We start from the raw sequence: 144,179 nt of genomic DNA, 5'->3' as shown, positions 1-144,179 counted from the left end.
ATATGATGATTTGCTGCTCAAGAAAATTTGATTATTATCAATGTTGATAACAATTGTGCTGATTTTTGAGGAAACTGTCATACATTTGATTTTCAAGGATTCTTTGATGAATATAATGTTCAAAAGAACAGCATTTACTTGAAATAAAATCTTTTGTAACATTATAAATGAATGTACTGTCACTTTTGATTAATTTAATGCATTTTTGCAGAATAAAATAAAAATCTTTTTAATGGTAGTGTAAATCAAGTGCAATCGATGACATTTTTTTTGACTCATTATTTGATTGGTCTGCCAAAAATTAATACATATTTTTGCAAATAATTCGATAAATGACATGAAATATGCACAATTATTTTAAGATTGTGTTTCCCTCTAGACTCCACTCATGGAATTAAACATGCACATCATGGAATAATGTGAAACATTAAATGAGGTCATGAGACAACAATGTAGCAAATTATTACTTGAAATCTTTAGCAAGTCTGCTACTATATGCTCACTTACAGTACTTCAAATTCTTTCTTTACGGAATTTTGTGGAGTAAAGAACATTATGATACATAATATCTGATATTTTAACAGTTTAAGCACATATTACATGCAAGTAAACTTGCATTTAATTTTATTTTAAAGTAAACACATGATTAAACACATGATCTTAGTTGAAGGGTTCCATCAGGCACTTCATATATAGAACCTTTTCCATCATGGGATCTCTTTATGAATTTAGTTTTAACTACTTTATCACTAGAAAACATTGAAATAAACAATTAAACATGAAATATTAAGACATTTTTCCTTATATAGACCCTTTTGGGCATAAAGAGTTCTTTAAAAGGGAGTCAAGAACATTAGAGTTCTATACAGAACTCCAATGAACCATTTTTCCCTCTCATCATCACTCTCTCTGTACCTTCTCCACGTCTCAGCTCGTCTCCTCCAGCTTCCTGTTCTGCTCAAAACTGAAGAGACTGAAGTTCACATGCTCTCCTACAGGGAGAAAAGACACTTAGTAGACACAAACAACTAATGACTGAATGTTCCGGTACTTCAGGATGGGATTAATTTGAACTGGAAATATACTGAAGCCATTAGGAGACATTCACACTGATCATGAGTGTGTTTAACAGCTCGAGTGATGCTGATCCAAATCATCTTAATCACACGCTCTTCTCCATCAGGACCTGTTTATATATTTTGATGTCGGAGGATTATAAGGAATGCGAATCCTCAGATGGATCGAGGCTGCGTGTTCAATTTAATGAGGTACAGCGGAGGATTAAAGAAGACCTGTGTGTTTTTTGGATCTGTCTGCATGAATCAATGCATGTTCCAGTTATAATAAGAGTAACTGCTGCTCTTTTAGTGGCTAGAAAGAAAATCTGCGTATGAATTACACTGGACCAAAAGATCTGATGTGTGTGTGAGTGTGTGTGTGTGTGTTTGTATTGTACCAACTTATCCGTATTTTGGTAACAAATTATTACCCAGAAGTGAGCTAAATCTGCTTTAGTGATATCATCATTTGTAAAACCAAAAGTAAATTAAATGAACGCATGTAATAATTTAATACTGTAACGATTAAACTTTTTTTTGTCCTTGTCCTTGTTTGTAAAAACATTGTAAAAAATAAAGCAAATTTAGTTTTAATTGCAAAAATGTAGAACACACTGCAATAAAGGCACAATATGTAAGATTTCGGGATTAAAATATCCACTAGAACAATGTTATATATTTTGTTTGTAACATTATAAATGAATTTACTATCACTTTTGATTAATTTAATGCATTTTTGCAGAATAAAATAAAAACCTTTTTAATGGTAGTGTAAATCAAGTGCAATCGATGAAATTCTGCCAAAAATGAATACATATTTTTGCAAATAATTCGATAAATGACATGAAATATGCACAATTATTTTAAGATTGTTTTTCCCTCTAGACTCCACGCATGGAATTAAACAAGCACATAATGGAATAATGTGAAACTTTTAATGAGGAACATGATTTCCCATCCCGATTCTTTTCCACCGGCTGTGAGGTGAAAAGGACAACTCCCAAGATTCTGCACTCAATCTTGGCATCATCAAGCTACGCCTTTGTTTTGAATAGGCGACCTCTAGAGGCGAAACTTTACATATTGTGCCTTAAACTGACACTTTCAGGACTTTTTCAGCTGAAGAACAAAATCCATCCTGCTTTAAAGAGCTCGAGCATTTAAAGTGGCAGACGATAAAACTGCGGTGCGTGCTTAAAACAAACATAGCGATATGGTGCATTGGTGTGGATGCTTATAGTTATCTTTATAGTTATAATTCTTGGTGTGAACGGGCCTTTAGGGTTATGTTACAGAATTAACTAGCTGTATAGAAACATCAGACGTCTCTAAATGTCCTTGTTTAGATAGATACTGTAAGTAAACCTCTGTGTTTACCACCCTCAGTCAGAAAAATGGATGATAAATGCTTTTTTACTGAGCTCAAACAGCGCTCTTACTCTCCATGAAGGTCTGATAGAGGAGCCGGCCGCTGATCTTCTCCTCCTCCTGCTCTTCCAGGGCTCTCGGCTCCCGACGCTCCTGCTCTTCCCTCCTCGGTCCCATCAGAAGAGAGGAGCGTCTCCTCCTGCACCTCCAGACCTCCAGCAAACCCCACAGACGCCTCACCAAACATCGGAGTACAGCGTCGCCTGCAGACTACAGACGACAAACAGATTCATTAGGGCTTTTCTGATGTTGGGAATGAGACTAAAGAGTTGTGAGACATTTATTTCTAACAGCTTCAAAGAAATAAAGTTTTGACTTCAGTTTAGGCTATAAAGCAGTTCTACAGAAGACAAGAGTGTCATTATTCAGCTCAATTTAGTATTGATTCAGTTCAGTTCAATGTTGATTCAGTTTAGTTCAATAACAACGCAAAGTTGCATCACCGCAAAGTTTATTTATTATGTAACTAATTTAATTCAGTTGAAAAGCACCTCTAAAGAAGACAATATTGTCATTATTCAGATCAATTCAGTTCAATGTTGATTCCACTTTAGACATTCTTCTAACTATAAGTAACTTTGCATGTCCATGTGAAGCAACTCATTAGAGTATTAGTAAACGGTTAGGTCAGGGTTGGTAGAATAAGTTGACATGTATTTGCAAAGTTACTTCTAGTTAGTAGAATGTCTAGAGTGGAGTATCCAAATAAAGTGTTACCTAGTTAAATAAGAGTATCAATGCTGCAAAGTTTATCAATTATGAAACCAATTTGATTTAGCTAAAGCAGCTCTACAGAAGACAATGGTGTTATTATTCAGTTCAGTGAGCTACAATAATTCACATTCACAGCAAACACTTGCGTAAAATTCCCTGTCCGGCCCGCAGCACTCATGGAGGAGTTTCAGATGCTGAACAGAAAAGCTGAATTAAAAAAAAAGAAGAAACTCATGCGTCCCAGCGAGAGTCTCTGGAGATGCTGCTCAGGTGCAATTACCTGCCGCACGGCCGGCGCGGCGTCCTCAATGTGTCAAAACTGATCTATCATCAGCTCACGGCCACTCCGACCTGAATGACACCCAACAGATCACCTTCAAAGTTTCTCCACACAGAAATCCAGCACTGACGCCATTACAGACCATGTGCTGAACTGAGATGGACAGCTGTAAATCTGCTCTTTAACTCTCTGTGATCTGGTCAAAAGATGAACCATATCATATTTGACACATAAAGGCCGCTAAATGATCTGATAAACGAGTCACACAATCTCCTACAGTCCTTCTGTTGTCTGACTGATAGTTTAGGCTGTTTTATCAAGTTAAAGTATAATTGTACAGACGTCCTCCTTCAGCTCGTGTCTTTCTGCTGTGAAATCTGCACTGATTTTTATCAAGTAAACATCAGAATAACTGATATTGTTAGTAATATTTCAAGATGAACACTTACTGGACTGAAGCAGCTTATTTGAATAAAAATCATGAGTATCAAATATGATCCTCAGGCTTTTGAGGAAGGTTTATTTGTTCATCTCTCAATCACCATTATATTGCATTATATGTTTTAAAACTACAGAGCTTTGATCATAAAACTAAGCATTTAAATATCATCTTACTAAAACATTATTGCCAGATATTTGATATTTTATTGATGCATTTTATGTTAGTATCTACCATACTGTTATAAGATCTCACTGATTTACATTACAAGCATGAGAATTTCATCACATAAATATCAGCATCTGCACTAAATTGCATATTTTTGCTCAGTTTGAGCCTCTGAATAAAAATGAGATGTTTTCCCCTCCATTTTCTCACAATGTGAGCCATAAAAGCCTTATTTATCACATATGATACAAAACATAAAACACATATGCAATTTTTTTTTAGATCAAAACATTCAATTTTTTCAGACCATCAGGCTTTACAGGGTTCAGGATTATAGTTGAACCTAAGCAGTGAATGTCCTCTAGGACTCCTGGAGGAAACACAGATCCAGTCTTAAAATACTGGCACCTTTGCATTCTTTTAAATAATGCAACATTTCTTCCAGAACACTGCTGAAGTTGCAGCAGAACATCGATCCACACATGGGTCATTCTCCAGCTGCAGTGAGCCGTCACTTACTTTTAGAAAGTAAAGTCCATTTGCAATGCACACAATCCTCTAGAAAACCATCTGTGTTTCAGAACACCTGTAACTTACAGTACTATAAATGATCTTATAATTAACATTTCAATGTCATTTCTCTAAGTCTCTTAGAGCATGAAAATATGCATGTCAATAATCTACGTAATACTAAATCAGTAGATCCAATTAAAAAGCTGGGCAAGCAGCTAAAAAGATAGAAATTATTAAATATATCGGTAACACTTTACATAAAGGTCCATTAGGTAGTTTCAGTGACTAACATTAACTAATGAGCAATTTATTTGTTACAGTATTTATTAATCTTTTTTAACTGTTCACCATTGGTTTCATGTCAGCTCAGGTCCATCAAATAATATTAACATATTCAGCATTTTATTTTAATAATGTATTAGTAAATGTTGAAATTAACATTAACTAAGACAAATAAATGCTTTAGAAGTATTGTTTATTGTTAGTTCATGTAAACTAATGTTATCAAAATGTAACAATAACAATACGGGCAGGATCAAGGCTGATATTTTTGTAATATTGCTGCCAAACCGAAAAACAACACAAAAACATATGGAATTCTTGGAGAATTAATGGTTTAAATTGATGCATGATTTCATTAATTAAAATGACGAAACATTTTTTTTCTTAAATGTTGATCACTGGTGAAATTTGAGGAGGTTGAGAAACTCAAAGAAAAGCACTAAAGATGTTTTCATTTCAACTGCGTCCTTGGGGAAATGCTGCAATATATGAAAAAATATAAGGGTTATGATATTTATGGCCATGACTGTTTTTTTTTCTCTATTATATCAGATCTCATATTTTAGTACCGTGACAGACAGTGTTTTCGGGTAATCTTCTTTCGTTGGTTGTATAAATAAAAATATTTTATAAACACATTCTATATGCAGGTCTTAGTTGTCAATAATAAAAGCTGAATGTGCAACTCCATGAGCAACACACAGCATTCAGGTCTAGATCAGAGAGTTATTAAGTTACATTATTACTTTTTAAAAAAAAACTCATACTGTACTGTTATATGTATTATTTATTTACAAATTTATTTACTAATTTATTTTATTTATTTAAACATTTGTTTTATTTTAATGTCATTTAATGTAATTTTTATGTATGTACTTACTTTAATGATGTTTTAGTTTTAGTTTTTTTTAGTTTTAATTTAACCAGAATGTTAATGTTTTTACTTTATTCAAACATCTATATTTCTTTATTTTGATGTATATTTGATTTATTTAATCATTAGTTGAATTATTTTAAAAAATGAATTATTTACTTTAATAATATTTTAAGTATTTTAATTGTAAGTATTTTTATTTAAGTGATTTTAAATCTAATTTTTATTTGTTTACTTTATTCAAATGTGCATTTATTTATTTGAATATATTTTAAAAAATACTCAGTTTAATTATTTGAATATAATTTTTATTTATTTAATAATTTGATTATTTGAATCTAATTTTTATATATATTATTTTATTCAGATTTTTATTTAATTGTTTATTTTAATATTTTTTTTATTTATGCAATTATTAGTTGACTTATTTTAACCTAATGTTTAAGTATTTACTTTAATCAAAAAATTATTTATTTTTTATTTTAATCTAAATTCTTAAATAAATTTCTTTAATCATTTGTTTATTATTTTTATGGATTTAATTTAAAATAAATAAATAGAATTTTGAATAATCTCATTAGCTTACTTAAAATGTTTTGCATTTACATTATTCAAATTTTATTTAATTATTTTATTGTCATTTTATTTAATTATTTTATTTCATAATTTATTTTTTATTTTCATAATTTATTTATTTAAAAAAAATTATAGTAAAGTATAATAAAGTGTTTTTAAATGCGTTATTTTCCTCTAAACTTTACCATGGACCCTTAGCACACTTTTTGCAGCCCCAGTTTGAAAAACCCTGGTCTTGATAGCAAACATCTTTCCCACAGTGGAGCGAAACTGATATCCAGCACAAACACTGGACATACACTGAGCCGAAATATAAATCACATGCATTAGAAATGCACAACAACAATGATGCAACTGCCTGCCAACACAGACGCTGATGCTGCATCTGCATCATGTTCACACGCCGTTTCCAGTGACTGTCACATCAGATTTACTGACAGCCGTCAGTCACCGTCCATCTTTAATTGTTCATAAAACAGCACAATCGCCCTCCCAGGAGAACGAGCCGAAACAGGAGTCACTATGTGTGGCTCTGCTGTCCTGTTTTCCCAATTATCTTTCAGCTTGAGTTTCTGGCAGATGGAGGAGAGACGATGCATATTTCCCTGTGGTTTTGCGGGGGGGATCCGTGTGATGATGTTCACACACGTTATAGGAAGCTCTAATAGTCAGAGAAGTTGTATGTTTATGTATCTGTCTGTGACGGAATAAATCTTGTCAGATGGATCGGGTATTCATGAAAGCCTGAAAGTGTGCCGGTGCATTTCGGATGCACACAAACACTGCAGGACAATGTGCTCGGAATGAATACTACGAAACACAAACCTACTGAAATACACAACTAAAGTTGGAGAGTTTCTGACATAATGGAAACCAAACTCAAGATCATGTGGATTTCGTCCCATGATTCCCATCATACCTGATTCCCATAAGGCCTTTGGGAGCTCGCTGACTCCAGCGGGTGGAGATGTTTAGCTCTTCACCATCTGCTGTGCCGTTCGTCTCTGTCTGTTGTGTTTCTCAATGATGTCAGTGATCTTTTCCACTGCAGCTTCACATTCATTCAGTCTCATCTGACGAGAAGCATGCACTGCTCTCTCACGGGCCTCTGCGGTTCATCACACACACATTCATACGGTATCTCACAGAAGTGTGTACACCCCTCACATTTTTGTAAATATTTTATTATATCTTTCCATGTGACAACACTGAAGAAATGACACTTTGCTTCAATGTAAAGTAGTGAGTGTACAGCTTGTGTAACAGTGTACATTTGCTGTCCCCTCAAAATAACTCGACACACAGCCATTAATGTCTAAACCGCTGGCCACAAAAATGAGTACACCCCTAAGTAATACTGTATTTATATTTTTTATCTATCTATCTATCTATCTATCTATCTATATATATATATATATATATATATATATATATATAATTTTTTTTTTTCTTGAGAAGCAAATCATCATCTTAGAATGATTTCTGAAGGATCATGTGACACTGAAGACTGGAGTAATGATGCTGAAAATTCAGCTTTGATCACAGGAATAAATTACAGTTTAGCTATTTTAAATTGTAATAATATTTCAAAGTTCCCTTTCGAGGGAACTCGCGCTGCGTCGCCATGGCAACGCTTTGGCGGATCTCCAAAGCATTGCCATGGCAACGCAGCGTCTCGTTCCCCTCTCAGGGAACCATGGTTACATGCGTAACCTGAGACGTTCCCTGAGAGGGAACTCGCGCCATGGCAACGCTTTGGGGATCCGCCAAAGCATTGCCATGGTGATGCAGCGTCTCGTTCCCCTCTCAGGGAACCATGGTTACATGCGTAACCTGAGACGTTTTTCTGTATTTTTGATCAAATAAATGCAGACTTCTTTTAAAAACATTTTAAAAATCTTAACAAATCTTAAATTCTTTAAAAATGATTCCACACTTTTGACCAGTAGTGTATATATAAAAAACCAACAAGAAACATTATTATCCATAAATCTGAACTTGCACCGGTTAAAGTTTGTAGTTTTGAGTTCATGTATATGATCATGCACTCTTAAAAGATGATGTAATATACTTTTAGCAGATTTACACAATTTACTCAAATTGTAATTAATTTTCTTCTGGGACAGATACTGATAACTAATCTTGCATATTTTTATCCGATCAAATGCTCTCTCAAATGAAAATGTGCCTTCATTTACATTGTAAATACCATTAAGGAGGTCTATGATTCATCTGTTTCTGTCACATCCATTCTGTCACTTTTTTCATCTGCTATATTTACATTAATTTTCATCATCCACAATATTTACATATTTACGACAATCAGTGGGGAAAATAGTGGCAGTACACATGAATCACACCAGTATATGCAGGATTAAATACTGTATATCTAAATGTGTGTGTGTGAGAGTGTGTGTGTGAGAGAGAGTGTATGTATATCTAAATGTGTGAGAGTGTTCTTGTATACATGAGGACACAAATGTATACAATAACATGGGTATTACAATGTAAACATGGTTTAGGAAGACACTTTCTGTGTCCTCGTAAACCAAATGGCTTAAAAACATACCAAACTGTGTTTATTTGAAATTCAAAACATGCAGAATGTTTTCTGTGATGGGTAGGTTTAGGGTTAGGGGTAGTGTAAGGGGAGAGAATGTACAGTTTGTACAGTATAAAAACCATTACGCCTATGGAGAGTCGCCTTAAACCACATATACAGGTATGTGTAAGTGTACCTCTCTCCTCTCAACACTGACATCTGTCTGACTTCATTTTCTCGTGTAGGAAACACTGGAGTGTGTCTGCGTGACCCAGTTCTCTCAGTAACTCCTGCAGCTCTGCAGCGTGGCATCCGTCCTCTTCCACTCTGACCGCACCAAACTGAGCCTCTTCCCTGAGAGACAGAGAGGAAGAACGCAAGGAAAGCATATGAAAATATTAGGAAAATATTAATGTTCTGGGTTCTGTAACGAATGTAGCGGTTCGTACAGTTATTAATTAATTTATGGATGAAATATGAATATAATAATTCATAAGGTTATGAATAAATTATGATTCATATATCAACCCAACGGGGAATTAAACATATATTGTGAATCAATTACAACGAATTATAATCAATTACATATATGATTAGTTCTGGTTTAATAATTATCTAGAGAAACTGTTCGTTTGTCCAGCAAACTAAGTCCCTCACAGAATATTATAAACAGAGTTATTTTCTGGCCATGAAAATAACTAAAGCATAAAGCGATCGAAAAACGTTAAAGTGACTTGGTTTTCAGCTGAAAGAACAAACAGAACAATCGAGCATGAATAACGTTTTACTATATGCAAACTACGAATACAGAGGTTATACATCTAAATATACAAGAAAATACACACCTATGTACAAGAATAGAAGTAGAGAAGGAAAGAGAGAAGGCAAGTAGCAAACTCACAACCAGTCCTAAGCCAGCACGGAAATCAGTTTCATCATCTAAGATTGAGAAACGGCAGTATACTTGCATTGGTTGCGTGTGTCGAATTTCAGGTTAGCGCTGGTGCAGTTCGTTGGCTTCCTCCGTTCAGCGGGAAGGTTTGAACTGAGGACGAGAGTGAGTTTCGCTGGAAGATGGCGATCCCGAAGCTGAGCGCGGTGGCAGCGCGTGGTCACCGGAGAGGTCCGGGAAAAACGTGCACGAGATGCTCGTGAGACAATCGGGAGAGAGCACACAAGAAATTGTGCGTCTTTGCTTTTATGACAGATAAGCCGACACACCTCCTTGAGGTGGGGTAGCCAATAACATGGGTGCAAAGTTGGCGGGAAAGCTTTCCCTTTGTTTTTGTCTTGCAAACTCATTTGCATGATTTACAAGGTTGGATTAGTGTTCATTTTCCTTCGAAGTACTATTAAAAATAGTACAATGCATTTGTCAGCAGTGTGACATACATTATGGAATAAATCAGATGAACAGCTTTCAAAAGAATCTAGACTTGACATATAAACGAAACATGTAGAAGAAGTTATGGTTTACAGACAAAATTACATTAATAGGAATGAAACTAGAATGGCTACAGTCATTTAAACTCTAAAATCTAAACACTAGGAAGCATATATGCACTTAAAATATAGCGGGTACACTTTGGCACAGTCATATCTTGAGAATAACTGTACATACCATCTCTAGGCATGTTTGTATATGTGTGTGTGTCTGTGTGTGTGTGTGGGGTGTGTGTGTGGAATTTGTCTGGTCAGTCTCTGGCGCTGAGTTTCTTGCCCACAACCGGGGGTTGATCCTTTGATGTTCCAAAAGCTAGGAAATTGGGTCCACTGTCTTACCTCGCCCAGGCCACAAAGATGTCAAATGGGCTCATCTTTGCAGACTGGTCGGAGCCGACTTAGTGATTAACGAACACAGTTCATCAGGTTAAAAGCATTCTGAAAACTCCAAAGTTTATTGATTGTCCTGATACATGTGCATATGCTACAGACCCCCCTTCGGCCAACAAAGTCCCTGTGCGGACTTCGTTGGACGGTAACCAAGTTCGATGGCACATGGATCCGGATGGTCACGCAGCAGGTGGTTCCTACTCGTCCTTGAGGAGGGGCAGATAGGCACCTGTCCATGGACTCTTGCATCCCTTTGATCCCTTGGGATAGGATGAAGGCCAGACCCAGGGCGAGTGCATACTTGATTGCCATGGAGAAGCAACGGACTGTGTTGGCAGCGGTCCAAGCGTGGGCTCTAGGTGAGCTGGTCAGGACAGGCAGTCGTGAAAGTGCTTGGCGGGCTGCATCGATGGGAGTACTGTCACTTAGCTGGGACCCCCCTTTGTCAATCCTCAGTTCCAGTCCTGGATCTAAGGTGTGATGGTGATTCCTGGAGGAGGATGGGATTTCCAGTTCTGACTGGTCCTCTTTGCTTGAGAGACAGTACACTGCCAGATGGCTGCGGTGAAGGATGGAACCCAGGGGTACCTGGATCCACTTACTTGGATTGGGCAGGCTGACACGAGTGGCGGTGTTGTGCTGATGGTAGGTTAGGGTGGCAGCATGAGTGGGGGTGTGGACGAGCAGTGTCCCGATGACTTGGGTGCGAAGCTTGGCCTTGGCAGGGCAGCGTGTGTTGCTGGTCATGGGCTGCAACCGGCCCCTTCCTTCAGTGTGGTTTCTGAGGAAGAGCTGGTTAGGGGAGAAGTACGGAAAGTCTTTGGTGAAACTACGCCTGCAAAAGTGGGGAGCCAGGCACAGCCGTGGGTTGCTGTTGTGGTAGGCTACCACATCTGAGGTGTGTTTCTCGGCAGGGGTGTTACATTGCCACCACCTGACATTGACCATGTCTTTGGGTCTGCCAGTAGCAAAGTCCAGCACAGTTTGTGTGGGATACTGAGGAATCCTATTCATAGCCACTCTGTCCATAGAGAAGCTAACTTCTCGCAGCAGGTCTGTCAACAAAGCTATAACCAGCTGATTCTGGGCAAAGTCATTCTGGAGGACTGTAAACAGTTGCTTCCTTGAGTTAGCCGTTTGGATCAGCAGGAAACTGTGAGTATAGAGAACCACCACAATACCTTTCCGGGATTTGCAGGTGGTTTGCAGGGTTTGGCTCTGTGTTGCGAGTTGTTCTCTCAGCTGTAGGCGGAGCTTGTTGCGATGCTGATGGGTGGAGTAGGCTGTGATGAGACTCGAGTCTCCTGGTTGGTACAGGTGCAGTGGCACCTGCCGTGCCATCAGTAGTTCCGTGGGGAACACCTGAGTTGACTCCTGTATGGTGTCTGTGATGGCCATGAGCATCAGAGGAGGTTTTACAGTCCAGTCTTTCTGGTCGACTGACCGTGGAAACGTGACTCCTCTGCGTTGCAGTGGAGCTCTGTGCTTTGGGTTTACAGTTTGGACTTGACAGCAAACCTGACATTCTCTGACATACTCTGCCACATCTTCCTGCATGCTGGGCCAGTACGCCACTTGTTTCAAAGTCTCATAAATAGTTCTGGTGCCCTGGTGTTTGGCACATGGTGTGTCGTGGGTGTATATCCGTTCACCCCCCTTTTGGCCCTGTGGCAGTACAAGCTTTGGGGCTGTGAGGACATCAGGGACATACATTAGAAAGTTTACTCCCACACGTAGCATGTGGTTGGTCTTATGTAGTCGTTTGTGGCCAGGGGCCGTCGTGGGACCAGATGCCGTGAACGGGAGGTTGGAGGGGTATGAGTGGTGGTGCAAAACATTTCGCCTGGAAGTGTTGGCAAGTTTGGTTGTTAGTGGCAGTGGCAGTAAGGCGGGAAATGTTGCAGGAACAGTCCGCTGGCCGCGGGTTGTTGTTGCCACACTAAGGGTGGGTGAATGGGGTGGGTGTGACCATAGCTTGTTATGCAGGGTGCCAGTCTTGGCAAGGGCATTAGTTTGGTCGTTCACGCCTTTGCCACACAATGGTTGCTTTAAGCGTCTTTTCACCTTTTCCCCGTAAGTGATCGTGTCGTGTGTTTGGGTGATGTCATCACGTGTTTGGAACATGTGTTGATGTTTCACCGGCATGTTGTGTTTAGTTTTGGAACCAGTCTGTTTCCAGCTCGGAAGATGGCATGTGAAACCACGGCTGGCATAGTGTGAGTCTGTGCACATGAGTTCTCTGATGTTATGGACAGAGGAGACTTGAAGGATTATGAGGGTAGCTGCTGCTTCACCATACTGACATGACTGGGGACCCCATCTGCTGTTCTTTCGGTGGCAGGGTTGGTTGTTTAACCATCGTACCCCTGCACTTGCCTGTAGGATGCCCTCATGGATGTCGAATTGTCCATCGACGTAGGCTGTGGGTATTCTTTGGCACGCATTCTCTTTGAGGTACCTGTGACAGGTTGGTTGCTGTTGTTGGGGTACCTTTATCTTAAGTGTCAACGCTGGTGTGCTGTTATAGCAGTTTTGGCAGGCAGCTGAATCTCCGCTCCGTGCAGACTTGTGCTTTCTGGCACGACGTGGCAGTGGCACTTGCTGGTTTGACATCCTGAAGTCAATGGTGGGTTGCCACTTGTTGTCTGGTTTGACAATGGACCAGATGGGGACTGAATAGGTGCTGTTGCATGGGCAGATAACACCTTTTCCTTCTGTTGAATGAACAAACTCCTGCACTGGGTCATGTGGGGCGATGTGACCTTCGTACTGCCTGATGAAGGTGGGAGGAGCATTTGGGTGCGTGTTGCACTATGCACTGTGTGAAGTTTAGTGAGACCACAGCATAAAAAGTCTTTGTCAAATGTCACTTTGAATTTGTTCAAGACGTTTCTGAGTCTTTGACAGTCTGCGTCATTCTTTAGGGCACTTGCATCTTTCTGGATCTGTTGGCCTTTAGGCTCAAACCTTGGGAATGGCTCTGTTGTTGTGGTGTTAGCTGTCAGGTTGGCTGTCAGAGGTGCAGCGCTTTTTGAGTTTCACAGGCAGGCTGGTCAGAGACTGTGGGTACTGCAAGGTGTTTGTCCTCCATCAGCTCCGTTCTGCGCACCTGTTTGTGGGTACCAGTTTGATGGGAGTGATGGAGATGCTCTTGAAGGATGCCGTGAAACTTGTGTTGCTTAAGCTTCCTTCTGGGACCATGGCAGCTGGTATTAAGTTAATGACTGTTAACCTGAGTTTAAAGTCATAGAGGCCGTGGTCCACTATCCAGTTCTAGATGGTAGGCTTTGGGAATGCTGATGTCTGTGACCATGCATTCGTTGAGCCAACTGTGACTACGTAGGGTGACACTTCAGTTAGCAGTGTGGCTTTTAGAGTGAGTCCAAGTTCCACGCCTTCAGGTGAAAGTGTGAAGGATGCCCAGCATGTGGCTTAGGGTTTGACCACATTGCCTGTTGAGCCAAACAGCACCCCCTTTGGTGTAAGGTGGTACTACAGTTTCCTGTGTGTGGAGCCAAACAGCACCCCCTTTGGTGTAAGGTGGTACTACAGTTTCCTGTATGTTGATCCAAATAGCACCCCCTTTGGTGTAAGGTGGTACTACAGGTTCCTGTATGTTGATCAGGATGCAGACCTCTTGGGTGGTCTGGCCTGACAGGAAGTTGGCAGTGTTGACAGGAACAACAGGAAGCTGTACAGTCATTGGGGCCCACAACAACTCATTTGCACGGTCCGTGTGAGCATTAGAGTGCATCAGGAGGTCTGGAAGGACCAGGAAGTGATGGGTTGAATGCCGGTGGTTCCATTTGAAGTTCAAAACACAGATGTACTTGACAGTCATCATGGTTGGCAGACGAAAGTCTAGTGGAAAGTGTGTTTGCTTGTTGACAAATGGGAGGTCCGGTGTCCCTTCACTGAGAGCACTTAACAGCGTGTGGCTGAAGGCTGAGTTGTCTGCCCACAGTGTGAGAATAATATCTGTTGTAGTTACATCATTCAGCTGTGAGTCTGTCGTGGCCTTGGAGCAGAGGGAGTTACAGTCTATGGTGAGTTGAAGTACGCCGGGTAGCGAACTTGAACTGTGCTCTGAGACGGGGTTCCCGCGGTTAGCTGGGAGATTTCCTGCGACCTCTGTGACCTGACCGTCTGGCTCAGGTGGTCTGGGTGACTGGGAAGGCAGAAGTTCACACACTTGAGCCCAGATTTTCAGCGGTCTGGCATTCAATAAGGGCTCAAAACAGTCTAGCAGGTCTTTGTGGGTGAAACAGAGAAACGTGTCCATTTGCGCTACGCACACAGGAGGTACCAGGCTCACTCGACCAATGGTGTGGTGCGTGGGAGCTGTGTGTTCAAGATGGACCTCATTTGGACTGTGCGACTGCACATTCAGCTCACATCTTTGTGACTTGAGAGTCTGATTTTGGCTTTCAGCTTCATTTCTCAGTCTTTCAACAAAGGTAAGGACAGGTTTCTGGGCAGTGATCAGAGACTGTGTAACTGGTTTGATTTTCTACAGTCTTTTCAGGAGCAGTGTTCTGCTTGGAGTGAGCTTCATCGACCAAGTTTTGCAGCTGCTGAGTAGACATACTGCATGAGCAGGCCAAGGCTGCCAGATGATCACTCACCGCAGGGTGCAGTTCTGGGAGAAGCAGAGTTTTGAAGATGAAATCTTCCTCCATTGCTGGCTGACCACGTGCTCTGAAGTAGGCCATTTGCAGTCGGCTGTAGCAAGTGTATGGGTTTTTCAGTCTGCCCCGTTTTAGGTCCATGGCAGCAGGGAGCCCTTGATCTGATGCAGGGTCAGAAAGCTTTTGGATCAGAGCCTGTCGCAGGTGCTGGCAGTTGGATGTGACAGCTGCTGGCAAAGTTTCCTGGCCGCTGGACGTTTTGGGCAGTGGACTTTTAACCCCATTTGGAATTAGGGCTTCTTGACTGGTTAGGGGAAACTCTGTGATGTGTGTTTCCCCTCCCATGCCACTTTTCAGTTCTCTGTAACCAGTGTCAAGTTCATTCACATAGTCTCTTTGTTGTTTCGGAGCCATAACTCCTTTCTGGGCCTGTTTGAGATGATTTTCACAGGTCAGGGCTTTAGTGTGTCTGTCTTTCGGCTTAGTCTCTGCTTTGGCTAGGGGAGCTTCGCTGTGTTGTAGTTTTTCAGTCAGTTCTCTACGCTCCACCTCCAGGTGGAGCTCTGCAAGGGCTTTTTGAAGTCTTTGCAGCTCCTCCTGTAGCTCGGGTTTGGATTCATCCGCTGTCCAACGCTGGTCCTGGGTCTCGACGAGTCGCTGATCGTGGTGACGATGAATCTGGGCCTGATTCCGCCGGGCATCCTCCGCCTGGAGCTTGAGGTTGTGGGCGATGGCTCGGATGACTTTCGCCCATTCTTTGTAGCTCGGCGTCGGATCGTGGGCCATCAGTCGTTTCAGGTTGTCGTCCAGCTGCTCGTTGCTTGGGTGCTGGGGATCCACAGCGTCGTTGGGCAGGAACGTGCTGGTCAGGGAGCCCAACCAGGTCTTGAGTCGGTCCCCGTGGGTGCTGGGGCTGGCTGCTCTGAACACGTTAGCTTGCTGTTGGCGAGAGAAAGACAGCACAAACAGAACCAATGCAAGCACGCGCAGAACTAACGACTTATAATAATGCATGATTATATAATTCTTTGGTTTGGTTCCAGTTAACTGGTGCAGACAGTTAGTGGAATGTAGGCTAGACACTTAATTGTCAATAGCCAAAAGGACCACGCGGGTCAATTTGTGTGGGTGAGTGCCGGATTTAAACAAAGAATTTGACAGGCGGTGGCCCTAAGAGTCCTTTGATGACTCTCGCTGCTCGGTCGTCTATCTATTCCTCAGTTTTCCGTGATGGCTCTCACAGGCTCTGCTTTTACATGAACTGAAAGAAACAAACACAGTGGAAAAGCAAAACAGAACAGAATAGAACAGGATGCAATTAAATGAGAAATAGAGCAGTAGACAAATAGATAGGAATAAAAATAGAATAGCAATAAACTAAAACAGAAGGGCTAGAGGGGAGAAGTGAAACTTAAACTTCCTATTCCAGCTGGGTTTATGACAGTGTCAGGCGAGTGCACTGTTGTGTCATAAAACCTAGAGGGATGGTATGGCTCAAGAGTATAAGGGTTGGCCCGCACCTGAATAATCAAAGAATATGTAATATTCTGTGGCTTTCAATTAGGTGAAGTGACTGTATGTCACTAATTTAGGCCTGGGTGAATTGTGGGTGCTCAGACAAGAACTCAATGGCAGGCAACCTTTCCTCGACGTTCAAACACTCCACTGCGGTGTCCGTGGTCACCTGTCCCCTTTGTAACACGGTGCAACCTCTCAAACAGGGAACATCAGCACAATTGCGCACTTCGGCAAGGTATTTGCGCCAACGGCCCGAGTGACCAGTCAAAATTGAGTTTTCCCTGAACCCAGAGTCTGTCCCCTTTACGGGCAGTTACTCCAAACGGGCGGTTCTGTCGTGCAGAAGCCTGAGCAGGGAAATTAAACAAAATTGCCGTTTGTTGTCACTTTGGGTCTCGTTGCCTCCCTGTACCTGATACACAACTCGCCGATGTCCTTGCGTGTTGCCCGTGATACGAGGTCAGAATGTCCACGATTCACACACGGTTAGTGTAAGACACGCTAGGCTAGGCAGTTCCACTCACTGGAACTCACTGGAGCAACCGTCAGCTCACCACCAGGCGGCAAAGGGCCTTATCTGCAAATACACAAGTGGTCACACAAACACAGCTTAATTGTAAATTTAAATCTCAGTTTAACTCTTGTTTAAACCAAATTTAAATAATTAAGTGTGTATGCCAAAAGAAAATGAGCCTACAATGACAGTCGGAATGAACTAGTTAAACTAGAACTGAAATGAGCAGAGGGGGTAAAACAAAAACAAAATAGTTCAGATGCACTTGATTCAAATTTGCATTAAACGAGTGCGCCGAATAGCAGAATGGGAAAAGAGAAAGTAACGAGGATAATTCAGATGCATTTGATTCAAATTTGAATGAAATCTTTTTCAGTCAAATTTAAATGAGTGCATAGAATAACCGAACGGGAAAAAGAAAGGAGAAAGCCTTCCCTATTTGTAAGTTTCCTTGACGAGAGTTGCTTCTTTTATGAGCAAAATGCCAACTGATTGACACTACTTAATTTTAAAATTCAATTAAATGTTATTTAATTAAATTTAAAATAAGTGTATGAAATAAGGGAGGCTTGGGTGTGCGTGAATGTTATTACTTAGGCAATAACACACAGGACACAGGGCTAAGAGTGAATAAAATAAAACATTAAGTAATAAAAGGGAATGAATTTCCAAAGTAAAACTAAAGAAGTAACTTGAGAGAAAGAGAGAGAAAAGACAAAAAGGGAATAGATGAAATAAAACAAAGTAGAATAAAAATAAAATAAATAAAATAAAATAAAATAGAGTAGATCTGTGAATACAGGAAAAGAATGCAAGGAAAAGAGAATTGACTTATCTGGCAGTGTCCACCAGGGGGCGCACTCTCAGAAAGTGACTTCTCTTGTTGGAAGGGAAAGTTAATTTAAATTAAAAATTTAAACGTGTTTAAACTAAATTTAAATCAGTAAAACCCATTCCAATAACGATTGGAAAGCATAACCACCAAAAGCAAATTACTTTTACAACTCCCCGCAGTATAGAGAAGCAAAGATAATTTGGATATAATTTCAGTTCAAAGTATGGAGCGGCTTTAACTCAGAACGTCCACGCGGTGGCGTCAATGAGTCCACACAACCAATAAGTAGGGAGGGGTGGCACACCTGAGCAGACTGCCCTCTGGCGTCTGGTCAGAGTTACTGCATCCCCTTTCTTTAATTCGTGATATAAAAACCAACGCGCTTGTGGGGGTTCTGGCCCTTACGCTGTTTTAACTGCACGATCACGATTACAACTAATAAATATATATGTACCGTTTTACTCACGGGTACACAACTCTGGGAATCAGTCCCTTTGGTGCAACTTTAATGCACGCGAATACGTAACTTTTGCGGGATTGCTTCGCCGCTGTTACTAATCAACATTGGATCAGGATGCTGATATAGCTCCAAACTCTCACACATCAATCGTTAAAGCAGATGACTGCTCTCCGATTAGATTTGTAAGGGGGGTCACGTGTTTGGTTAGCTAGGCCGAACGACGTAACCCAGGAGCAAACCGGCTATTGTGAATTTTTGGACGACCAAACGATTCAGATTTAATAGCGGGTAAATATAAAGGCCTTTCAAGAGATTTAGTGGGAATCTTGCCGCACGATCTCAAAACACGCTGAATACGACTCAACTCGTTTATTCAAGCGGAAATTAATATTAGCTGTATTGCAGAAAATTTGTCGCCTTTTCGCATACAAGTCTGAATATTAATGGACTGCAGTTTATTTCACGGTTTAACGACTGACTACTGTGTAGACACAATAGCAGCTTGTTAACGTTCCTTCAAAGTGAAAATGCGTACATCTCACTGATCAAAGCGCGCATACACATTACATCATACAAAACTATTCTACATTGCTCTTTCACCGAAAACCAAGTTTAAAACGTTGCTCGCGAATCCTCCACCAAATAATATATGTAACGAATGTAGCGGTTCGTACAGTTATTAATCAATTTATGGATGAAATATGAATATAATAATTCATAAGGTTATGAATAAATTATGATTCATATATCAACCCAACGGGGAATTAAACATATATTGTGAATCAATTACAACGAATTATAATCAATTACATATATGATTAGTTCTGGTTTAATAATTATCTAGAGAAACTGTTCGTTTGTCCAGCAAACTAAGTCCCTCACAGAATATTATAAACAGAGTTATTTTCTGGCCATGAAAATAACTAAAGCATAAAGCGATCGAAAAACGTTAAAGTGACTTGGGTTTTCAGCTGAAAGAACAAACAGAACAATCGAGCATGAATAACGTTTTAATATATGCAAACTACGAATACAGAGGTTATACATCTAAATATACAAGAAAATACACACCTATGTACAAGAATAGAAGTAGAGAAGGAAAGAGAGAAGGCAAGTAGCAAACTCACAACCAGTCCTAAGCCAGCACGGAAATCAGTTTCATCATCTAAGATTGAGAAACGGCAGTATACTTGCATTGGTTGCGTGTGTCGAATTTCAGGTTAGCGCTGGTGCAGTTCGTTGGCTTCCTCCGTTCAGCGGGAAGGTTTGAACTGAGGACGAGAGTGAGTTTCGCTGGAAGATGGCGATCCCGAAGCTGAGCGCGGTGGCAGCGCGTGGTCACCGGAGAGGTCCGGGAAAAACGTGCACGAGATGCTCGTGAGACAATCGGGAGAGAGCACACAAGAAATTGTGCGTCTTTGCTTTTATGACAGATAAGCCGACACACCTCCTTGAGGTGGGGTAGCCAATAACATGGGTGCAAAGTTGGCGGGAAAGCTTTCCCTTTGTTTTTGTCTTGCAAACTCATTTGCATGATTTACAAGGTTGGATTAGTGTTCATTTTCCTTCGAAGTACTATTAAAAATAGTACAATGCATTTGTCAGCAGTGTGACATACATTATGGAATAAATCAGATGAACAGCTTTCAAAAGAATCTAGACTTGACATATAAACGAAACATGTAGAAGAAGTTATGGTTTACAGACAAAATTACATTAATAGGAATGAAACTAGAATGGCTACAGTCATTTAAACTCTAAAATCTAAACACTAGGAAGCATATATGCACTTAAAATATAGCGGGTACACTTTGGCACAGTCATATCTTGAGAATAACTGTACATACCATCTCTAGGCATGTTTGTATATGTGTGTGTGTCTGTGTGTGTGTGTGGGGTGTGTGTGTGGAATTTGTCTGGTCAGTCTCTGGGCTGAGTTTCTTGCCCACAACCGGGGGTTGATCCTTTGATGTTCCAAAAGCTAGGAAATTGGGTCCACTGTCTTACCTCGCCCAGGCCACAAAGATGTCAAATGGGCTCATCTTTGCAGACTGGTCGGAGCCGGCTTAGTGATTAACGAACACAGTTCATCAGGTTAAAAGCATTCTGAAAACTCCAAAAAGTTTATTGATTGTCCTGATACATGTGCATATGCTACAGTTCGATACAGCATTTTGATTACCATATTTTCATTTGAGCATTTGACAGATGCTTTTATCTAAAGTGACTTATATTGCATTAAAAGAAAACATTTGATCAGTTCATGCATCCTCTGGGAATCGAACCCATGGCCTTGACACAGTGTTATTTTAGTATAATTGATACTATAGTTTTTATTAATATTTTGAATTAGATTCTATTTTGTTTTTATTTTAATTTGGGTTAAAGTTTTAGTAACTTTGCTGTGTTTTTACTAGGGATGCACAATATATTGGCCACCATATCGGTATCGTCCAATATATGTTCATTTAGTTATCAAATAAGAAAATTTGACCGACACTTCAGATGTGCACTGTTCACAAAGATGGATTTGAATTGCTTGAAATATGATTGGAATCACTTCAAAAAGGAAAATACAGTTAAGTACAACATGTGAAGCACAAGTCTGTCATATAGGCTACATAAAATTATAATAAGAACATTATAATTGTGTGCTTGTGACATGGCTTTTAATGGTGAGACTTTTGTTTTGGTAATCAGGCTCTCAAAAATTATATAAATTTTTTTATTTAGATTTATCAGCCAATATATTGGTTATTGGCTTTCAAATATAAAGAACTATCGGTTATCAGTATCAGCCAAAATTTTAATATCGGTGCATCCCTAGTTTTTACTATTTATTATTATAATAATTATTATCATTATTATTATTATTGTCTATATAGTATTATTAAGTATATAATATATAATAATATATAACTATCTGATACATTTATATCAGATCTATATATACAGCTAATATTCATTTTACTTCAAATAATGAAACATTTTTATGTTTTTAGGTTTAATTCATTTAGTTTTAGTTATTTTAGTGCGTCAAATTAAACTAAAAAACAAAAACATTGTCTTGGCAATTTTTTAAAATATATATTTAAATAATAAAAACGTTTTTTAATATTTTATTTTCGTTAATATTCATTTTATTTCAAAGTAATGAAAATTTATTTTTTTGTTTTTAGTTTTAATTGATAATAACCCTGCATTGACACTGCTAACGCATGTCATGACACCACAGACGCTGCTGAAAGAAAGAATTTAACTCGGATTGAACCCGGAACATTCCTTTAAGGGCCTTCAATTCCGTTCGATTTAGTTCTCCACTTCACTGGAGAAAACAACAGAAGGTTCTGGATCACGACACACGGAACAAAAGCTTTTAAACTTGAATGTGACACACAGAACAGCTTCTTACCGATCATGTGATTTCCGTATTCTGACTCTGATCCCTCTGATGTGGGAAAATTGTGGCTGTACAAATAGATCATATCAAATTCCCAGGATAAAGCTAAACAGAAACCCACTGTAGCTGAGCAGAATACTCTCATCGGCCACAATGAGAGCCCGCCGCTTCTTCTCAAGGATTTCTCGCAGTTTCTGCTGATTGTGTCTCATTAATACACACACCTGAGACATGTCTGACCGCCAAAACTGAATATATGTATTTTGCTTTTAAAATTGAACAGTGTGCCATGTGCATGCTATTATAATGTTTTCTGGACATGTACCATGGTACTAATATGTTTTGGACATGTAGTATGATAGGCCAAGGCCGCAGTACTTCAAATACTGTAGCTCATATTATGAGGTCATTACAGTAATGAGAACTTCAGCTTTGTTACTGAAGTGGCTTCATTATTTCACTGACTATTTGTACTTAAATAACAGTTTCAATCATTTTTCATGGCTGTTATAATTAATTCTAACCATAAGAGCTTTGAGTCTTTTGTTCTTGCAATCCATTCCATTCTCTGGCTCCTGATTGGCTGATTAGTCTGACATAATACAGGGAGTGATGATTCATGTGGAGAATGTGAAGTGGTTCCCACCTTCCTCTCTGTGCGAACCTTTCCTTTTCTCTTCTCAGGGTCTCAATGTCTCGATGGAGTTAAGAGTTAGTGACCATTACAGCACTGAGTTTCCTCAAAGTCCCTTTAAGACAAGTAATTTCACTCGTCGGTCATCTTTGAAACACCTCTCGGGCATGCAAGTGCAGCTCCTATCTCTTTGAATGGGGAAACATCAAATTCTCCAAAGCTGTTTGCCAAGCTTTCGATTAAATTTCATATTTGAAATCACCAATGAAATCTGACACCAACTGTCTCATAAATGTTTTTTTCCAAACGCTCAAATCATGACAAAAAAAAATGTATTTTTCAGGCTGGATCAAACTAATGCGCATGCGCAGACCTAAATGCGCGTCTCTTGTGCCTCATTTCGGAGGTGCACGTCTGACTGTTTCTATAGAAAAAGGTGCTTCTAACGGCCGCTGCAGTGACGCGATGACTTTACCAGTCGGCGATTGGCTCTTATTTAGATGGCGGGACTTATTCCGCCATATTGCGCGTTGCACTTTCTCCAATTCAAAACAATACGAGTGACGCGTGTTATTCTATAGTCTTTGGTTTCCTGTTAACCTGATGGATGATGTTAAGGAGAGCTGTGCTGATCAGATGCACCATTTTCACTGATCACAAAACATAGCAACCACAAAGAACGCCCTAGCAATACCCTAGAAACCACACAGAACACCCTAGACACCCTAGCAACCACACATAACACACTACCGACCACACAGAACACCTTAGCAACATCCTAACGATGACACAGAGCACTCTAGCAACACAACAATAACCACACAGAACACCTTAGCAACACCCTAGCAATGACACAGAGCACTCTAGCAACACTCTAGCAACAACACAGAACACCTTTGCAACACACTAGCATCCATAGGCCTTCAGAACATTCGACAAACAACTACACATACAGCCTAACGACACCCTAGCCACACATAACACCCTAGCAATCCCACATAACACACTACCGACCACACAGAACACCTTAGCAACACCCTAGCGATGACACAGATCACTATAGCAACACAATAGTAACCACACAGAGCACCCTAGCAACACCCTAGCATCCACACATAACACACTACCGACCACACAAAACACCTTAGCAACACCCCGGCGATGACACAGATCACTATAGCAACACAATAGTAACCACACAGAGCACCCTAGCAACACCCTAGCAACCACACATAACACACTACCGACCACACAAAACACCTTAGCAACATCCTAACGATGACACAGAGCACTCTAGCAACACAACAGTAACCACACAGAACACCTTAGCAACACCCTAGCAATGACACAGAGCACTCTAGCAACACTCTAGCAACAACACAGAACACCTTTGCAACACACTAGCATCCATAGGCCTTCAGAACATTCGACAAACAACTACACATACACCCTAACGACACCCTAGCCACACATAACACCCTAGCAATCACACATAACACACTACCGCCCACACAGAACACCTTAGCAACACCCTAGCGATGACACAGAGCACACTAGCAACACAACAGTAACTACACAGAGCACCCTAGCAACCACACATAACACACTACCAACCACCCAGAACACCTTAGCAACACCCTAGTGATGACACTGAGCACTCTAGCAATACTCTAGCAACAACACAGAACACCTCTGCAACACACTAGCATCCATAGGCCGTCAGAACATTCGACAAACTACACATACACCCTAACAACACCCTAGCCACACATAACACCCTAGCAACACCCTGGCAACCACACATAACACACTACCGACCACCCAGAACACCTTAGCAACACCCTAGCGATGACACAGAGCACACTAGCAACACAACAGTAACCAAACAGATCACTCTAGCAACACCCCAGCAACCACACATGACACACTACCAACCACCCAGAACACCTTAGCAACACCCTAGCAATGACACAAAGCACTCTAGCAATACTCTGGCAACAACACAGAACACCTTTGCAACACACTAGCATCCATAGGCCGTCAGAACATTCAACAAACAACTACACATACACCCTAACATCACCCTAGCCACACAGAACACCCTAGCAACACCCTGGCAACCACACAGAATACCTTAGCAACACTCTAGCATCCATACAGAATACTCTAGCAACAAACAGCAACCACACATACACCCTATAGTAACACCCTGGCCACACAGAACATCGTAGTAACACCCTGGCAACCACACGGAACGTCTTAGCAACACCCTAGCAACCACACTATTTACAGTGAATTCAGAGGCATATAAACATGAAAAGAAAGTAATCTGCACCAGAAGGGAGCATGGCATCGCAACGTGCCGCAATCAATGTCTGTCTACATGTCTGTTACATTGCTATATGTTTATAGATCAGACAACATAATTGATTCTGGTTTTGTTGCATTGCTTCCAGTGTACGTCACATTGCTGTGGGAAATGCCTAACCTAATGCAGACTTTGATGTCTGGCAGCTTCAGGAGAAGGTTCAACTCAACACGTCATGTTACATCTGATTTGAACGTTTTTCAGTAGAGAATACAGACTAACCTGTTTATAATGCGACCCTGACAGAAATCTGAGGAGGATTTATAAAATTTTGAATAAGCTGGAATCAAGCTCTTCTGATCATCAGACCATCAACATGCCCAAACATCATTATGCTTCTTCACTGACTATGAAAGGTAAGGTCGAACAGTCTTGGCGGAGGCGGCGGTGGCACAGAAGCCCATGAGTCTGTAAACAACTTCCACAGCAGAAGCACATGGGCTTCCCGGCCTCTGGTAAGTCCAAGGGATTTAGCACTTTGGTTTCTGACTGGAAAACATTCACATTATCATGTCTCTCTCTGCACGCCAGTTGGCAAGCACAATCCAGATCACATTAAGGCTATCAGGAGATCAGTAATCTGCTCACATTGTTACTCGGCCACCTGCGGGAACACGCAGCGTTCTGCTCGGATGGATGCAATGCTGCAGAAACTTTACTGCTCGACACAAAACTCTTTGATATTCAAACAAGCACGCAGTGGCTGGAAACAGCCGTCACACTGATGTATGTGATGATATGCAGGAGAAGAAGAAAAGTACACCTGAAAATGCAAATCAACACAAGTGTCATCATATACTTACTCTCATGTCATTCCGACTGTTTTATAATGAGCTTTCCACACAAGTGGATGGTGATTTATACAGCTTCAAAAGACCAAGTGATTGTGATATGAGGGTCAGTAAATGATGACAGAATCTTTGGTAACTCTATAAAATAGGGTTTAATTTCTTAACATATAGTAGTTAACTACATTAGTTAACATGAACTAACAATGAAAAACACTGAAAAAATCAATGTTAATCTCAACATTTATTAATGCATTTTTAAAATGCAAAGTTAACATTTGTTAATGCACTGTGAACTAACATGGAAAAACAATGAACAATTAGAAAGTTTTATTAAATGCTTTAGAAGTATTTTTCATTGTTAGTTCATGTTAACTAATGCATTAACTAATGTTAACAAATTAGATCTTATTGTAAAGTCTTACCCTTACAAAAAGGTTTCATTTGTTAATACAAGTTAAAGGGGTCCTCGATTATGATGTGTAATGTTGCTGTTTGAGCATAAACAACATCTGGAAAGTTACAACGCTCAAAGTTCAATGCAAAGGGAGATGTTTGCATTGAGAGTTTCTTTTACAGAAAGAAAAAGCTTTTTAAGGACTACAACAAACAGCTAGTAGGGACTACAATGAGCTTCTTCCCAGGTTAATGACATCAAGAGCACCTAACAAATGGAGTGAGGCCATGTTGGGCTGCTTTAGAGAAGAGGAAGAGTTGTTGTAGTAGAGTGTTGTTGTCATGCCGTCATTTCACAAACGAGGGTCAATTCAACACTGGATTTGCACAAAAGATGAACATGACGGCACATGCTAGTGGATGAGTTGGATCAACTCCACAGCAACTACATACATTTATCCACTAATCATTCAGAAACGTCCAGTTTCATTCTAAAAGTTGTAACTTCTTCCTGAGTCTCTCCATCAGTGTCGACTCCGGTTTGAACAATGTAAGGCTGAACACCGTTACTGACAATCCTCATTTTGGCTGCGTGAGATTCTCCAGCTTTGTTGTTGTTGAGCTGTTAAAGCTCCACCCTCTTCTGGAAAGGGGGCGGGAGCAGCAGCTCATTTGCATTTAAAGGGAAACACACAAAAACGTTTTTTTTTTTTTTTTTGCTCACACCTAAAATAGAGGCAAATTTGACAAGCTATAATAAATGTTAAATGGGACACCAGAGACTTATTACATCTTGTAAAAGGGGTATTATAGGTCCCCCTTTAACTACATTAGTTAAAATTAACTAACAATGAATAATACTTCTAAAGCAATGTTAATTTCAACATTTACTTACACATTATTAAAACATTTATTAAAACAAAGGTTATATCTGTTAATATTATTTAATGCACCTGAGCAGTTGTATTTTTATTAACCAATATTAACAACGATTAATACATACTGTAACAACTGTATTGCACATTGTTCTTTAATGTTAATTATTGCATTAACTAATGGGACCTTATTGTAAAGTGTTATCGAATTTTTGCTATTCATGATTAAACTCTGCATGGACGGCCTCCTAAAATGAATTTTCTGAGGGATCAATACTGATTCTTTCTGTTCGTTAACTAGTCCGTGGGACAGACTGACAGTACTAACATTTCATAAGCCGGACTCCATACTGCCGTCTGTCACACACAGAAACAATGACACATGCTGATGCATCTGCTGCAAACCACTGACAGCAATTACAGCGTGCGCTTGGATGCACCGTCCCAATTTACAACATCTCAATTTAACCAATTCATCCAGTCCATGTCAAATCAGCTTGCAAACATTTCAGCAAAATAAGCCCAGTCTGCAATGAATGATAACCTGTTGCTTTCTAACAATCGGCAAGTGCTACTTCTCACTGTCCCATGAGAGCCGCAAGACAATTTATAAGCGCAAAATAGTGTCCTTTTCCAACAACAGCCCAGCATCTTCAGAGGAGAGGAGGTGTTTCTGGAATAAATCAGACACCTGTAATCAATAAAGCCTTCAGACGGGTGGCACAGGAGGAAAAGAGCACAGACAGACGCTCGTTAAGAGCTATCTAATTAAATTTGCGTCCAGGAGGAACTGAGGCTTTAGAGAATTCCAGAGAGTCGAATTTAAGGGGAAAACAGAGGAACCTGATGTAATAAATGACACATTTAAATGGATTATATTCAAGAAATGAAAAAGAAACTTTCTATAACTGAAATTAATGATCAGTCTTTTACTAGTTAGTAGGAAAATGAGGTGTGTTCAGGCGCATTGTTGGTGTGTTGCTATTTTGAGGCAACTGAAATAGACTGTGCCATTGATCAACAAAAACCTGCTCTAAAGTCAATGGCACAGTATTTGTTTTGTTATTGATTGCATTATTGCATATGCATCATGATTATCTTTGATCGGTCGTGTTCTGCTAATGAAAAATGAGTGCAATTAACTAATAAACATCTCAATAATAAACATAACTGACCAGGGTTAGTTAACGGAAAAAAAGAAAATTGAATTTATCTTGGCATAGTTGAATAACAAGAGTTCAGTACATGGAAATGAAATACAGTGAGTCTCAAACTCCATTGTTTCCTCCTTCTTATGTAAATCTCATTTGTTTAAAAGACCTCAGAAGAACAGGCGAATCTCAACATAACACCGACTGTTACGTAACAGTCGGATCATTAATATGTACGACCCCAACATTTGCATATGCCAGCTCATGTTCAAGGCATTACACAAGGGCAGCCAGTATTAACGTCTGGATCTGTGCACAGCTGAATCATCAGACTAGGCAAGCAAGCAAGAACAATAGCGAAAAATGGCAGATGGAGCAATAATAACTGACATGATCCATGATAACATGATATTTTTAGTGATATTTGTAAATTGTCTTTCTAAATGTTTTGTTAGCATGTTGCTAATGTACTGTTAAATGTGGTTAAAGTTACCATCGTTTCTTACTGTATTCACAGAGACAAGAGCTGTCACTATTTTCATTTTTAAACACTTGCAGTCTGTATAATTCACAAACACAACTTCATTCTTTATAAATCTCTCCAACAGTGTGTAATGTTAGCTTTAGCCACGGAGCACTATCAAACTCATTCAGAATCAAATGTAAAAATCCAAATAAATACTATACTCACATAATCCGACGCATTCAGTATGCATAACGAAGATCCATTTTGAGGGTTATATTAGCTGTGTAAACTTTGTTTATGCACTGTTTAAGGCAAGCGCGAGCTCCGGGGGCGGAGAGCGCAAGCATTTAAAGGGGCCGCAGCCTGAATCGGCGCATTTCTAATTATGCCCCAAAATAGGCAGTTAAAAAAATTAATAAAAAAAAATCTATGGGGTATTTTGAGCTGAAACTTCACAGACACATTCAGGGGACACCTTAGACTTATATTACATCTTGTAAAAAAACGTTCGATGGCACCTTTAAAAAAAAGTTGCTCAAAAAAAGAAAAGAAAAAAACAACACTTCCTTTATTTCAGCTTGATGTTCTAAAATAACTAAAACTGAAATAAAAATGAATTTAAACTTAACTATTTTAATTAAAAAATAAATATAAAATAATATAAAAAAACAAATTCAAAATGTAATAACTAAAATAGTATCTAGTATGATACTGAAGTATCACTGGTTCTGGCTCTGATATTTAGTAATTATTCTGTACATCAATACATTTTTTAAATGGGCAAGAGACTAAAGCGAATCTACGGAAGAGGATTAGGGCCAAGCAATAATAAAAAAATAAAATCATCTTGAGATTAAAGTTGTTAAATTTCGAGAAAAAAGTCGAGATATAATGTTGAGAATAAAGTCATTAAATTATGAGAAAAAAGCCGTTAAATTACGAGAACAAATTCATTAAATTACGAATTTATTCTCATAATTTAATGACTTTATTCTCAACATTTTATCTCGACTTTTTTCTCGAAATTTAACGAGTTTTTTCTCGAAATTTAACAACTTTAATCTCATGATGGTTTTATTTTTTTATTATTGCTTGGCCCTAATCCTCTTCCGTACGAATCACTCTTGCATCACGGTTTAATCAACATGCACTGTTAACTCATAATGCCTGACAGGAGTGATTTCAACAGTGACTCCGTATGATTCAAAAATGATTTGAGCCACTGATGTTTATGAGCACTCCTGTTTTTCACATGGAGCCTGTTCATTCAATGCATTCTGGTGAGGAGGATACTCTGCAGTAGCCAATCGCAAAAACCTCCAAACAAAGCCATTAAATGCACACGACTACAGTACCTCCATGTTTAATGATGAACAGCTTGTGTTATATGACTGCAGCTCTACAGTCATTCGTTTTAGCTGCTGTCCTCCACATGCCAGACATTTGTGCTTTATTGTCAGATCAGTGGCTGTATGGCATGTTGAGAGCGAGGCTGAAGTGGTGAGTGTTCGTAAACATGACGGAAAGCGTCAGTCATCATGGGTAAACGGAGTAAAATGTGGCGAACTGCACAACTCAAGTTGCCAGCAAGGTACTTACAAGGTAAAATAATCCTGTTAATCTGAATTCATGATTCTAGACAGAGAAATAAACACATCTGATGGCAGTCAATGAATCTGAAGCAGCAAATCGTCATATTAGAATGATTTCTGAAGGATCATGTGACACTGAAGACTGGAGTAATGATGCTGAAAATTCAGCTTTGATCACAGGAATAAATTACAGTTTACTATATATTCACATAGAAAACAGCTGTTTTAAATTTGAATAATATTTCACAATTTTTACTGTAGTTTTGATCAAATAAATGCAGCCTTGGTGAGCAGAAGAGACTTCTTTCAAAAACATGGAAATCCCTTTTTAATAAAGCACAAACACATTATAATCCAGTTCATTTTTTGTTACTAATGTCTAAAAATGGATGTTGCTGTTCTTAAAAATCAATGAAAATTAAACTCTTCCCACCCACTGAGAACAGGATTTATTTTGCATGATAAATTTGTGAACCAATCAAGAGCTCTGTGATTAACAGTCAATCAGAATTAACGACAAACTGTGATTCACTGGATTATGGATAATATTCTTATTGTGCTGGAATGAGAAACTCATTATTCGGAAACTCAGAATAGTTTGAATTAAATATATTTATTTAGCTGGATGATTTAGGGTTTTCTGGAATATGTTTTCTGAAACTCAACACTTACCTTTATCTGCAAGTGCAGATCTGTGTTCGGTGTTTAGACTCATTCATGGTGTGAAGACTTTTTCTTTGTCCAGAATCCTGTTTTTTCTTAGTCTTCCTCAGAGAGACATTGTTCATCACGTCCATCCAAAGCGTTTCTGCATCTGGTCTCCATGACATAAGAGGGTGTTCCATAGATACGAGATAAGAGAGAGAAAACACACACAGAGAACACAAAACTGCTTCTGACCCAAAGACAGAAGTGTGTACTAATACACTAATGTACTAATAAAGCTTTTTTGGCCTCGATGGTTCCATGAAGAACCTTTAACATCCATGGAATCTTTCAATTGCCCAAACGGTTCTTTATAGTGGAAAATTAACTGGATTCAAATGTTTTTTTAAGAACTGATCACTGAAAGGTTCTTCTTTAGGGAACCAAAAATGGTTGTTCTGTAGCATCAATGCAAAAGCTTGTGGAACCTTTATTTTTAAGAGTGTATGTAGTTTATTAGAGGGAAAAAGTCAAACCAAAGTTTGCACTTGAATTTCATCATTTATTACTGAAGGGTTTGGGATTATCAATATTTGTTTGACAGCAAGAACATCAACAGAAGTTGATCAGGGAACATGTCTGATGTTAACATGTACCTGACTGGCTTTAAACTTTTTACTTTGAACAACAAAAGAGAAGTAGACGAAATCCTAACGTAAGTGAGCGTTATTTCAGAGTGTTTTGCTGAGGTTAAATCACAAACATCTCCAGCTCTTCATGTAACCACTAAATTAGGAAGTCCATAAATAACAAAGTTGAAAGCAGAAGAGCTCGGAGGTGTTTTTCTCGGGGCGTCTTCAGATGAAACGTCGTCCGCATTTACAGTTGAACTCTCATCCACTGTGATGAGAGAAAAAGAGACAACAGACCTTCATCACTTTGGCTATTTGGTTGCATAAACAAACACTCAAATGTTCGCATGCAGCAGAAATAAAGAAATCAAACACACACCACCTGGCAGGCTGGACGATTTTCCGCTGACTTCTGCACTTTCTGATTTGTGCGTCCGTAAAACATGAGCAGCCCGTCCTGAAGTCAGTCCTGTTTTTAGAAGATCTAAAGCGGAGAAACACACACATGAAAAGGATACCAAATGTGCTCTAGAACAAGCATCACATGTCTGAAAGTGTGTAATGTAACTCAAAAATAATTTTTTGAAGCTGTAAATCAAAGAATGGAGTACATTTAAAAAGAAAATACAGTAACGCTTTACTTAAAGCCTGTATGTATAATACATTATAAAAGGTATTAATAATGTATGTTACAGTGCAAATTTTTAATTGGAACCGAATTTAAAATGCATTTTATTCCTTGTCACATCTGAAATTGGTTGTTTGTCATGTGTTTTAATACATTATACTTTCTAAAGGTGTGACAATAAATATACAGTAAAACCAAAATGTATTCAGATACCTTGAACATTTCATTCATTAATACAGTTTATTCACTATAGTTTAAAAAAAGGGTAATGCAATATGACAATAACTCAGAGTTAAACCGTCTTAATTATCTCAGATAACCAGCAAAACATGGTCAGGTCAAAGTGTCTGAATCATTTTTGGTCCCAAATTTGATCAATTTTACTGGTAGTCCAGAATTTTTGGGTATAATATGTCATAGTTTACTTTATTTTGCTATCCTGACTTACACTTATCCAAACTATAGCCTCCTGCACCCACTAGTAAAAATATATCAAAAATATCAAAAATGTCTGAATAATTGTTGGTTTGACTGTACATAAGTATTATAATGTATTATAACTGTGGTTATAGTTATTCATGACATCATACAATGCATTATAAGAAGGCATAATTAATGCATTAAAAAACTTTTATAATGCATTATACTATATAAAGGCTTTAAGTGTTTTTAAGTATTTCCAAAAATACTATTTCAGTCTTTCTACTTCAAAATTTCATGCTTAATTCAATGTGTTACTTGCCATTTTCTTTACAGTTGTTTGTGAAATTTACTAGCAATTTCTGAGTGAAAACTGTTTCAAAGTAAATCCTACACTAGATTTTTTTCCAGTGTTAGTGAAGGACATTCCTGAATCATGAACTGATCAAATGTTTAAATGTTTAAAAACCTTGTATAAAAGCATCTGAGAAGTCATGACTGTAAATGTGTGATTGACTCACTGTCCATGAGCGAGCGCATGATTTGCGCGTTGGCTGCGGCGCTGCTGTGCCACTGGTTGAGCAGGACGGAATGAACCCCGCTGAGAGTCAACAGATACGCCGACCCGACCGGACCGTCTAAAGTCTGCCTGGACCGTCTGAAGAGAGTGAAGGAGTGCAAGAGATAGAAAGATTATGAATTAGAATCATAAAGTCAAAAGATGCAGATAAATCTGGATCAGAAGTGTTTTTATCATCCTGCCTTACAGCAGTTCTCAAGGCTCGACAATAAGGACTGCCCGATGGCCCGGGACAGTGTGAACGATGCTCGGGACAGTTGACGGCCAGTGCTGTAGGGTTGTGCGTTATATATCATCTATATCTTTGTTTTATTTTACTTTTCTTTTCTTTTTTTATTGTGGGGACAGTGAAATTTTTGACAGGGCAAGTAAAATTTTGAACTGGCCCGACAGGACCAGCAGAAAAAATCCTTAGCGTTGAGCCCTGGTTCTGCAATATTTTAAGCACATTAACATACTGTACAGTGTGACATGTACGTAAAAGTTTGAGAACATTTAAAATATGGGATTTTTTTTCATTTAAACGGAAAACAAATTTGCATCAGCTCTAAGAAATATTTCAGATTCTGCACTATTTCTAGGCATTCTCTTCTGTCATTCTACACTTAATTGAATTGATATTGTATTGATATCTTAGACTGCATGACATCATCTGAATGTGCCTTACTTTGGCTTTAAGTGAACTGATGCCACTGAAGTAAATCAAATCAGAATTGGCGTTTTGTGTCTTTAGCTTCATGCCTATTATCTCTGAGCTCATCTATATGCTAATGTGCTTCTATCAGTTAACAAAAAGAAACCCTTTGCAGACATATGCGTTAGTCATGTCTCTTGCCATCTGAAAACATTCATCTGTCCCTGAATGATGCCCGGATGCACATATGATTAATCCCTGTCAGGGTCATTATACTAAAACTAACACCATAAAAGATTTGTTACTCAAAATAAAATAAACATTAACTAAAGTAAAATAAAACATATATTTTAGTATTTCACATTTTCATTTAATTTAATTGATTGACCAAAATAACAAATTAAAAGTGAAATAAAAACTATATAGATGAAAAATAAAAAATAAATACTAAAAATGACAACACAAAACACGATTTCTAAAACTAAAAATATAAAAAATAAAAACGAATTTAAAATATGTTCTATATAAACATTTAAAAAAAAAAAAAAAAAAAAAAAAAAAAAAAAATTGTAATCACTAGAATTTAAATTAAAGCAGAAAATATGAAGATAAAAATTCTGCTACCTATATGGACATATTAAAATATATATATATATATATATTAAAACTTAAAAATTTTAATAAAAACGGAAAATATAAAAATAAAAACAACATTAAAATGAATAAAACTTTGACTAAAATTAAAATGAAAAAGGAATATATAAATTCAAAATATTCATAAAAACTATAAACTATAAAAAACAGCTTTAAAAAATGAAAAATGTACGTAACAAAATACTGTTTTCCATTGAAACAGTTCAAGTTCACGTTTATAAAGCACATTTAAAAACAACGTGTGTTTTACCAAAGTGCTGTACAATTTTACACAAGAGATAAAAGATAATAAAACTAATACATAAGATAAAATATAAAGCATGCAAGATAGACCATAAACCACTCAAAATGCCTTATATAATTCAGGCGACATCATAAGCTAAAGAAAATAAATGAGTCTTTAGGCTAGATTTAGAAGTGTCCAATGTGGGTGAAGACCTCACGCCAACTGGAAGTGCATTCCACAACCTAGGAGCCGCAACTGTAAAAGCTCGGTCATCATTAGTCTTTAAGCGGGACCGAGGAACCGAGAGAAGGAATTTATTGCATGAGCGGAGGAGATCTTGGAGCAGAGTAAGAATGAAGAAGATGGGAAATGTACTGTGGTGCTAACCAATGTAAAGCTTTATACACGTACAGCAGAACCTTCAAGTCAACTCTGTATCTGACTGGTAACCAATGTAAGGTGGAGAGAACAGGAGTGATGTGTTCTCTCTTCCTAGCTCTCGTCAGAAGTCTAGCTGCCACATTCTGAACCAATTGCAAACGGTTTGTGGAGGATTGAGGTAGACCTATATATAGTGAATTGCAGTAGTCAAGCTGGGATGTAACAAGTGCATGGATCACTACTTCTAGGCCTTTCATTGAAAGGAACTGTTTTAATTTGGCAATGGACCGGAGATGAAAGAAGCTTCCTTTGACAACGGAATTTATCTGCTTATCGAATAATAAGTCAGAATCAAAGATAACGCCAAGGTTCTTAACTCTATTTTGCAATGTTAAAGACAGGGAACTCAACTGGTTTTCCATATTAGTGACACACAAAGGTGATCCAAAAGCAATGGCCTCAGTTTTGTCCCCATTTAACTTTAGGAAGTTTTCAGACAGCCACATTTTAACTTCCTCTAGACAGGAGATAACATTTGAAATGGAATTTCCATTGCTGGACTTGACAGGAAGATAAAATTGTGTATCGTCAGCATAACAGTGATAAGATCAGTGGAAGCATAAGAGGAAGCATGTATAAAGAGAAGAGCAGAGGACTCAGAATGGAGCCTTGCGGAACATCACATGTAATCAGTGTTGAAGATGAGTTATGTTTGCCAATATTAACTGAAAAAGTGCGGCCTTTGAGATTTAACGCAACTCCCTGAATACCAACCACTCTCTCCAGACGATGTAATAACATGGTATGATCTATTGTATCAAATGCTGTGCTGTAATAGCAGTAATATACCGTAAACAGCAATATACTGTAAAAACAATGCATTCTGGGTAATATTATTTGTCATTTTCGAGAAAGTATACTTCCCCAAAAATGATAAATAATATTACCTAGAATGCATTGTTTTATGGTATATTACTGTTTCAATGGAAAACGGTATTTTAGTGTGTAAATTTGTTTTACTGTGTGATTTGTTTTTTTACAGCTATTTTTTTAGAGTGTATTAGTGTCTCAATGATCTAATGCTGATCTCTATTGATAACACCATTTGAAATGACAAATTGTCATTACATTAGAAAAGGCAAAAGAGAATCGTTTTAAACTGGTGGTCTTAATTACTCTCAAGAGATCAATAAAGTACTAATCAATAAATCAAACAGAATAAACCTCTTTCCTCAAGAGTCTGTTTTAAAGGCAAAAATCCATGAGATGCCTCCTGGTGATCTGTAAATGACTGTACAGTATAAATTCTGTAATGTTGTTTGTACTGTATGTTTCACCTCTTCTGAACGCTGACTCTGGTCTGACCGCAGTCAAAAAGAAAGACCATCTGACATCCTGCGGAAAATCCAACACAGAGAAAACAAAGTTATAAGAGCATTAGAGTGTGACAAATCAACAGCAGCTGTGGTTTAACAGTAATAGCAGGGAGTCTGAAATCCAGCGTAAGCTGTGTTATACTCAGAATACTGACATCAACAAAAACTGAACAACGGCTCTTATGCTTTCTTCTAGAAACATTCATTTGTGTATAATGAAGAAAACAGTTTGATTATTGAGTTCTGCGGCCGTCTGTTGTGTACTGAGTGGATTAAAGCGGCGGGTGAATCCGTTCCCTACGGAGTCCTGCTGTTCGTCCCGGTGATCTGTGCGATCTGGACTCAGAAAGCGGCCTGTATAAACACTTTCATAGAGCTCTGAGGTGTCTCAAAGTTACAATTGTTGATTTATCATGTGTAGAAACTCATTCTAATCGCAGTTCATCTACGGATATCTACTATATTATCATCCACACAACATCGTTCAATAACAATATCGCTGCAGTTTTGTTGTCAGTCCTTTTAAATGCTTAAGCTATTTAAAGCAGGATGGATTCTGATTGGCCGTCAGTTTTTATCATTCATCAGATGGAAAAAAATTGCTCTGAAAGTGATTCCAGTGATATCTTTCCCGTCATTATCATTATAGTTGAAGTGTGGCGCTGCTATTCTTTTATATTTAGAATGATTTTTAGAACAATATCTTTATCGTTATTGTTAAACCCAAAGTATAGCTCACTTTTTACACACACGTGAGAACGTGAATTTCATCATCAGAAGCGTACATGCGTACTGTACGTGCACCACCGGATTTTTGTAACCTAGCGTACTTGTGTACACAGGTCGCACATGCACATCTAATTTTTTTGCAGTAATTAGTTTATCCAAAAAGTGGCAACCGTACCCTGTGGGCGACGATGGAGACTTACAGTGGTATGCGAAAAGTTGGGAACCCCTTGCAGAATCTGTGAAAATGTGAATAATTTTAACAAAACAAGAGAGATCATACAAAATGCATGTTATTTTTTGTTTAGTACTTTCCTGAGTAAGATATTTTACATAAAAGATGTTTACATATAATCCACAAGACAAAAAAGTAGCTGAATTTATTAAAATATCTCCGTTCAAAAGTTTGGGAACCCTTGATTCTCAATACTGTGTGTGGTTACCTGATGATCCACGGCTGTTTGTTTGTTTTGTGATGGTTGTTCATGAGTCTCTTGTTTGTCCTGAGCAGTTAAACTGAGCTCTGTTCTTCAGAAAAATCCTCCAGGTCTTGCAGATTCTTCAGTTTTCAAGGATTTTTTGCATATTTGAACCCTTTCCAGCAGTGGCTGTAGGATTTTGAGATTCATCTTATCACACTGAGGACAATTGAGGGACTCAAACTCAACTATTAAAAAAGGTTCAAACATTCACTGATGCTCCAGAAGGAAACATGACGCATTAAGAGTCGGGGGGTGAAAACTTTTGAACAGGATGAAGTAGTCCAAATTTTTCTTATTTTGTTGATTTTATTTTTTTTTTTCATTTAGTACTGCCCATCAGAAGCAACAGAAGATACTTGCATGTTTCCCAGAAGACAAATTAAGTACAATTTACCTTGATCTTCAAATTCTAAAAGTTTTCACCCCCCGACTCTTAATGCATCGTGTTTCCTTCTGGAGCATCAGTGAATGTTTGAACCTTTTTTAATAGTTGTGTTTGAGTCCCTCAATTATCCTCAGTGTGAAAAGATGGATCTCAAAATCATTCAGTCACTGCTGGAAAGGGTTCAAATATGCAAAAAATCCTCGAAAACTGAAGAATCTGCAGGACCTGGAGATTTTTTCTAAAGAACAGAGCTCAGTTTAACTGCTCAGGACAAACAAGAGACTCATGAACAACCATCACAAAACACAAAAACAGTCGTGGATCATCAGGTAACCACACACAGTATTGAGAATCAATGGTTCCCAAACTTTTGAACTGAGATATTTTAATAAATTCAGCTACTTTTTTGTATTGTGGATTATATGTAAGCATCTTTTATGTAAAATATCTTACTCAGGACAGTACTAAACAAAAAATAACATGCATTTTGCATGATCTCTCTTGTTTTGTTAAAATTATTCACATTTTCACAGATTCTGCAAGGGGTTCCCAAACTTTCGCATACCACTGTACATAGATGAGTGGTTAGAAAGTAACCTCATTTGTACAACTCTAGCATGAAAGAATACAAAGATGTTTACATGGGTTGTAACTCATGGAGAGAGATGCCTCAAAACTGTGCATGCATCTAACGCCTGTGTACGCGAAAAGTATACTTTGCAAGGATGTATGTTCAACTGTGCACGTACACTAGTGTGTGCATAAAAAATGAAGTATACCTAGGGCTTTATAGTTATCGTCACTGGTCTGAACACGCCTTAAGGATAAAAAATAATTTCTTACTCACAATTTCTAGTAGATAGAATATTTTAGAGCTTGGCAAAACTAGACAAATATGTACTCTTTATAAAAATGCTCATGGTGTTTTTAATAATTTCCATGCCTTTTCCAGGTGTAAAAAACACATTATTAAAATGAGTATTATAGTGTATTACAGTATTATACTGTTCCTCACATGAAGCATAGAAAAACAGTGTAACTAGAACAGACCAGATTTTAAAGTGACACTCTATGAACATTCAGAGTATAAGATTCAGTCACTTATTATGATCAGTTTCACTTTAGATGCTTAAAGGGATTGTTCACCCAAAAATGAAAATTATCCCATGATTTACTCACCCTCAAGCCATCCTAGGTGTATATGACTATCTTTCAGACGAACAAAATCAAACATATTTAAAAAAAAAATTTCAACACCCTGTCTCCCACTAACTTTCTTTGTCTGCTACACTTGGCACTATAAAAAGTGTGTGCTCACTTAATTCATTAACCAAATATGTGTTTCAGAAGCACTCATTATAACAGCCTGCTAACTGAAAAACACTCAGTGAGAGTGCAATTGATGTCAAGTCACTTGCATTGCATTGAGGGATATGGTATTGCATTCAGTGTGCTCTGGTTTATACGACAAACAATCCACATATGATTCACAGTATACATACTGTATATTGCAGAATAGAAAGAGTAGTATGTTAGTATGCTAAAATGACTATGATGTGTATGAGCTGAAAGGGTCAAAAGACACTTTTCCACCATTGGGCCAAACCGTTCTTGTTGCTTAACCATTCCCTTCCGGGCGAATGGATGGATGGGTGAGTGAGTGGGTGAATGGGTGGATAGGGCTGTGTATTCCCTAGCTGCTTATAAGATTATTGTCAGACATAACTACTTACTTTTATTAGGTTTTTCATTTTGGATATATATTTAGACATTTAGACAAGACTATTTTATCATGGCTTATTCGTGTCACAGATCCCTGTCTTCCTGAACTCCAATTCCCAAGATCCTCCTGTTCTCCACACCTGCACTCACTTCCCTCGTCAGCTCCTCATCATCCCTATTGTCAGCACTCCCTTATATTGCACTCACTCCCTTCACTCCTCGTCCGTTCTCTGTTGTGTTAAGTGTATGTTTGGTTTCTCCTCGCCTGTGTTCATTAAAGTATACTATTATTGTGGAAATCCGTATCTGCCTCATCTCTGCACCACCTACACGTAACAGAAGAACGGACCCAAAAAAACGACCGGATTTCCACAAAGGAAAGATGGAGACTTTCCCTGGCTTCCTGGCTCGTGCTCCTCCTATGCCTCTCATCCATCTGTCGGCCGGCGATCGCCTCATCGGGCTCCTGCAGGTTGGTCGTTTGCTGGAGAGGTATGTGGAGGAGTTCGTTGAGCTCGCTTATGTGTCTGACTGGCCTGAAGCAGTTTTGATCTCCCTGTTTCTGGATGGACTAGATGATGACACCATCCGTTTTAGTGATCCCGATTATCGTTTCTCCTTAAGCGAAACCATAAATTCCATTTTGTGGTTAAATGATTCCAAATTTATCGTTGATTGGGTTCAGGATGGGTGTCTGTCTCTAGTCCATCCAGAGACACGGTTGGCCGGGCCAGTCAGTCAACCTCCGGCTTCCTCCGCATACCCCTCCAACGAACTCCCTGCCTGCCCCATGCTGGACCCACATTCCTCTACTGGGCCCAGTAAGCGGAGGAGGAGGAAGAAAGCGGCTCCAGTCTCTCCAGAGCCCGTTCCAGTGTTTCCAGAGCCCGCTCCAGTGTCTCCAGAGCCCGCTCCAGTGTCTCCAGAGCCCGCTCCAGTATCTCCAGAGCCCGCTCCAGTATCTCCAGAGCCCGCTCCAGTATCTCCAGAGCCTGCTCCAACCCTGTGCGAGCCACCAAGTGAGGTGGCCTGGCTTATAGACTTTTGGACAGAGCCAAGTTCTCCAGTCTCCGCCGAGCCAAGCTCTCCAGTCTCCGCCGAGCCCAGCTCTCCAGTCTCCGCCGAGCCCAGCTCTCCAGTCTCCGCCGAGCAAGCCGCTCCCGTCTCCGCCGAGCAAGCCGCTCCAGTCTCCGCCGAGCAAGCCGCTCCAGTCTCCGTCGAGCAAGCCGCTCCAGTCTCCGCCGAGCCCTCAGCTCCAGCCGCCGCCGCCGAGCCCTCAGCTCCAGCCGCCGCCGCCGAGCCCTCAGCTCCAGCCGCCGCCGCCGAGCCCTCAGCTCCAGCCGCCGCCGAGCCCTCAGCTCCAATATCCACCGCCGAACCAGCCGCTCCATGCGCCGCCAAACCAGCTCCATGCTCCTCCACCCACATATTGACTTTATTCCTTAGACTCCTCAATATGATCATAAACCTCTCCAAGTATTTTTTGGGGGGGGCCAAGTACCCGTGGGTGGGGGACATGTGGGCGCCACACATGTGGGTGGGCCTCCGCCGTGGCAGCCCTCTGCACCTGACCCGCCGTGGCCTGCCAAGGCCCCTGACCCGCCGTGGCCTGCCAAGGCCCCTGACCTGCCATGGCTCATGGATCCGCCCTGGAGACCTCCACTCCAGTCCACTCCGCTCCCTGCACCGGCATGAGGTCTCCAGGGCGCCCACCCCCCCTCCCCGGTGTTCCATCTACGGCGTGAGGTCACGCCTACCGGGAGGGGGAGGTACTGTCACAGATCCCTGTCTTCCTGAACTCCAATTCCCAAGATCCTCCTGTTCTCCACACCTGCACTCACTTCCCTCGTCAGCTCCTCATCATCCCTCATCACCTGCACCTGGACTCTATTGTCAGCACTCCCTTATATTGCACTCACTCCCTTCACTCCTCGTCCGTTCTCTGTTGTGTTAAGTGTATGTTTGGTTTCTCCTCGCCTGTGTTCATTAAAGTATACTATTATTGTGGAAATCCGTATCTGCCTCATCTCTGCACCACCTACACGTAACAATTCGTAGATTGCAATTTGTACCCCAAAAAACTGCTCTGTATTTTTGTATTTTACATTAATTTCCTATGGTGGTCATAATGACGTCAACAAGTTTTTGTGTTTATATAGCAAGTGTCACAAGAGTCACTAAGTTTCCTACCATTCCCATTAGATTTCTAAAATGACGGAAGGCCACCAGAGGGTTGAAGGTTGTTCTGTGCTAAATCCTGAACCAAAACTGACAGCGATTGTGTTTTTGAGTACCGGACAGGGTTATTATCGTTAACCGAAACTAAAACCATAAAAAATGTCATTACTTGCACTAAAGTTAAAATGAAAACAAATAATATAAATAAATTCTACTTCAAAATATTAACAAACACTGTAATAGAATATCAATGATACCGGACAGGTTGAGGGTGGCCATCTTGGCTGGTGGAAAGCAGGAGAAGAAGCTCTTCATGCCAGAGTAGATGAAAGCGCTACAGGACATCAGCAGCTGCTCGAGATCTGCAAGACTGAGGGAGCAACGGCATTTTCACACATTAATACTCAAGATAAAAGTCAGATTCTAAAAATATGCGTTTCATGGGCTGAACGCTTCACTGCCAGCTAAATCAGGTGTGTGCGGGAGAGTTCAGACCTGCGCTGGCGCTCCTCGCCGATCAACCCTTCCCACAGAGGTGTAAATTGCGATGCGTACGTGTCGAGGGTCTTTCTCATGCTTTCTGCTGGGCTGCTCCAATCTCAATAAACCAGGGGAGATTAAAGGGTTAGTTCGCCATAAAATTCAACTCATTTACTCACCCGCACTCCAATCCAAACCTCTATGACTTTCTTCCGTGGAGCACAGAGATTTTGTGAACAAACTTTGTGAAAAAGCTACTTTTTTCCATACAATAAAATCAAAATCAAAAATGAATGATGTTTGAGAGCTTTGAAAAAGCCATTTTCAGAAACATGTTTATGCAAATTAATGGGCCAGTTGCATAAACACAACCATTGTTAAAACTGTCTTAAAACTATATAAAAACATCGTACTTTTCACTCTCAAATCTAAGTTTTGTTGAAGCGGAGATAAAAGGGTTATGACTAGTTTGATAGTTACACTAGTTTGAAGGTTATGACTGGTATGACAGTTTGAAATTAGATGAGTAAAAGAGTTTATGCAACAGGCCCCTGAAGAGCAGAAATTAAAGTCAACATGATTCTATTTACCTTCTTAATAGACTATCCTTCAAAAATTTGGAATTTGACAGATTTTTTAAATGTCTTTTTTGCTGCATTTATTTGATCAAAAATTGTGAAATATTATTAGAATTTAAAACAGCTGTTTTTATGTGAATATATAGTAAACTGTAATTTATTCCTGTGATAAAAGCTGAATTTTCAGCATCATTACTCCAGTCTTCAGTGTCACATGATCCTTCAGAAATCATTCTAAGATGCTGATTTGCTGCTCAAGAAACATTTCTGATACTGTGCTGCTTTTGCAGAAATGTGATATTTTTTTCCCCCTCAGGATTCTTTGATGAACAGAAAGTTCAAAAGAACATAATTTATTTGAAACAGAATCTTTTGTAACATTATAAATGTCTTTACTGTCACTTTTGATCAATTTAATGCACCCTTGATGAATAAAACTATTAAAATCATAGGTTTCATTGTGAACGATTCATCAATGCATCTTTTGTCTTGATAAAAGTGTAAAGCTTTTTCATTAAACACCCGCTTTCACTCAGAAATGTGTCACATTACACAAGTAAAATGTTTCATGATGGCTTCAAATTGCTTTTTGAAACCAATTCCACTCACCAGCTTGGTTTCCATCCTCCTCCTCCTGGGCATCAACTACATCTTTGAGCGTGTGTTAAGAATATATTTCAATAAACTATTTTACAATAAAAAAGCTGAAACTAGATCCAGCGGGGGAATGATCGCTCTGACATTTCACACACATCACAGACGCTTGCGAGATGGAAAATGAAGGTAGTTTAAAGTGAAGGATACATCTGAGCTTGTGTGTGTCCACTGGGATGGTGTGCGGCGGCAGGACACGATTGACCGGCACCTGCAGAAGAAAGCTCTGTACGTCCTTAAAGGTCACTTTACTTTATGTCAACTTAGGAGAAGGAACTGAAGAAGAGCAACGAGAACGAAGGGCAGCGTTCTCATTATATAATTGACCGAGAGAGAAGGGAAGGATGGAGAAACGAAACATCTAAATGTGAAGGCCGCTAAAGCAATATTGCATCTCTATCAGCGGCCGCCAGACTCATTTAGGAGACTCACCACTTTGATGCCTCGGCTTTGATCGCCTCTTCCCTTGACTCCTCTGCCACCTTTGGCCTCCTTTTTATTGTCACTTTCAACTGTCACCAACGAGAAAGATTATTAAAACAGGAAATGAGTGTCTGACTGGCGCATGCAGTGTGTAACAGTGTGGAAAACAAGTGTGGTGCCAAACTTCAGCTCTTAGAGCAACTCGCAAAGGCCAGTGACATTTAATATCAACGACCGTGTACTTCAATAATGTGAATTTAATGCAACAGAGACATTCATCTGCCTCCAGCAAAAGTCACATAAACAGATTACACTGAATAAACACAATCGCATTAAAATGTGACTTTCTTTCATCCTAATAATTATTGTCGGGAAACTCAGACTTGTAAACAGTTTACTCAAAATGATTCAAATAATAACAGGGTGCATGTCAATCTTATTGCTTGATTGTTTTAATCAGTGCGTGTTAAAGTGAACATGCAATCAGAAAATGAGAAAACCAGATCTAAATGTACCTAGAGATTTGCTTGAAAACTTTTGAAACAAATTATAGCAGCAAAATCATCAGCGACATCCTGTACTGTATTAAACACGACCCAAAGAATGAAATTCAGCAAACGAGTTATTTAATTCTTTAAAAACTTTTGAGCAGTAGGTGGCATTTTTGAACAACATGCTGTAAGATCTTTTTATGAGGCAGCACAACTGTGTTTTTAATTTTATGACCAGTAGGTGTCGCTGTCGCGAGGATGCAATAATCAGGCTGGTGATAATGTGAACAATTTTCATCAATGGAGCAAATATGTGAGTGAATATTCAATGAATAAGGCAAGAAATCTGAAGGAAAAAAAATTATAGTTTCTAAACCAAAGCTGCCTAGACTACAGTGACAGATGATGAATGAAAAGATAAAAAATAAACAATAACTGGCGCCTGATGATGGTGAATATAATGCACATATCAGTTAAAACTTGTTGTAAGCACATACAAGGACAAGAAACACACTGTGCTTGTGCCAGTTATAAATAATGAGGAAAATAAACTTTGCTATCAGCACACAAGTAAGTTTAGTATAATGTATAGTGTAATGTATTCAGTGTATTATGCACAATATGGTGTAAAATAACAAATAGCTCCTTTAGTAAGCACCGCTTGGCTCTATGTCTTCCTGAAATAATGCTAAAATATGAATGTTCAAATTATGCTAATGACTGTCCCACATGATAATGTGTCTGTTCACTTTCTTCTGAGCATGAACACACTAAAGTGTATATGGACCAATATTATACACTCTGAAATATGACCGCATCAGCACAGACAGAAAAAAACGCAACTGCAATCATTTGCATATGGCATTTTAGTGCTGAGGTCCAAAGAAGTGTGAAACAATTATTCAAAGAAAAAGATAAATGCTAAAGGTCGAAGTTAAAAGCCCTATGAAATATTACAATCCTCTTCGCTATTCAAATTATACGTACTGTATTAAAATTTTCAGAGTGTGAAACGGGGGAAACGATGACACTCTTTTGAGGTTAGTGGCCAAAAATATCTAGAACAATATGAATAAAAAATATAAACACAAATGGCAGAGACCGAGCATCATATTCAAGCGAACAGAGGACATGAGCTGTTCTGTTTCAGTGCCACCGGACTTTCACGACACTGTAACCGTAAGTGCAATTTAAGACCCATAAATGAACTGGAGTAAAATCACCTTGCCCAAAGGCACCGAGCTGGAACAGCCGTCACTTGGGTATAAAATCCGACCTTGTTTGTCTCGGCCCATTTCTCAACCCACGAGGCTCCTGCTGCCCCATATATGAGGACCTACTTGTAGACCATGGCCTAATTATTACGTTTGTGTGGTTATTTTCAGCCTGACTTCCGGTTTGGACATTGTAAATGTGAGAGATGCGTGATAAGCGCGTGGCGATATTGTCAGCTGAAGAGCTCTGAAAGGGTCTGTGATGTTCTGAGTGTGTTGTTTGCCTGTCAGACAGTAATGAAGAAGATAAATGTGTCCCATGAGGCCCATCGGTCACGTTGAGCCGAACAGTCTCATGCCCTGAATGTTGCTGTTATAGTTCTTTGCTACAGTCCCTTTTCACTATTCAAACGCTGCAGGATCTTTTCTCTTCTTGAACATGTTTGAAGTCTCAATGTGTTTGAATCAGCCAGGTCAAAAAGTTTAATCTGGATCAGAAATATAATTTCATATTTTGCTATCCAGGATGAGGTAATCCATCCTGTCCTGTACACAATTGTACTGGTTTTTCAAAGCAACATTAGATTGAATCACCCTGATTCAGATACAAACTTTTCCAGATGACTAAATCTGGATTTCCAGTGCTCTAAATGGGAAAATCACAGTATCATGAAGAACAGGTAGAATAGTCAGCGTTTGATCATTTTAAGAGATTTGAAGTGATATAAAATGATATGTCCCTCATATTTTCCTTCAATTTCCCTCATCTAACCCACATCAAATAAGCACAAATATACATTAAAAAGAGATGCAATTGTTAGAAACTACTTTTAAACTACTTTGTTCATCTCTGATGATTGTGTCATTGTAATTAATATAAAGTTATGACAGCCTCTGAGGGATAATTTTATGTGGACAAAATCTTTTTTTCCCTTTAATTTACTGAAAGGCTATACTTCTGCTTTATCACTGTAACAGTTAAACAAATCAAGTGCATAATAAATATACATGTACATATACTGTACACTACATGATACAAAGGTTGATATTCAGCTGATTATGAAGTTGTCCATGTTCATCTGACTTTAGCAGGGATGCAAACAGGTAAAGGGGAAAAAGGTGAGAACATTGCACAGGGCGGGGCACAGATTTTTTATTTTTAAAGTTATTTGCTTTACATGCTCATTTGTAGTTATTTTTGATTACCCTATATGTCCAAAACGGTAATTTTTCATGAAAAAAATTAACATATTGTTGCAACATTTTACCAAAATTAACAAAATCTCATGTTATAAAAGACGAAGTGCTATGCAGGATATTTAAGACAATATCGGCTGATTAGACAGCAATACTGTTTGCCACATCTCAGACCTCAAATACATAAAATATTACCCATTATAGACATAGTCATTTTAAAGTAAAGGAAACACTGTACAGTACTTACTGAAACAACCAATTCTTTATTTACCCTTGAAAGTTCACAAGTAATCCCATTGGTGACCTATTTTTATCTCAAAAAGGTGAGTTCTCACTGAAAGGTGAGGAGTTTGCATCTATGCTTTAGTGTGTAATGTTGCTGTTTGAGCATGAAAAAGGTTTCAGGAGGAGGAAATTCTCTATATAGTTATACTGATATTAGGGGTGTGACGAGACGGGTATCTCACGAGACGAGACGAGACTCGAGATTGAGTTCACGAGACGAGACGAGACAAGATTTTTACACACTATTTTTAAGAAATCCTCAATGGCGAAATACATGACTAGAAAAAATATTCTGCAGGTGTATTTGAAATGTTTTAACTAATCATCTCGTAATGAATGTCATTTCAGTTCTACTTTCTTAGTGTGAATTATCATATGCAGTAAAAGACAACAATACTCAAGTACTGTAAAAGGTTTTGCCACAAACTCAACTGACTGACTTCTCTTCTGTATTTCAGTCTCTTCAGATCTTACTGTACATGATTTATGAGCTTCTACAACCTTTGACCTCCTAACTGAACTCCTTTCCACAAACTGATCATAGAAATGAAAACAGTATAAATAAAAATGTTAACACTTTACAATAAGGTCTCATTTATTAACATTAATGTATTAACCAACATCAACTAATAATGAGCAATATATTTGCTACAGTATTTATTAATCTTTGTTTATGTTAGTTAATAAAAATAGTCATTCATTGTTAGTTCATGATAGTTCACAGTGCATTAACTAATGTTAACAAATGAAACCTTATTGTTTGTGCTTAATAAGATTAAGAGAAACTGTTATTTGTTTTTATGGTAACACTTTACAATAAGTGCAGCCATAATCGCACTCTCTCAATATTCAAAAGTGCAAATAAGACCAATTTTTTCTTTGATACAGAGCTAAGAGATGGTTACAACTACACTGCCCAGCCTAAAATAGCTTTAATATTGAGAGATATTTGCATTCATCAGGGAGCCGCTTTCAAAATGCGGGTATTGAAATCGCGTTTGAATGCGCGCACGCGTTTACTTTCACTTTTAGCGATCGCGCGTAACTCTGTAAATATGGAGCGGCGGCGACCGTTATCCAACTGAATTAAATGTTTTTTATTTAAATACAAAGCAAAACGACAGTGGAGGCGTAATGTAAACGTAGAGGTGGCATATTCTTTCCCAATCATCCTAACACTCTGTCATGGCAACAACATCACGAGACTACTTGTCGCCTCAACGAGAAATCTCGTCACATATTAGTCTCGCGAGATCTCGTGCCACAAGATCTCGTCACACCCCTAACTGATATAGTTATTCTCTATATCAGTGTCACTGTTTCTGAACTCCCTGAAAAGCCTCCACTGTAGTCTTGAGTTTTCTTCTTGAAACGAACACGTCACAATATTCCTCAATTAAATAATTCCCGCCCAAGGCGGGGCCTGGTTGAGTTAGTAGTGTGTTGAAACTGGCGGTTATGTTAAGAGACGGGACATTTCCCAAACACGCTCAAAGCGCTTGACCAATCATAACACACTGCTCTAGCCAACCAATCAGAGCACACTGTGCTTTTCAGAAGGAGGGGCTTCATAGAAACCGGAACTAAACAGAGCATTACTGACAGACTGGGAAGAGAGGAGCGGCAACAATGGAGAATATGATGAAAATAATGAACATTCAAGCATGAAAACATTCTAGCAGAACCCAAAAACAACATCAAGACTTTGTGAAAGGGCATAATAGATCCTCTTTAACTACCAACATCATCCATTAACCACAAACAAACACAAGCTCAACACTACAGCTACTGATTTATTGATTTTAGCATTGCAAACAAACTTAGCTTTATCAAATGTTTAGTTTTTAAAGTGTGTTCGAGTCTGTTGCTGTGATGTTTCATCTAACGCAGAGGCATTTAGAAATTGATAAGCATGTCTGAAAGTGTACTTCTGTGTACTTAAACTTTGGTTTGCCAGTTAGAGAGAAAAACAAACAGTTTTTCCGTTACATCTCACAGCCCTAAACCTTCCTTTTCCCTTAATCCAGTAAGCGGCATATGGAAATGTCAGCCCTCGACGGGTAAGAGCACTCAGGAAAGCCTTCAAGTGTCGGGGTGTTTAGTTTTTAATTTGTCGATTTACACGCAGAAGCCAAGCACGAGTTCAAAATGAATAAATTAATTACACAAATAAAAATTTAAAACATGTCCCAAATGCAATGGCACATTTGAATTTTAAAGAGATTACAAGGTCGTAAATCCTGACAGAGCATTTCCTATTAGAAAAGTCCTATTAGCATGTGGTTTTTATTAGGGGTAAAACTGATTAAAACTCCGACAGAAATACCTCTGGATGTATTTCGATTTCCTTCTGGCTCTCGTCACCCAGAGCAGCTTCATCATTACTTCCTCATCTTTACTGCATTCAGGGACTTACAAACTTCCTAAAACTGTTCAGCAGACAGCGATGTGCAGAAGTGAACTGTATAAACTGAGACAGGAGAATATGAAGACGCTCCGGTGAGGATGCTGAAATCTCTCTGGTGATACTAGGAAAAAGCAGCATGTTTGACGGTGCAAACTAAACACTTATTCACTCGATTCCCTGGAACATCTGAAGGTCAGTTCAGGATGTTTACTTCTGATTGTTCTGTAGTTGTACACTATTGTATTCAGAAACACCCCACAGATGAGATGTTTGTATTTCATGATGGACTGTATTCCCAGCAAGCAGTACAACAAACACACTATTCTAGCAAAACGTTTGACAAAAAGAAGACTGTACGGTTTGAAAGGCAAAAACTTAATGAAAAATGAAGACAAAAAGAGTCATTCTGCGTCACTTTGTGAATGTGATAAACTACATGTGTGGTACCTCTGCTTCACACGCTTTTATGCATTTACTAATTAGAGCAAGCAAGATTTAATCAAAATAAATGTCAAATATATTCTGATTAACTGCATCCTGACATGAATATAGAGTTTTATTGCAGAATGTTTGATTGATTTTTCGCTGCATGATTTGTCATTAACAGGCCTAGATGGAATCTGTGGATTCCAGTAACATTATTACAATTTAAAATAGCTGATTTTTATGTAAATATATATAGTAAAATGTAATTTATTCCTGTGATCAAATCATCATTACTCCAGGCTTCGGTGTCACATGATCCTTCAGAAATCATTCTAATATGCTGATTTGCGGCTCAAGGAACCTTTCTGATTATTATCAATGTTGAAAACAGTTGTGCTGCTTCATATTTCTGTGGAAACATCAGAAGAGATGGATGGTGTATAGTACAAACTCACCAGCATCATCCGTCTGTAGACGTGCATGAAGAACCTGCAGAGAGAAGTCTCGAGATACGGAGCTGATGCCGTCCGCCTGTAGGACACTCAACGCTTCTAATGGAAACTCCAACAACATCCGGTCAGCGAGAATCACCACAGACTCACCAGGATCTGGAGAACACACATACTGATGTTCAGCATTTTTTATTTTAAAGAGGACCCATTTTGCCCTTTTTCAAAGCCTTGATGCTTGAATGTTCATTATTTTCCTCATATTCTCCATTGTTGCAGCTCCTCTCTTTCCAGTCTGTCAGTAACGCTCTGTTTAGTTCCTGTCTCTATGAAGCCCCTCCTTCTGAAAAGCACAGTGTGCTCTGATTGGTCAGCAATTCGAGTGTGTTTGGGAAATGTCCCGCCTCTTACTATAACCGCCAGTTTCAACACACTACTAACTAACTCAACCAGGCCCCGCCCCTTTATTCTGCGTATGAATTATTTAAATGAGGAATATTGTGACGTGTTCGTTTCCGGAAGAAAACTCAAGACTACAATGGAGGCGTTTCAGGGAGTTCAGAAACAGTGACACTGATATAGAGAATAACTCCTGCTGGAGGGATTTTGGAAACATTTTTCAAGCTCAAACAGCAACATTACACACTAAAGACAGATGAACATGGAGAAAAGCAGAATAGCTCCTCTTTAAATAAAATTCTATAAATTATGCATAAGATGATGGTTAAGTTTGCTTCTGTGTGTTGAGCTTTACATTAGCATGTGTGGATTTTTCTCTTGGTGTATATTTTCCAGCAGACATGTTAAAGATGGGCTTGATCTCAGATGTGGGCCTGGAAATCTGATCAATATTTCAGCCCTTAAAGCATATCAAATGTCATGTTTGATCTCCATATCAAACATCTTCTTATGTGCACATATCAATACAACTCATGCCGATACGCTCTCTTGAAAAGCAGGGAAACATTTTCCAACAGCGTTAGTAACTGCAGCTAAATATATGGGAGAAAAGCTAGAAGTGAGAGATGAATGTAAAATCCAGCTCCTTTACAAAACAAAAGTTTGTTGTCTTTAATGTTTTTGAAAGGAGTCTCTTCTGCTCACCAAAGCTGCATTTACTTGATAAAAAATACAGTAAAAATTGTGAAATATTATTATGATTTAAAACAGTTGTTTTCTATGTGAATATATAGTAAACAGTAATTTATTCCTGTGATCAAAGCTGAATTTTCAGCATCACTACTCCAGTCTTCAGTGTCACATGATCCTTCAGAAATCATTCTAATATGCTGATTTGCTGCTCAAGAAACATTTATGATTATTATCAATGCTGAAAGCAGTTAATACACCATTTGTTTTGTACTAATCTCCATTCTAGTCATGTTTTGTCTGTCCAGGGTGTTTGTAGGGTGGCCGTACCTGGCAGAGGTTTATCAGTAGTTTTCTCTTCCTTGTCTTTGGCCCGGGCTGATGTGACAGTGGAAATGGACGGAGAACGAACACTGTGATAAGACAGAAGAGGAAATGAGAGATAGATGAGAGCATCATAGTTCACACAGGATGTTAAAAATGGTGCAACAGAAATGAACAGAATGCCCATTTACAGGTGCAATAACTCTTTACCAACATAAACACTCGTCAAAAATGATTTTCCCTCCCCCAGATTCATGAGATTATGTTTGCGTGTTCTGGTACCTAAAGCATGAAAAGTCAAACTGTGAGAGAACAGGATGCAGGTAGTTCTCCATTTCCTCAAGCAGTGCTTTGAAATGATCGTTCAGCTTTCTATCTTTCCCTTCCTTTATAAAGGGAGTAAAAGAGAACGTTTTGAAGTATTGTTTTTTTCATATTGAAAGATGCCTTTCATATTTTATTTCCTCATTAAAGCATGTGCTGCTAACTGTCTTACATGCGTGCGGTGTGTGTGTGCGTTCAGATGTTTGAACTCTTGCAGGTGTTTGTGGAGCTGCAGTAGAGATGATCGTTGAACGGAGGCCTTGACTACTTTAGAGCAGATCAGACCACCTACAGAAACACAGACACACAATCAAACTTACAAAAACACTGTAATAAAACTTAAAACCAATATATATATATATATATATATATATATATATATATATATATATATATAAAAATATATCGCGATTAATCGTTTGACAGCCCTAAAATATATATATATATATATATATATATATATATATACAGTACAGTCCAAAAGTTTGGAACCACTAAGATTTTTAATGTTTTTAAAAGAAGTTTCGTCTGCTCACCAAGGCTACATTTATTTAATTAAAAATACAGTAAAAACAGTAATATTGTGAAATAATATTTTCTATTTGAATATATTTCACAAAGTAATTTATTCCTGTGATGCAAAGCTGAATTTTCAGCATCATTACTCCAGTCTTCAGTGTCACATGATCCTTCAGAAATCATTCTAATATGCTGATCTGCTGCTCAAGAAACATTTAATGTGTACAATTGTACAAAATATTTGTGTACAGGATTATTTGATGAATAGAAAGTTCAAAAGAACAGTGTTTATCTGATCTTTTGTAACATTATAAATGTCTTTACTGCCACTTTTGATTGATTTAATGCATCCTTGCTGAATAAAAGTATTCATTTCTTTAATTTCTTTTCAAAAAAATAAAAATAAAAATTCTTACTGACCCCAAACTTTTGAACGGTAGTGTATAATGCTACAGAAGCTTTGTATTTCAGATAAATGCTGTTCTTTTGTACACAACTGTTTTCAACATTGAAAATAATCATAAATGTTTATTGAGCAGCAAATCAGCATATTAGAATGATTTCTGAAGGATCATGTGACACTGAAGACTGGAGTAACGATGCTGAAAATTCAGCTTTGCATCACAGGAATAAATTACTTTGTCAAATATATTTAAATAGTACACAGTTATTTTAAATTGTAATAATATTTCACAATATTACTGTTTTTTACTGTATTTTTAATTAAATAAATGTAGCCTTGGTGAGCAGACGAAACTTCTTTTAAAAACATTAAAAATCTTAGTGGTTCCAAACTTTTGGACTGTACTGTATATATTTTAGGGCCGTCAAACGATTAATCGCGATTAATCACATACAAAATAAAAGTTTGCCTAATATATGTGTGAGTACTGTATGTAATTATTATGTATATATAAATACAAACACATTCATGTATATAATTGAGAAATATTTACAAGAATATGTATTTATTTATATTTTAATATAATTTATATTATATATAAATAAAAACATTTTGTACATAAATAACATTTCTCTTAAATATATACATTAATTCATGTTTATTTATATATACATAATAATTACACACAGTACTCACAAATATATTAGGCAAACTCAAACTTTTATTTTGTATGTGATTAATCGTTTGACAGTCCTAATATATATACACACACACACACACACACACACACACACACACACACACACACACACACACACACACACACACACACACACACACACTACCATTCAAAAGTTTGGGGTCAGAAGATTTTTTTAAGAAATTAATACTTTTATTTAGCAAGGATGCATTAAACTGACCAAAAGTGACAGTACATTTATAATGTCAAAAGTTTTCTATTTCAAATAAATGCTGTTCTTTTGAACTTTCCATGCATCAGAGAATCCTAAAAAACATGAAGCATGAACTGTTTTTAACATCGGTAATAATCAGAAATGTTTCTTGTTATAGTGTAATTATAAAAATAAGTACTGAGTAATATTATTTAACAACATGAATTTACTATATAACTAGGCTTAAAGTTCAGATTAGTGTCAATTGCTTGTAATTCTGCATAATTTACTGTTATTACTATAGTAAGTACATGTATGATGTGTAACGGGGACACTGTAAAATAAAGTATTACCGTATTATTATTACTATTATTACTTTGGGGAGAAATGTGACCTGGACCTGTTTTCATGAGATAGGGTTAGAAAAAAAAGGAGATTAAAAGTAAAGGTGAGTCGGTTACCTGTCACACTCTTTCCTTTCTGAGTCTCTGCAGCTTTAACCTTCTCATAGAACCCGCCGTACAACACAGAACTACACAATAACAGAACAGACACCAGTTACACACAGCAGCGACTCCTCTGTGTGTGTGTGAGTGAGTGAGAGAGAGAGAGAGAGAGAGAGAGAGAGAGAGAGAGAGAGAGAGAGTGTACATGTTTTTCTATCCCGGTGGGGACTTCAACCTGAATGCGCACAGACGCATGGGGAAACATGTTTATAAATCATACAGAATGAGTTGTTTTGAAAATGTAAAAATGCAGAAAGGTTTCTGTTATGGGTAGGTTTAGGAGTAGGGTTAGTGTAAGGGGATAGAATGTACAGTTTGTACAGTATAAAACTATTACGTCTATGGAGAGTCCCTACAAGGATAGTAAACCAGACGTGTGTGTGTGTGTGTGTGTGTGTGTGTGGCACAGATGGAGCTGACAGAATGAGATTTAGTGGTAAAGAATAAAGGAGTAATCAAGAACAGAGCAGTGTGAAATGCAACAGAATAAAAAAGAATAGAATAAAATACAATACAACAGAGCAGATGAGAAAAGAATAAAGTATAGTATAGTACAGTATAGTATAGTATAGTATAGTATAGTATAATATAGTATAGTATAGAACAGCATGTAGAGCATTGTGCTAGCAATGGTAAGGTAATGAGTTTGATTCCCAGGGAATGGATGAACTAGAATGCAACGTGACACTATTGTCTTCTATAGAGCTGCTTTATTTTTCATATTTGATGAAGTCTGCATCATTGATTGAAGCTTCTTTGAAACAATTTGTAAAGCATTTGTCAAAAGCATAAAAAAATAATTTCCATAATAGAATAGAATCCCTCCCACCTGTCCTCTGAGTGCTGGAGTAGCAGGATCTTGAAGTTGGGTGGCATTTCTCCCAGAATTCTCAGGTGGTTTGGGTTTATGGTCAAGTGGCTGAAGGCCTGGAAGTGTGAGGAGACACATGACGCATGAATCCTGGTCCTGTCTAGACGCTGGAGTCCCTCAAGAGCTGCTCTATTTAAAGCAAAACTAAAACTGCTGCACATCAGTGGCTCATGAACCATTCCATCTAAACTCAAACCATTCTTTTTCTCACTTCATCTCTGTTCTAGTCGGAACGTTTCTCAGGATGAATCGCTTGTGATTGAATGAGTTTCATCACTTGTAAGTAAAGTCATCAGCTAAAAGAATGTAAATGAATATGAGCAGGACTATGAAGGAGCAAAATACTAGACTTTTAAGCATGAGTAAATATTGCAGAACATTAAATAAATAATAATAAATTAGCTTCTCTTTTTAATTAAACTTAGTCAACTTTTATTAATGCAAAACCACCAAAATGAGAGTTTCTTCCATGTTTAATTCTTTTAAATCTTTGATATTTTGCTCAGACATGTTTTCGCATGGTCTGGTCAAGAATGATCACAATTTTAACAGTAAAAGTCATTTTCCTTACAATATATAGTGAAAAAAATGTAATAGATGTAATGGGAAATTTAAAGGATTAGTTCACTTCAGAATTAAAATTTCCTGATAATTTATTCACCCCCATGTCATCCAAGATGTTCATGTCTTTCTTTCTTCAGTCGAAAAGAAATGAAGGTTTTTGAGGAAAACATTCCAGGATTTTTCTCCATATAGTGGACTTCACTGGGGTTCAACGGGTTGAAGGTCCAAATGTCAGTTTCAGTGCAGCTTCAAAGAGCTCTACATGATCCCAGACGAGGAATAAGAGTCTTATCTAGAGAAACTAGATAAAAATTTTAATTTATATACTTTTTAACCACAAATGCTCATCTTGACTGTTCTGTGATGCGGCATGCATTACTTAATCATGTTGGAAAGGTCATGCGTGAGGTAGGTGGAAGTACTGTGGTAGGGTGAAAAACTCCATCTGATTTTCAACTTCAAAATTGTCCAACATCGTTGTTTTACCTTTTTTTTGTGAAGGCGGTTTGACTTAGTCTTTGCACGTTCAGTTTGTAAACACCTACTGCGGTACTTCTGCCTACATCACGCGTGACCTTTCTAGTGCAAGATGAGCATTTGTGGTTAAAAAGTATATAATTTTAATTTTTTTTGGAAATGGCCGATCGTTTTGCTATATATAAGACCCTTATTTCTCGTCTGGGATCATGTAGAGTCCTCTGAGGCTGCATTGAAACTGCAATTGTCAACCTGTTGAACCCTACTGAAGTCCACTATATGGGGAAAAATCCTGGAATGTTTTTCTCAAAAACCTTAATTTCTTTTCGACTGATAAAAGAAAGACATAAACATCTTCGATGACATGGGGGTGAGTAAATTATCAGGAAATTTGAATTCTGGCAACCACAGCTGCTGTTTATTTCATTGCAATCTTTACTACATAGCCAAAAATGACATGCATATGCACAAAATGACATGCATACTATGCTCACAGACCTGTTCTCATGCATAGGAATAGAAAGTGAAGGGAACATCTACTGTGACTGGCGGAATACGGTCTAAGGGGGTTTGCATTGCACTATCATTATCAGGCTGTCAGCGTAGTACCTTAGAGACACGGTCGAGCTCACGACTCACTGCTGTCAGCGCGCCGTTGGGTCTGTGACCCTGTGAAGACAGCAGCTTCTCCCGCAGGTTTACCAGCGCACACACCTGAGACTCACTGACGCCAGAGCAGATCGCGTGCAGGACGGAGCACATCTCAGCACAGCACACGCCGCTCTGAGATCAGACCACAGCACATAAACATATGAACATCTCATGTATACATGCAGGTCACACAAAGACTAAAGCACTCACAGTCCACCCACAAATGAAAGTACAAACTGCAGCTCTGAAGTCATGTCAACCTTTTCACGTCAAGTTGTTTGTGTAGGTTACAATTTATATTTAATGCACATATCTAAGCAGATGGCCAGGTTTACATTTTACAAGTTGTATCCTGTATATAATTGTTAACTTATATAGTTAACTAATGTTAACCAATGGAACATTGTAAAATGTCAGCCTTTTTGACATTATATGGAAAAGAGCAGCTTGAACATTCTGCTAAAAATCTGATTTCGGTCTCACTTTAGTTTAGGGTTCAATTCTCACTATTAGCTATGACTTTTGCCTCAATAAATTCCTAATTACTGGTTATTAATAGTTAGTAAGGTAGTTGTTAAGTTTAGGTATTGGATTAAGGGATGAAGAACATGGTCATGCAGAATAAGGCATTAATACGTCCTTTATAACTACTAATAAACAGCCAATATCCTAGTAATATGCATGCTAATAAGCAACTAGTTAATAGTGAGAATTGGACCCTAAACTAAAGTGTTACCCTGATTTCTTGTGTTTGAAGATAGAAAGTCACACAAGTTTGACTGCCATGAGATTGAATAAATGATGACAAAACTTCATTATTAACAGTCGAACGCAGACACCTGCAGCAGGGCGAGGTACTGTCCGCTGGAGCCGAGGTCAAACTGGCCGTGACACTCCATCAGATCTGAGCAGACGCGAGGAAGCAGATGAGGAAGGTCGTGCTGAAGACTCAGACTCACAGACTGACAGAGAGTTTCACAGGCCTGAGCGAACAGCCGCTGCGCTGCCCTCCGCTCGCTCTGACAACACACACATTCACATGCACATTCACATATGAGACACACAGAAAAGATGCTTGCAGATAGTTTTCACTTCTTCTTTACAGACAGAACTGCTGAAAAATATCCTCAGATGTGACAAATCCTCTTTTTCTGGATATCCTCAAAGCAACAAGTGGTTCATAAATAGACCGAAGAATATGTTTTTGGTTTCTAAAAATGCAAAAAGTTGCATAAAATAGCTGAAAAACATTAGCTTAAGGGATTTTCGCTCTGTAGTCATCATCATCATTAACTTAAGTACACTGAATCTATGCTAGTTAATGTGTAGAAAGTATATGGTCTGCCCTCATTAAGATAAATGTGTGTGTGAATGTGTGTGTGTGCGCATGTACCTGTAGCTCCGCACTTTTGCCTGCATATCGTTTCTTCTCAGTTTCAGTAATCTTCACTTGTTCGTATTCATTATCGTCCTCATTTTCCTCTCTCTCGGTCCTGTCCTCGTCCTGGTGGCACAACGCTCATATTGAGTCCATGTGAATCAATGGCAGTCTGGAGAAAAGTGTCTTCAAGAGGGTGAATTACTGGTGCCGAGGCAAATTAGACCCAAACGCAGAATCTAATGATGCTTAATAGAGTTTAAACAGGTGGAAAAAAAAAGAAAATCTATACTATGACTTAAATGCTTATTTCTTTCCAAACCATCTTAACCACACTATGTAAGTACATAATGATGCTTCTGGGTCTGAGACTGTCATTTTCAAAGTATTTTTTTATCATTATGACAAATAACTGACAAGGTTCCCATCAATGTTCCATGACTGTTTCTTGACCTTTCTAGTGATTTGTGATTATTGCTTGGAAAGCTAGGAAGAGACAGGATATTTTTAAATATATCTCTGCTTGTGTTCACCTGAAAGAAAATAGTCATATACTCCTTGGATGGCTTGAGGGTGAGTAAATTATGGGATAATATTCACTTTTGGACATATGCATTTCTTGCTTATAAAATATTCCAGAGTAGTAAAGAAAAAAAATTAATTTCCATGACATTTAAAAGGCCATTGTAAAGCAGTCGGTGTGTCTGTACTGTACCGTGATGGGTTCGTCCCACAGTATGGACGGGTACAATGGGTCTCTCTGCTGGGCTAATATTCTCAGGCACCTTCCCAGCATGCCGAGGGAACGAGCCCTAGTCTCCACACTGTCCAGCGAGAGGGAATTGACAGCTGTGAGATGTGTCAAAACCACCTGAGCCAGAGAACGTCCCACACCAGACCAGTCCTAAGACAGACAGACACACAGACACACACACAGACACACACACACACACATTAGGCTCTACGTCACACTGATGCTGATACTACAATCAACACAGAAGAGGACATCTGGGTGAATCTCACATAAACTGTCACTTCTGGGTCACAATTTATCCAATAATTAAAAAAAAAAAAAAAAAAAAAAAAACATTGACAAATTGATTACATAAAGTATATGAAGCAGGTTTTAGGGTCACTATGATAAAGATTTTTTATTTTGTTTGCATTATGTAAAAAAAGTGGAAATTGTAAAGTACATTTGTAAGGCTACATCAAGGTATAATGTTGTACTGAATTCAATTTAAGCAGCCGCTGTCTGGAGTAAGGCTGTTTTTGAGTCAGTGCAAGAGTTTAAGGCCTGATATAGAAATATCGTTTAATTAAAAAATTCAATCGAGATGTGAGCGAGTGAGAGTTACTTGACTGATAGATTAAACATCTCCTCTGTGTCTGACCGACTGCTTAATCAACTGGAGACACACACACACAGTCTGCAGAGACGTGAGAAACAGCAAACACAAACATGCTTTTCTTTCTGCTAAATATATACAAACTCAAAGCTAACCCACTATTGGTGGTTTTAAGGATCCAACAATTCATGTTTAATTTCATCTTAATAATGCCAATTACCCAAATACTTCAGCCTAATGTTGTACTAGATGCACTTTTTAGTAAATATATTTGTATGCTTTTCATTGTGTGACAAAAAGGTGTAGTACAGCTATACATGTTACAGTGGTGTATGCAATATAAGCTTGTTTGTCCACAGTTGTAAAGCAGAAAAAAGTGCACAACATTATTGTTTTAAATTCATGTTTCAGAACAACTTCCCCTCCCTCTTGCTGTGACATCTCTTCTCTTCTCTGATGACGAGGGCGGGGCAACCTGTCACTCACATGAGATCCAACAATAGCAAACCACAACCATCCAATAAATTCCCCACAGACAAAATCAAGCCCCGCCCTACATTTGTTCTTGTCCCAGAAGCTGTTTCACTCAGATATATGGCACAATATGGAAGAAAAGATGAGCGCAACTTCTGTTTCACACTGACTTTAAGAACACACTTACTGTACAGTTCTTTCAATATGTTACTCTCATGTACTTTTTCAGTAGGGCCTAAATCTTATATTAAGATCCTGTTACATTTACTGTTATAAAAATATAATTTTTTTTTGCATAAATTGTATTATGCACAAAAATGCATGTTTTTATCTAAATTATTTTACTCATTTGTCTCTTGCACTCCATCTGTTTGACATTCATGCACACGTGTTTTGAAGTTATAGCTATAGTTTCGTTCAGTTATATCCAGCTAAGGCAAACTTTTAGGAAATGGAAATATGCACATAATTATAATATAAGTTAAGCACTGAGGAATGAATCTCTTGATTGCATTAAACAGTAAATCACTCTATCAACACCTGACGTGGTAAAGGTCTCAAATTTAAACTAGTGTGAGTTCGTTTGTTTGCCATGCCATTGTGGCAATTTTGTGGTTTTTGGTTGAACTTTGTGAGAAATTTCTTCCAAAGTGTTAACAGGGTTAAACTCAGCAAAAGAACATGTTGGTGGTTATTTTCTTAATATTAAAACTTCTTTGTCATCCTGGAATGACCGATTCGGTCATTGAACAACGGCTATGAACAATCTGGTCAAAATGTGTGAGAGTTGGAAACACTGATCGTGATCCCAGTGGATGTTCAGTTGATCAGTTGGTTTCTCACCCTCTCATGATCGGTGAGATCAGAGCTGCTCCTGATGAAGTCCTCCACCACCCTCTCGACTGAGCACTTCCTGTCCCTGTCTATGGACTTCCTCTTCTGCTCGGCACATTGGATGTCCAGCATGAACAGGGCCAGATCGGCAAGAGCCAGTCTCAGACGCACACACACACGCATCGCAGGGAGGTTACACCAACCGGACTGGAGGAAACACACACAAGAACATCTACTACCACACAGCACACTGAGGGAGACTTTAAAACTGTTACTATAATATATCTGGATTTCTTTAACATGAACATTTATTTAAATAAAGCATGAAATAAAAATAGACTCTCGTAGTTCATGTTTCTGGGCTTATCGTGAATGATTCATCTGTGACATTATTAATAGCATCTTTCAAGTCAATTAAAATTTATTTGTATAGCACTCTTCACAATACACCGTTTTAAAGCAACTTTTTATAATATCGTTAAAGCTGGATGATAATATTACATTTTGCAACAATATAAACAATCAAGCAGTTGAGATTTGCTATACGGTATAGTATGGAAGCTTGTTTCCGCCATGAAATAAAAACTAAGGTAATTGCTATTTTTTGCTATTTTGCTATTTTTATCTCACAATTCTAACTTTTTTTTAAGTTATAAAGTTGGAATTGCATGATATAAAGTCAGAATTGTGAGATATAAACTTGCAATTGCAGGTTATAATGTCCAATTGTGAAGGAAAAAGACTGACTTTTTTTTTTCAGAATTACAAGTTTATATCTCACAATTCTGACTTTATAACATGCAATTGCAAGTTTAAATTCTGAGAAAAAAAAATCAGAATTGTGAGGTAAAAATGCCCCCAGGAATACTTTCAGAACCCACTGTTGGTAAACACAATCCGCCGTGCCATCTGCAGATGCCAACTAAAGCTCTATCATGCAAAAAGGAAGCCATATGTGAACATGGTCCAAAAGCGCTGTCGTGTCCTGTGGGCCAAGGCTCATTTGAAATGGACTGTTTCAAAATGGAAAAGTGTACTATGGTCAGACGAGTCCAAATTTGACATTCTGGTTGGAAATCACAGACGCCGTGTCCTCCGGGCTAAAGAGGAGGGAGACCTTCCAGCATGTTATCAGCGTTCAGTTCTCTGAAAGCCAGCATCTCTGATGGTATGGGGGTGCATAAGTGCATACGGTATGGGCGGCTTGCATGATTTGGAAGTCACTATGAATGCTGAAAGGTATTTAAAGTTTTCCAGACGACATCTATTTCAGGGAAGGCCTTGTGTATTTCAGCAGGACAATGCAAAACCACATACTGCAGCTATTACAATAGTATGACTTCGTCGTAGAAGAGTCCGGGTGCTGAATTGACCTGCCTGCAGTCCAGATCTTTCATCTATAGAGAACATTTGGCTACGGTGGCCCAGTAGTGCACAACACAACGAAATTAAAAAAGCAAACATAAATTCACAACACAACGAAATCGAGCCACAACACAACGGAATAAAGCCACAACACAACGGAAATGCTCCCGACCACTAGGGGGCTCTCAGAGCTCGTTAATATTAGTATTCCTTGCCAATGTTCTATAAAGTCGACAGTCTTACAAAGATATCAATACCATGATTAGTTTTAAGTATGTAAACATTGTATATCGACATGAAATATTAGTTCAAAATCATTTGAGTGCACAATAGCTTCATATTCATACCTGTGAATGATTTGACGCGCTACCACTGATGAAGGGAACGTCTGACAATTCTACCAAGTGGTTAAAACGTATAATTGGTATTCATTACAATGACTTTGTTTAACATTTAAAAACAGACATGTTCAAATTCCAAAGCTTGTTACTTCCTGTTGGTAAGACTGACAAGCTTTGTAATTTGAACATGTCTGTTTTTAAATGTTAAAAGTAATTTTAATGAATACAAATTATACGTTTTAACCACTTGGTGGAATTGTCAGATGTTCCCTTCATCATTCGCCGTGGTAGCGCGTCAAATCATTCACAGGTATAAATATGAAGCTATTGTGCACTCAAGTGATTTGAATTAATATTTCATGTCGATATACAGTGGTTATATACTGTTGAAACTAATCGTGGTATTCATATCACTGCCGACTCTATAAAACATTGGCAAGGAATACTAACAATACCGAGCTCTGAAAGCCCCCTAGTGGTCGGGAGCATTTCCGTTGTGTTGTGGCTTTATTTCGTTGTGTTGTGGCTCGATTTCGTGTGTTGTGAACTTATGTTTGCTTTTTTAATTTTGTTGTGTTGTGCACTACTGTTCCACCGTATTTGGCACATCATTAAACGAAAAATATGTCAAAGATGACCACGAACTCTTCAGCAGCTGGAAACCTATATCAGGCAAGAATGGGACCAAATTCCAACACCAAAACTCCAGAAACTCGTTACCTCGATGCCCAGACGTCTTCAAACTATTTTGAAAAGAAGAGGAGATGCTACACCATGGTAAACATGCCCCCGTCCCAACTATTTTGAAACCTGTAGCAGGCATCAAATTTGAAATGCTCATTTTGTGCAAAAAATTGTAAAATTTCTCATTTGAAACATGTTATTAGATTTTGATGAACATTAAAAACACAAACAAATATTTACTTTTGGAAAAACTTAAAGTAATGAATCATTCAAATAGAGAACATGCTTACACTACCTGAAATGTCTAAGCAATTGAAGTAATTTGTTTTCGACCTTAATTTGTGAATGTGTACAAGCATGGAAACCAAAGTCAGTAAAAGTGCAACTGATTTGTTACCCACAAACACTCGCAGGGTTTTTCCAGTGCAATCCTGCTGTAAATCTGGGTCTCGCTGGACGAGTCATGAATTATTCATCAGGGTCAGAGACTGAGGATACGGAGGAGTGAAAACAGGAAATGACCCGACAACAAGGTCTTACAAGAATGACCTGTTCACAAATGAGTCATGTGACCACCGTCAGAACGACCTTCCTGTGTCTGAACCGAAAAACACTTTAGTTCTTTTGTTCATTTACTTCTTCAATTTCATCTCTCCAAAATATTCAGGACAGTGATGAAGGTCAGTGAAGGTTTGCGTACCAAATAATGTCAAATATTTTTATTAATCTGCTTCATGTTGAGATGTATTCAACTGTGGTATAATTAGTATAATTAGTATTCGCTTTTGCTGTGATAGTGAATTGGAACTGAGAATTGATTCTGCAGCTTTCTATATTTCACTTGAACAATGTTGTTTCAAGTAAAATATAAAAAGAGATCTTCCTGATGAAGCGTGACAGGTGTTTTTACAGTACAGAAAATAAAGTGAAACAATGTATTTTTTTCAAGAGATCATCAAATCTGAGATTAATTTCCTATTCTCAAAACCACTGGCAGGTTTTGTCTCATGCATCACTGAAACATATTTCTTTAAGGGCTGCTCATATCTTTCTCTTCTCTTTCTATGGAAAACCAAACATTCTTTCTGTAATATATTTCAGTGAACAACGTCTCCAGAGTCGTCTCTGTTCAATTTATTGTCTTTTGGGGCGGCAGCACCATCTGCTGTAGGTGGAGGCTCAATCTAATGGAAGAATAAACTTCAATCTGACTCAGGTAACAAAGCCAAAGCAGGTGTTAAATCAGGTGCAAACAATATGTTTTCTGATTTATGCAGGATCCGACAGACGGATCCACAACAAATGCCTGCAAGCAAACAGCATTTCAGTTTGCATTTGCGATTTAAAGGGACAGTCCAGCTAAAAAGTGATAATTCTGTCATCATCTACTCGCCCTTGTGTGTTAGTAATTAATTGATCAATAATTAATTGATTATATATATATATATATATATATATATATATATATATATATATATATATATATATATATATATATATATATATATATATACACACACACACACACGCACACACATATTTTAGAGCCCTATGAAATACATTTTATTTGTTCTCAAATTCCATTTTATTTTCCCAAAATTCTGTGTTTTTCTTTTTAAATGTTAATTTTTCTGGATTGCATTTGAATGGTTTATTAGATTTTAATAATTAAAAAGCATTTCTAATCAATTGAATTCATAAAACTTTAACAACTTAATAATTTATTGATTATTTTTTACAGTATGAGCCCTATGAAATGTTTTATTTTTCAGAAAGTCTGTGTTGTGTTTTAATTTTTTTGATTTAACACCAATTTATTATCAAAAACGATGTTATTAAATAAAGGCATACAAATTGACAATTTATTTAATCTTTTAAAATGTAATAAAAAAATATTTTTTGCAAACAAAATGCTACACAACAGAGGTTTACTGTTGAAATACTGTGTGATTATTCCTTAAAGTTCAATAATTTATAATTATTATTATTATTACAACTTTGAGAGGTAAATTCTACTGTACAATAGTAATATATTTCCGTCACAATTTCTTCAAGTTAAACCAAACTTTGGCTTTCATCATATGGAACAAGAGCAGCTTGAAAATTCTTCAAAATATCTTCTGTTCAAAAGTCCTACAGGTTTGGAAGGTGAATAAATGACGACAGTATTTGAACTATTCTGTTAAATCAAAAGGAACAAGAGTCTAACTAGTTTAGCAATTCAGATATCCCCATTTGGTCAATGTGTTCATTGCCCTCTTTTCATAAATATGAGCACCCAGAGAGCTTTGTAATAAGATAATCCATTTGAGAAAATGAAAATCCATAATGCAGTGTGAGGCTAAATGAATTAGCGTGGTGTTCAGATGAGTCGGTGTGCTGTTTGGCACGCTAAGCCCAACAGGGGGCCAAGAAAACTATCGGCGAGCTTAACAAACACAGAACCAAATCACATTTCCCCGTGTGCTAATCGCGTTTGTTCCCCTTGAAAGAAAGCTCATGTGTTGTGTCCTTTAGATTCAACATTACCGCACGTGGAGGAAAGGTAATCGACAAACAAATGTGATTATCAAAGGTGTGGAGGTGTGAAGGTCTGGAAACTTGAATTCATATGCCAAGTCTAACACCTGCTTATCAAGGAAGAGGATGAAATGTGTCACCAGGATAAAGATGAATGAAGCTAATTATTACTAGTGTAAACTAAACCAATACATTATAGAACTACTGTCTGCCCTAATGAAGGTGAACGTGTCATTTAGGTCCTGCTAGTATAAATTCTGCAGATTTATACCCATCTATACAGAACTGATCATCAAACATCTCGTACCTCATGAGGTGGAAGAACATTCAGGACATTAGTGACGACTTTCTCTTGAATAGACACAGCCTTCTTCATAAGGGCGAATGCATGCAGAAGGTGGCGCTGTTTCTCTTCTGCACTCAAAGCATTAACAGCCAGGATCCTTGATGAAGAAGACAAAGACAAAGACCTTTTATTAATTGAGAGACGTGGAATTAAATGGTGCATGAACTTTTTGTTGGTTTAAAAATGCATTTGTCACACTCCAGGATTACTGAAGTACAGAAAGCTAAAAGGACATGTATATGAATATGAGCCATATATCACCCCAAAATGATATATATATATATATATATATATATATGTGTGTGTATGTATAAATTGATTAGGCCAGACAGTAGTTCTACATTTATTCTATATTTATAGTTCTATATTTATTTGAAATAGAATCATTTGTTACATTATAACTTTATCACTTTTGATCAATTTAATGTGTCTATGCAGAATAAATGTATTAATTTCTTTCAAAAAACAAAAGTTCATTTGACACCAAACTATATATACCAAGAATATGTTCTACTTGGTAGAAGACATTTTTGTTTTGAGACATTATTTTATATCACCCTCAAATTCTCATTACTATTGCAAAACTATATTATATTTAACTAAACGTGACTTGGACATGAGGAATGGTGAGCAGTTAAAACACCTAATATAAACACCTTCCCCAATCCACTAGCAGTGAAGCGTCTGTGTTTGCGTGCTGATTACGTGTTGTACCTCAGCGTTTTGCCGTGTTCTAGTGTGGCCTCTGCGGCGTGTGTGCTGTATCCCAGCTGCAGCAGTTCGGAGGCAGTGTGTTTGAGTGTGTCACACACTGAGCTCAACATCTCCACCTCCGGATCACTCAGACAGCACAGCGGAGTGGCAGGACTCAGTAAGCGCTGGCGTAAAACGGCTCCCCTTCACGTGCACATACAGTGTTACTGTAATTCAGCTCTGATTATGAAATATTGACCATCATATGTAAGTAAATCCATAAATGCACCTGGTCTCCAGTGACGCGATGAAGAAGCGGAGGACTGAAGCTCGGTTCTGTCTCTGCTCTAGAACTGCTCTGATGGTTCTGCAGGCCTGTTCAGTGATAACACACATCTGCAGAACACACAGCATATTTTTTGACATTATATTTTGCTCTTAATATCCCTAATAAGAATAATATCTTATGAATATCCTTAATATCTTAATAAGAATATTGAGTGCAAAAGGTGTTTAGTGCAAAAACAAATATTTTGGATTTACATAAACGTAACTTCTAGTAAAAAAAAACATAAAAAAAAATATATATTTTAGAAATGCATAGAAATGTTCAACAAATGCACTTTTATTTTAATTTGACATATTGAGCCTAGAATTAAAGCAGCTGGAAAATAATATAATAAGAAAAATATATAGTTCTACTGTTCAAAAGTCTGGAAGATATTTTTATGTTTTTGAAAGAAGTCTCTTCTGCTTACAAGGTTGCATTTATTTGATCATAAATACAGTAAAAACAGTAATATTGTGAAATATTATTACAATTTAAAATGGCTGTTTTATTTAGTGTGTGTGTATACACGTACATTAAGATGCAAAAAAAATAGAAATTAATAATATATTAAACAAGGATGCATTAAATTGATCAAAAGTGACAGTAAAGACATTTATAATGTTACAAAAGATTTGATTTCAAATAAATGAAATACATTACATTTATTTTATTTTATTCTACATTACTGCCATCAGTTCAGCAGCTGTCAATCATTCTGCACCTGATGATGCGCGTCCTGTCCTTCCTGTCCCACAACAGCTGTCAGCAGCGTCTGAACGAGCAGGTAGCAGAACTCCTCATCTCCTCCGATCTCCTGAGCTCGCTGACACAGATCAAGAGCCTCACCGTATCTCTGCTCCTGATTGGCCAGAACAGCCAGGAGGTGTAAACTCTTAGCCAATGACGTCTGATCATCAAGTTCCTGAAACACACATAACAATGAGATGTGCATCATTTAAAGTTCCTCCAAGTTCCACAAAGATCTAGAAAGAAGAGCTTTACAAAATCTGAATCAACTGAATATGTTCAGTAGCACATATATGGGACAACTGTTTTCAACATTGATGATAATATAAATCAGAAATGTTTCTTGAGCAGCAAATCAGCATATTAGAATGATTTATGAAGGATCATGTGACACTGAAGACTGGAGTAATGATGCTGAAAATTCATCTTTGATCACAGGAATAATTTACAGTTTACAATATATTCACATAGAAAACAGCTGTTTTAAATTGTAAAAATATTTCACAATTTTTACTGTATTTTTGCTCAAATAAATGCAGCCTTGGTGAGCAGAAGAGACTTTTTTCTACTTACAGACCCCAAACTTTTGAACAGAAGTGGTCTCAATTTATGTAATGATTTTACTTTAAATCTAGTGCAGTATTTGTTATTTCAAAGTGTTAATCAATTGTTCTTAAGTCAGAAATACAAAAATATAATTGCTCCAGGAATAACTTGCCTATAATTACACAAGAAGTCTTATATTTTAGTACTCACTGATTATTGGCAGATGTTTTAAGCCACTATGTCCAGCCATTTTTGCAGTTTATTAACAAAACATGAGACTTCTCATACAACAATCATTCAACATTTTCAGTCATTTGACTAAAGCTGAATTTCAAAGCTGAGTTCGTTCATGCTTTTCTTCATGACATGTCAGAAGGAAAACACTGATACATCATGTGTGTTTGTCTGCTTACCTCGGCTATCTGGTGTGCGTGATTCAGCAGGACTTTAGCAGGCTGAAACAGGTTCATACTGAGACACACGTCGGCCTTTGACAACCAACCACTGGTCATTGTCCTTCCACACAGATCACCTTCAGTGAACGGCGTCTGACAGGGTTTAGTGTGTTAGTTTGAATAGTGTAATAGTTTTAAATAGTTACATCAGAACACTCTCAAACTGTGCTGTGAGAAACTGACCTCGTCCATCACAACGCTCTGAGTCATGACGGCTCTGTGGCTCCTGAAATCAAATAAAGTTGCATTAAACACTATGAAGCACCTGATATTGACTTGATTAGAGATTCAAGCGGTTCATCTGAGAATCATACCACATCTGTTCATCCTCAGGAACGCGTGTGAAGCTCAGAAGCTGTTCGCAGTATGGAGATAAAGACTCAAATCCCAGATCATGACAGTTCCTGATGATTCTGAGAGATGAGAGGACGTTCTGTCATATCTAGCTGTGAAATCTAATGTAATGTGACTGAAACTGTGCTCACGGTGATACCTGAGGCGGTAGAGGTCAGACTGACTCCTGCTGTGCATGAGGTCATGAGCGATGACCTCTGCCAGGTGGAGAGGGGCAAAGATCAGTGGGGTCAACGAGACTGATTCCAGCTCTCTCACCAACAGATCCAAATAAAACAGAGTTTGGCTCTGAAATAACACGATTAAACACATTAAACACCATCATGATGTGCAATTTTAATTCACAGATACTTACACTAATGTTCAAAATGATTTTTTTTTTTAAAGAAAAGACACATTAACTTGATTAAAATTGGCATTTATAATGTAACGTTCTATTGCAAGATTCTATTTCAAACAAATGCTGTTCTTTTGAACTTTCTATTCATTAAAGAATACTGAAAAATAAAATGTATCACAGTTTCCACAAAAATCCGAAGCAGCACAACTGTTTTCAACATTGATAATGATCAGAAGTGTTTCTTGAGCAGCAAATCAGCATATTAGAATGATTTCTGAAGGATCATGTGACACTGAAGACTGGAGTAATGATGCTGAAAATTCAGCTTTGATCACAGGAATAAATTACATTTTACAATATATTCACATATAAACATTTTAATTTGTAATATTTCACAATTTTTACTGTATTTTTGATCAAATAAATGCAGCCTTGGTGAGCAGAAGAGACTTCTTTCAAAAACACTTAAAAAATATTGTAGTTATATATATATATATATATATATATATAGATAGATTTGCTAACTTGTCATGACAATAATGTCAATTTAATGCAACTCTTAATATTTTCAAAAGTAGGGCTGGCCAATAAAGACGACCTGATGGATGGTGTTTATAACTTGACATATAAACCCATGACAGTTTTCTAATAATCTCTTTTCTCTTTTATTCATGTGATGTTTTTGTTCAATGAGATAATTCTCTTCCGATCAACGAGGAAGATGCTTTATGTCACAGATATCTCGGGTCTCACTCTAAAGATCAATACTTCCACTTCCTCCTCATACACCTCAGAAATAAGCACATGATCAATCAGAAACGTTCCCGCTGATTATCTGTCACATGTGAAACCCTGTTCAAATGAGAGATGACGTCGACCTCTAGTGGAGATCCACTGACCTGCGCGCTGAGGGCCGTGCCGTTGATGCTGTACGGGCTGACGTCAGAACGAAATGCCTGTCGAACCTCTTCAGGACACTCAAACTGAGCCCACTGCTCCGGGCTGATAGGAAGAGACACAACAGTAGACGGCTGGAAAAATATTAAGTGTATATAATAGAGAAACAGCACTGTTTGTACACTTACTCATTCAGAAAGGACACCTTAAATTGATCAAAAGGCACAGTAAAGACATGTATAATGTTACAAAAGATATCTATTTTCTATCTCACCGACCCCAAACTTTTGAAAAGTAGTGTACACTGTATACTTAAAAACTACTAGAAAAAATAGCATGTGAAACAGACTGCATTATATACCACTAACCACTGGAAACAAATGATCTCATTACACGGTTTCATTCAGCGAGTCAGTTATCATCTTAGAAACATAAAATTTTTATATGCATTTTAATCAATTTTCGTGTAAAAATGACTTTTGGCAGTTTGATTGAGAGAGTTCAGTTCCAGTTCATTCATTACACTGCAAATGGAAGGTCAAGTCAAGCACACTGCATTGTGGGATATTCAGTGCAGTGCGATACAGCAGTAATGTAGTGGGTCATGGTAGTATCCTATAAAAAATACAGTCTAATAACTGTTTTATTTTATTGTCTAATAAGTAAATATTTTACTATAAAATTATTTTACTATTTATATTGTGTCAACATAGGGCACAACATGTGTTAAATTAAATCATGTGTTTAAATGTTGATTGTATTTTCCTGGGCAATAACAGGAAATTTTCAACTGCTTCTTTGTAGTCGAAACTTTAAAGTTTGCATCTATATAGACATTGACTTTCAAAAATAAAAAGTGTAAAAAGTGAAAAGAACAACAGTAAAAAGTGTGACATCTAGCCCCAGTCGCCCCACATAGTACGCTGCCCTAGAAAGACAAAATGCAGTTTTACGCAGAGCATGAAAATAAAATCAAATGAATTATAATGGAAGAAAAAATTCTACAGATGATTTATGTTTAATGGAGAGTCAAATGCTTTTATCTAGCTAACAGGGAATGTTCTCAGAATGTTCTGGCAAGGTTCTCTCAAAGTTACATTAACATCAATAGAACATTAATAGAACGATTGTTTAAAGTTATCAGGTCTTTAATAAAATTCTCAAAACAAAAAAACCTTTATACATCGTTCATGGAACATTTTTAAATGTTACTACTTGTTCCAGAACATTTTTAGAACATTCAAATATAACATTCCCATAACGTTTGAAAAATGGAATGTTCCCTTAACGTTTGCATAACCAATAAAAAACGTTTTTAAAACAATTAAAAAACTGTATGTTCATCTAACGTTCAGAAACAATGTTTTCATTAATTGGAACATTAGTAAAATGTTCTTAGAAGAAGTTTTTGGATATCTAGTTAGCCTCACCTGTTTAGACTCGTCGGATCTCTCTTTGTCTTTTCTGGAGCTGGTGGATCGCACGGCTTGATCAGCGGCTGACTGATTCATCACTTCCTGTGCGGTTTCCATAGACACCTGAATTCAACAACGACACACTTGAAAACCCAATACAAGTGTCCCGCTCTGAGATGTTATGGAAGTGAAGTGCTGACCTTCCAGATGTGCAGCGTGAAGCTGAGTGCGGTGAGCAGATGCTGCAGGTGTTTGTGGGACGATCGCTCCTCTGTGAGAGCCAGCAGTGTGTGCGCTCGCATCAGACGCTCCAGACGCCCGACCGCCCGCACCTCACACAGACGCACTCCAGATGCCACGCTCTCCTCTAATAGGACAGGGGTGCGATGTTGACATGTGATCACATGTGATCGATTTGTACAGAACACAAGATAATCACACATGATGAAGACTGACCAGCTGTGAACAGCAGGACGTCTGCGGCCCACTCGACCTGGAGACGGACGTCAGTCACAGGAAAGTGTGTGACAAATAGCCACTCGCCAAACTCCAGCAGGACGTCAACCTTCTGCCACTGAGCACCAGAAGACTGAGGAAACACACAGAAGATCTGTCAGTAAGCGCTTATTAACTAAATAACTGTCAAGAAAGCATGTTTCACCCAAAAAAAATCCAAAGTAATTTTTTTTTTTAAATTCATAGAGGAAAGTAAGCTTCTGTTTTAGCCAATATGATCTTTTACATGGTGACATTATTTTAAAAATAAATTAAGCTCATCTTCTATGAAATTCTCATTACTGTACAGGAAAAAAAGATGAATAATGGTGCTAGCAAGTTAGCAACGCCAAGGTCATGAGTTCGATTCTCAGAGAAAGCAAGGAAAATGTAGGCTAAATGTTTACCTTGAACACAATGTAAGCCACTTTGAATAAATAGAATAAATAATGTCTCTGATAAAAGATTAGTTTAACTTGATGTACTAAAATAAATAAAACTGAAATAAAAATAAAAAAAATACTATATTTACATTTAAAAAAAAAAAAAAAAAGCTAATAAAAAAGTCAAAAGCATACAGCAAAATTACAAAAAAAAAAATTAAATGTACTTTTTTATATAATATTTTTCCTCCCTACATGGGAATTTGGAAAAATGGGAAATTACATTTGTGAAGAACCACTGTAAGTTCAGATCACAGTACCATTTTCATACTAAATTTAATTGTAATCATTTTTAAAATATTTAATATTGACTGTGTCCAGAAATGGCAATTCTCATTTTCTATGATGATTTTTAAGTGTCGGATAATTAATTACACTAGCATGCAAAGTATGGACACACCTGACTGAATTTGTGCTTCTCTTTTGATCAAAATGCTTGAAAAATACCAATAATTAGACATTTTACATGGTGGCATTACTTTTTTTCGACAGTATACTTTGCCCCAAATTTTCATCATAATTAATATAATTAAGATTGTAAATGACTATCAATTGTAAGTATGGATCACAATAGTATTATTGTATCCAGAAATAGTAATTTGAGGGAAATGTGCTTAATTGTCATGAAAATAATTCCAAAGGGCAAATAATATATTTTAGAGAGTTTTGGTGTAAAATATGAGCCACACTTTTCTTCATGAGATTCAAACATTACTGACCACTAATGAAAACATGCAGAAACGTGCAAGACCAGCAGGTGTCACCACAAACCATCACACATGCACAGAGATGCACACACAGTCACTGCGCTTTGATCTTTAATAAAGTGATCAGCCTCAATAAAGAGTTGTGGTTCAGACTGACGCGTTTTCTGATGCTTTTACCTTTAGTGCCGTGATGGCGTTCTGATAGTAGGTCAGTCGTTGCCTTTTGTCTTTGGCACAGAGAGCTGCACGCCGCCACATGTGAGAGCAGACGATCTCGCCCTCGTCACTGAACCGCTGCATGTCCAGCTGAACGGACTCTCCCAACCGGGCCTTGACCAGAACACGCTGCTTAAACAGAACCCTGTGCACACACACACACACACAGAGCTTCAGACCAGAGAAGACCGAATGATTTTCAAGTGGCTGATAATTAATTTAGTGTAACTGAGAATCACACTAAAAGGCAAAAAATGGGACACATTTGAAGAATTAAAGTTTCTCAATCTTAAAACAAGAACTAAATTCATGAGATTCACTCATTGTTGACCACAAATGAAAACATGCAGTACATGTGTAAGACCAGCAGGTGTCGCCAAAACCTCACAGACAAACAAAAGAATCATTAGTGCATGGTAAAATAACCTTAACTTGCCTGAGCCTCTTCACTTAATGCTGCTTAATCTGTTCCCAATATAAGAGTTTGTCTAAATGTGCATTTGCAATCATACATTAAATGAGTTTCTTTACATGTAAATAACATTGTTTCCTTGTGAACACATTTTCCTATTCTAGATAATGTTTGAAACTTAGTATTTCTCATGCTCCTCACTTGTTGTATTCCACATTGCATAAAAGTGTCTGCTAAATTAATGAATGTAAATGCATCACAGTGGTGTAAAGATGCTGTTCAACAGAGACCAGCCAGATGGCGCCATTTACTGATAAACGCAGTAGTTGAGAACTGATAACCAATTATATGGTTATCTGTAGTAGTTCACATACACACACACAAACAAACAAACAAACAAACATACCAAGAGCAGAAATCATCACAGCTCTGTTCTGCATCATTTTGCATCCAGTGACCCGTGAAACACTGCAAGTTAAAAAGGGCAGATGTGCAGATATTGCAGCTGTGTGTGTTGGAGGGAAGGACTCACAGGCGGTGTGCGGTGTGTGGCGTCTCTCTGACGGCCTCGTCCAGCAGCTGTAGGCCTTTCCTCCAGTCACCACTGTCTGCATGAATATGGAGCAGAGCATTGTACATGGACACCCACACCTTCAGGTCATCATCACGTCTGCCTGCGTCTGCTGACAGAGAGAGGAGGCTGACGGGTGTGGACGGTTCTCGGAACATGCCAAAACCATCTCTTTTAAACTAAAGTCTCACAGTCAGTTGAATTTATAAAATATAATTCCATGAAAAAAAATTATATAAGCAAAAAAATCCGTTTTTAACATTATTTAAAAGCAGGATTATTTACACACAATTTCCTTTCAGGAAAGTGGATTTTTCGAAGTCTGCTCAAAATCTAAAAGTGCAAAAGCGAAAGATAAATACAAAACATTCACTGATTTACTGCTCAGCATTTATTTGTTTTCACTATTTTTATTCACCGTCCAGCTTTTTCCAGTTCATTTTAATACTCTTTAAGGTGTGAACCAATGATTTTCTAAAAGTACAAATATCTCTTTATGAACTCACAAAAACCCATGTAAAATAATTTACATGGACATTTAGTGAAGAGACAGAAACCTCTTAGGTTTCATTTAAAAAAATATACCTTAATTATTGTTTCGAAGATCAATCAATTTCTTGTGTGTTTATTTGTTTCCAGTTTGGATGACATGAATGGTATTAAACCATTACAGAATTTTCAGTTTTGGGAGAATGATCCCTTTTAAAAGACATTTGAATCCAGCTCCTGCGGGCCATCTGCAGTGCAGCTTTAAACCAGCAGGTGGCCATAGTGTTTTAGCATCAGCATTGGTGGTTCAGTGGTAGAATTCTCGCCTGCCACGCGGGGGCCAGTCGCGAATAGCTGTAATGAATTGCCAGCCAATCAAATTGAAGCATTTCAACTGCTGGTCTAAGAGCGTAAATGAGGTCACGGCCAATCAGGTTTTTTCTCACATTTTTTTGCTTTTTACTTGGACCTGGGTTCGAATCCCACTCATGCAAATCTAGACCATTATTATTTCACACAGCTTTGAACAAAATTATACAATTCAACAATGCAGTACATTTGCAAAGTGTTTTAAATGTATTTTTTCTCTATTGGATCACAGACAATGTGCTGAATAAATTATTAATATTAAAATACCTACAGTGAAATAGTAAATGCTTATACACGTCTTTAAGATTTATGCATTTAAATTAATAGTAAAATTCCATGAAATTGAATTGAATAATCCTTATTTTTTATTGAATAACTGATAAAGAATTATTCAATTAAAATATGTAAGGATTATTCAATTCAATTTCATGGAATTTTACTATTAATTGAAATCTTTAAAAAAATAAAAGAAATTTGAGTATTAAAAACATTAATTGTTATTAATATCAAGTTGTTTTTGCAATGTAAATAAGAAACATTTAAACTTAACTCAGTAATATTCATGTATTGACACACAGCACTCATCACAGTGATTTTCAATTGTTTTATTAAATGCTCTAAGCACTTTCTAAGAATAGTAAATATTAATACAAAATAATAATATAGAAAGAATAATATAGACAGAACTCTGACAATATATACATAATGCAATCTCACACTGAATAATAAAATCCAAACATAAATACTAATGTTAAATATTACTTTGAGGCAAAATATCAGGAAATATCATTCATTTCTTTTCTTCTGTCACCCATCTCTGTTTTTCCACCCTCCACAATTCTCTCAATGGTCTCATGAGTCAGGGGTGTAGTCAGAGCAGGTGCTGCTGGGTTTACAACTGCAGGTTTCATTGTTATCCCTGGTACACTGGTCGTTTCACGACCCTCTGTCAAGAAGTAGACAGAGGGTTGCTGTCTCTCAAAGAGTTTCTCTGGAGTTGTGTTTAATGAAGAACTGGAGTTTGGCCAGGTGTTTGACATACTTTGAAATGCGCAGTCTTGTGGTCAGATGGAGCATGCTGTTGGGATCAATTCAGGAGTTGTGGACCATTGCTACATATTCCTGATCCACAAGCTTAAAGGGTTAGTTCACCCCAAAATAAAAATTGTGTCATTAATTACTCGTTCCAAACCTGTGAGACCTTAGTTCATCTTTGAAACAGAAATTAAGATATTTTTGACAAACTGCAGAAAGTTAGTAAAGACTAGAGGTGTGTCCGAAGCCGAATACCTTATTATTACAAACAGCTGCGTTCTATCTCTGTGCGTCTCTCAGAAACAAACCAGCTCACTGTTAAGAATAGCCCAATAATCAATATACTATTATATTATATAGCCTATTTATACACATTTTCTAAAAGGCTTAGACATTTGCTCTTTTATCCGTTGTTTAGTGAAGTGACTCATTTAATGGTAAAGAATAACACTTTTGCCAAATGAAAATGTGTGCCTTTCATTCAGGCGTGTTTGACAATTATGATCACTAAACCTAAATCTGGAAGCACTGTCAATACGAGGCTATTGGCTCCGACAGTTAGAGGATATTTAAATAGGCTAAATGCTATAATCAGGAAAATATCTGTTATACAAGGCATATTTGTTCAGTGGTAAAACAGACAGGTTGTAAAACCACAGACATAACTCTACTCAATTAACTGTACAAACGTCCGTGTAAAGCGCTGCCCACTTCCAGTTTTATCCAAATACAGATACAAATAATTTTGAGATTGTTACAGTGGTTCAACCTTTGTTTTATGAAGTGACAAGAATACTTTGTGCACAAAAAAACAAAATAAATAACGTCAGAGACTGACAGAGACGAGATTGTTGAGTAAAGTCATTATTTTTGTTGTTGTTTTTATTTGTGCACAAAAAGTATTCTCGTCAATTCACAAAATTAAGGTTGAACCACTGCAGTCACGTGGACTATTTAAAGATGTCTTTACTACCTCTCTGGGCCTTGAAAGTGGTCATTGTGTTGCTGTCTATAGAGGGGTCAGAAAGCTCTCATATTTCATCAAAAATTATGAAAATTAATTTGTGTTCTGAAGATGAATGAAGGTCTTACAGGTTTGGAACGATATGAGGGTGAATAATTAATGACAGAAATTTAATTTTTGTGTGAACTAACCCTTTAAGCATGTCCTTCTTCCCATGGTGTTTATTAAGAAAGTTGTCAATGGCCTCCTTCATTGTAGATATCCAGTGTTTGTGGTCCAGCACAAACACCCTGCCACCAATCTTCACAGGTCCAGTACGGCTGCTCACAGGTGAGGCCAGCATGGGCAGATGTGGTGTTTATGTAGTTCCTACACAGAGAAAAAAGGATTTAATTGATTTCTGCATTCTGAAAATTTGTAACAGCATTTGCATGTCTGTCAAAAGCTTACCTGGCTCTGACTGAGGCTCCACGTGGGCATCATGAGATGAGGACAGCGAGAGCTCAGGAAGTGTATCAGTGATTTCTGCAAAAAGTTCAACTAAGTTCATTTAGTTTTATGTATATGAGTATGCAAAATTATTTCCATTAAAATTTATTCAGCTTATTATTTTTATTAATTAATAGATATTAGATATTATTTTTATTAATTTTATTAATTAATCTTTATATATTATATATTATTATTCTTTTACATGTTATATATATATATATTTATATTTATATATATATATATATTTATATTTATATATATATATATATATATTCTCTGATTCTCCGACCTAGACATTACACCAACTATGACCAAATGGATAAGTCCGTTTGACCTTTTCTTATTAGACCAAATCATAAGTTTAAGAGGATATAAGTTTCCTGTATATATATAAATATATATATATATATATATATGTTGCTCTTATTTTGCTCTTCACTTCTGCTTCTTCTCCTGCTTCTTCTCTTCTACCTCTCCTTTTATTCTGCAAATATCTTACTTCTTTTGTTCTTCTTTCTCTAAACTCTGATCTTTACAATATTCATCTCATTGCATGAGTATAATAAGGAACAATGGAATTTTGTAAATGATGTTGTTCATCTGTCAAGATTTTACCTTGCTCTGACTGAAACTCTGAATGGGCACCATGAAATAAGTAGAAAGAAGGTACAGGTAGCATGCCAGAGAGGTCCCTTATGGAACACAACCTTGACTTTTCCAGGGAAAAACATGACATTTTTGTGCATGTTGACCTGCAAGACAGAAAAAGCAATATTTGCATGTTATATATATTATGTCTGTATGCACATACATACATATATGTACATTTCATTCTAAAAGGTATTCATAATGTACATTATAATGCATTATATCTTTTCATGAATAATTGTAACTAAAGTTAAAATGCATTAATATTCACATAATCTTTGTTACATCTCAAATTGGTTCTTGTAATGCATTATACTTTCTAAAGGTTATAATGTAGGCTATTATAACAATTATTCAAGAGACCATAAAATGCATTATAAGGTGCATTACAAGGCATAATTAATGCATTACAAATACATTTATAATGCATTATACATAAATGCACAAACACATATAATATATATATATATATATATATATATATATATATATATATATATATATATATACACACTACCGTTCAAAAGTTTGGGATCGGTAAGATTTTTAATGTCTTTAAAAGAAGTTTCGTCTGCTCACCAAGTCTGCATTTATTTAATTAAAAATAAAATAAAAAACGTAATATTGTGAAATATTATTACAATTTAAAATAATTGTTTTCTATTTGAATATATTTTACAAAGTAATTTATTCCTGTGATGTCAAAGCTGAATTTTCAGCATCATTACTCCAGTCTTCAGTGTCACATGATCCTCCAGAAATCATTCTAATATGCTGATTTACTGCTCAAGAAACATTTAATGTGTACAATTGTACAAAATATATTTCTTTGATGAATATAGTTCAAACGAACAACGTTTATTTGAAATATAATCTTTTGTTACATTTTAAATGTCTTTACTGTCACTTTTAATTGATTTAATGTATCCTTGCTGAAAAAAATATTAATTTCTTTAAATTCTTCTCAAAAAAATAAAAATAAAAATTCTTACTGACCCCAAACTTTTGAACGGTAGTGTATAATGTTACAAAAGCTTTGTATTTCAGATAAATGCTGTTCTTTTGAACTTTCTATTCATCAAGGAATCCTGAAAAAAAGTACACAACTGTTTTTAACATTGAAAATAATAATAAATGTTTCTTGAGCAGCAAATCATCATATTAGATTGATTTCTGAAGGATCATGTGACACTGAAGACTGGAGTAATGATGCTGAAAATTCAGCTTTGATCACAGGAATAAATTACATTTTAAAATATATTCCTATATAATAGGAATAAAGATAGCGTTACGTAGCAACCACGGAGGGAAAAAAAACACAATATACATGTAAACACAGAAAAACAACACAAAAACGAAAATTAATGCTATGTTCATTCATAATTTAGCGTTAAAATCATTCTACGATGATGAAAGAAAAGCCGGCAGGGTAACGTTTTGTTTCCTCATAGGACGATTTCAGCATTAATAGTAAAAGCTGAGGTAAAATAAAGTGACTTACCTTTGTTAGATGAGTTGAGAATGTGTTGAATAAAAACGAACGCTTATGTATGTTTTCACTCTTCCAGTCGGGATGAAAAAGGCGACTTCAAATTTCCCGGGGTGCCAAAACACGGAAGAGCGCCACGAGAGCGTTGTGGCCGAAAGAATATTGCATCCGTAGTGGTTTAGCACTACCATAGAGAATGAATGGGAAACGGTTTAGGGCCGTTTAGCTAAACAATTCTCGGCCCGGGTTCGATTCCCGGCCAATGCAGATACACATTTTCATTTTTACATAAAAACAAAAATGAACAAAAAGTTACTCTGAAAGCTAAAATGCCACAATGTCTGGAAATTGTGACAAAAACAAAACCTTACCAGATGGGACAAATCAATATTGAAACAATACACCTTCACACTAAAGTATTTAAAGCTTCTGGAACTCTATACTAAAACAGTATAATATGGTAAAATTTTATGTTTAATATAGTTAATAATGTATATAATATACTATATTATAAAATAATGTAGTTATTTGTGACATTATGATTATTTGTACCACAGTTTGTACCACATTTCTCTCAGTAACATATTATAAGCACAAATAGACTGCTTATATGTCACAGAAATACAGCAAAATAACTCTCACTTGTGGTATCTGGTGTTTCCATCACTGGTCCAGATGCTCTTTTACTTTTGTCCTGTACACACAAATCGGAAAGATATAGTTGGAATAACTTTCAGAATGATTTTTTCCAGCTGATAAACGATAAAAACATTGACAGCCAATCAGAATCCCTGTTTTAACTAGCTCAAGTGGCAAACGACAAAGCTTCAGCGCTTATAGTAAACAGAACAATATCATTTGCTGGTGATAGTACAGTTGGATGATAATACAGTTATTGTTCTTGGTGTGAACTGGCCTTTACAGGGGTTTGTTTGCTGTAGGTGTGCGCCATGGCCTTCAGGATGAGCTCCAGTGGTTCTCTGAGCTGTCGTCTGTCCGGTCTCGTGTCCAGGAGAGGCAGACAGGCGTTCCAGTAGTGACCCGCTGCGGTCACACACAGACACCAGCTGCTCGCCTGCTCTGCAAAACTACAACAAACACAAATCAGAGAGAGTTAGAAAGTCAGTAACAATTCAAGAGTTGAATCCGGTGGCGTTACTGACCTGACGCTGGACTGAAGCGTGCGCAGACCCTCCATATATCTGATGTGATGACCTCTGGCCTCATGGATCAAACTCTGACCTCTAACACATGCAGCGCTGCTCAACATCTCCTGCACTGAACGCACACTGAACCTAAACACACACACATGTTGGGTTTCCATGCTTTATCGAGAATTTCCACAGACATAATGATTTTTATTCTGTACAAACTGTATAGTCTCTCCCCTAAATCACAGAAAACTTTATGCATTTTTACCATTTCAAAAACATCACTTAGTATGATTTATAAGCTGTCCCCAAAAAATGGTCCCCAACCCTAACATCAATTATTAATCAAACTGTATGCAATAAAGTTGATATATAGATGTGGTGCATTAATAAAAGTGATGTACTGTACATATACTGTAAGACTGGCACTCACAGGGCATAAGTGTCCGTATTCACCCTGTGTACTGCATACTGCTCCAGCTGCAGTGCATTATGGGTGCAGGTCACGACAAGGTTGTGGTCATGGGCCTGATGAGCAAACAGAGCGAGCTGCGTCCACACATACAGCTCCAGCACAGGGTCGGTCCACTGACAGCCCGCCGCCATCTGCACCAGCTTCAGGACAGAAACAAACACGCACAAATCTGTATTACTAATATATACTGAGCAATTTAAATATCCTTAATTTATATATTATTGATTAAAGCCTTCTCAATAAACAAAGTGCATTATTTGTGGCAACTGAATTGCAAAAATAGTTTACTTGGACACTCCCCCCAAACTCACACAATTGGTTGAGTCTTGCAGGGTCCAAATTCACCTACTTATAGACCCCTTAAAAGTTTGTAAACATTGCAACGTTTCCTGGTGGGCGGGGCTTAGCTGGAGGCAAAAAGAGACGCTGGACTCAATGTTGACAAGCATAAGCTAGCATGTTTTAGGAGGGATTTATTAAACATAGATGCAGAAGAAGGTTCAGAACTGTCCGAATATGTACAGTCACTGACTCTGCGGGACCGTGACAGCTATTTTTGTAAATTAACTTAAGTTTTGGATATTTCCTAGACAACATATGAATTACTTTCGGGTGGTTCGGGGAATTTTGTAAAGGCTTATTGTCTAATGTAACCTAACGCTGGGCCAACTATGATTATGGCTAGCAATGTGGATTATTTTAAGAGCCCATTCAAAGGATGGCACACACATCTATCGCTGTATGTTTGTTTAACATTTAAGCTAGCTAGTGTGCTGAAAGTTGGCGACTTTTCACCTATAAAACAGAAACTTGCTGATTTGTACTAGATAAAACCAACACACCATTACATATGCATCGATTATTTTACCTGATATGAAGTGTGCACTGCAAACACAAGCATTATTTATGATCGTCTCCGTCCAGTCTGTACGCCGTATTGCTTTCAACCACAATTATCTTTTTGATTTCTGTGAAGGAATGTCTGCCGGGATCTGGTAAAACTTTAGTTTTGAACCAAAAGTCCTGTTCCTTCTATTCTGGCAGCCAAAAACACAACAAGATAACATTTTAAAGTCAAAACCTAAAACTTTTAGCGTGCCCGCTATTCGTTCTTATTTATGTTTTGCCTCCAGCTAGAGCGGTGACGTCACAGTGACGTAGGCGATTAAGGGGTCTATACTAGTATGCACTCTTTTTGTGAAGAAGTACATACTTAAAAGTGTGTAGCAGAAGAGTAGGCAAGCTTTGGGACAAACTAAAACTACTACATCATAATTACATATTTAGCAGACTCTCCTCATGTTTTTGCATAATGATGCATTTAGAAGTTAATGGCCAAATGTGTCTTTCTAAAAGCTCACAATGTTGTAGCAGATAAAATAAAAATATATTTTTATCAGGTTAGATATGAATTATTAATCAGTCTTTCTTTCTTTTCTTTTCTTAAGGCCATGCCAGCTTCTATGGCTATATTCATGGCGAGAGAGGTTTAGTTTAAAAAACTAAATAAGAAGTTTAAGATTGGCAGTGGATTCAGGCAAGATGGACACTTTGGAGAATTTTCTCCTGAAAGTAAAAATGTATGTGTTAGTCTTGAGTTATTAATCACTCAAACCCATTTATCTGATTTTAATAAATATAGGCACTGTATTTCAACATACTAGGATTTGCGACACACTAATTCTAATTTCGATTAGGACGTATCGTATAATATGCGAATTGGGACGCAGCATCAGCGTTGCTGTGATGAGCTGATCCATGTTTTGTTCAGAGAAATCAATTTAAAAGCATCCATGTCTAAAATAAACAGAGAAATTAAAGTGTAAATGTTTGGCTACAAATAGAAAGGTAAATATAGAATAAAAGTTGGCTGCAAGAAATTAATAATTTATTATAATCCCACCTTGATGCAGTTTGAGTTTATCAGAACAATGGACCTATGGTTCACTTACAGTATAGTTTTCTCTGCACATGAAACTCTATTTTAACAGGTTGTGACAATCAGCAGGTCTCACCACAGACAGGCTGGGAACGGTAAACTCCATCAGTCTGGAGTTCCTGTTACACTGAAGCATCTCGACTGCGACCAGCACACAGGACACGGCCGTCACTGCCTCGTTTTTACTCTGGCAGACACAAAATGAAGAAGTTATGGGCTTGAGATAAGATATTAAACCTATAAAGCCTACTGTATCATATTTGATACAATCATTTCTAAGGACTCTAAATCATTCGCTGAACTTTTACTTGATTATCCGTACATTTTTTTTTTTTTTAGAAAAATCTTGTTCAAATGTGAGTCTCAAATATGATCCATGTGACATTACAAGCATCTATTTCATCTTACTTTTTGTGATATTTATATAGACAAAACATTATTATTTTTGCTCAGTTTGGGCCTCTGAATAAAACTGAGCTGTTTTCCCTCCATATTCTCACTATATGGTACTATATGAATCATAAAAGCCTGATGTATCAAATATGATACTCAACTAAAAACACATATGCAAATTATTTTTTAGATTTTCTTTTATAATTTTCTAAAGGTTCAATTAGAAAAAAAAAAAAAAAATTCAATTATTATTGTCAGGCTAAAAGGGAGAGTTCACCCTAAAATGAAAATGAAATCATCATTTACTCACCCTGGTGTTGTTCTAATGCCGTATGTGTCTTTCTTTCTTTTTCTGATCAAAAATGGAGAATTTTTTAAAAATGTCCCGCTCACGCTTGTCTGTATAATGGCAGTGAATAGTGACAAGCATCAAGCTTTTTAAAAAATATGCAAAAGTATCACAGATAGTGATGTAACGATACACAAAAATGATGGTTCGGTACATATCTCGGTTTTGAAGTCATGGTTCGGTACAGCAGGGTGAGAAAACAAAAAAAAAATTTCTCTTTTTTTATTAAACAATGTTTTACTGAACAAACTGTGTCTCTGTCTTTAAATTTATTCAATTATAATTAAAAATTTCTTAAGGATAAAAAATATCTATCTCTGCTAATGCTATTAGGATTTATTAACAACCGAGCCCAAATTATTAAATTCAGTTGCTATTTATTTTTAGATAATCATCAACACTCAAATAATAATAAAAATGTATGTATTATAAACATGTAAATTACACATAAGGAAGTTTTTGCATTAACTTCTGTTTCTCCAGTTCGTTGTTGAAATATAATCATTTACACAGTGGCTGTCATAACTTGGTTTCATGACGGATGGATTTATTTAGGCCTTACATTAACTAACAGGTTAAGTAAGTTTAATTAATATATAGGCTAATAGTGCATATTTAGCAAAACACTTAATTTCTCTAGTGAACTAACAAGCTGTTGACACTGAATAGCATTTCTGAGGTAAATGTTACTATGTGACATATTGTTTACAAACTGTTTTACTGACATCTTTCCACTGATTTCCACAAGAGATATACGTTTCAGTAAGTTGTACTGTATCTATCTATCTATCAACATACCTTCATGTTCATTCATGTTTATTCTGTAGCAGTGATGAAGAGATGATCGCGCTCCGCGCTGCCGTTTGAACTGAGGCGCCTATACAGCGATCTGTCACGCCACATCAAAAAGCGCCAAAACGGCATTTATTGTTTGAATTTCGTGATAAAATGGACAGAATTTGAAAGATGTTTCTTATCTAAAGTAACAAAACTCAGAGCTTATTATTACTATATTATTGCGATGCTGGTAAAAAGCAAGCATGCCACACGACACGAGTCCTGAAAAGTGAAGCCAAAGCGTCTCGATCGCCCCCAGGTGGCTGGATGCAGTATAGGTCATAAATCCCACCCTCTCCATGAATTCCAGTGGGACGTGAGACAAACAAACTAAACAATTAAAGGTGCAATATGTGAGATTTTTTCAGTAAAATATCCAAAAACCACTAGGGCAGTGTTATATATTTTGTTCACTTGAATACTAACAAAATCCCAAATGTTTGCAACTATTTGTAAATCGTGAGAAAATTGCAATTTTAACCAAGGCTCCGGGACGTGTGAGGAGTCGCCTGTCAATTGCGTCATACCCGCGTTACCCTCGGTTTCCGGTTTTATTTTGTAGAAACCATGGAAACACCAAAGACGCTTTAATATTTACATGTTTTAATAGACAAAGGAACAACTGTTTGGTTATATTTATAGACAGAAAACTAATTATTATTATATAGCTCAACACGTTTAGTCTTATTGTTTAAATCTAATTTTCTTGATTTTTTTTGCGAGTACCATGCTTTACCATGCCTCAGAGAAAACATTTTGTGAAGTAGCTAACATAGCATAATCAGATGCAGCTTTATTTTTAGTAACAGTAATACATAATTTTCTCCATCATACAATATGTTTTAAAATTAATTACATGCAATTTATCAACACAAGCATCGGTTACATCGATCTATCGATCGATCTATCTTACTGCAGTGTGAAACAGTGTCTCACAGCAGCCGCCGAGCGAACGCACAGAGTAACGTTATAACATTTTCAACACACTCAAATGTATCTAATATGATAAACAGAGCTGCGTTACCTCATACTCATGACCGGAAAAGTGGAAGCAGCACCGGCGACTGTGTCATAATAAAAGTCCCATTGCTCGTGAGGCGTGTTTTGTGCAATTGCTCCAGCGGCCTCGTTCAGCTCCCACAACACTCGGTCCTGCTCTGCTTCATACTACAGTAACGTTAATATTCGCATCCATGAACATGATTTCTTCCCGAGTCCTATCTCAATTCTTTTCCACCGGCCGTTGAGGTGAAGACAACATGTCCCAAGTCTCCGTGCTCAAATTTGGCGTCATCAAGCTACGCCTACGATAGGGTTTGGTGAAAAACAAACCAAAATTTACTTAATTTATTTAACGAAAATCCTGCCCTTGGCCATTGATCTTGTGTGCTCGACTGTGCGTTCATGAGACTCTATTAGCTCTGCAGTTGACTCCGACTCACCCAGATAATCACACGAGTTGTGAGGAATCATGATTAATAAAAACATGAAATACAACACCTAGTAAACCCCAAAACAAAAAGTATCCGTGTACTTTCTTCACAGAGTTAAATATCTCTGGACAGGAACTCCATTTGTCCAATGATAGGCAGAATGACAGATGTGAAAGCGATACTTCTTGTTGCGACAAACACAACGGATATATTCACCTCGGAGTAGAAAGTGTTGTTTTCATGTCACGTTTTTATTCATCTTGATTAATAAAGCGCATTAGAACAACACCAAGATGAGTAAATAATGACTTAATTTTCATTTTAGGGTGAACTATCCCTTTAATCCCCCACAGCCAAACTTTTGATTATTGGCATCAGCTTATTCTAGTCAAAAAAGACCATTTGCCATTTGTTTTTTGATGTCACCTCATCATTGATGTCCAGTTTCTGTCCAATCTGCTGGTGAAGCAGCTGTTTAACGGAGACCCACGTGCTCAAGAGCTGCTTCCTCACCGTGACCGGCACCGGCTCAGCGTTTCCATTGGACAGTTTCAGCGCAAAGTCACAAACCTACACAACACACACAGTCAGGTATCAGCAGAAGGCAGATGTCCAAACCTCCCCTCACTTTCACCCACACATCCACAAACTTTCTGCTCTTAAACTTGACAGCTTTACATATAAATCTCGTATAAAATAAAAAAGTTTGTTTGAGCCAGCATGCTGCTTGACGCGTGTTAGAAATTGATAAAAACGTAAGCGAGATTAGCTTCTCATGTCGAGTTTGAAAAGAGCAGTGTTAGGAAAAGTAGTTAGTGAATAATTTCCCTATACTAAAAAGGCTTTCATGTGGAATTACCGCTGATATGTGCAGAGGAGGGCCTGTAAATCTGCACAAAAGACAGCAAAAGGAAATTTAATTAGAGGGATCGTGAAGAAGGGAAGCAGCAGAGGTGTGTATTTAGTGGCTGAATCAGACTGTGAATCTATTTCAGAAAGATTTTTATGGGCCTCTTTTCAATAAATGTATTCACTTGGATCAGAACCATACTCTTCTGCTTCTGTTTTAAATTCAGGGCCTGCCTTCAACTTTCCAAGGCCCTTGTCAGAGAGTATATTCACAGAGCCTATTTATGGTCTGAGATCAATGCTTCGCACAGGGGCAGTTTCCCAGGTGAGCTCCAGTGTGCATGTAGATAAGAGTGACTTACTTGTTAAATGCTGCTTGGTGTTTCCAGCCTCAAGTGGACTAAAAACAGCTGCTCACCTCTAAAGCTTTCTTAATGTCCTGCATGGCAGCAGCGTCCAGCTGAGGGCCGTGGGTCAAGCCTGATTTCTCCACGCTTTTTCCTCGCAATTTCTTTGTCTTTTCAGCTGGCAGCTGAACGTCTCCCTTCTCTGCGTCCTGTGATTCTTGATCGGCATGTATAGACGTCCCACACCACGGCTGGATGAGTCCCTGAGCAACAGCGTCACAAAGCATGACCAGAAGAACCACCTCCCTGAAATAAAGCACAGACACAATCAATATTATTTAAAAAATAATATATAAAATAATGATGTAATTATATAACAATTAAATAAAATTACAAAATAAAAGAATTATATAATAATGAAATTAAATTATAAAATAAAATAAATACAAAATTACATAATTACAGAATGATAAAAATAATATATAAAATAATGATGCAATTATATAATAATGAAATAAAATTACAAAATAAAATAAAAGAATTATAAAATAATGAAATTAAATTATAAAATAAAATAATAAATACAAAATTACATAATTACAAAATGATCAAAATAATATATAAAATAATGATGTAATTATATAATAATGAATTAAAATTACAAAATAAAATAAAAGAATTATAATAATGAGATAAAATTATAAAATAAAATAATAAATAAAAATTACATAATTACGGAATGATAAAAATAATATATAAAATAATGATGTAATTATAGAATAATGAAATAAAATTATTAAAGATATATCAAATTATGCAATTACAGAATAAATAAAAAAATAAAATGAAAAGACACAACTCTCTTTAGCAAGAAATGATTGAGTACTAGTGAGGACTGATGTAACAAACACAACTAATAAAGTTACACAAAATAAATAAATAAATAAATAAAATAAAACAAAACAATACACATGATTTGAAGAATCATTCATGTCTGGAGCTCAGGTTGACACACTGAACTTTAATACTTAGGGGCTGTTTACACACGACACTGTTTTCAACTAAAAACTGAAAGTCTTTATGCGTTTTGGCCGTTCATTTATACTGTATGACAATGGCGTTTTTGAAAACGATACCGTTATTGTCACCGTGTAAACTACAAAAATGCAAATTTGTGTTATATGTTCAGTCTATAGAAGTCTAGTGTTTCTTTACAAAGTGACATTGCCATCTACTGGCCTGGCAGCAGAATACAGTGTTTTTAGTCATTTTCACAGATCTGTGTGATATTGTTTTGACAATGTTGTCGTCTGTATGCGAAAAACGCAAAGGAAAAACGTTTCCGTTTTTAGTACATCGTTGTCGCGTAAACGTACCCTTAGTACTAGAGGTTTCGGCACATCAATATCAGCACTAGTTAGAATTGATGTATCAAACATCACTAATAAAGTAACACAAGCCCATGCCTTACCCAGCATGCCCTGTCTGTCTGAGTAGTTCTAGCAAACGGCTGAATGTGGGCAGGAGAAGCCGATGCGCTCTGGTGGCCAGCAGCCAGCTGTTGTAGTTCCACAGATATACGGCTGCATTAGCCACCAACCACGCCTCACACAGCTCCGCCCCAATCTCCGCCCCTCGCAGGAAGTTACTTGTGGCATAAGCTGATAAATCCTTAATCCAATCACTGAGGAAAGACCAAAAAAAGGCAAAGACAACCAATTATGCTGCTGTAACCAATTACAGCAGTTATGTCGCAGCAGTTCTAAATCAAGACATGAGAATTTTAAGTCATTACTTTTATAATGACTTACTATTATATATAGATCATGATTATGCATATACTTATATCGCACTTATATTGCTCTAAAATAATTCATTTATATAGATTCACATTATGCTGACACACCTACCAACAACTTCATAGTTTATAACATTTTTAACATTTTACTATTGTATTCTGCACTTTTATGATGCCTTTATGTTAACACAATGATCATATGGCAATTTGCACATACCATAAGATGTATTTAAATTCTATGTTGCAGCTTCTGGTTAGTTGCTAACTGAATTACACTGACTCTGTACACAATAAAGCCGAATCTAATTTCATCTAATCTCATTTGGATGGCCGGTATATATTAGAGCAGCATGTGTAATAGTTTGCGCTCACATGAATGCCGCTGTGTTCTTGATGCTGCTGAATATGTGATCAGCGGGTCTGTTCGTGATGCACAGGGTGTCTGTGAGCTTTCTTTATCTAGCTGTGAGTCGCAAGCTTATTGTTTCATGTGGCTTATAATTTGAGAAAGTCATTTAATGCATGCTGGGATGTGGAATAGAACAGCTCTCTGTGATTATCTTGTCTGTTCAGGTCCACATCAGCAGCAGGAGCTTAATATAACATGCTTAACATCCAATCAGTTTTTGAGATGAGAGTATGTCAAGGATGTGTGTAAAGGAGTCAGAGTTATTAATATCAGTGATACTAAAATAAGAGTGCTTTTGTTCACCTGTACAGGGTCCAGTGGGCATCATCCTCAGGTGGGCGTGTCCGTCTTTCATCAGGTGCTACAGCGGAGCCATTCAGTTCCACCCCCTCAGAGCGGAGTTTAAGGATGGTTACCTAGACAACACAATACTGTGCTTTATGGGATCCCAAATTTGCTGAGAACTTGTTTGCTTCATATTTTTTTGTTATGCACCTATAACAACAAATATTTCTGGTGTATTTAATCAACCCTATAAATCCTATTGTATCAGATTCATTACGCATATTTCTAAGGCATATTTTCTTAATGCTAAACATGATCAAAACTTTGCTGATAAATCTGTCGCACACAATCTACTACAGTCCTTCTGTCGTCTGATTGATAGTTTAGACTGTTTTATCAAGTAAAAGTCTTTTAGTACAATTGTACAAATGTCCTCCTTCAGCTCGTGTCTTTCTGCTGTGAAATCTTCACTGATTTTTATCAAGTAAACATAATAACTTTGATATTGTTAGTAATATTTCAACTGGACTGAAGCAACTTCGGTTTACTTAATTATCCAGATATAATTTTTAGAAAAATCATTAGTATCATTGTCATTGTATCTTTAGAGACTCGTGAATCAGTGAGGATGTGGTTCAGTTCTGTCTGTAAATCCTCTTCCAGTTCACGAGGGTCTGCAGTCAGCGTCGTCTGTGCAGACGGGGCTGACGGGAGCCAACGGCCCACACGGTTAACACAGGATGACTGAGGATCAAAGCCTCGCAAGTCCACGAGGAACTCACATCCTTTCACTTCCCCCGGATGGCACACTCAACAAATTAAAAGGACGCCTTTTGAAAAATCAACCCCTTCAAAAACAGAGGAAACATATTCGCCGAGAACAAAGTGATGCGCTATCAAAGAGAAGTTGCTCCGACAGGCCTCTGCTTTTGTCAAGGTCATCACTTCTTTGTCTCACACCGAATTCAGTGTGCCAAATCTGTACGTGCAGTTCAAAGGAAACGTGTCTCTGAAGACATAATTACACAGATGATCCTGGAGGTCTAATGCAGTCATTAAAAGAACTTCACATTATTGAGTGAGACATCTTCATTTTCTTGATTTCTTAAAATGTGTGAAGGAGTATTTCACCCAAAATTACAATTATATTATTATTTACTGACTTACAAACCCATATGCTGTGGAACAAGGAGGATAATTTATTCATTTTCATGCATATCATTTTCATATGACATTTACAAAAACACAATTTACAAATTCTTCTTTTGAGCTCCAGAGAACAAAGGAAGTGAGGGTGAATAAATGATGACAGAATGTTAGATGAGCATTTTCTTTAAAAACATATAATAATAATAATATAATATTATATATGCATTATAATAATGGAATCCATATTATTACTTCCGAAGCAGATATAATCATGATAATTTATGTATAAATGTATAATATATTATAATGAATGATGTATAATTGACAGAGGATTTCTTCCCCACAAACCATTTAAGCCTCTGTTGTTCCTCGCGTGGTGGTCAAATAACCAAAAATGAGTTTATTTCAATTAAATGAATGTAGTATATTTTAGTTTAATAATGTTTTTTATTTAATATTTTGTATTTTACTGCAAAAATTATATTTATATGCAGTAGTTATAATCCATTTATTCACTTTTAGAGCATGGACCTGAAAATGAAATGTCCAACTTAAACTGTGGTAAATCTTGAATCTTTGAAACACAGATTGAAGTTTGGTCTCTTTTTAAAGAAGACGGATTATTTGGCAGATTATTGCTCAAGTTAAAAAACTTAAAAAAATAAAAATAAAAAGTCTAAAAAAAAGTGATAGAAGTTTATTATTAAGAAAAATGCACAAAAATACTATACTAATTTTATATGAAATGTATATTTTCCAAAACATGTTTTACTCTAAAACTGTGAGAAAATCAAAGCCAGAAATCTATACAAGTTGTGTTACAAATTTAAAGGTGCCCTAGAATTAAATACTGAATTTACCTTGGCATAGTTGAATAACAAGAGTTCAGTACATGGAAAAGACATACACTGAGTTTCAAACTCCATTGTTTCCTCCTTCTTATATAAATCTCATTTGTTTAAAAGACCTCTGAAGAACAAGCGAATCTCAACATAACACTGACTGTTACGTAACAGTCGGGATCATTAATATGTACGCCCCCAATATTTGCATATGCCAGCTCATGTTCAAGCCATTAGACAAGGGCAGCCAGTATTAATGTCTGGATCTGTGCACAGCTGAATCATCAGACTAGGTAAGCAAGCAAGAACAATAGCGAAAAATGGCAGATGGAGCAATAATAACTGACATGATCCATGATATCATGATATTTTTAGTGATATTTGTAAATTGTCTTTCTAAATGTTTTGTTAGCATGTTGCTAAAGTACTGTTAAATGTGGTTAAAGTTACCATCGTTTCTTACTGTATTCATGGAGACAAGAGCCGTCGCTATTTTCCTTTTTTAAACACTTGCAGTCTGTATAATTCATAAACACAACTTCATTCTTTATAAATCTCTCCAACAGTGTGTAATGTTAGCTTTAGCCACAGAGCACTATCAAACTCATTCAGAATCAAATGTAAACATCCAAATAAATACTATACTTATGCGATTAGACATGCTGCATGACGAACACTTTGTACAGATCCATTTGAGGGTTATATTAGCTGTGTGAACTTTGTTTATGCTGTTCAAGGCAAGCGCGAGCTCCGGGGGCGGGGGAGTACGAGAATTAAAGGGGCCGCAGCCTATATATCGGTGCATAGTTAATATAGAAAATAGACAGTTAAAAAAATTAATTTAAAAAAATCTAAGGGGTATTTTGAGCTGAAACTTCACAGACACATTCAGTGGACAACTTAGACATATATTACATCTTTTAAAAAGACGTTCTAGGGCACCTTTAAAGTTGATATCTCAAAAAATAAGCTTTCAGTCAGATTTTGTTTCGCAGAAAAAGCGCAGTTCCAAACGCTTCCACTAGATGAGATTCGTCTTGCATTCTTTTCCAGGCCACGAACAATACAAGTGTGACTATGTCTTTCAGGACCATGTAATCTTTTCGAATCATGTCTATGATTTTTTGTTGTGTTCACATAGCAAGTGCCAAAACCTTTACCAAGTTTTGTACCATTCCAATGAAGTAAAAAAAAAACGTAAAATTTTTCAGTCAAAAATGACCGAACAGCAGCAGAGAGTTCAGTGCAAACCTGATTCTAAAGATTTCATTAGCATTTGATAGTGTTTAGGGTCCTGAATTTTATCACTGATTGGCTGTTGGGGTGTTGGGTTTGCGCTTAACTGGTTTGGAATCAAACATAATTTACAATATGCATTATGAGGGAAGAGTTTAGTAAGAAAGCAGCAGTTTGTACCTCAGCGTTGATGAAACGGACCTCAGCTAACAGACGCAGCAGCTCTCTCTGCGTGAGCTCGTCAGTCTGGTTTCTCAGCTCTGGACTCACTCTGTTCTTGTGTTTACCTACAATGATTGATTCAATCATTAGAACTCACATGCTAATGTTATAAACCTTCAGATTAGAAATGTGGTTCTCACACAAGCCTGTGAAAATGCATACAAACCGAATTGTACTGTCACTATTCAGAATTATGACAGATTGGGATCAGTTTGCTTCTGACATGATTCCCTAATTGAAACATCCTGATCTTCCCACTGGTGATTACGACGCCTTGGTCTCGTTTCGTCATGCCTTCAATTCTGACATGATTTGAATGCAGCATCAGGATCTTATTCACTAGCAGCTCGATTCATTTATGTAAATAAACAACACTGTTTATCTTTCTATTTCTCAGAATCAATGAAGATTAACTCATCGGTCACTTCGGCGCGATGATGAAATAGATGACTCTCAGAAGACTCAAAGCTTTAGTTTAGGCTTGTGAAACATTAATGATAAATGACAGATGGATCGAATCATTCTTATCTGTTCTAGGCATCACTCATGGATTTTTAAGACTTTAAAGAAAAGCTTGAAACGAAAGCCTAAATAAATCTTTGAAGATAATCAATAAAACCAGCAAACATAAGTGTGCATAAAGTAAAAACATACTTCTGAAAGGTAAAATGGATTAATTCTACACTTAATATCTAGGAAAGAAATGTCCAAAATCCAAGTAGAAATTAGTTTGCACTAAAATAAAAGCAATAAATAATTGCATATTCCAAATATTGTGAATTGTGTCATTTCTATGATACTAACATCAACAAACAGAACTGCAAACATAAAAACGCATGCAAGTGTTTCATTCTTCAGGGAAATCAACTTATGTATGACTTACTTCCCCTATAGAGAGTATGAACATTAAATGGGAAACCAGAAATTAGTTTAATATTACATACTTCTCCTGTAAACTTATTTTGAAAAATGAGCTATTTCCACCACATACATCATTTCGTTATCCCTCGCTCTCGTGGGGGTCACTTACTTGTGTTTTTCCATCGTCCGTCATCATAAAGCAGACAGAAGCGACAGGCCGCCCGGCACACATCAAAAACCTCCTGTTTTCGGGCAGTCTTGGCCAGTGACCCCCATAATTTCACCCTGTCAAAGAAACAAACAACACAGAAAGAACATGAGACCAAACATTTCAATCTGCAATTTCCTCTGCGTCTTCACTTCAGTCATACGAAATAATGAATTCCTCCTTTGGCTCTGCTGGTTTTATTCACATGTTCCCTCCTCGTGGAAGAAAAACAGAATTTTTTTTTCCCTGTAATGATGTCCTGGTGGGCCCGTATGTAGCCTTGAGAACAGAACTATATAATGATGAATTCTAGTGTGAAGCAGTAAGTCCATAGCCAGCCTTGTTTTAATGAACACATACAGTCTTTGATGCTTTTGGGAGTGAGTAAAACATGTGCACAATTTTTAGATTTAACAACTACATTCATTTGTGAGAGTAAAATGAATCACTCCCAAACTTATGGTTAACTAGACTACCAGTCAAATGTTTTTTGGAATAATGAAGATTCTTTTTAATGTTGTTGAAAGAAGTCTCTTCTGCTCACGAAGGCTGCATTTGTTTCATCAAAAGTACAGTAAAAATTGTGAAATATTATTTCAATTTCAAATAATTGCTTTCTATGTGTTACAAAATATTGCTGTTTCAAATAAATGCTGTTCTTTTAAACTTTATATTCATCAAAGAATACTGAAAAACAAAATGCATCAAGGTTTCCACAAAAATATGAAGCAGCACAACTGTTTTTAACATTGATAATAATCAGAAATGTTTCTTGAGCAGCAAATCATCATATTAGAATGATTTCTGAAGGATCATGTGACACTGAAGACTGGAGTAATGATGCTGAAAATTCAGATTTGATCACAGGAATAAATTACATTTTACTATGTATTCACATAGAAAACGGCTATTTTAAATCATAATAATATTTCACAATTTTACTGTATTTTTGATCAAATAAATGCAGCCCTAATCACAATTATTCCAAACTTTTCTCTGACAGTGTAAATAACTATTCCAACATATTAGCATCTTGTAAACGAGCAACATGGGGAGTAAAACACAGACACACATACACACACACACACACCTCTCTTTGTCATCTGAGCACTTGTCAAGTCCAGCCAAATGACCTTCAACCTTCTGCACACAGGTGATGTGATGTCGGGCTTTAGCAGCGAGCTGCGTCAGATAATCTTGTGCTCCATCAACTAGAAAAACAGAACCACAAAATACAATAAAATTAGTTCAATCTGTCTTCAAAAGCATTGTCGACACGGATGAATCTGGTATCGGTGGAATTGCATGAATTGCCTTCAGGCACTGACTGAATAGTTTAAAAAGACTTGTTCGGTAAACAAACTCATGCTAATACAATGATTAATAATAATACTAAGGTCATCATGAGCTTCAGGCTACAGAGCTGCAGGCACTGCTGTCAGCAACAACATGACAGTGAAGAATGTCTGTGGACAAACATCCTCATGGTGGGCGGTATGAACAAAATCTTATTTTACACTAAGAGTAATTTTATATAACAGATAGTATAATAGAGTCTCACGAATGAGCAGTCGAGCACAGAAGACCAACGACCAAGATCAGGATTTTCGTTTTGCTTTTCACCAAACCCTATCGTAAACCCGTAGAACACTTGGAATATACGACACGTGTAGCGAGAGATCATTCTGTGATACTTTCGCATCTTTTTTAAAAGCTTGAAAGAAAGAAGGGTTTACAGCATTAGAACAACACCAGGGTGAGTAAATGATGATGGAAAGGGTTAGTTCACCCAAAAATTCTGTCATTAATTACTCACCCTCATGTCATTCAAAACCCATAAGACCTTTGTTCAAGAAACTGATGAATAAAGTCGTTTTTTGTTTTGTTTTTCCACAGAAAAAGTATCTCGTCGCTTCATAAAATTAAGGTTGAACCACTGTAGTCACATGGACTATTTTAATGATGTCTTTAGTACCTTTCTGGGTGTTGAAAGTGGTAATTAAATTGCTGTCCATGGAGGAGTGAGAGAGCTCTCGGATTTCATCAAAAATATCTTAATTTGTGGAACGACATGAGGGTGAGTAATTAATGACAGAATTTAAATTTTTGGGTGAACTAACCTTTTACTTTTCATTTTTGTGTTAACTATCTCTTTAAAGTATAACATTTACAAAAAACAAAAATATATAATGATTTATTACACATACAGTGGGTACGGAAAGTATTCAGACCCCCTTAAATTTTTCACTCTTTGTTATATTGCAGCCGTTTGCTAAAATCATTTAAGTTTTTCCTCATTAATGTACACACAGCACCCCATATTGACAGAAAAACACAAAATTGTTGACATTTTTGCAGATTTATTAAAAAATAAAAACTGAAATATCACATGGTCCTAAGTATTCAGACCCTTTGCTCAGTATTTAGTAGAAGCACCCTTTTGATCTAATACAGCCATGAGTCTTTTTGGGAAAGATGCAACAAGTTTTTCATACTCTGCCATTCCTCCTTGCAGATCCTCTCCAGTTCTGTCAGGTTGGATGGTAAACGTTGGTGGACAGCCATTTTTAGGTCTCTCCAGAGATGCTCAATTGGGTTTAAGTCAGGGCTCTGGCTGGGCCATTCAAGAACAGTCACGGAGTTGTTGTGAAGCCACTCCTTCGTTATTTTAGCTGTGTGCTTAGGGTCATTGTCTTGTTGGAAGGCAAACCTTCGGCCCAGTCTGAGGTCCTGAGCACTCTGGAGAAGGTTTTCGTCCAGGATATCCCTGTACTTGGCCGCATTCATCTTTCCCTCGATTGCAACCAGTCGTCCTGTCCCTGCAGCTGAAAAACACCCCCACAGCATGATGCTGCCACCACCATGCTTCACTGTTGGGACTGTATTGGACAGGTGATGAGCAGTGCCTGGTTTTCTCCACACATACCGCTTAGAATTAAGGCCAAAAAGTTCTATCTTGGTCTCATCAGACTAGAGATAAATCTTATTTCTCACCATCTTGGAGTCCTTCAGGTGTTTTTTAGCAAACTCCATGCGGGCTTTCATGTGTCTTGCGCTGAGGAGAGGTTTCCGTCGGGCCACTCTGCCATAAAGCCCCGACTGGTGGAGGGCTGCAGTGATGGTTGACTTTCTACAACTTTCTCCCATCTCCCGACTGCATCTCTGGAGCTCAGCCACAGTGATCTTTGGGTTCTTCTTTACCTCTCTCACCAAGGCTCTTCTCCCCCGATAGCTCAGTTTGGCCGGACGGCCAGCTCTAGGAAGGGTTCTGGTCGTCCCAAACGTCTTCCATTGAAGGATTATGGAGGCCACTGTGCTCTTAGGAACCTTAAGTGCAGCAGAAATTTTTTTGTAACCTTGGCCAGATCTGTGCCTTGCCACAATTCTGTCTCTGAGCTCTTCAGGCAGTTCCTTTGACCTCATGATTCTCATTTGCTCTGACATGCACTGTGAGCTGTAAGGTCTTATATAGACAGGTGTGTGGCTTTCCTAATCAAGTCCGAATCAGTATAATCAAACATGGCTGGACTCAAATGAAGGTGTAGAACCATCTCAAGGATGATCAGAAGAAATGGACAGCACCTGAGTTAAATATATGAGTGTCACAGAAAAGGGTCTGAATACTTAGGACCATGTGATATTTCAGTTTTTCTTTTTTAATAAATCTGCAAAAATGTCAACAATTCTGTGTTTTTCTGTCAATATGGGGTGCTGTGTGTACATTAATGAACTTAAATGATTTTAGCAAATGGCTGCAATATAACAAAGAGTGAAAAATTTAAGGGGGTCTGAATACTTTCCGTACCCACTGTATGTAGTCAGCAGATCTGTCAGGACAAATGCTGTCTGTCAGATCACTGCGGCAGTGACGTGTGTAACAGTATTAAGAAAGCTCCGCTGATCTTCGACAGATAGGGCACAGATCAAACGCATCAGTCTGTCTGCCTCAGGCTGTCGGCAGGGAGAGCAGGCATTGATTACACACTGACTTATGGGACTAAAGGAGGGCTGAATTGATATTCCACATGTAGATCTGACATGGGAATTTGTCAGATGGCACGTCTATGCTATTATCAGCATAATGTCTCATAGCCAGACCTTTGAATAACAGCATAAACCTGTTTCACATATTAGTGTGTTGATATTTCTGTTCTCATCACATTACAATTATGACCTGTAGAAAGAAAACAGAATATGAAGCTCAAATCGTAACCCTAATAAAGACAGTTGCTGTTTAAGGCTGAGGCTACTGGTAGTCGCACAAATGAAAGTAAAATGAGATCAAAATCTCTAACCTTTGATTTTACGGTCAGCCTCCAGGACGGTTTGGAAAGCATCAGGTGCCAGAGCGATTCCAGCACTAACCAGCAGCGGGCGTCGCTTTTTCAAAATCTCACGCCCTCTTCCTTCTGTAGCCTAAGATAATATTACATAATCAATACAGTACAAAGAGCACAGCTCTGATACTAAACCTATAGTGAGCTGCTCATCTGAACAGCATGTTAAGGCATTAGAGGTGAGGTTTTCACATCCACGATACACTACTGTTCAAATAGTGGGGTTGGAAAGATTATTTAATGCTTTTTAAAAATATCTGCTCACCAAGGCTGCATTTATTTGATCAAAAATACAGTAAAAATTGTGAACTATTATTACAATGTAAAATAGCTGTTTTCTATGTGAATATATAGTAAAATGTAATTTATTCCAGTGATCAAAGCTGAATTTTCAGCATCATTACTCCAGTCTTCAGAGTCACATGATCCTTCAGAAATCATTCTAATATGCTGATTTGCTGCTCAAGAAACATTTCTAAATATTATCATTGTTGAAAACAGTTGTGCTGCTTCACATTTTTGTGGAAACCTTGATACATTTGATTTCTCAGGATTCTTTGATGAATAGAAAGTTCAAAAGAACAGCATTTATTTGACATAAATTCTTTTTATTTGAAATAGAATCTTTAATGTCACTTTTGGTCAATTTAATGCATCCTTGATGAATAAAAATATAAATTTCTTTTTAAAAGAAATCTTACTGACCCCAACCCTTTGAATGGTAGTGTATTTTAAATTTTTTACAACATTCTTATGCAGAGTGGCATGTATAATTTATATCAAAGTCATTTCTCAGAATGCAAAGCACTACCGAGGTTGCATTTCAGGATGCTGTTGAAGGGGCCATTCATACAGGACACATTATTTTTGTTCCGTCTCTGTTATTTTTAGTCTATGTGTCGCATCTTGCCATTTTTCAACATCTCATGCAGCAATTTTAAGACACAGTTGCCAAGTTAAAAATAGTTCTTTTGAAAAACACATCACAAGATGTTTTGTTTTCTCGCACTCCATCAAGCTGCACAGAACCGACCCTGACTGAACGGCCCCTCAGAAGACAGCTGTCTACGTGCGGAGGAAAGCCACTCAAGAGGTTTTGTAAGTGGACTCTTCATCTTCAGTGTCCAAACCTGTTGTATGAGTTTGGCGGCCTGGTCCTCGGTGCGCGTGGGAGCGCTGTGGAGGGAGAAGCGCAGCTGGAGGAGGCGTAAGGAGGAGGACAGATGCTCCGAGTGACTGTCCAGCTGAAGGGCTTTCTCAAGATGTTTCATGGCAGATTCCAGCTTTTCATCCTCCTCATCTAAAGCGGCCAGCTCAGTATGAACCTGACTAAACACGTCCAGTAGCATGCTGTGGACAAACACAGACACGCACAATGCATGACTTTACTTCTCCCATGCAACACAAAAAAAGTCAGTTAGCAGAGGGTTAAGTGGCAGAGGGGAAGATTATCAGTGATAGATTGATAGTCCACTTTAGACATTCTACCAACTATAAGTAACTTCACAACTACATGTCAACTAACTCAGAGTATTAGTAGACTGTCAGGTTCAGGTTAGTAGAATAAGTTGACATGTAGTTGCAAAGTTACTTATAGTCAGTAGAATGTCTAAAGTGGACCATCGAAATAAAGTGTCACCTGCTTAAATTTCACAAAGAATTACATGACTTCAGAAGACACAGAATATAGTGCATGTAACTAATTTTAGGATTTTCTTTGTCTTATTTTGGAGCCTCTGGTCACTGTCTGCTTTCATTATATAAACATGTTTTATATTCTGCTAAACATCTCTTTTTATGTTTCACATAGGAAAGAAATACATAAAATAAAGTAAATGATGACAGAATTTTCTTTTCCGGGTGAATTATTCTTTTAATGCCTTCAACAGAAAACGTCTTGGGTTACTAGTGTAACCCTTGTTCCCTGAGTAAGGGAACGAGACGCTACGTCAGTGACGTGATGGGAATCCTCTGCATTTTTGTGTTCGTGAAGCACTATTGTATCTAACCAATGAGAGAACGCGACGTCAGAGGCGGGTGACGTCACGGACCGGAACCTATAAAGCATGCCCGGAAACAAAGAACGCTAGCTTCTGTGATATGTCTGAAGTAAGCGCTCCAGGCATGCTGGAGGTACGGCAACATGACGTAGCGTCTCGTTCCCTTACTCAGGGAACAAGGGTTACACTCGTAACCCAAGACGTTCCCTTTCGTGGGAACTATCGACGCTACGTCAGTGACGTGATGGGAACGCTGTCCCAACTACGCCGTGCCTCCGAGTGCCTGGCTACTATCTTGTAAAACCAAAGCACCCGGAGTTCTACTCACATTAAGATTATAAAATCTGATGAAGGTGTGCTGGGATGACCATCCAGCAGCACCACAAATATCAGCCAAGGAAACCCCTGACATATGAGCTCTTGAAGCAGCCATACCTCTCGTTGAGTGTGCCCTGACATCCAAAGGGCACATGAAGCAGCCATACCTCTCGTTGAGTGTGCCCTGACATCCAAAGGGCACGGGTGCCCTAGGGCCTTATAAGTCAATGCGATGGCCTCAACCACCCATTTACTCATCCTCTGCTTGGACGCTGGGCCCCCTCGACTCGGGGACCCATAACATACAAATAGTTGGTCTGATTTTCTCCACAGGGCAGCTCTGTGAACATATGCGTCCAATGCCCTCACAGGGCACAGCAGATTAAGTCTTTCCTGATCCGGTTTAATGAACGGAGGGGGATAAAAAGCCTCCAAAACGATAGGACCTGGGACCCTAGTGGGGACCTTAGGAATGTAACCAGGCCTTGTATGTAGAAAGGCCTTAACCATGCCTGGTGCAAACTCTAAACATGATGGTAAAACCGAAAGAGCTTGAAGGTCCCCTATCCTTTTCAAAGATGAAATGGCCAGTAAAAACACAGTCTTCAATGTAAGCATTTTATCTGACACATTTTCCAAAGGTTCAAAGGGCGCCTCAGCCAACCCCTGTAACACAATGGCTAAATCCCAGGTCGGAGATTTTGGGCGTACTGAAGGCCTCAGCCTGAGTGCGCCACGAAGGAAGCGAATGACTAAGGGGTCTCGACCTACCGAGACACCACCCATAGGAACATGATAGGCTGAAATAGCAGCAACATACACTTTTAGCGTGGAATGAGTTAAACCTTCTGAAAGTTTTTCTTGAAGGAATTGAAGCACACAGCTGATAGATGAATGGACTGGGTCCAACCTATGATGACTACACCATGTAGAGAACACCTTCCACTTATACATATAAAGCTTCCTTGTAGATGGAGCCCTGGACTGAAGGATGGTCTCCACAACCTCGGTTGGGAGACCAGATTCTATGAGCCTTGCCCCCTCAGAGGCCAGGCCCACAGTTTCCACATTCCTGGACGGGGATGTAAGATCATGCCCCCCGCTTGGGACAGGAGATCCTGTCTGACTGGAAGCTCCAGAGGAGAGCCGTGAAGAAGCGATACTAGGTCCGCAAACCATATTCTCGTTGGCCAGAAAGGAGCCACCGATATTAAGTCCACCCCTTCCTGACGGACTTTGTCCAAAACTCCCGGGAGCAGAGAGACTGGGGGAAAAGCATACAGGCGCCGCCCCGGCCACGTCTGTATCATGGCATCCAACCCCAGAGGAGCTGGATGCCTCAGAGAGTACCACAGAGGGCATTGAGTTGACTCCTCTGTGGCAAAGAGATCGACTTCCGCTCGACCGAATGTTTTCCATATAAGCTCCACTACCTCGGAGTGAAGCTTCCATTCCCCCGGACTCGCGCTCTGCCTCAACAGAGCGTCCGCCCCCATATTCAAATACCCCGGAATATACGCCGCCCTCAGCGAGAGAAATTTCCCTTGGGTCCACAGGAGGATGCGACTGACTAATTTGCATAGTGGACGAGACTGCAATCCCCCTTGGTGATTTATGTAGGAGACCACCGTAGTGTTGGCCCCTCAGGTCGGGGAGGAAGTGCTTCAGAGCCTGAAACACTGCCAGCATCTCCAGCTGATTTATGTGCCAGGAGACCTGGTGTACCTCCCAAAGACCTTGAGCTGAGCGACCACTCATGATCGCTCCCCAGCCCGTGAGGGACGCATCTGTCATAAGCATTACGCGACGACATGAAGTTCCCAACACGGGTCCCTGGGACAGGAACCAAGGCTTTTTCCACATGACCAGAGCACGAAGGCATCGCCGCGGTCGGGAGGTCGGGAAAGAACGGCAGTCCCCGACGCTGGGGTAGTGACCTAGCTGGGAGAAAGCGTTCATCTAGCTTGCTTTTTATTTTTGGAACGCTTTCCTCCGCGGGCCAGCTTATTTTCAGTTTTTCCACTGCCCGGGTCACTACCTCCATAAGCTCCTCATGGGCTGGAGATGAGGGTGACGGTCCCTCATCTCCACCCTCGACACCTTCAACATCAACCTCCTCGGAGGAAGATATATTCAGTGTCGGTGCCTCCTTTTGGGGGGAAGAAACCGCAGCGTGTGCTTCCACCACCAACGGAGAGACACTAGATCTAGCAGGTAAGGGGAGCGATAAGGCAGAGCCCGTCTCTCCACCCTCTACTAGATCCATTTGTGAACCCCACGAGTGCAGCCTTCGCTGTGCCTCGGCAGCAGCGGGACCAGACCCGCGGGGAACACTCGCCGCCGCGCCCTCCTCAAAGAGCGCTCGGCGTGAGCGCAGCGTCCTGAGAGTGAGCCTCTCACAGTGCACACAGACAGCCCCCTCGAGAGCTGCCTGTGCGTGCTCAACTCCCAGGCACTTCACACACATCTCGTGTGTATCCCCCGCCATGATGAATCGCGGGCAAGGAGGTGCACACTTAGTGAAACGCTGGCTTTCCGTCATTTTATATATATGTGTATGTGTCTTATTCACTTGTTTTGGAAACTCTTGTCCTCAGACGAAGAGATCACTTTTTGGCGAGATGGTAGACAAACAACAGTAAATAAGACAGACAAGATACAAATAGCGCTTACTGAAGACAACAGAAGCTAGCGTTCTTTGTTTCCGGGCATGCTTTATAGGTTCCGGTCCGTGACGTCACCCGCCTCTGACGTCGCGTTCTCTCATTGGTTAGATACAATAGTGCTTCACGAACACAAAAATGCACAGGATTCCCATCACGTCACTGACGTAGCGTCGATAGTTCCCACGAAAGGGAACCTAAATAACCCCTTCATGTATTTTTTCTACAGTAAACAGTATAACAAATGCACTGGAGTGAAAGAAACATGTATTTTCAAAAATGATGTTCTTCCAAATGATGGTTTCCAGTATAAATTTCTAAACATTCTTAAATCAAGATACATCTACTAGAGATACATTTGCTTCTCCAGTAAATGTATCTTGATTTAAGAATGTTTAGATATTTGTATGGGAAAAGAAGACAGAAATACTGAGGAAGAACATCTTTTTTTGCAGTTCACACAAACCTGTCTGTGCTGTCCAGCGCTCGTGCGAGTGTGAGCAAAGGTTTCTTGACTCTCTTTCGGAGGTTGTGTTGGAGGAGCGGAAGACACGCGTTCCACTGACACGCACACACCGCTTGAGTCACCCGAGCGTCTCCTTCCTTCAGTGCCGTCTGCAGTAACGCATCCAACCGGACGATTACACTTAACTGGAGCTGCAAGAACCAAGACCTTCACTCAAAACAGGGTGCAATTAAAACTGCTTTTATTAGAAATGCATGTGAAACTTTATATTCATCTGAAAGAGATAAAGAACTTGTGGCCTTTTTGTAGTGGAGACAGTCATTGTAAAGAGTGCAGATTTTGTATGGTCATTAACATACTTAAATTTTTCCAGCAATTCTTTTGGCTTCTAGTTTTGTTTTCGGTATTAAAACAAAGGTAAAATAAATATAAATATTAGATACTAAATATTACATTCTTAAAATTAAACAACTTAAACAAAAAAACTGAAATAGATATGTCTATGTTGAAGAACTAAGATTACTCAAATAAAACAAAAAAGCTATATAGAAATATTTTTAAGTACACAATAACTGCCATGTAGGAACTATTTTGGCACTGCAAAAAATGAAAAAATAAATCCTGAAAATATTCCTAATGAAAAAATTCCTTACTCCCTATTTTTGACTTGTTTTCCAGCACAAATATCTTAACACTTAAAACATAATTAATTTAATAAGAAACACAAGTCAGATATTTGTAAGATATTGATTTCAGGGAATATAACATCTAATATATAATATATAACATATATAATATATAACATATAATATATATGTTTTGTTTTGTTTTTGTCCCGCTGGCAAATTGTTGTTTTGTACTGTATGAGATTTTATGGGGTTTGCCAATGAATTATAAGCAGATCTAAATTAAACAGATTTTGTATCACATATGTTACAGTATTTATTCATCTCTGTTAATGTTAGTTAATAAAAATACAACTGTTCACTGTTAGTTCATCTCAGCTCAGGTCCATTAAATAATGTTAACAGATTCAAGTTTGATTTTAATAATGTATTAGTAAATGTTAAAATTAACATGAACTAAGATGAATAAATGCATTATAAATATTGTTCATTGTTAAATTAACAAATGGAACCTTATTGTAAAGTGTCACGGTTTATTTGTCCAGTTTATAAATGTTGTTGATGTGTTTTACTGTGTAAATTACTTTGGCCAGCATGAGTTGTTTCAAATGTGCTATAGAAAAAATGAATGAATGAATATATGAACAGCTCTGGAGAGGGGAAAAACTGTGAGATTGGATGGAAAAATCAGACCTCTAGCACACAAGGAGATTATATGGTTTGCGAATCAATATTAATATCCTTTTTAAAATCACCACTTCCCAATACTTTCCCAATAACACAAACATAAACAGTCTACGATAATAAAACATTGAAGCCTTCTGGGTATGAATGTTTCCACAGCAAAGGAAGAAAATAGGAAGCAGCACCTCCACACTGGATCTGGAGTAATTCTCCATTCCGTCTCTGTGCTTGTTGAGGTCGAGCTCACACTGCACACACTCCATCATTATACGCTGACCAACCTTCAAGAACAGAATACAAGACCTTTGTGTTCACAAACACAACAGGGAGCAAGCATAAGTAAGGAAAGAAGCGCTTTGTGAGGAAACATCGGTCTACTTACGGTGACATTTGAGGCTCTGAGCTCCTTCAGGCAGTCGGACGCCATCTGATGTTGCTGTAACTGCAGGGAGAGGAACGCCAGCTCTAACAAGAGCACAACTCTGAAATCATGAGGAGAGACACTCAAAGTGATTACATAGGAATAGGAATATTGTAAGATGTATTTTGAGTGAGTGGAGAGTGAATGCGATTTCCAGAAGCGCAACTTTTGTTGTGCTGCTCTGAAATTCCGTGTGATGCAGCAAAAGTTTCTGAACTTTTGTTCACATGATGAAGCTTTTTTTAATAACTTTGCAATGCACCATCCCCATTGAAATCAATGGACAAACAGATTCTCAGACACAGCATTTATTCTAGTGTTCAGACGCTTACATTGAAATTGTTGCTCTTAAAGGGATAGTTCACCCAAAAATGAAAATTTGATGTTTATCTGCTTACCCCCAGGACATCCAAGATGTAGGTGACTTTGTTTCTTCAGTAGAACACAAATGATGATTTTTAACTCCAACCATTGCCGTCTGTCAGTCAAATAATGCGAGTGAATGGGAACTCTATCAATAAGAGTTGAAAAAACTTGCATAGACAAATCCAAATTAAACCCTGCGGCTCGTGACGACACATTGATGTCCTAAGACACCAAACGATCGGTTTGTGCGAGAAACCGTACAGTATTTATATAATTTGTTTACCTCTAAAACACCACTATGTCCAACTGCGTTCAGCACTCGCTTAGTGAGGTCTGATCGCGCTCTGACAACGGCAGTGATGTCTCGCGCTTATACTTCAATGAGTGCAAGACATCACTTCAGCTGTCAGAGCGCAGTCAGACCTCATTAACCGGATGTGGAGGGCAGTTGGACATGTGGTGTTTTAGAGGTAAAAAAATTTCTCGCACAAACCGATCGTTTAGTGTCTTAGGACATCAATGTGTCGTCACAAGCCGCAGGGTTTAATTTGGATTTGTCTATGCAAGATTTTTCAACTCTTATTGATAGAGTTCCCATTCACTCACATTATTTGACTGAAAGACGGCAACGGTTGCAGTTAAAAATCATCATTTGTGTTCTACTGAAGAAACAAAGTCACCTACATCTTGGATGCGCTGGGGGTAAGCAGATAAACATCAAATTTTCATTTTTGGGTGAACGATCCCTTTAATATTCAGGCTTTGGTAATTGAGTAAATAAACGCTTAGTACATTAGAGTTCAAAATTGTGGGGTCTGTCAGATTGTTTTTTCTGCAAGGATGCATTAAAGTGATCATAAAGGGCAGAAAGACATTTATAATGTTACAGATTTAAATTTGAAATAAATGCTTTCTATTAATCAAAAAATAAAATAAAATAATATAACATGTATTTCCACAAAAATATGAACTGTTTTCAACATTGATAATAATCAGAAATGTTTCCTGAGCATCAAATCATCATATTAGAATGATTTCTGAAGGATAATGTGACACTGAAGACTGGAGTAATGTTGCTGAAAATTCAGTTTTGATCACAGGAATAAATTACAGTTTACTATATATTCACATAGAAAACAGCTATTTTGGATTAAAATAATATTTCACAATTTTTACTGTAGCTTTGATCAAATAAATGCAGCCTTAGTGAACATGAGAGACTTCTTTTAAAAAATCTGCATTTAAAACATTCAGTCCATGGGCAGGACCAGAAATATTGATGACATCAATATTTGTCCAATGACATGCACTCACGAAAGAAAATTTCCTTTTCCCTTACATTTATTTTAAATGATACATAGCAATAGCTAGTATCAAATCACGTTTTGTTGGTGTTTTGCTCATGCTTTCATGTTTTGCCAGATAATACATAATCCAAAGCCTATTGGCTATATAAAAAAGGAAGAGCCCAGCCAAATGACCCACCCCAACTTCCTGTTTTAAAAGGAGATACATCATGAAAACAAATTCTTACAGTCCTAAAGTTATACTGAAATGAGAAATCTGTATGAAAAACATTGCACTTGCATTTCGACATTAACATCATGATGTTGCTGTGACAGTGCCGAATGTTAGACACACCTGTCAGTCAATGGGATGGACGAGCCGTGATCCAGAGAAACACTGGAGCTGCAGGAGCTGGACGGAGGCCTGGAGTTGAGGATACTGGGTGGCGCACTAGAGCTCAGTGTGATGGGTGGAGGACTCGACTCAGGGAGGTTGGGTGGAGCACTAGAGCTGTACATGTGCGGTGGAGGACTGGAGACCTGGATGACGGACGCTTCGGGTTCTGATGACTGCGTCAGCAGCAGGAAAATCTCCTTCAGTGCCTTTACCTCATCTCTCCTTATATCATTTACATCAACCATACTGTGAAGAACATGGAAACAAAAACACTTAGTCTCACTGATTTCAGTGTTTTGCAAGCTCAAACAGAAGAACATGGCACTAGCAGCAACAAAGTCATGGGTTCATTTCCGAGGAAAAATATGTATACCGTTTCTTCCAGAAAAAAATTTGTTTTTTAACATCTGACAAGTGCTGTGACATATTGTAAAGCGACTTTTATTACCCAACTTGTTTGCTTTCAATTAGTGCAGGTTTTGTATTTCTTTTTGGAACTGATTGATCGTAGGCCTCGCTGATCTGAGCTCATGCACCTGAGTTTTTGAGTGAAAAGCATTCACTCAAGCTTATTCATCTCAAAAACACTGAGGTGCATGAGCTCAGATCAATGAGGCCTACGATCAATCAGTTCCAAAAAGAAATACAAAACCTGCGCTAATTGAAAGCAAACAAGTTGACATAAAGATGGCATCCAATATTTTTGTAGGCCGGTAACAAGGTGGGGGAAAAATGTATAACATTAACTAGCTTTTCAGGAAAAAGAAAATCCTTTCCGTGACAAAGTGACCGAAAAAACAATTCACAATGTGAATTAACTTCAAGCATGCAAAACATGTGCAAAGTGCACACATTTGTATTCATGACGAATGAGAGAAGAAAGTGAGCCCAAGTTATAATGAATGCCACTACAATTGAATTATATTTTCATTCCTGTTCTTTTCTGAATACCATTAAATTTAAAGGAAATGTTGTAAAATACATGCATTTATAGTGTTTATAATGTTTAGTTTTATTTAATTGTATTTTACATTCATTTTTGAATGCAATAATAAGATGTGACTTATGCCAAGATGCGTCTTACGAGGTTTTTTCTCTCAAACTAGTGAGTGACTAAGTCATGTGTGAACGGTGCCTTCAATGCAATGTTGCTTTAGATAAAAACATCTGCCTAAATGTAAATTTCTAGTTAAATGTAACAAATGTAAGGAAATTCTTAACATTATTTGATAGTGGGTCTTTGTGCTCCGGTAATTATAGTGTTAAAATATGCAGCAATACTGTATTGAAAATGTACATTAATAATGCTAATTTATGCATATACCTGCTGCTCCAGAAGGATAAAAACAGCTGTGGAAACCAGAAAAAGAAAGTCAAAGAAATAAGATTCTCTGACAGTGTATCAGAGGGGCCTTTTTGAGATTTATTGTCAGACAAACACATCCTTCTGAGATGTTGCCTGGTCCCTGCTGTCTGCGGCTAAAAAGAGTTCGCCTAAACGAGTGAAATGCACTTGAGAGATAGAGATATCGTAACAGGTATGTGAAATTCATATGCAATGCCCTTGAAAGCAAACCTCAGATGATGGTCCAGATGACGGATGTGAAGCGGGTGCCGGTGCTTATAGATCTGTAAGCATCCTGGATTTGTAACCCTGAAGATGCTCTAAAGAGATGATGGGGCAAATTCCTCCATCCTTCTTTGGAACAAAGAACTGCACTGACTGTAAATGCTCCGCTCTGTTTTGATTCATAGCTGGCGAGATTTACTGTTACTACCTCAGAAGACACAGAAGGCCTTGGTGGACATAACCGAGTTACCGTATATTGCGTATTTTATGCCACCCTTGACTCTAGTGACTATATTATATTTGACAGGTGGGCAGAAGCTGCAACCATACACAGATCAAGACTTTTTTAACATGTCTAATTAGATTATATTAGACCCCACAGTCCGTGTGAGTCTTTATGAAAACACTTGATATGCATCTCTGTAACTTTTTTTGAGGAATCCAGCTGTAGTATTTGTCTGAGTTCATATCCAATGCTTTTAAATAAGCGATCTGATGACAGACTGAGAGACCCACCACATCTAAACCACAGGAGTCAATAGCCATGTTTCCATCCACCTTTTTTTTTGTACGCATTATGGGATATTGCATAAAAAATGCTGGAAATGGATGGAAACATGATGGGAATAAATTCTAAAAATGTGGATTAAAAAAGTATGCACTCAATTGAGCCAGAACATTTTTATCTGATAAGACCAATGCGCAACAATAAACTCATGTGACTTTGCCTCAGGCTGTGATTGGATAACTGGACTAACCAGCAGACCAATCGCATTACCGCATCTCAAATGTTGGTTTGGTGGTTCACAAACGCCTGATCCAAAGGCTGTCATCAGAATGATTTGGTTTAATTCCCTCCAGAAGCGTCTCACATGATTGCGTTCCAAACACCAGCATCCGAACACAAGAGAACATGACAGCATTTATTGCACTGCGTCTGCCGCTCTGAGACACAAATCATTTATGATGAAGCAAAAAAGAGCCTCATTGCAGCAACTTTCATTTGATATTTTGTGGCAATTTCCCAGGAAGTGACAATTTTGTTCGCTTGAACACATGGGATGGAAACGCTGCTTTATTCGCTATTCCAATTTTGTGAATAATTTAAATTCGCAACTTTGAATGGAAACACAGCTAATGCAGTTTGGCTTTTGAAGATAGCATTAAATAAAAACATTAGGAATGAACCCAATTTAAAATAACCAAAACAAGGTGAACTGGAAAAAAGTCCTCCTTACTGTTTAAGCCTTTGGATCTTGTAGACCACAAGCAATCTAGGGTTTTCATCATTCAACTTGACATCCAAGAGGTTGTGTCGAACCTGCGGAGACAGTAACTACATTTAGCACAATTGCATTCATTAATTTAGCAGATGCTTTTATACTGAGGGAATGAGCAGCAATATTTGCACTAAATAAGATATGAGCCAAAAACATGGCAGTTGTGTGGAGAATAAAGAAAACGCACAAGATAAACCAACGTTTTGGTGAAAAAGAGCCTGAGCTAACATTGAGCTAGGTCACAGCTGCTTGAGGAGGATTAATAAACGGAAGTGACATGCAATACACAAGAGAGTGTCTAAAGATTTACCTGTATGGAGAAAAGCCAGGGATAAAGCTCTAGTTTATGTGATTCTATAAAATCAGAGGTGACCTTGGCCATGGCAGCTGCTTCTTTTCTCTTCCCAGCATCAAGCAGACATTCAACAAGGTGTCTGAATAGAAACACAAGGTGAAAACAACATGAAATATGAGCCTTCACTCCATTCACTTGGACACAAATTTTTATGTTGTGTGTTTTACTGCAGGCCTTTGCCATTTGAATTTCCAATGAAACCTCTTCGATAAAAGACTGTAGAGTCAAGGCAAAGAGTCGGATTCAATTTAAGATCAATGACAAAGCTCTTATAACTTTTATTAGAGATGGGTTTCCATTGTGCTGCAGGATTATATGGCTACAACAATAAAACAATCATAAAAGAGTTTGATCACTTCATAAGGATTTATATAAGTTGACCTATAAGTGTAAGTGGTTTAAAAAGCCTGAAACCCAACATAAATGAAAGTGCAGCATATCTATGAGCTCTGAACCGAATCATCTGCAGAATCCCTGGAGATCTGTGCTGTCATTTCAGGAGTTCAAAGGTCACGACTGCCTCAAAAGAGCCAAACTTCTAAAGGCTGCGCTCTTGTCCTAATTAATGACTTTGCACCATTGAAAATGGCATTAACTGCATTTGATATAATAATTTTACATATGAATCTGACAAAAATGTGGAAATTACACTGCAAAACTATAAAGAACTAATGCATAAAGAAAGTCTTCAGCACTTTCTTGTGAAAATTACTCAGTTGTGTTTCTCATTAAATTCTTATTACATACACATTTTTATTTAAGGCAAGACCCTACAACTGAATAATGTAACATCTTTAACTAAACTATGTCCCCATTAATCACAGTAAATTAAGACAATTGTTTTCTGAAATGTTATATTTAGATATGCAAATGTGGCATTATCTAACCAAGTTCAAAATTCTTTACAGAGGATATCAATTTTTATCACTCCAGAATTCAGAAAGTACAGCCAGAAAAGAAAAAAATATCACATTTTTAAGAATAAAATGTTATATAAATCAGTTCATAATATATGAACAAACCCCGTAAAAATGCATGCATGATATGTGATGTGATATATGATATGAATGATATGATATGTTAAGTCTGGTGTATGTAAAGCTACTTAACTGGAGTAATGTAATCTACAGATGCCAATAGATAAAGTGAAATAAAATAAACACTTAAATGTGTATTTAAGATGTTTTAGATGTTATGGATGTTAAGCAAAATAGACCAAAATCCCAAAATTGACCAGTGCATGAAAAAACAATGGTTTTGCCTGAAGTGCATTAGATGAAACAAAAACTAATATGATGTATAACTATAACTAGCATACAATTTATATAATATACCAAGATTTTATTTGCATTCCCAATGTTCCAAAAACATGCTTCATTTTCTTATGCAAAACATAATTTTGCATATTTCTTTTCTTTGCCACTGGATTGAATTATGACCTGGACACTGAACTTGGCATTGTTCATAATATTCACCCACATATATGTTATAAATAAAGGTGCATGTATATATAAGGTAAAGCTACAATTTTCACAGAAATTGCTAGTGAATTTAACAAATAATTATAAATAAATGGCAAGAAACATTATGAATTAAACAGTATTTTCTTGTTCACAGGGTTCCTTTGGGTGCATAAAACAATAATTTCATTTCAAAGGGTTAGAAGCCACCTACAGCATTAGTTCAGCCCTCCATGCATGGTCAGGATCCTGAACCTCCTCTAGAGCCTTGACCACCTGTGTGAGAGAAGATACCAGGTTCTGACGCTTCCCAGGCCTCAGGAACAGCCTGACGGATTGCAGGTACAACAGCGAGGCGTTGAAAACCAGGAAATAATATCTAATGAAGTAAGAATGAGGCAGGAAGAGGAAGCAGAAAGTAGCCCGATTAATTATTCAAGTTATCACTGTTGGGAAGATCAGTATCCGATTATTCAGTACATCTCAATCTATACTGCACGCTGGGCTTAGATCTGAAACCTAGTAAATGTGTAATGAGCACAAGGCAAAGGCCTTTCAAAGAGCCACGGGAGACCTCAATGTCCATGAGAAATAAAGCAATTATTGCAGAATGGTTGAGGAATGCAGAATCCAACAAAAAGACGGTTGAAGACTCTATTTCAGAGTGGCTAATTTATCCACTAGAGAACGGCATATTAGCAGAGAGTATCTGAGAAGTGTTTCCTCTGGCAGTGCCTGAGATGAAGAAATGCAGTGATTAAACATCCATCTCTGGCCAATTACAAGTTTACAGTAGATAACATCATCCAGCCGAGCTCTGTGTGCTGTATGTCCCTTGATAGTTTGTTACTTTCCTAGAGTTAATGTATCAAAGTTTACTCCAGAAGGAGTTCCTTAGTGTTGAAACGACAGGCGTTTATGATTGATGATCTGGCATAATGCTGAAACATTTAAATCGAAACAATTTTCTTTCCATTTCAGTGGCTGTTACAAGATGTTTCAGAGGTTGTAAAAGGTGATGTGCTTTGCCAGGAAACATCCTCTGCTGTTATATATATATATATATATATATATATTAGTTGCAAGAAAAAATATTTGAAGCACTTGCAGAATCTGTGAAAATGTGAATAATTTTAATAAAATAAGAGAGATCATACAAAATGCATGTTATTTTTTATTTAGTACTGTCCTGAGTAAGATATTTTACATAAAAGATGTTTACATATAATCCATAAGACAAAAAAATAGCTGAATTTATTAAAATGACCCAGTTCAAAAGTTTGTGAACCATTGAGTCTCAATACTGTGTGTGGTTACCTGATGATCCACGACTGTTTTTATGTTTTGTGATGGTTGTTCATGAGTCTCTTGTTTGTCCTGAGCAGTTAAACTGAGCTCTGTTCTTCAGAAAAATCCTCCAGCTCCTGCAGATTCTTCAGTTTTCAAGCATTTTTGCATATTTGAACCCTTTCCAGCAGTGACTGAATGCTTTTGAGATCCATCTTTTCACACTGAGGACAACTGAGGGACTCAAACACAACTATTAAAAAAGGTTCAAACATTCACTGATGCTCCAGAAAAAAAACATGATGCATTAATAGATGGGGGGTGAAAACATTTGGAATTTGAAGATCAAGGTAAATTGTATTTAATTTTTCTTCCGGGAAACATGCAAGTATCTTCTGTTGCTTCTGAAGGGCAGTACTAAATGAAAAAAAAAAAAATGATATTCAAGCGAAATAAGAAAAATTTGGACTACTTCATCCTGTTCAAAAGTTTTCACCCCTCGGCTCTTAATGCATCGTGTTTCCTTCTGCATTCCTGTTTCCTTCTACTTCCTTTACAGCAATGTTAATTAATGTACATTGTCCCTGTCAAATAAATAAATAAATAAATAAATAAATAAATGTTTGAACCTTTTTTAATAGCTATGTTTGAGTCCCTCAGTTGTCCTCAGCGTGAAAACATGGATCTCAAAATCATTCAGTCACTGTAGTAAAGGGTTCAAATATGCAAAAGATTGTGGAAAACTGAAGAATTTTTGGGACCTGGAGGATTTTTCTGAAGAACAGAGCTCAGTTTAACTGCTCAGAACAAACAAGAGACTCATGAACAACCATCACACAACAAAAAAACAGTCGTAGATCATCCAGGTAACCACACACAGTATTGAGAATCAATGGTTCACAAACTTTTGAACTGGGTCATTTTAATAAATTCAGCTATTTTTTCTTATGGACTATATGTAAACATCTTTTTTGTAAAATATCTTACTCAGGACAGTACTAAATAAAAAATGCATTTTGTATGATCTCTCTTATTTTGTTAAAATTTTGCACATTTTCACAGATTCTGCAAGTGGTTCACATACTTATTCTTGCAACTGTATATACACACACACACACACTGCCAGTCAAAAGGTTTTTTTAAAGTTTTTGAAAGAAGTATCTTATGCTCATCAAGGCTGCAATTATTTAATCAAAAATACAGTAAAAAATTAATATTGTAAAATATCATTACAATTTAAAAGGAATGTTTTCTATGTGAATATATTGTAAAATGTAATTTATTCCCGTGATCAAAGCTGAATTTTCAGCATCATTACTCCAGTCTTTATTGTCACATGATCCCTCATAAATGCTGATTTGCTGCTCAAGAAACATTGTTGAAAAAGTTTTGCTGCTATATTGTGATACACTATCATTCCGAAGTTTGGGGTAAGAAAGAGTAAACAAAAGTAATTAATACTTATATTCAGCAAGTGCACATTAAATTGATCAAAAGTGACAGTAAAGACACTTATAGGGCCCCAAGTGTTTTTTGCTAGTTTCAGCCCGACGCAGTTATCATTTTCACATCCAGCGCTCACGTTGTTTAAATAGCAAATGCACTCGCACCCATATGTTCACCCATGGGCGTGCTGGTCTGAAAACGAGGTGTGTTCAGGTGCATTGTTGGCGTGTTGCTATTTTGAGGCAAATGAAAACGACTGCGCCACTGACCAACAAAAAGTCAATAGCGCAGTATTTTTTTCATTTATTTTTTTTTATTTAAGGACACATTAGTAATACTGTATGTGCCTATAGGTGGGTGCACAACACATACACGCTACTTTTTACACACACAGGGATGCACAGCAGCACACAAACATTTTTAAATATTAAAAATAAAAGGATTGCTTTCTGGAGAAACATTTAGTCTTTCCACATGGTGCGAGCGCAATTGGCTTTTAAAAGGAATGGGAGATGAGACTCTGATTGGTTTATTGCACATTATGCCCAAAGCACACCCATGACTCATTAAGAGACTAGGTACAACCCTTTTGGACCATGCACCTGGTGCGCCGACCCTTTTTTCTGTTGTTAAACTAGCAAAAGAAGATTCTGACCTGTGCCACAAGCTTCAGATCATGCGCTTAGATCATTAAAAAAGGGCCCCTAATGTTACAATAGATTTCTATTTCAAATAAATGTTGTTATTTGGAATGAATCCTGAAATAAAATATCTCATAGTTTCCAAGTACAGTACGTGCGGTGCGAGTACAGTACGTGCATACTCTTCTGATGACTGATGACGCGCACTATACGCTGACCCTTGCGAATGTGTAAAAAGTGAACTATACTTTGGCTGTAAGTCTACTGACCTATGAAAGAGCAATTCTCCTCTTGGTTGATTTTCTTGAGGAACTTCAGACTTATTTTAATCAGGACAGGAGATGAGAGAGAATTTGTTTCTATCATCTTTTCTTTGTTTACTCTACCTGGACTTGTCTTTGGCAATCTCAATAGCCTTCAGATAGTACATTACAGCCTTATCCAAGTCCTCCTGGAAATAGAACAACGACAAAAATAGGGACAAAATGACATGTGAGGGACAGATTTATTCCACACTGAAGCAGAAATGATCCACATGTGGCTCAATGGAGCCTGAGTTCCCCTGAGAAAAAATATAGAGACTTAAACATCTTATACTAATCTTACCATACAGGCATAAAAGAACAGAAAAGAAGATATGTGGGTGGTTGCCATAGCCTTGATATGTGGTTTCTATGCTGTCAAGTAAAAAGACTCAATGTACTTTGTTTCCTCTAAAGTCATTCATTATATATCTTTCCATATTGGCATGTACAGTATGCAGAAGTCAAAGAGGAAGCAGTCTTTAATGAGCTCACCATATACTGCTTTGACTTACCACTGAGGTAATGGAGTGTGAAGAGATGAGCTGAGCCTGGCAGAGATATGCACGACACAAGAACTGATTCACTGGGGGTTTCCCTTCCAAGTACATCTTTAAGCAGTCCTGTGCAATTTCCCTACAGCCCAGCTGACAACACAACACAACAAGACAATGAGTATTTTAGCCTTCCTGCATTTTTTTATTTTTATTTAACCAGGAGAGTACCATTGAGATTAAAAACCTCTTTTTCAAGGGAGTCCTGGCCAAGAGGCAACAACATTTACACAATTATAAACATACAAAGAAACATTAAAATAACACAGGTTATGAAAAACAATTACACATTATTGAGGCAGTCTCTATGCATGCAGATCACAACACAAGCTCATTATCAAAACCCACAAATAATGTGCACAATACAACTGAAATAGTTTTAAATGAAAAAGTACAAGTAATTTAAACAATATCCATGTGCATGCTATGCATTTTTATACACTAATGCTTTTTTCACAGTACACACTGTTTCAAAGCGGATTTTATATAAAAATTATGACCTTAATGTTTATAATATCTTAATATCTTCATGCCTTATAGTTGCAATCATCAGATTAGAGCTGGACGATAATATAGTTATATTTTGAGACTGTTACGGTTAGCAGGGAAGAGGAGAGGCAAGGATCTAATCGCAGCAATAGTTTATTAAATAAACACACGTACACAAAGACAATCCAAACAGGAAAACATAAATCCAGACAGGAAGAAGATGATAATAATCCAAACAGGGAAAGAATGAGATAATAAGCCAAATAGGTATTGGAAACACAACAGCTTTACAAACATCAACTGAACCACAGGGGTATTTATGCACAGGATAACAAGAGGCTAACAAGACACAGGTGAGGGTAATCAGAAACTATGGAAACAAACAAGGGTAACTATAGAAACAAAGTAAAACTGGAATTAACCACAGGAAGTAAACACAGGGAGCAATGAAAACAGAAAGTACACATCAAAATGAAAGTTCTCGCACACACAACACAGGGGAAATCGTGACAGAGATGATATAAATAATCAAGAAGCCGAGATTTGCTGTATAGTATTTAGCTTAGTAAACTATTGGAAATGCAGAGCATTATTTGTGTGGTGCATGAAGTTTCTGCCTAATCAGTCACTTATGAGGTTTAATTTCAGTTTCTGCCTAATCAGTCACTTATGAGGTTTAATTTCAGTTTCTGTCTATGTAGGTGCTATTCAGCAAGAGTTCGTTCTAGTTTTTGGAACAGAGTTTGCCATCAGAAACATATATACAAATGAAACCCCTAAGCCTCAAACATATTTCCCAGCTGGCAATAAATATTTTGCCACATCAGGAAGCACATAATGGCCCTTGGAACTTTTTAAAGTGCTTGGGTGCAAAAAGCAAGGGATTCGTCCTTGTGTTCAGCTTACCTCTGACAAGCCCGGTATATATTATACACTTCCTCAGTTCTGAGGGGAATGAATTCACAATGCTCATAACCCGTGCTGTCTCTGGGCGGATATGTGTGAGGGTTATAGCCTACCGCTCGCTTATCTTTTTAGGATTTCTCACTTCACAACTCATTGAGCAAAAGCCTGCTCAACAGTTCAGCTCTTTTTGTCAGCTTTTCTCTTCTCAGGGATGGGACAGTTCAAATCATTGCATTTTTCTGTTGGTCGAATGTGACATTTGAATTGTGTCAGCATTTAAGGGATGATTTATACACATTTAAGGTGATATGACAACACAATTGCTTGCTATTCTATTCTTTTGGATGAGAAGAACATTTCCATATGGACTTGATGTTTATATTTTACACTATGTCTATAGCTTTGAACAGGGTTATTATAGTTACTAAAACTATACCACAACTACAACTAAAAATAAAAAGCCATTAAAATATCTTTGTTTCATGAAATAAAATAAACGTTAACTGAAATCAGATATTAAAAACTTAAACTTATTTTATTTCATCAAGTTGCCAAGGCAACATTTCTCATTTTCAAGTAAAATTGTGTGTAAAATAAGTAAAAAAAAAAAAATAATAATAATAATAAAAACATACATGTTTAAAAAAAATTAAAATGATTCCATTTCTGATTCCGTTTTTGTACACTTTTCCCATTGCATATAAGCTCAAAGATAAATGCCTTATGTTAAATAAAAGTGAAGAATATATTGTGAAATAAGTGAATGATATTATTGCATGTACTGTTTTATAATGTACGCACAGTACTTATGTGCAAATAGTATTTGCCAAGTGTTAATAGCATCTAACACTATTTACACTTTTACTGCTATTATTGCTATTGCTATTTTTACTTAAAGGTGCCCTAGATTATGTTTTTAAAAGATGTAATATAAGTCTAAGGTGTCCCCTGAATGTGTCTGTGAAGTTTCAGATCAAAATACCCCATAGATTTTTTTGTATTAAATTTTTTAACTGCCTATTTTGGGGCATCATTATAAACGTGCCGATTTTATGCTGCGGCCCCTTTAAATCCCGTGGTCCACGCCCACAGAGCTTGCGCTTGCCTTGAACAGTGCCTTAACAAAGTTTACACAGCTAATATAACCCTCAAAATGGATCTTTACAAAGTGTTCGTCATGCATGCGGCATGCATGCGTCGGATTATGTGAGTATTGTATACTGTTATATTGTTTACTTCTGATTTTGAATGAGTTTGATAGTGCTCCGTGGCTAACGGCTAATGCTACACTGTTGGAGAGATTTATAAAGAATGAAGTTGTGTTTATGCATTATACAGACTGCAAGTGTTTACAAATGAAAATAGCGACGGCTCTCTTGTCTCCGTGAATAAAGTAATAACCGATGGTAACTTTAACCACATTTAACAGTACATTAGCAACATGCTAACGAAACATTTAGAAAGACAGTTTACAAATATCACTAAAAATATCATGATATCATGGATCATGTCAGTTCCCATTCAGTCGGTCACGTTCGACGTACGTCGGACAGACCGACGAATAGGAATCTCGCTAGAGAGGCCAATCTACTTCGAGTGTAACTAAAACGAGCCAATGCACATTGGCATGCAATCATATGCATCAGCTGCTCGCCTCGCAGCGCGGGTATATAATGAGCAGCAGGTGCGTTGCATCTTCAGCTTTTCGCTTCGGAGCCGAACGGTGTTTGTTCCTGTTCTCTGCAAGCGAGTGTCTGCTAGAAGACGAGTCAAGCTTTTTGGTTGAACTTCTCTTTTTTTTTTTTTTTCGAGTGCAGGCGAACAGCACAGCAGCGGGGTTGAAGTCCTCTCTTTTTCTGTTTTTGTTTCGTTTGCCGTTTTTGAGCAAATAGCTGTTTTGACAGCGTCGGAAGGCTGTTCTCACGGCCGGTACGGTGCGCTTTTGAGCGCTGAAAAGCCGTTTTTACGGCTGGTAAGAGTGAGCGCCTTCAAAGAGAGAGAGAGGGCACACGACAGGCTGCACACAATCCCTGTCTGTGTTGCGGCGGCCGTTCCCCTGCGTGCTTCAGCACTTTTAAAAGAGTAAAGTCCCTGAAAGAGCTTACACAAGTAGATTCGCGTCTTTTTAAAGATGACATCCTACTTGTGTTTCTGGATGCGGTCGTTCCTGTCCTCACTGACGGCCACGATCACTGTTTCACATGTCTGGGCGCGTGTTGAAATGATGTTCGTGGGTGTTTCATGTTTTCATATGAGAACATGATCACGTCGACACGCCGGTCGTGACTCCTCTTTCTCCGGGAAGCTTGAGTCCCCTCTGTTGTTGGCCAGCTGCCGCTTGTGTGTAAAAGCACAGCCGCGGGTCTGCCCGACACTCTGGGAAGACCGTGGAGATCAGCGAGAGCAAACCTCTCGCTCCTCTGCGTGTCGTGTGCCGTCGAGCTGCCGGGCTGCAGCGCGGGTTGTCACGGCAACCCAGCGCTCGCTCGGCGCTCTAGATGCGCGGTTCCCTTGCATAATCTCCATTGTAGCGCCCTCTCTGGTGCACCAGAAGAGGTCTACTTTGCTGATATGGCTTGGGTGACATGAGGTTGAGGGGTTCCTTCGGGGAACCAACCCCCTAGGGCCCCTCCCTCTCTAGCGCATTGCAAGCTGTGCAGTTTCTGGATTGGATTGCTGGTCCTACTCATAGGGGAACCTAGCATTTCATTCAGAGCTCCAGCTGAGGGACAGATGTCGATTGCAGCATCGGAGAGAGTGCTGTTATGCTCTGGAAATGAGGGTGACGCTGCCCACTGTAATGGTGTGTGCTTATGCTGACTCAGATTCGGAGTTTACAGCCATGCTTTCCTGGGTCTTCCAGATGTGCATGGAAAACTTGGCAGTATGGGGGTGTGTTGGTGCCATAAATATGGAATGCCAAAAGTGCCAAAATCTGCATAAGTTTTTCCTCTCTCACTACCCTCTTGGTTGGGGTGGCTGTACACAGACCACACCCACCCTGCATGTGAGGCCAAGGCACTCTTTTTGCATGAGGGTAGTTCTGTGCTGGGGTTGAGCTGCGCTTGTTGACTAACCGTGATCAAAGTCACGGCGCAGGCCCTCAGCCAGACGATGTCCACCTCAGTGGTCCAGAAGTGCCCCCTGGCTTACCTTGTGAGGTGCGAGAGGTTGTCAAGCTAAATGCTTTCTCAATGCTCCCATCTTACGAGGTGGCCTTTTCGGTGACACTGTCGAGGACTGAGCCCAGCGGTTCTCCTCAGTTAGTAGCGGATCGGGGAGCTTCCCATGACAAACCATTGAGTTCCTCTTGGGCCGCCCCTCGGTCTGCTCGTCGCCAAGGGTGTCGTCCCCTGCAAGAAACTCTGGCCCAGCAGGCTCTGCTGTGTCCATTGCGGGGAGATGACGCCTCCCGTCTCTGCAGCTGTTAAGTGGTTGGTGAGAATCACCCCTGAGACGGGCGACCCAGAAATGGGTGGGGCTGCTCTTCCACCCCTGGAGGAGGGCCGGGTGGTAAATCCTTTTATTGGGTTTGTTTCTGTTCCGCCACTGACCCAAGAGGCAGTGGTACCCAAAATTAAAAGAGCAGTTCCTCCATTTCCAGGTCTGAAGAGGGTTTGGAGAGCAGTGGGAGGAGAAAAACCTCACCACTCTCATCCCCCTCTTCTGTCGCCAGCGGACAGCAGCGAGCAGCGGGCAGCCAAAGCCTCGACTGCTCCCTCTGTCCATCCGTGGAACCAGGTAAGTGTTGCCTAGCACACTGTGACGCCGCTTCGGGCCGCCTCACAAAGAGAGCCCCCCGAGCCGCGTCCCTGTGTTCCACCTCGCTGCCCCGCTGCGGGTACGCCGGTGGTCTCTTTGGTCCCGCTTGTACGGTCTCTGCGAGCCCGGTTAGCGCTCCCCAGTCCGTCTCGCTGGCTCATTCGGACCATCAGGCTCGGCTATGCGATTCAGTTCGCCCGGCATCCCCCCCAAGTTCAGGGACGTCCTCTTCACTACAGTGAAAGATGTCGTTGCCCCTGTCTTGCGTGCGGAGATCGCAGTCCTACTGGCGGAGGACGCGATGGGGCCGGCCCCTCCAGCCGATATGAGGTCAGGGTTCTACAGTCCCTACTTCATTGTACCCAAAAAGAGCAGTGGGTTATGACCGATCTTGGACCTGCGAGTTTTGAATCGGAGCCTGTACAAGCTACCGTTCAAAATGCTGACGCAGAAGCGCATTTTTGAGTGCATCTGTCCCCGAGATTGGTTTGCAGCGATCGACCTGAAGGACGCGTACTTCCATGTCTCGTTTCTTCCGCAACACAGGCCATTCCTGCGCTTTGCGTTCGAAGGTCGAGCATATCAGTACAGAGTCCTACCCTTCGGGCTGGCCCTGTCTCCCCGCGTCTTTACGAAAGTCGTAGGGGGAGCCCTTGTTCCCATGAGAGAACAGGGTGTTCGCATTCTCAACTACCTCGACTGGCTCATTCTAGCACAGTCCCGGGGTTAGTTGTGCGAACACAAGGATTTGGTGCTCCGACACCTCAGCCAGTTGGGTCTTCAGGTCAACTGGGAAAAGAGCAAACTCTCCCCTGTGCAGAGGATCTCTTTTCTCGGTATGGAGCTGGATTCGGTCGAACAGATAGCACGGCTCACAGAGGAACGTGCTCAGTCGGTGTTGAACTGCCTGAATACGTTCAATGGCAGGACAGCGGTCCCACTGAAATTCTTTCAGAGGCTCCTGGGGCATATGGCGGCCGCGGCGGCAGTAACCCCGCTTGGTCTGCTTCATATGAGACTGCTTCAACACTGGCTTCACGGCCGAGTCCCGAGATGGCACGTTCCGGGTGCTAATCACTCAGGAGTGCCGCCAAGCCTTCAGTCCGTGGTCGGACCCTTTGTTCTCCGGGCAGGAGTGCCCCTAGAACAAGTGTCCCGGCATGCTGTGGTATTCACAGATGCTCCTGCCACCGGCTGGGGTGCCACGTACAACGGGCATGCAGTGTCAGGGGTTTGGACGGGACCCCATCTGCATTGGCACATCAATTGCCTCGAGTTGCTAGCAGTACGTCTTGCTCTGAGCCGCCTCAAAGGGCCGCTACGGGGCAAGCATGTACTGGTCCGTACGGACAACACTGCGACCGTTGCGTACATCAACCATCAAGGTGGTCTACGCTCCCGTCGCATGTCGCAACTCGCCCGCCATCTCCTCCTCTGGAGTCAGAAGCGTCTGAGGTCGCTTCATGCCATTCTTGTCCCTGGTGTGCTCAGCCATGTGGCCGACGAGCTATCACGAGCTGAGCTGCCAGGAGAGTGGCGACTCCACCCCCAGGTGGTCCAGCTGATCTGGAGAGAGTTTGGAGAGGCTCAGGTAGACCTGTTTGCCTCACCGGAAACCTCCCTCTGCCAGTTTTACCCCCTGTCCGAGGGAACACTCGGGACAGACGCACTGGCACTCAGCTGGCCCCGGGGCCTTCGCAAATATGCGTTTCCCCCAGTGAGCCTACTTGCACAGACCCTGTGCAAAGTCAGGGAGGACGAGGAGCAGGTCCTCTTAGTTGCGCCCTATTGGCCCGACCAGACCTGGTTCCCAGAACTTTCACTCCTTGCGACAGCCCTCCCTGGCCCATTCCTCTGAGGAAGGACCTTCTTCTCAGAGACGGGGCACTCTTTGGCACCCGCATCCAGACCTCTGGAAACTCCATGTCTGGTCCCTGGACGGGACGCGGAGGTTCTAGGTGACTTACCCCCTGAGGTACTTAACACCATCACTTCGGCACTTGCACTGTCTACGAGACGTGCTTACGCCTCGAAGTGGAACCTGTTCGTCGAGTGGTGCTCTTCTCGCCGAGAAGACCCCCGAGGATGCTCGATCGGAGTCGTGCTTTCCTTCTTGCAGCAAGGGTTGGAGCGTAGGCTGTCCCCCTCCACCCTCAAAGTCCATACTGCTGCTATCTCCGCTTACCACGACCACATAGATGGCAAATCTGTTGGTCAGCACGACCTGGTCGTCAGGTTCCTTAGGGGGGCGAGACGGTTAAATCCTCCTCGTCCCCCCTCCATACCCTCTTGGGACCTCACTCTGGTGCTAAGAGCACTTCAGATTGCTCCCTTTGAGCCTTTGCAATCGGCAGACTTAAAGATTCTGTTTATGAAGACTTTGCTGCTGGTTGCATTGGCCTCCATCAAGAGGGTAGGGGACCTGCAGTCATTTTCGGTCGACGTATCGTGCCTGGAGTTCGGGCCGGGTGATAGCCACGTGGTACTAAGACCCCGGCCTGGCTATGTGCCCAAGGTTCCTACCATTCCCTTCAGGGACCAGGTGGTGAGCCTGCAAGCGCTGCCCTCGGAGGAGGCAGACCCAGCCCTGGCTTTGCTCTGTCCAGTTCGCGCTTTGCGACAGTACATAGACAGAACCAAAGCCTCAGGACCTCAGACCAGCTCTTTGTCTGTTATGGAGGCCAGCAGAAGGGAAAGGCTGTCTCCAAGCAGAGGATGGCCCACTGGATAGTGGATGCCATCGCCCTGGCTTACCAAGCTCAGGGCGTGCCCTGCCCGCTCAGGTTGCATGCTCACTCCACGAGAGGTGTCGCATCCTCCTGGGTGCTGGCTCGTGGCGCCTCACTGACAGACATTTGTAGAGCTGCGGGCTGGGCGACACCTACACGTTCGCTAGATACTATAGCCTTCGTGTCCAGCCGGTCTCCTCCCGTGTTCTTGCCACAGGTCAGAGGCACGGAGAGGCCCCGGCTTAGTGTCGGCTTGCTGCGCTACATGCGCTTCTTTTCTCCAGAGAGTCCCTACAAGGCAGACCCTGTCGAGTCCTCCGATATCCCTTCGGCAGCCGACGTGGCGGAGCGTCTGGCGCCAGGCCTATACTCCGTTGTATCCTTGAGAACCGGGTTTAGGCTGGGTTCCATATGTGTGACCCTACGGGGATCCCATATGGTTGGTTCCACGGTTGCTCCTAAACGAAGCCCGTGTCTTTCCCTCTGGGAGAACCTACCCTTCATCGGGTTGGAGTCACCCCAGCTCTTCCATATGTAGCACAGCCCTACAGGGTTAGTCCATATGTACTTCTCCACATAACTCCTTCGGGGAAGGATGTGGCTTCCGCAGCGTTCCTTTCCCAGCGAAAGGGTACGCTTTCCCAGCGTTATCCAAAAGTCTCACTGAATGGGTTTTGGGGAACAGCAGTGATCGACTCTCTCTGTGTTAGCCCTGTCCCACCATCCTCAGGCAAGGGGGTTCAGGTGGCTTACTACAGAGCGCTGGAAGGGGGCAGCTCCTGTGGCGCTTTGGTAGGGATTCCTATTCGTCGGTCTGTCCGACGTACGTCGAACGTGACCGACTGAATGGGAACGTCTCGGTTACAAAGGTAACCCTCGTTCCCTGAAGGAGGGAACGGAGACGTACGTCCCGTCGCCACAGTCGCTGTACCCCGCTGATGCTGCTGCCTATCCGGTTCGGCTCCTCAGCGAAAACCTGAAGATGCAACGCACCTGCTGCTCATTATATACCCGCGCTGCGAGGCGAGCAGCTGATGCATATGATTGCATGCCAATGTGCATTGGCTCGTTTTAGTTACACTCGAAGTAGATTGGCCTCTCTAGCGAGATTCCTATTCGTCGGTCTGTCCGACGTACGTCTCCGTTCCCTCCTTCAGGGAACGAGGGTTACCTTTGTAACCGAGACGTTATTATTGCTCCATCTGCCATTTTTCGCTATTGTCCTTGTTTGCTTACCTAGTCTGATGATTTGGTTGTGCACATCCAGACGTTAATACTGGCTGCCCTTGTCTAATGCCTTTTATAATGTTGGAAACGTGGGCTGGCATATGCAAATATTGGGGGCGTACACCCCGACTGTTACGTAACAGTCGGTGTTATGTTGAGATTCGCCTGTTCTTCGGAGGTCTTTTAAACAAATGAGATTTATATAAAAAGGAGGAAACAATGGAGTTTGAGACTCACTGTATGTCATTTCCATGCACTGAACTCTTGTTATTTAACAATGCCAAGATAAATTCTATTTTTCATTCGAGGGCATCTTTAATGCAAATCTTATTACTATATGTGCTTAGTGCAAAGAAAATACTGCTGTTTTCACTTAATGCAAATAGCATGTAATTACTATGTCAAGAGCATGTTCAGGTCACTGTATTTTAAATAAAAATCTGAAAATATAGTCTATTACAGTATTACTGTATTACAAAAAAAGGCATTACAAAAAAATAATACATGTAAAGCATCAGGTTGCATTACAGTAATGAGATTTTGAAGGGTAAATGCATGTGATTGTCATGAAAATACTGTCACAGTGCAACAAAATCTTAATGGTCATGTCAATATGTGTGATTTCTCTTTATGCAAAATATCGGGTGGAGGATAGATAGACATTTTTTATGAGATTCTCACTCTTTATAAAACGACAGCACATTTTCAAATAAGCTGTTGTTACAATAATCCTGTGCTACACTAAAGGCCCGAGGGGGCGTAACAGTGCCGAATCTTCAGTTCAGCAGAGAGCCGTGGCTGTTATCTAACCCAGCATTATGTCTTCAGCCTGAGAGAAGAACCTCAAACCCTGGCTGTCACACACTGAGATGCAGCAGGAGGGTAAATTCAGCTGCATTTCTCAGCTGTTTGTGTTCAAGCGCCCGGCATGGAAGAGGCTTATTCTGCGCTACGGTGATTTCTGGAAAAAAAGCCTCATGCATATCCAGCTCGAGCTTGGGATTGCTCCACACCAGAAACACTCTAGAGCAGTGTATTTGATTTTCTCATCAATAAAGATTTAAAATGTTTAAAAAGAACTGACATTCAAGCTTGTATCTCACACAAGTGGACGTGGTTTGATCTCATATCATTCTGGGTATAATGAAGTCTAAACAGCTGCCACTTTAAAGTCATTAAATCAATGAAACTATCACACTGCAAAAAAAAAGAGAGAAAAAAAGATGTTCTTCCTCAGTATTTTTGTCTTGTTTTACAGCACAAACATCTAAACATTCTTAAATCAAGATACACTTACTGTAGAAGCAAAATTACATCATATAACAAGTGTGACTTTACACTTAAAATAATAAACAATATCTGCCAGTGGGGTCTGAAAAATAAACTTGTTTTCACTTTAAATTAAGTTTATTTTTCTAACCTTGCTGGCAGATGTTTGTTCTTGTTTTTAAGTCACTTAATTTTCATTAAAGCTGCTGTATGTAATGTTTCGACGGTACTAAATCATAAAAAATACCATTAGCAGTTATTTAGGAAACATGCTAAGTTCACATACTTGTTTCTCTGAAAAATCTTACTTTGAAATGTGCGTTCTGTGTCGGAATGTCTGTTTTTGTTTTGGTCTGTGTGATCCCGACTACCCCCAATTTACTAGGGCTGGGTAAAAAATATAAATTTCTCGATTTTAATCGATTCTCATTTTTACGAACCGATATGGATTCTTAAATCCCAGGAATCGATCAGTCTCGCCTGTTTTCAGTTGATGAATGAGCAGAATATGTAGCGCCTCCCATCCAATAAATCACAATAATCTTTGTTCTTTGATACTTTTGATATGAAGCAAAGTCTCAGATTTCAAATGACGTCCATCTTATTATGAGATTCAAAACATAAATACTGTTTTGGCGCTGTTTAATGTGACGTGACAGATAGCTTTAACGCCTCAGTTAAAGAGAAGCGGCAGAACGGAGCGCATGTGATCATCTTCTCCTCCGCTTTAATACCAGTTACAGCACGAAATAAACATGAATAAACATCTGAAGGCATGTTAAAATATACAGTACAACTTACCGAAATCCATATCATGTTTCATGTAATCGCTCAATCAGTGTTTCAACCTTGGAAAGACTCAATAAAACATTTACCTCAGAAAAACATATTCAGTGACCATAAACTCATTAGTCAGCTAGAAAAGTGAATTCTAGAGAGCAACATTCTGATAAATATAGATATGCACCGTTACATATTCATTATAATTTTTAATGTTCTTCAATATTTAATGCATGTTTGAATAAATCAGTTATGACAGCCATGGTTTAAATGTAAAAAACGAATTGGAGTAGAAATATGATTGTAATTCTAAACTTTATTTATAATAACATCATTGAGTGTAATTGAAGTGTTAGTATATAAATAAGTTCATTTAACCTTCTGTATTATTATAATAGTACCAACTGACTCCCATGTGTAGATGTACAGCATTAGTTGAGAGATTTTTTTCCTCTAGAAAATTTGCCATTAAATACTACATCCAAAATAATCGATATACGAATCAAATTGAATCGAAATCGTAATTGAATTGAATTGAAAGCATATGAATAGTAATCGAATCAAATCATGAAAATTGGGTCAATACCCAGCCCTTCAATTTACCCAATAGCATTTAGACACTCTGGGTTGCCAGTTGGTGGAAAACAGCGCACTGCAGCCATGGAAGCAAGCAAACGAACTGGGTCAGGGATCGCAGACTCTACCCGACCTAAAAAGCCTCAGCATCCATCTAAAAATCTCTATGAATGGGAACATATTAAAACACTGATAAATTGCTGATAAACGCTCATCAGCGTAAGTCTTCTCACCTTCCATTGCCAATTTCACTCGTTCCTGTTACATGTCCTCAATCAATCTGGCAACCCGCGTGAATGCGAGTCTGAGGAGGAGGGGTGGGGAACAACTCTCCGATATTTAGAATTTGGACCGCGGTGCTTATTTCTACGGAGCCCCGCACATGACATGCAAGAAAAAAAGTTTAAATCGTGCGCACGATTTACTGAAACATGCACACGATTTACTAATTTGTTCCCTCTATTTATAAATCATGTGCATGATTTATAAATCGAGGGAACAAAATAGTAAATTGTCCACACGTTTTAGTAAATCGAGGGAATGAATTAGTAAATCGTGCGCACGATTTAGCCTACTATCTTTTCCTGCATGTCATGTCCAGGGCTCTGTACGTTTCAACCACTAGCTGTCAATATTACTTACTGCACCTTTAATGTTTCAGAAAACAAGACTTGAGTCATTCTGCTTCTCTGTAACACTCTCTGGTCCACTTTACTGACTATAAAAGTAACTTTGTCAACATGTCAACTTACTCTACCAACCTGAACCCTAACACCTAACCCTAACCTAACAGTCAACTAATACTCTAACGAGAGCTGGTAGACATTTAGTTGACTGTGTAGTGTATGAATTTTATAAGTTTATTTGGTCATTCATCATTGGAGTCTGATGGCCCCTCTCCCGAGCATTGAATTGTGAGGCACCTGTGAACCGCTGCAGGTGGAATGTGATGGATGGTTTAATTATCTCACCTGTAGAGATTGTTCAGCACACAGAACACTGAGTTCAGACAGAGACCTGCTGCCATCAGACGCTGCTGGACCTGAAGCTCCAATCAGCTCATATGCTTTTCTCACAAACACAGCATCTGCTCAGAAGACATGGAAAACATACACAGCACGTCCTGATTTTGCTGAGTTAGATGTTATTTAACTATTCCTACACCTAAACCTAACCCTACACCATGTAATCCCCAAAAATCAGAGGGAAATGATAGATGAATAACACTGATGTAGAAGCACCAATTCATGATTTTAAGCCTAAACTTGACATAAATGTTGACCCAGGAACATGTAAAACTCAGCAAAATCAGGTTATGCAACATACACACACAGTACAGTCTTTCGTTACATATAGACTCTTGTATTAATTCATGTAAGTTATTATATTACAAATTATATAATATATATACGATGTTGAAGGAAATAATTCACAATAATAATACTCTAATTTAACCTGGACTTTCCCTGTGTGACAATTAGCAACTCATGAATCCGTTTTCACTCAACTAACAATACTAGATAATAAAATAATCACATTCAATGAATTATCGACTATAAACAAGTAATTTAATGGGTACCTTTTTTCTCCTGAGCTTTTAATAAATATTGTCGAATACGAAGATCCATTTCACGTCTTCAGCCCGCTTTAGAACAGCCGCTCAGCTGTTAAAGTTAAAAGAGTTCAAAGACAAATATAGACTTTTATGTATTTATGTATTTACTTGTTTTGTTTATGTTGAGAGCGTAAGATCGGCTGGGTAACTAGCGAGAGTTTGGACGCGTCTCTTAGCAACGGGACGCTGAACGGAAAGCGCACAGGGTCAAACGCGTTTTTCTACAACAGTCCAGATTTGATCCAGATACGATTGAATCATAAAGAATCTGTAGTATTAAACGTATAATATCACTAATATGATGGAATGGAATATATACACAGATTAAAAGTAACTAAAAATTTTTAAAAAGGTGCTAATTAGCATTCATAATGGATCTTCAAACTGTCATTAATATGTCAAATAGGATATTTTAATAAATTATTTTCACATTATGCCTATATGTCTTTCCTCAGTCCATCCCTAGAAAAAAAAAGTTTTAATCACATTCTTAATCTCACATTTCCCTTGATGTTTGGTAACTTATTAACTGCAGCTTAATGAGATGCAAATGGGATTGTGTCTCATTAAATGTGTCCAAAGTCTTGGAATAATGATGAGATTTACAGTAGTGCATCTAAGGTGAAAGTAAGAGGTTGATTCAGTAAGAAATTCAGTATGTCATTTTTAAGCCTGCCAATACATATTCTAATAGCAATCTGAATTTGGTCAGTTACGCTGAGTGCTTTTGTTCCCTGTTGATTCATACATTGGTTTGCAATTCCACATCTAATGGGCTCTTTGGGGATGAAGTCGCAGCATGAAGCGTGTTTTGTTAATACGGCAATTCTGTCTTTGACAGGCTTCCGCTCACCAGCTGTGAAATCAAGAAGAGAAGAGACCCAGCAAGACGACTGCACTTCACACACACACACGCGCGCGCACAGCACGACTGCAGACACGTCAAACACAGAGTGGACAGATTCAGTGCTTCTGTTTGTTATTGCGTCAGGTTTACTGGATATTTTAGGGGTTCAGAGGTCAAGTAAGAAATACAGAATAGAATAGAATAGAATAGAATAGAATAGAATAGAATAGAATAGAATAGAGAGTAGAGTAGAATAGAGAGTAGAGTAGAATAGAGTAGAGTAGAGAGTAGAATGGAATGGAATGGAGTAGAGTAGAGTAGAGTAGAATGGAGTAGAGTAGAATGGAATGGAATGGAATAGAGTAGAGTAGAATGGATTGGAATGGAGTGGAATGAAATGGAAAAGAATGAAGTGGAGTGTAATGGAGTGAAATATGGAATGGAATGGAGTGTCACCCAATCCAACTACTTTTATTTTTTATTGCATCAGGTTTACTAGATATTTTAGGGGTTCAAGAAATACAGAATAGAATAGAATAGAATAGAATAGAATAGAATAGAATAGAGTGGAATGGAATAGAATGGAATGGAATGTTGTAGAGAGTAGAGTAGAGTGGAATGGAATAGAGTAGTGTAGAATGGAACGGAGTGGAATGGAATAGAGTATAGATTAGAATGGAATGGAGTAGAGTAGAGTAGAGTAGAATGGAATGGAAAAGAATGGAGTGGAGTGTAATGGAATGAAATATGGAACGGATTGGAATGGAGTGTCACCCAATGCAACTGCTTCTATTTTGTATTGCATCAGGTTTACTAGATATTTTAGGGGTTCAAGAAATAAAGAATAGAATAGAATAGAATAGAATAGAATAGAATAGAATAGAATAGAATAAAATAAAATAGAATAGAATAGAGTAGAATAGAGAGTAGAGTAGAATAGAGAGTAGAATGGAATGGAATGGAATGGAATGGAATGGAGTAGAGTAGAGTAGAATGGAGTAGAGTAGAATGGAATGGAATGGAATGGAATAGAGTAGAGTAGAATGGATTGGAATGGAGTGGAATGAAATGGAAATTAATGGAGTGGAGTGTAATGGAGTGAAATATGGAATGGAATGGAGTGTCACCCAATGCAACTACTTTTATTTTTTATTGCATCAGGTTTACTAGATATTTTAGGGGTTCAAGAAATACAGAATAGAATAGAATAGAATAGAATAGAATAGAGTGGAATGGAATGGAATGTTGTAGAGAGTAGAGTAGAGTGGAATGGAATAGAGTAGTGTAGAATGGAACGGAATGGAATGGAATATAGTATAGATTAGAATGGAATGGAGTAGAGTAGAGTAGAGTAGAATGGAATGGAAAAGAATGGAGTGAAGTGTAATGGAATGAAATATGGAACGGATTGGAATGGAGTGTCACCCAATGCAACTGCTTCTATTTTGTATTGCATCAGGTTTACTAGATATTTTAGGGGTTCAAGAAATAAAGAATAGAATAGAATAGAATAGAATAGAATAGAATAGTCAGAGCTAGAGACACAGAAGTACATTTCTGCAATGATTTTGATCTGTTCCCCCTTTCCACTCAAATAGAAGCATAAATCACAATAAATGGAATTAAACCAATGCACAGAAAAGAATGAACAATTACATTCTTTATATTTAAACTTTTACCTCTGTGTTCTGCTTTAACCCTGTAAAACCTGACATATGAAATAACAGTCCAATTAGAACCGTTTATTTAACCTTCAAACAAAATTTAAAAACAAATCTTAAAATGTTTGTATGTGTGTTTTTTGTTGATCAGGTTTTATGGCTCATATAGTATGATATAGTCAGAATATGAAGGAAAAAATAGCTCGATTTTACAGTACATACAGTACAGATACAGCAGATACAGTACATATATATATATATATATATATATATATATATATATATATACTGTATGGTATTTTATACTGCTTATAATCAATAACTAATATTAGTAGTTTTAAATTGAAGGTCATTCACATCATTCACAGTAGTTCTAGTATTGCATCTTTTTTGCATTGAATCTATGTTGTAGCTTTGCTCTATCTATCTAATGCTGATTTTGGCCCACTCCAACAATAATAATTAATTGCATAAGGATACATTTGATGGGTTAAATGCATCTAGAATCAAAGCTGCTTATGAAGTGGATGGTCATTGTTATCTGTTGGGAAATTAATTCAATTGTAAGAGTTTTTGTGAGTTTTTTATTGGTAATAACTGCAAAATCTCTATAAAGTTGGGCAAACTTTTCAAAGTCATCGGAGTGAAAACCTCATATATAGCACATCTTCAGTAGATCAGCCGAGTCTTTCTGTCAGATGTGAGATGTTTCTTGCCTTTGGCTTCACTGGACTATGAGTCAAAATGCTTTGAGAATGAAAGGCTCAGATACAATTAACAGTTAACACCCTTTATTACAAGCAAGTGAAGTGGACAGATGTTTGCTGAAGTGTTAGTGATGTATTTGTTTTTGACAGGGTCCATCTGCATACTGATACATCTTCACTCACTCAGAGAGACTGCATTTTATAATTGGCAATTTGATATAACATAACAAGAGAACTTATAATAACTTTTCACTGCTGCTTATGAATACATATATAGCCTACTCTTTATTAGCTCAGACTTGCACACTGAGCTCTTCAAGTCAACATCTCCTTCTTGTGAATAATTAATCTGTGCATGTTATTATAATGAGAAATAAATGTTTGTCATGTATGTCTTCCCAAGCACCTTGCATAAATAAATCTACAGTCAAACCAAAAATTATTCAGACATTTTTTATATTTTTGGTATATTTTTTACTAGTGGATGCAGGGCACTATAGTTCATTTATGTAAGTAAGCAAAATAAAATAAACTGTGACATATTATACACAAAAATTCTTCATACAGTGGACTACCAGTAAAGTTGATAAAAAAAATATGGAACCAAAAATGATTCAGACACTTTGACCTGACCATGTTTTGCTTAAGTGTTATCTGACATAATTAAGATTATTTTTTTCTCTGAGAACTTGTCAGTTTAACTCTGAGAACTTGTCATATTTTATTACCACTTTTTAAAGTAGAGTGAATAAATTAATGAAATGTTCAAGGTGTCTGAATAAATTTCGGTTTGACTGTATATCATCCAATTTATACGGATTGATAAAATCAATTCCTGCCATTCTTAATATCCTATGTAAACCTTTTTTTTTTTTTGGTAAGATTTACAAATTTCAATTAATAGTAAAATTCCATCAAACTGAATCCTTACATATTTTAATTGAATAACTGAATAATCCTTACATATTTTTACATAAGGATTATTCAATTCCATTCTACGGAATTGTAGTATTAACTGAAAAGCGTAAATCTTGAAAAAGGCTTAATTATCTGTGGGTTGCAAGCAGATTCATGTTAATTAGCATAAAATAGTATCAGAACTTTAAATAGCTTCATTTTGATATCTGTCCTTCTGTAAATGTATTCAGGATTTTTTTTTTTTTTGCTTTTTGTTTAATGCATGTGATGACATGATGATGCTGTGGCTTCCATGAAATTATTAAATATGATGCATTGCATCACGTGCATTTAATTGATCAATGAGATTTCTTTTACAAATTTTTGCATACAATTTTTGATGAAATATTAATGTATAAAATCCTACTTTTTGTGACATAAAAATGCCTTCACGTGTTATCGGAAATTGAATAATTCCCACTTCTGAAGTCGTGATTACAAGCTCATCGCATTCAAGTTTCAAAATGGGAGGGCTTTCATGTGCAATTTCTAACCAGGAAACTCGTATTTATGATAATTCTGTGATGCTGGTACACAAAACATGACAACTGTAAAAACTGACGGCTAATTTTTGCACACAAACGAATCGTTCTCAAATCAACTCCAGCCATTGCAAAACAAGCTACCAAACTTGACGACAACATCGACAAATGCAACAGTGAAAATAATGGCACACTGTGAAAAAAAATGCAACCTTATAAATTATTCATGTCCTGGTGCATTATGGGAACATCTGTATTGTAAGGATAAATAAATAGTAAAGTACTTTGGAATCGATACTTAAACTCACTAAACATAAACAATCCTGAGTTATGTAAAATGATAAGTTAGAGCTTTCATGCATGCTTGCGTACAAATGTAGACTATTTTCTTACTGGTTGTAGAAAATAAAAAAAACTTTTCTGCTGCACATACTACTTTACAGCAAAATCATTATCTTGGGGGACTTGGATGACCTCTGACCTTTTGAAGATGTCAGGACGGACTGTCATCTTAATTCATGGCATCTGACAGACAGAAAGGATTAGGTTCCCTACTTATTTTGCAGATATATTTTAATCTGGAGTGTGTTTTAGGAAGATTTGCATGGACAAGCAGCTGAATTAGATCAGGTTTGACATAAAGCAGATCAAGTCTCAGTCAATGCGAGTCTGTCTTCTGGAGTGTCATGGATTGACGTCTCACTCTGTAACTCAAAGTCATGCCTGTGCGCTCTGAACACGCTTCCTCTCTGATCTAAACATGGTTTTCTGTGTTCCTGCGCTTAAAGCCCTACAAGCTGCTCAAATCATCTCAGTCTGTGCGGTTAGATGAATTAACAAATAAACTCAGCTCTTCACACATATATGCAAAATCATATTATGCATGCAAAAGTCAATGGCATTTCTACCATTTCTATCCAGCAATCAATCATTCAATCGCTGCTAAATTTGTCCAGCTCCAATCTGCTGAATGTGAACAATTAGGCATTCTGATATTACAAACCTAACGTCATGATTTTCTGTAAAGCTGTTTTGAAACTACAAATAAAAACTGACTCGACAAAAATAACCTTATTGGCCAGAGGTCACATATTACAGTTAATACAACAAATAGCAGCTTAAAATAGTAGAAATGCTTTAAATTATTAATTCATAACAGAAAAAAAAAATCTTAACAGCACTAAAACAGTCATTAAGTGTACAGTAGGTGTAATCCGATTCAATTTCTCAATGTTTGAAATAAATAAATGAATTCATACATATATAAATTATCTCCACATAGTAATTGAAGGCATACTTCCTCAGTGTTTCTGTCACGTTTCCCAGCACAAATATCTAAACATTCTTAAATGAAGATACATTTACCAGAGAAGCAAAATGACTGAAGTGTTGCTTTCTGAAAAATTAATCAAAATGAAATGAGTTTATGCTTAAAACAAGAAAAAACATGTCAATTTTCTGACCCTACTGCCAGATATTTGTTCTTGCTTTAAGCATGAACTCACTTAATTTTAATACATTTTTTTATTAAACAACACTTAGTATCTTCTGTCATTTTGCTTCTCCAGTAAATGTATCTTGATTTAAGAATGGTTAGGTATTTGTACTTGAAAACAGGACAAAAATACAGAGGAAGAACATATTTTTTTGCAGTGTATTAATCGCATTACGATAGCTTTTAATTTTATAGCGTTTGTCTTGATTCTTCAATATCCTGTAATAATAGAGCAGTGATAGGTTGCAGTGCAGCTTCATTCAGCTTGTATTCATCAGTGATACAGACACACTTTGACAAGATGGACGCTGCCGGAATGTGAGTCAGTTGTTCAGTTTGATGAGCAGTTCATGACTGATTAGCCAGAGACATGGCTATTTGAGTCAGTTGTCATCTAACACATGCATTCTCTTCTCTTTCCCATCTCTCTGCACTGCGGATCTTGAAAAGTGCAGTATTGCAGATGTGTTATTCATTCATGACCGTCCACTGACCCGACACCCTCCTAAAGCTGTCGGAGGGCTGACTTCAGTAATCTGCTTCCCTTTCCTCACAGCTTCTTTTGACCTGAATAAAAGCAGTTAAAGTGTGACCAAACATCTCTTTTGCTCGAATCCATAGATATCCACTGACCGCAAAAGCAAAATAAATGTGTGTTTTCATAAGATAAATTGCCCTTATACAGCGAAACTGTACCAACACATATCTCGTAATTTTGTCAAAATGTCAGCTTGTTTGGTTGGATTGGGAAATTTGGGAATATGTTCTTGTTTTAAGTAAAAACATCACAGAATTCTGTTAGATTTTTTCTGAAATCAAGACATAAATTTCCTGTCATTTTGCTTCTCAAGTGAAAACATCTTGTTTTAAAGGTGCTAAAGAGGATGTTTTGTTTTATACATTTTTGCAATATTACTTGAAACTGTCTTTACTAACTGATAAAAGACTATTTATTAGGTGCACTGAAAGGAATAATATTAATATACATCATCTGTGCACGAGGTAGGGCCTTAAAAACATCAGCCAATCGTTTACGCAATCATCGCGTAAACGATTGGCCCTCTGGCTTGTCAATCACTGCCATGACGTTCCTTGTGAGAGACGAGTGCGGCTGCGCGCTCCAGTAACTTTCTACACTCTACAGGCGCCGCATGCAATGTTTTTATCCGGAGACAGGAGTAACAACTGCAGATTATGAGTCACCTGCGGTGAGTCCGACATAATGAATCCACTAACACGACACAGCGAATGCCGGTAGTAAACACTCGTGTTCCAATAGGAGTGTTTACGAGTTTTGGGAGGCGTTCCTTCGAAGGAGGGGGGTTGTTCTTACGCATGCGCTCATTTCAAAAACTCAGTAACAGTCTTTAAATTCTCAGTCGACGAAAAAATCCTCTGTATCACCTTTAAGGATGTTTAGATAATTGTGTTGGAAAACAAGACAAAACTTCTGATTAAGAATATGATTTTTTTAAATTAATTTAATTAATTAATTCCCTATCATTGTGGTAGTTACTTTTTTTACAAGCAAAAATGACCTCCAGTCCACATACCTCCTTCCGAAATCCACACTTTCTTACATCCCTTAATGATTTAGTTGCTCTTCCAGTCAGTCTCTCATGGGGCAGGAAATGCCTGTTTACTACCATTAAAATGCACGAGCGCAAATGTGGCCTGCTTTCACATGCAGTATATGCTAGCAAAGATCTTAAGGGAAATGGCAATACACAGATGATTGCAGAGGAAGCATGATTCACTACAACCTAAACTTCTGTTAACTTCATCTGAATTAATGACATCCTTGGGCAATCATGTGTGAATCAGGCCAACATTTCTTACTGATTAGGAAAGACATTATGGTTGTTTCCTTTCCCATCATAACCTTTAGAAAGTTTATGTTTTGGGCAATTCATGGGCAATTCATTTTAAAAATCAATAAAAAAGAAAAAAAAATGAAATGTAAAATTTTTAAAATAGTTGCTGCATGGCCAACTGCAATACAGTACATCACAATGCAAATGCAATATATTGAAAGGTCCAGATTTATAAACACATGCAATGGGACTGCGCTTCTCAAAAGCATTTGTTCTGCGATCAACTTTGGCTTATAATGCTTTTGGGAAACACAGCCCTAAATGATGCTGTCGGGATTAAACGCTCCTTCCAAATGTCAAATAAATAAATATAATTTTTGCACACCTGGTTTGGCTACAGTGCCAGTCAAGATAGAAGCATGTGACTACATGCCCACCTGACCACCATTTGTTTTTTCTCAAAACAAATATAAATTTGTATTATGTACAAATAAGTAAATTAATGAATCTTCTGAATTTAATTCATATCTAAATTGTCAAATTAAATCTAGGCTATTATCTTAATTAAGTAAAGTAATAACACTTCTTTAGACCATTTAAAATATATAGTTAACACATTTCTCAAATGACCTGTTTCTTTAAACTTGATTTTTTTTAGCTTGCCCTCTTCTCCTCTTCTCTCTGTCTCTCTCAGCCCCGTCATGCTGTTTTACATTATTTCTGTTGACTTTCCATCCGTTGAATTGGACCCCGAGTAATCTGGGCGCAAAGACAGCAATTATCCAGAGCTGAGTGTCAGCTGCCCGCTGCTGCTTCATCTTTCTGACTAATTAGGGAGGCGAAACCTCGCGCCCTCCTGACAGCATCCGACGGTATCAAATAAAAGTTCACCTAACGGTCACATTACCAAAGCTAATTTATGGGCCTTACTTACGTCGTTCTTCTTCATTTTCCTTTGATGTCGCACAAGCTACAAGATTATCATTATTATTGCTTATGCTAACAAACCCCTCCATCCCTTCAGACGCTAAATTTAAATGTGCAAATAATTTTATATATGGGCTGTGTGGGATTTTTTGCCACTGCTGTTCCATCCATCCATCCATCCATCCATCCATCCATCCATCCATCCATTCACTCATCCATCCATTCATCCACCCATCCCATTATCATTCCATCCATCCATCCATCTATCCATCCACCCATTCATACACCCATCCACACTTACACCCATTATTCATCCATCCATCCATCCATCCATCCATCCATCCATCCATCCAGACATCCATCCATCCACTCATTCACCCATTCATACACCCATCCATGCTTCCACCCATTATTCATCCATCCATCCATTCACCCATCCATCCATCCTCTATCCATCCACCCATTCATACACCCATCCACACTTACACCCATTATTCATCCATCCATCCACTCATTCATTGACCCATCCATACATACATAAATCCACTCATTCACCCATTCATACATCCATCCACGCTTCCACCCATTATTCATCCATCCATCCATTCATCCATCCACTCATCCATTGACCCATCCATCCATCCATACATACATACATCCATCCATCCACTCATTCACCCATTCATACACCCATCCACGCTTCCACCCATTATTCATCCATCCATCCATTCATACACCCACCATCCACTCATCCATTCATCCATCCACTCATCCATTGACCCATCCATCCACTCATCCATTGACCCATCCATCCATCCATACATACATCCATACATACATACATCCACTCATTCACCCATTCATACACCCATCCATGGTTCCACCCATTATTCATCCATTCATACACCCACCCATCCACTCATCCATCCACTCATCCATTGACCCATCCACCCATCCATACATCCATCCACTCATTCACCCATTCATACACACATCCACGCTTCCACCCATTATTCATCCATCCATCCATTCATACACCCACCCATCCACTCATCCATTCATCCATCCACTCATCCATTGACCCATCCATCCATCCATCCATCCATCCATCCATCCATCCACTCATCCATTGACCCATCCATCCATCCATCCACTCATTCTCCCATTCATACACCCATCCACGCTTCCACCCATTATTCATCCATCCATCCATTCATACACCCACCCATCCACTCATCCATTCATCCATCCACTCATTCACCCATTCATACACCCATCCATGGTTCCACCCATTATTCATCCATTCATACACCCACCCATCCACTCATCCATCCACTCATCCATTCATCCATCCACTTATCCATTGACCCATCCATCCATCCATACATACATACATCCACTCATTCACCCATTCATACACCCATCCATGGTTCCACCCATTATTCATCCATTCATACACCCACCCATCCACTCATCCATTCATCCATCCACTCATCCATTGACCCATTCATCCATTCATCCATCCACTCATCCATTGACCCATCCATCCATCCATCCATCCACTCATTCACCCATTCATACACCCATCCATTGACCCATCCATTGACCCATCCATTGACCCATCCATCCATACATACATCCATCCACTCATTCACCCATTCATACACCCATCCATTGACCCATCCATCCATACATACATCCATCCACTCATTCACCCATTCATACACACATCCACGCTTCCACCCATTATTCATCCATCCATCCATTCATACACCCACCCATCCACTCATCCATTCATCCATCCACTCATCCATTGACCCATCCATCCATCCATTCATCCATCCATTCATCCATCCACTCATCCATCCATCCATCCATACATCCATCCATCCACTCATTCACCCATTCATACACCCATCCATGGTTCCACCCATTATTCATCCATCCATCCATTCATACTCCCACCCATCCACTCATCATAAAATAACAAACAGACAGATAGATGGATGGATAAAACAACAGATAGATAGATAGATAGATAGATAGATAGATAGATAGATAGATAGATAGATAGATAGATAGATAGATAGATAGATAGATAGATAGATAGATAGATAGATAGATAGATAGATAGATAGATAGACTATGTCATGATTGAGGTGTGGAGGTTGTTGTCACTCGTTTTCTCTCTGTGTCGTCTGTCAGAGCATCTCTGGCTGTTTCACGGTTCACATCACCCTCCATCTAAAGCTCTCTCTCTCTGGACTAAGTGAGACAGATTATAAATTTTTTTCACATTTGTAACCCCACTTGAGAAAAACACTTTATGTAAGGCCGCAGATGGGCCACTCCAGGCCTGAAATCCTCTTCTGCTGAGGCAAGAAATCATATCAGTGTCAGCTCTCTCTTTCCCCCGTCCCCTTCACACACTTCTTTCTCTCCCTTCAGTCTTGCTGCCTTATTCTCGCCGCCTTGAGGGTTGTCTCTTTTTCTTCTTTTGCTCTTCATCAACAATATTGCACACTAAAATGAAAAAACCCTCACATGGATCCTTTCCACAGACTGTGATGATGCATTTCCACAGTTATTAACACTGTAAATATAGCAAAGGTTTTTTTTTATATTTTCATTTTTGAAAAATTGAATGTACATTTATGGATGGATGGATAGATAGATAGATAGATAGATAGATAGATAGATAGATAGATAGATAGATAGATAGATAGATAGATAGATAGATAGATAGATAGATAGATAGATAGATAGATAGATAGATAGATAGATAGATAGAGTATAGATAGATAGATCTGTTTGGCTTCTCACTTATTTGTGTCTGTCTGTCTGTTTAAAGGTTGGATATGTCATGTTGTGCTGCTCCAGAAGCTCCTGCAGACACAAAGTCACAGTGGTCTCGTCACATGATCGTCTCCTCACCATCTCAGGCTTTGGCTCTTCAGCTCGACAGCGAGTCTCTGGACCGGCGTCAGTCTTCAGCATCTGTGTTGAGCCCCAACCATCTGATCTCTCACTTCAGCAGATGGTGGGATTCACAGCGCCTGACCGTTCACTACAGCGCTGTCAAAGAGACTGAACTGAATTGAGCTGAATAATGACACTATATTCTTGCTACAGCTGCATTATGAAGAATTTGAATTTGTCTCACATTTGATGAAGTTTGCATCATTGATTCTGTTACTTTTTGTGTTGTTGGTTAGTGTTGGTTAGTGCTTCATCCACTAATTGCTTATTGCATCACAGCTTTAATGAACAAAACTGATTAACCATTCTCACCTTGGTAAAACAAGTGCACTAACTCCTGACAAATAACAGCCTCTGATCAAGTGCAAACAGAAGCAGAGCAGGCTACACTCCAGATGCTGTGGATGCGACATGACAAACTGCTTCTGCATGTATGTGATGTAACTCGTTTGCAAATGTTTTACAGTCTTTTCCCTCATGAAACACTGAAGCAGCATGAGTTTAATGCTCTCCAGAGGAGTTCGTAGCACTTTAGTGATTGAAGTTGTTTGTCATTTTTATTAATGTCAAATTACATGCAATAAACCTTAAGGCTTGATACGCCACTAGCCTGATATCCCATGAGGCTTTTGGGTGAGTGAAAAACAGAGAGAAAGGACTTGGCTGTCGGCTAAATAAAGCTTGCATGCTGCAACCAATTGGCTTAAGTAACACAGGTCACACGGCAACATAAAAACGCCAGTTTGTTTGCATGATGGCAAATATAAATCATGCTAGTGTCATGATCATTACGGCTCCTGAATCAAAATATGTGCTTCCCCTCCAGCAGCATGACAATAGTCTTCAATATGAGAAACGCCTGAGCATTTCTGAGATGCTTCAAGAACTCTATCTATCTATCTATCTATCTATCTATCTATCTATCTATCTATCTATCTATCTATCTATCTATCTATCTATCTATCTATCTATCTATCTATCTATCTATCTATCTATCAACCATTGAAGTTTGAGGTCCTTAAGATTTTTTAATGTTTTTTTAAGAAGCCTCTTCTGCTCACCAAGGCTGCATTTATTTGATTAAAAAATA

At 38.3% G+C, this 144,179-nt stretch overlaps 1 protein-coding gene and 2 long non-coding RNA genes across 3 annotated transcripts in view; all 3 read right to left on the bottom strand.

Annotated features, from left to right (window-relative positions):
• LOC125277614 overlaps window positions 1-9,289 on the bottom strand; it is a 15,833-nt gene extending 6,544 nt beyond the window's left edge. The window contains exons 1-4 of the long non-coding RNA XR_007186943.1: window positions 9,071-9,289; window positions 7,252-7,440; window positions 2,498-2,696; window positions 916-992 (exon numbers count right to left, since the gene is read on the bottom strand). This is a non-coding gene — a long non-coding RNA (uncharacterized LOC125277614). The remainder of the gene's footprint in view (window positions 1-915; window positions 993-2,497; window positions 2,697-7,251; window positions 7,441-9,070) is intronic.
• Window positions 9,290-31,518: 22,229 nt separating this feature from the next.
• On the bottom strand, window positions 31,519-131,389 carry LOC125276504 (cilia- and flagella-associated protein 46). Its single transcript, XM_048204031.1, has 59 exons — window positions 131,185-131,389; window positions 130,577-130,692; window positions 117,829-117,960; window positions 117,398-117,462; window positions 113,852-114,016; window positions 112,133-112,256; window positions 111,781-111,863; window positions 108,931-109,218; window positions 106,885-106,984; window positions 106,688-106,783; window positions 105,193-105,383; window positions 100,876-101,095; window positions 99,704-99,824; window positions 96,499-96,619; window positions 95,370-95,485; window positions 94,298-94,404; window positions 90,909-91,021; window positions 89,870-90,082; window positions 88,470-88,704; window positions 87,629-87,772; window positions 84,267-84,377; window positions 82,210-82,391; window positions 81,789-81,920; window positions 81,542-81,713; window positions 81,268-81,319; window positions 75,101-75,251; window positions 74,118-74,301; window positions 72,752-72,884; window positions 72,496-72,662; window positions 72,311-72,418; window positions 70,883-71,014; window positions 69,783-69,931; window positions 69,604-69,702; window positions 69,473-69,515; window positions 69,248-69,382; window positions 68,263-68,463; window positions 67,500-67,606; window positions 67,232-67,414; window positions 66,479-66,614; window positions 61,271-61,468; window positions 59,320-59,508; window positions 58,620-58,730; window positions 58,066-58,245; window positions 57,185-57,358; window positions 55,493-55,590; window positions 54,619-54,689; window positions 52,515-52,630; window positions 52,301-52,404; window positions 52,025-52,107; window positions 50,612-50,764; window positions 44,146-44,225; window positions 43,864-43,924; window positions 43,669-43,710; window positions 42,497-42,599; window positions 42,259-42,371; window positions 36,470-36,527; window positions 33,179-33,315; window positions 31,989-32,093; window positions 31,519-31,877 (listed from the first exon to the last, which is right to left on the bottom strand). Exons 1-59 carry the CDS (start codon window positions 131,231-131,233, stop codon window positions 31,753-31,755), a joined length of 7,677 nt encoding a protein of 2,558 aa, XP_048059988.1. The 5' UTR covers window positions 131,234-131,389; the 3' UTR covers window positions 31,519-31,752.
• Window positions 78,089-79,527, bottom strand: LOC125276505. The gene is made up of 3 exons (XR_007186685.1): window positions 79,104-79,527; window positions 78,447-78,521; window positions 78,089-78,365 (listed from the first exon to the last, which is right to left on the bottom strand). It is a non-coding gene; the product is annotated as an uncharacterized LOC125276505 (long non-coding RNA).
• Window positions 131,390-144,179: the final 12,790 nt, after the last annotated feature.

Source organism: Megalobrama amblycephala, linkage group LG10 (genome assembly GCF_018812025.1).
Source record: "Megalobrama amblycephala isolate DHTTF-2021 linkage group LG10, ASM1881202v1, whole genome shotgun sequence".
In the NCBI taxonomy this organism is placed as follows: Eukaryota; Metazoa; Chordata; class Actinopteri; order Cypriniformes; family Xenocyprididae; genus Megalobrama; species Megalobrama amblycephala.
Note: the sequence above shows the minus strand (reverse complement) of the source record. Positions and strands in the feature narration are given on the sequence as shown.

Excerpts from the sequence above, each read along its gene's own strand:
- LOC125276504 (XM_048204031.1), bottom strand. The coding sequence starts at position 131,233 with ATGGATCTTCGTATTCGACAATATTTATTAAAAGCTCAGGAGAAAAAA. Across the intron at positions 69,703-69,782 it reads TCTGACCTCTACCGCCTCAG|AATCATCAGGAACTGTCATG; the intron begins GTATCACCGTGA and ends CTCATCTCTCAG. Across the intron at positions 67,607-68,262 it reads GACAGGACGCGCATCATCAG|ATGTGTGTTATCACTGAACA; the intron begins GTGCAGAATGAT and ends TGTGTTCTGCAG.